The sequence below is a fragment of the Pocillopora verrucosa genome, chromosome 3 (genome assembly GCF_036669915.1).
Source record: "Pocillopora verrucosa isolate sample1 chromosome 3, ASM3666991v2, whole genome shotgun sequence".
NCBI classification, from domain to species: Eukaryota; Metazoa; Cnidaria; class Anthozoa; order Scleractinia; family Pocilloporidae; genus Pocillopora; species Pocillopora verrucosa.
In genome coordinates, this window is record NC_089314.1 from 31,921,199 (window position 1) to 32,063,641 (window position 142,443).

At 37.4% G+C, this 142,443-nt stretch overlaps 11 protein-coding genes and 1 non-coding gene across 17 annotated transcripts; 7 read left to right on the forward strand and 5 right to left on the reverse strand.

The window, feature by feature from the left end:
* Positions 1–3,964: 3,964 nt before the first annotated feature.
* On the forward strand, positions 3,965–12,680 carry LOC131774524 (dnaJ homolog subfamily A member 2). The gene is made up of 12 exons (XM_059090572.2): positions 3,965–4,060; positions 4,158–4,217; positions 4,303–4,405; positions 4,625–4,684; positions 7,338–7,395; positions 7,741–7,821; positions 8,185–8,318; positions 8,755–8,831; positions 9,283–9,348; positions 10,033–10,231; positions 10,447–10,574; positions 11,260–12,680. Exons 1-12 carry the CDS (start codon positions 3,992–3,994, stop codon positions 11,434–11,436), a joined length of 1,212 nt encoding a protein of 403 aa, XP_058946555.1. The 5' UTR covers positions 3,965–3,991; the 3' UTR covers positions 11,437–12,680.
* A 589-nt stretch (positions 12,681–13,269) lies between these two features.
* On the forward strand, positions 13,270–17,240 carry LOC131774517 (peptidase M20 domain-containing protein 2-like). Its single transcript, XM_059090566.2, has 3 exons — positions 13,270–13,607; positions 14,997–15,479; positions 16,245–17,240. Exons 1-3 carry the CDS (start codon positions 13,271–13,273, stop codon positions 16,643–16,645), a joined length of 1,221 nt encoding a protein of 406 aa, XP_058946549.2. The 5' UTR covers position 13,270; the 3' UTR covers positions 16,646–17,240.
* A 1,780-nt stretch (positions 17,241–19,020) lies between these two features.
* Positions 19,021–43,106, forward strand: LOC131774577 (uncharacterized). 2 transcript variants are annotated; one of them, XM_059090626.2, is made up of 32 exons: positions 19,021–19,041; positions 19,339–19,460; positions 21,851–22,952; positions 23,377–23,418; positions 24,020–24,464; positions 24,894–25,207; positions 25,820–25,973; positions 26,525–26,827; positions 27,278–27,491; positions 28,777–28,954; positions 29,125–29,321; positions 29,514–29,699; positions 30,089–30,854; positions 30,955–31,109; positions 31,201–31,514; positions 32,251–33,071; positions 33,436–33,789; positions 34,391–34,530; positions 35,196–35,304; positions 35,644–35,881; positions 35,999–36,207; positions 36,693–36,917; positions 37,130–37,309; positions 37,866–38,054; positions 38,254–38,345; positions 38,473–38,736; positions 39,125–39,481; positions 40,146–40,322; positions 40,793–41,579; positions 41,780–41,818; positions 41,921–41,968; positions 42,140–43,106. In XM_059090626.2, exons 3-32 carry the CDS (start codon positions 21,953–21,955, stop codon positions 42,178–42,180), a joined length of 8,538 nt encoding a protein of 2,845 aa, XP_058946609.2. In that variant the 5' UTR covers positions 19,021–19,041; positions 19,339–19,460; positions 21,851–21,952; the 3' UTR covers positions 42,181–43,106. The 2 variants fall into 2 exon arrangements, with proteins under 2 accessions (XP_058946609.2, XP_058946608.2); XM_059090625.2 differs by lacking the exon at positions 19,021–19,041 and adding an exon at positions 19,100–19,237.
* A 463-nt stretch (positions 43,107–43,569) lies between these two features.
* On the reverse strand, positions 43,570–49,020 carry LOC131774530 (uncharacterized). 2 transcript variants are annotated; one of them, XM_059090581.2, is made up of 6 exons: positions 48,842–49,020; positions 48,540–48,568; positions 46,749–46,908; positions 46,328–46,375; positions 45,172–45,468; positions 43,570–44,846 (listed from the first exon to the last, which is right to left on the reverse strand). In XM_059090581.2, exons 1-6 carry the CDS (start codon positions 48,891–48,893, stop codon positions 44,374–44,376), a joined length of 1,059 nt encoding a protein of 352 aa, XP_058946564.1. In that variant the 5' UTR covers positions 48,894–49,020; the 3' UTR covers positions 43,570–44,373. The 2 variants fall into 2 exon arrangements, with proteins under 2 accessions (XP_058946564.1, XP_058946565.1); XM_059090582.2 differs by having other exon boundaries at positions 43,570–44,831; positions 48,842–49,011.
* Positions 49,021–49,868: 848 nt separating this feature from the next.
* On the reverse strand, positions 49,869–52,176 carry LOC131774553 (adenosine receptor A2b). Its single transcript, XM_059090603.2, is given in 1 exon segment — positions 49,869–52,176. A coding segment is annotated over 1 exon segment (960 nt). The 5' UTR covers positions 51,768–52,176; the 3' UTR covers positions 49,869–50,807.
* Positions 52,177–53,411: 1,235 nt separating this feature from the next.
* Positions 53,412–55,961, reverse strand: LOC131774604 (alpha-1A adrenergic receptor-like). Its single transcript, XM_059090660.2, has one exon. The coding sequence runs from the start codon at positions 55,624–55,626 to the stop codon at positions 54,655–54,657; it is 972 nt and encodes a 323-aa protein (XP_058946643.2). The 5' UTR covers positions 55,627–55,961; the 3' UTR covers positions 53,412–54,654.
* Positions 55,962–59,211: 3,250 nt separating this feature from the next.
* On the forward strand, positions 59,212–80,390 carry LOC131774506 (uncharacterized). 2 transcript variants are annotated; one of them, XM_066163667.1, is made up of 22 exons: positions 59,212–59,285; positions 59,500–59,569; positions 59,725–60,081; positions 60,395–60,451; positions 60,980–61,115; positions 62,156–62,227; positions 64,049–64,120; positions 65,163–65,234; positions 65,896–65,967; positions 66,390–66,461; positions 66,558–66,638; positions 67,799–67,876; positions 68,880–68,951; positions 71,970–72,041; positions 72,683–72,754; positions 73,340–73,411; positions 73,888–73,959; positions 74,618–74,692; positions 75,035–75,210; positions 76,434–76,559; positions 77,871–79,403; positions 79,787–80,390. In XM_066163667.1, the coding sequence occupies exons 2-22, from the start codon at positions 59,521–59,523 to the stop codon at positions 79,981–79,983; spliced, it is 3,585 nt and encodes a 1,194-aa protein (XP_066019764.1). In that variant the 5' UTR covers positions 59,212–59,285; positions 59,500–59,520; the 3' UTR covers positions 79,984–80,390. The 2 variants fall into 2 exon arrangements, with proteins under 2 accessions (XP_066019764.1, XP_066019765.1); XM_066163668.1 differs by having other exon boundaries at positions 59,212–59,280.
* A 125-nt stretch (positions 80,391–80,515) lies between these two features.
* LOC131774505 (T-cell immunomodulatory protein-like) lies at positions 80,516–102,370 on the reverse strand. Of its 2 annotated transcripts, XM_059090551.2 has the most exons (20): positions 102,090–102,370; positions 99,291–99,369; positions 98,528–98,667; positions 94,979–95,027; positions 94,296–94,379; positions 93,396–93,514; positions 92,705–92,754; positions 92,127–92,238; positions 91,752–91,840; positions 91,470–91,572; positions 90,885–90,945; positions 87,110–87,212; positions 86,858–86,914; positions 85,341–85,464; positions 84,703–84,746; positions 82,994–83,072; positions 82,435–82,556; positions 82,055–82,137; positions 81,722–81,839; positions 80,516–81,270 (listed from the first exon to the last, which is right to left on the reverse strand). In XM_059090551.2, exons 1-20 carry the CDS (start codon positions 102,259–102,261, stop codon positions 81,211–81,213), a joined length of 1,848 nt encoding a protein of 615 aa, XP_058946534.1. In that variant the 5' UTR covers positions 102,262–102,370; the 3' UTR covers positions 80,516–81,210. The 2 variants fall into 2 exon arrangements, with proteins under 2 accessions (XP_058946534.1, XP_066019766.1); XM_066163669.1 differs by lacking the exons at positions 98,528–98,667; positions 99,291–99,369.
* Positions 93,649–93,721, forward strand: Trnat-ggu (transfer RNA threonine (anticodon GGU)). Its single transcript has one exon. It is a non-coding gene; the product is annotated as a tRNA-Thr (tRNA).
* A 93-nt stretch (positions 102,371–102,463) lies between the features above and the next one.
* LOC131774557 (suppressor of cytokine signaling 6-like) lies at positions 102,464–106,022 on the forward strand. Its single transcript, XM_059090606.2, has one exon. It carries the CDS (start codon positions 102,744–102,746, stop codon positions 104,085–104,087), a length of 1,344 nt encoding a protein of 447 aa, XP_058946589.1. The 5' UTR covers positions 102,464–102,743; the 3' UTR covers positions 104,088–106,022.
* A 138-nt stretch (positions 106,023–106,160) lies between these two features.
* Positions 106,161–113,424, reverse strand: LOC131774509 (ubiquinone biosynthesis protein COQ9-B, mitochondrial-like). 2 transcript variants are annotated; one of them, XR_010716939.1, is made up of 9 exons: positions 113,285–113,424; positions 112,989–113,061; positions 112,071–112,415; positions 111,321–111,405; positions 110,200–110,304; positions 109,709–109,760; positions 108,985–109,140; positions 107,967–108,689; positions 106,161–106,642 (listed from the first exon to the last, which is right to left on the reverse strand). XR_010716939.1 is itself a non-coding variant. In XM_059090553.2 (9 exons), the coding sequence occupies exons 1-9, from the start codon at positions 113,352–113,354 to the stop codon at positions 106,604–106,606; spliced, it is 927 nt and encodes a 308-aa protein (XP_058946536.1). In that variant the 5' UTR covers positions 113,355–113,424; the 3' UTR covers positions 106,161–106,603. The 2 variants fall into 2 exon arrangements, 1 of the variants encoding a protein (XP_058946536.1); XM_059090553.2 differs by having other exon boundaries at positions 107,967–108,020; positions 109,037–109,140.
* A 200-nt stretch (positions 113,425–113,624) lies between these two features.
* Positions 113,625–119,701, forward strand: LOC131774580 (uncharacterized). The gene is made up of 5 exons (XM_059090630.2): positions 113,625–113,822; positions 115,611–115,798; positions 117,772–117,898; positions 118,129–118,509; positions 118,784–119,701. Exons 1-5 carry the CDS (start codon positions 113,709–113,711, stop codon positions 119,063–119,065), a joined length of 1,092 nt encoding a protein of 363 aa, XP_058946613.1. The 5' UTR covers positions 113,625–113,708; the 3' UTR covers positions 119,066–119,701.
* The last annotated feature ends 22,742 nt before the right edge of the window (positions 119,702–142,443 follow it).

Consider the following 142,443-nt stretch of genomic DNA (forward strand, 5'->3'; position numbering starts at 1 on the left):
AAGTGAAGTTTTTGACTCTTATCGAGAGAAGGAAGCTAGGAAAACCACTTAATCTCATTAAATTCTTTTCTCTAATAGTTTCTTTGTTTGTGGATTGACAACTTTGTATAGCATAAGTGGTTGAGGAGAAAGAACGCACGAAACACGGGAGAACTTTACATCAAACATTTTTTAACGCCAGAGAAGAACATTTTTAGCCTAAGAGCGAAAAGAGAAAGGCGTAAAATGATGTTTGAAATAATATTTGGTATCTCACGGATCACAAGGTTTCAAGTGTGCACTTATATTAAAATTATTATTCATTAATGCCTCGAGAACCTTGCACGAAACCTTGAACTCGTGCTGCAGACACCCGCAAAATCCGCCAGACCCCCCCAAAAAATAGCTCAGTCCATAACGATACAGTAATGTGTTTATACCGATAAGACAGGGTTCCCTTGATTAACAGTAATGTATAGATTTGCAGCTTACCTGGGGCATGGAATTTTTCACAAAATAACTTGGCACTTACTTACTTTGTTGTAAATCTGTTCTCCGAAAACCCAGAAAGCGGAATTCCTGTTTTAACTCATTTATTTTTTCAACGACATGATTGATCACGGAGGATGTCGTCTTTTTTAACTTTCATTACATCTTTCAACAATTGAAAGAAATATGACCCCAGGTGGTAAAATAAAATCACGATTCTTGATTCAAAAATACTACAATTTTTTAAAAATAGAATCAAGCTTCGAATCGGAAACCCTGGCGACGATATATTTGATTCTGCAAAGTCAACAGTCTTCTAGTTTGATTCAGTGTCGACGGAGGTGACAAAAGGGTCTTCTGGTTTACTTTTATTTCTTTTGCTAAACAATATGAACCACTGCCCGGTCTATGCGTCCAAGGATTTCAAGTTCATCAGACTGTATGGAAAATAGCTAACAATGGGTGTGACTTTTGTTTGCTTTGGCCGCTGTTTAACTTAAAAGCGGCAGGGGATTATCAAATAATATTTTAGTAATTCCCTTAATTATTTACCTTAGTGTCCGTGAACCGAGTGGTGCGCCGAAAACTCTGCGTTTCGTAGATAATTGCCGTATTCAGTCGTGTATAAATTGAATTTGAAATTATATACTACATGCAATTTCAATTAATAACCGCGAAATTTTTCCGCTAAATCTGGCGATCTATTAGCAAAGTGTGATATCTTACGTCTTCCGTTCTGTTTTCTTTATTTTCCGGTTGTATCTTGAAACCGAGCAGAGAGCATAAACACTGTCGCTTCAACAACATTAACACTTAAAAAAAAAAACTTAAAATGAGAGATCAGTAATTGATCAAACTAAATCTTGCAACAGAACAAGTACACCTCTGTAGCACAGAGGATGAGGAGCCCAAGAACGAAAAGAAAAAAAAAGCATCGATTTGTTTGAATTAGTAACTTATCCCAGTTTCTTTTTACACATTTAATTTTTTTCTAATTGAATCTAGCAGATTACAGAAAAGTCACAACTATTCTCGTCTATAAAACTACAAAACGGACATTTTCTTCCTGTCGTTCTTTTAAAGTCAGTTAAGCAACTGATGGCCCGGTTTTCCAAGCATTTTAACAGACTTTTTAAGAAAACTAAACCTTCGATCGATATTCACAGAAGATAAACAATCAGCAGTCATATTCACTAGGACGGTTAATTTACTAATGAAACTCAACTAATAATCCAATGAGTGTAAAGTTTTCAGTACCGCACGCACGAGAAGTATCTCTGCATCAGTTTCCTCTCTTTAACTTTTGATATTTACGTTAAAATTTCTTTAACAACAGTACTAAAATCACTAACAGATTTTTCGTGTTAATGTTATTCTGACAGCTTGCTTTGAAAGTAAATAGAAAAAGCAAGTTCTCCGGCCGAGCATAACCCTTACAAAGGTACATCCAGCAATCAATTCTAGAATATGACAACACTCTTCTCTGGTAAAGAAAAGATAATCACTACTGACAAATTTTATCGATATGCATTGAAATTCTCGTAAGCCTCATGAAGGGAGGTATCTTCGAGTTGTTTTATCTCTACGCGCCAAAGACACGCTCATTCTGAAACGACTGAGACCGTTTATTTGCCCCGGGGCGGTGGGGGACTAAAGATTGTTAATTTTATATGCATGTTTTCAAACCAAATGAAAGTTAAGCCGGTGCTAGAATAGGTTAAAACTCTTCCTTCCTACCCCGATTGCCGACGGATTATTTCAGTAAACAGTTAATCGGTGCGATGGTCCCTTGAAAACCCACATGGTTAGAGAATTCTCTTTTATTGTCAACGAAAAGAAAAGGAGGTAGAAACAGTTGCGTTCACCTACCTCGAAATTTTTTAAGGTTTAACAAATAAAGAATGATAAAACTTATCGGAGAATATCATAATGACTACATGTAATCCGACTGAGACTAAAACGTGGGTACGGTCAGCCGCTGAATCTCAAGTATTAAGAAACTATACATGTCATTATTTCTTTCATTTTCATTTTTTACACACGTTCTTTTTATTTCTTTTTTTCAATCCAGAATATAGAGGACACTATGTCAAAACGATGAACTTTTTGTGAATGGATATGTTGCCATATGATCGGTTTTTTTCTTATTTTGATCGCTACAGATATAGCTCTATCCTACAAAATATTTGTACTAACAGCGAGTTTTATCGGCTTGTATACGAAAGTCATTATCCTTTCATTTCAAAATGTTTAGCATCAATCTGCTTTTATCAAGTTTTTCTTTCTAGTTCAGCAGCTCAATATATTCTTTCAATTTCTATGGCGGTAATTTAGGCGCTCTCTGAATTGTCTGTTCAAGTGTCTATTCATTGGGTCGCGGATGTCTATGACAGTCTCCATTTTCTTTTTCAAAGCCATCAACTTGTTGTTAACGAGATCCTACCTTGATAGCTTTAGGGTCCTCAAAAAAACCTTGGGCGATGGGCAGACGCACGTAAGGTACGGAGACTCTGAATAAACATCCAAAAATTTTACCATTCTGTTTTTCGAGTGAAGGTTATGGTAATTTATATATCAAAAACCTTTTCTGAAATTCAGTTAATTAATCCTTGTATCCCAATCTTTATTCTGTTTAAATCAATCATGTGAACAGTTTTTCCAGTGACAACTCTTGCGACGAAGGGCAAATTTCGTGTGTGGGTGAAATGTGATGCTCTCGTTGGTTTATTTTCATATTTCGTTTACAAAAACTGAGCAATGTTTTGAATTGACAACGCATGCATGGGCAAATCTCTTGTAAAAGAGGAAGGAAATAAATCCTGCATTGCGTGCAGATCGACGAGGAACTCCCGATATGGCTGTGAATTATTCACAGCTGTCTTGGGCCACAACGATTAACAGAGAAAAAGGGAACAAAAGCCAGTCATTATTGTTTACTCTGTGCTCCTCAGGTTTTTTCACTTTTCCCTCGCACTTTAAAAAAGCAAACACTTTGATAAATCCACTTCATTTTCGCACGAACTCGTTGCTTTTGCTTGTGTTCCTGGTACAAAAAGTCACGCGTCAAACTGATTAAATAAGAATCCTACAAATAAATATATTTTCGGAGTTTTCGCAGAAAAAAGGATCGTGAGACGCGAACTAGTATTTACTAATGGGATTTCTCCGGCCAAATCGACATTTAGAAAGCATTGAGACTTCGATGATGTATTCAGAATTGTCAACATGGCGCTAAAAGCTATACAAGCAGCACGAAACTAAAAATTAGAGTAAAGACGAGAAAAATCATCAGATCAAACAGTTCAAAGGATAAACGAGATCTTACAGGAAACACCTTTGTGTGTTTTTCAGTGCTTTCGTATATTTCACGTCTCAAAATTTCTTTTCGTGACTTCCTCCCTCATCCATCCTCGACACACACGATATTTACATCGTCTACCGTGCTTACCTGGGTACGAGCACGTGCATTATTACGTCATCACATGGTCGCTAGTCACACAACAGTTGCCTTTTATTGCCCAATATGGCGGACACGCGGCTCTATGAAATTCTCGGTGTTTCGCCGAGTGCGAGCGATGTGGAGATAAAAAAGGTAAACTAGGAAGATTTATGAAATCAAGAATAGTACTTGGGGGCTTCATAAACGATTTATCTGACGTTAACTTTGTCAAAATCGTCTAATTTGTTAGGCTTACAGGAAGCTCGCGAAAGAGTATCACCCCGACAAAAACCCTGACGCAGGCGATAGAGTAAGTTAGTTGTCTTTGAATTTGTTAATGTTTTGAACTCGTTATTTGCCTTCTTGTCCTTCTAACGTCAACTTCTTGTCTCTAGTTTAAGGAAATAAGCTTCGCTCACGAGGTACTTTCGAACCCTGAGAAACGCGAACTTTATGACAAATACGGAGAGAAGGGATTACGCGAAGGCGCTGGTATGGGTAAGTAATTTTGACACCGCTCGGTTCCTTATTTTAGCTGCATTTGGACTGATCTTTTCATGCTCAGAAACTGAAATTGCTCATTATTAAATCTCCACTTGAAACGTGACGTGATGTGTTTTACTTTGGCTGAAACGAACCTTGAATTGTCTCCGATTTGCATCAGCATGCTTCTCTTCTTATAATATCATGAACCTTTTTCCCTTTTCATTTCCTCAGGTGGGGGTATGGACGATCTTTTGTCGCATATTTTCGGCGGTTTTGGCGGTGGAATGTTCGGTAAGTCGATATTTTGATCGTGTTGGCGCCGTAACATTTACTGCTCTAAGCATGTTTAGAATGGACGAAAATGCCAAAAAACCAACTTTACCGGAAGTGGATTAAAGCTAAGAACTGAAGAAACTGACATTTCTTGTGGACATTTCATGACTCTAGTAGGTCGTAAATATAAAATTGGTAACAATTTGGAAACATTTTCCCGTATAAATTCGTGTTTATTGAAAGATGGTTCGGCCATGCCTTGCTAAAGCCACTCAATTGACAGTATGAAGTCGTCTTTTAGAGAGATATTGTTGTCGAGAGTTCGATATCAGCCCAAGTTTTGAAAGTCGGTGATGTATTAAGAACATTCCATCCAAATTTTCGGCTCCTTTGGGTTGCTACGTCATTGAATAATCCTTTTATCTTGTTTAGCTGGGGGAATTTCTGTAATGCTTAGTTATCGCGAAATTTCTACCCTTTAATGGGCTAAAAATCGGTATGATATAAGTATAGATGAGCTCACATTATGGATAGAATTTTGGCTTTAAATGAATTCGTTGTGCAACCACGGTTACTAAAAATAACCTTATTTTATGGAATCGTAATATAGCTGTAAGTGTCATTATTTATAATGTATACATTCAGAAAGTAGACTTTATTGTGTTGTCTATCTGTAGAAAATTGATGACCATGGCCTTTACAAATGTATTTTGTTTCTCTATGCTGAAAAATAACACGCTCTTCTTAATGTAACAAATATGTCTTGTCTCCAAGGTAACTGGTGCTATGAAGGTGTCATGATTTTGAGGTCTCCTAAACAAAGCCTAGTTTACATGATCTCTGTTAAATTTGATTAGATTTAGTCAAATATTAGTTGTAATAACTGTACTTCAGTTATGCTCAGTCATGTTGAGATAACAACACTCCTTTGAACTTTCTCACTGATCATATAGTCTTCCCATTATGTTTTAAGTAGATCTTTGTTGATCAGTTCTTCTGTGAAAGTTTAATCATGTATAGCGTTTCATTATTTTTAGCAACAGTTTTGTTCTAACCCTTTGACACTTTATATTTAATTCTGCAAAATCAGGGATCAAATTAAATTTATGTTGAAGAAGCCCAACTTTTAATCACTAATCTTTAGTTACAAACATTCAAAGCCAAAATGAGTTCTCTTATTCAAATATTGTTCTGCATCAAAAGTGCAATTTTAATGGAACATATTTGTTACACTTGCACATGTACTGTTAACCATGCAGCTGTGCGAGATTTCTAAAAGATTAAGCAATATCATGCCTGTCTGAACATCCAGGGAATTTTTAAATTGGTTTTGCTGGATGAAAGCTGTCTCTGAATTTAATTATTTTTTAATATTTAGCTGTGTCCACCATTTTATCTTCTGAAGAATTTCAGAATTATGTTGTAATTAAACCTTGAGGGGTCTAGATCTTAATACAATTGAGCTATATGAAACTGCCAAATTTGGAAGGCCAGGTTTTTCAAGTCCTCTTTTAATGTACCTGTGTATTTGCAATTTGTAAATGAATTGAGTTAGTGGGAGCTTTTTGATTCCTTTTGGTTTTTAATAGGAATTTGTCATTTGTTGTCATTGTTCACCGGTATTCATTTACACCATGCCATGGCTGTGTAACCGCCCAATTTTTTGTATAGTAGGATTTGCCCATAAGTTATCTTTCCTCAATGGTTACTACTTTAATGAAAACCCTTTCAAATGGTCTATCAACCAATCATAAGGCTGAGAAGAATGTGAACAATATCAAGAAACCATTTTAAATGTATTATTTTACATCAGTTCATTTTAAACTTCTGAAGTATGATTATACAACAAGTATATATTTTCTTACTTATTACTCGTATTAGTGTTGTAAATATCTCTTTGAAGTTCTTTGATTTAACTTAGTATGGTGGGGGTATTGCATTTGATCATATCTAGTCACATTTTTGATCATATCTAGTCATATTTTTGATCATATCTGTCAATATTTTGCATTATGTATTAAGCAGCAGTTATGTGAAAAGCTATGGCAACAGCCCTGAAAGTAATTCTAAACAATGAGTGGCCACTAAGTCACTGATAGATGAATAGTGTAGAAAAGTTCAAGACTTTTGTCTTCAGGAATAAGAACAATCTTGTTCTTACTTTTGGGTTAGATTTTTTACTTTTAAAAACAAGCATTTTATTATACCCTAAACCCTGTAGCATCCTATATTTGATAGCCAGCTCTTTACATTGGCCTCTTTCATCTGTTCCCAAGGTGCATGACTTAAGATTGTGACTGATACTGGAACCATTGCAAATAACATTTCCTTGCTAGCAACTAAAAGTTTTGGTCTGGTCACCACCTTGGCAACTGAATTTTTGTCAGTTTGAAATTAAAAGTTATATAATTTAAGTTCGGAGGAGCCTCGTATTGTTGTTAAGGAAATTTGCTTAAATTCCTACTCCTTTTTCCTCACACTTTTGCACAAGTGATCACTGTTCCTCCTTTTTACATGGGTGCAGAATTTCAAGTAGGTCATAACAGTACAACTTGTATTTTAAATCTGGCCCCTTTGGTTGTTACAAGATGTCTGTCAAAAGAGAACTTTTAAAGTACCATAAATCATAACAGTAGTGAATTACTTTTGTTCAATTTGTTGTATTTTTAAGGTGGTGGAGGACTCAGACAAAGAAGAAGGCGAGGAGAAGATCTCTTCCATCCTCTAAAGTAAAGATAATTCTTTTCTGTTTTTCTCATTGGGTATTACCATATTGTTACTTACTTTTGCTGGACTTAATTATTGTAATTTTTTACAATTGTCAAAAAAATCACAGAATTAAAGACCTGTATAAAGAGCTTTGGCTCTTTATTGAACCCCCTACTTTCCCAGAGAACATGGATGCAAAATTGGATGTACAGTACAATCAGAGAAATTGCCAGCACAAATTGCATGTTTTATGTAGTAATCCCTACAGCACTGTATCTGAGTTATGTTGTGTACTGTATAATTTGAGCAATAATTTTTTAGTATGTGTTTCAATCAAATTTAGCTTTTTGTATTTGATTCTGTAGGGTTACATTAGAAGATCTTTACAATGGAAAGTCAACCAAATTACAACTCAGTAAGAATGTGATCTGTGCAGTATGTAAGGGGTAAGGTTACTCATTGTTTAACTTTGGTCATACACTATCAACAGTTCATCGGTAATTGTCATTTATTTGCAGTAACTGAAATGTTTTTAATTACCATCAACAACTATCAATTTCTGAAGAACAATGAAGTTTTTGACAAGCTTTTGAGATTTTCAGAATGCCACATTATATATCATTCAGCATGTGAAACATATTTAAGCAATGTGTTCATACTTCAAGTTTTTTCTTAATGTGAGATGACTACCCACAGGCTTACTTTTAAAAACACAAATGTCTGTGAGTCAATGGAAATGGCTCGAAACACACATTTTTTTTGATTATTGCCGCAATAATCCAATGTTTACAACCATGCATGTATTGCAGGGTTGGTGGAAAAGCTGGAGCTGTGCGGACATGTCAGGGGTGTAAAGGGAGGGGAATAAAAGTGACTATTCGCCAAATTGGTCCTGGAATGGTTCAGCAGATGCAGTCTACCTGTAATGAATGCAGTGGGGAAGGTAAGGGGAATGGTGAGACTGAGGATATGCCTTAGGTACTTTGATTTGTTGTAAGAATGTGCAAAATGATGAAGAACCATGGGCTAAATTAAAAGTCTGACAGCCTTGTTTGACGAAATTTCCATGCTGCCTTCCTGCTGATTGCACACAGGTCACCCTCAATACCACACAAGACCATGGAAAAATTGGATGGTGGTAATTTATGATGACCTTGAATGAGTAGATGGAATGCTCATTCCCATATGGAGAGCCAGTTAATTGTGAATTGTTTGATCAATTTAAATTCATTCCTTAATCAAATGCACTTTGCTATTCAAGTTGATTGTGTGACTAGGATTTAGTAAGAGAAATGAAATGCATTCATGTAGATGTTATGTGATGTTTTGATTACTTCTGTACAAACTTTGTTCCTGTTGCTCTATTAATAACTTTTCAGGTGAAGTACTCAATCCCAAGGACAGGTGTAAAAAATGCCAGGGGAAAAAAGTTGTTAAAGAAAGCAAGATATTAGAGGTAAATTACTGAGTTATGGTTCACCACTTACTAGAAAAAAATAATTGGATGGGTGAGAGTTGTAAATGGTAAATCGAAAAACTGTGATCATTGGTTGGAGATGCTATTCTAATTACAGAATGAAATGTAAAGGGAATGGTGATATTCATTTGTATGAGCATGGAACAAAGAAAAAACTGACACCCTCCAAAGTATTCAAGAATTACATGTGAGACTCTCTATTTTGCTGCTAGGTGCGCTACCTTTGAGTTTTAGAGAAGTCTTTGGATTGCAAAATTGTATACTTGTTTCATATGTGACATGCTAGTGAAAAATGAATGATATTTTTAATTATCTACAACTGGAGTATACAAAAAAACCTGAAAATTATCATGTTAATTATCTTTGTACTTAGAATGGACCATTGTTAAAGTGAGCCTTGTATCTCAAAAGTTTTCTTGGTTTCTTGCAGGTTCATGTAGACAGGGGTATGAATGACAGTCAAAAAATAACATTTAGAGGAGAGGGAGACCAGGAGGTGAGCGTTAAGGGTATGATGATTGCTGAATTGATGTTTACCAATCAAGCAAATCTAATCCTTTTATCATCTGTTTTTTTTTAATGTACAAAGGTTCAAGAGAATGTTAAAATAAACATGATGGTAGTCTAAACTAACACATATTAGCCGTATTAACACATTATTAGCCGTCCAAATTTAAGCCAGTACTAAGAACTTGGCAGACAAAAAAATGAAGCACTTATCACATAACCTCGAGAGGTGTACTCAAATGGTATCTATTCTGGCTATGCATCAGTGCAAACTGATGTCTCAAATCATGTGTGATAATGTGTTCAATTCAGGAGGGATTTCTTGATGCATCAGAATCAAAAACACTTGATTATACTTTAGTGGTGTGTACTACATTTTCCTTTGTCTGCTCCAGCTGTCGTTTTTGAAGCTTATCAAATTGAATCAAAAGCTGAAGCTAAGAAAAAAGAAGTACATTGTATTTTTACTAAATGTTCCATTTGTGGCAGTCACCAAACAAGTCAGATCTGTACATTTGTTATTTAGATCAGAGCTACTTATTCTTATTATGGCTTTGATATGTCTGTGGTATCTTGCATGCATCATTGAAAGAAAATGTGAATGGGATTTTTTGTCCACCTTTTAGTGTTGGACAGGATTTGTACTTATTTAAAGGTTTTTTCCTTCACACAGCCTGGTGTTGAACCCGGTGATGTTATTCTGGTACTACAACAGAAAGATCATGAATTGTTTACACGTCAGGGTGATGATTTGTTTATGACCAAGAAAATTCATCTGGCAGAAGCTCTGTGTGGCTTCCATATGGTGATCAAACACTTGGATAAAAGAAATTTAGTTGTAAAATACCCTGCTGGACAGGTTATTGAACCAGGTTAGATTTAAAACTGTATGTCTGTCCATTTGTGCTGCTGTCTTTCCATTCATCAACTGTCATTGTTGAGTTTTAATGGTGGCTGTATTGAATACTTTTCCTTTTAGACAAAGAGAATTTATTTACATCAATGTATTTTTCTGTATTGTTGATTCATCATAAAGTATTTTTCAGTAATAAAACAGCTATTTTTGTTGTATTTTTCCATGGCTTAGGTTGCATAAGAGGTGTGGTTGGAGAGGGTATGCCAGCGTACAGAAGACCCTATGACAGGGGAAATCTCTATGTTAAATTTGAAATTGAATTTCCTCCAAACAATTTCATCCCGGGTGACAAAATATCTGTGAGTACCTATTTTTTGTGTGTTCACCAATTTTCTAAGATTTTCCACTATTCAAGATCTTCTCTTATTTGGTATCAGCATCCTTCATGTTGGAAGAGTCATGATGTAGAAATTCTACCATGAGTGGTATTGCAAGGTTTTCAGTAGAATACATTGGCTGTTATCTCATAGAAAAGTCCTCCAACATATTTCCGTTGGCTCCCATTTGTCACTCTAAACTCATATTTATGTTTAGGTTAATATTGCTCTCAAAGAGAAAAAGCAAAAAATTCACCCAAGGAAATGTCTGTACTTGTTATGATGTGATTTTTATCAAACAGCAACGGTTATTTATCATGCAAGAAGCTATTTAAGTTCTTCAGCATTAACAAATTGTTGAAATAATTTGTTTTGAGTTCATACATTCAACTGTTAGGGGCAAGTGATGGTAATAATTTTGAGCGTGTTATTCTTTCTTTTTCCTCTCCCAATATCAATTTCAGATTAACTTTTGAAATCAAAGTCACTTGCCTAGTTACATGTCGTCACCTTTATTCTGGGAGAAATGTTTGTTTTATGCACTTTTTATTTACCTTTCACAAGCAAACAATACAGGAGGATTGCACATAAAACACTTTTCAATTGTATTTTGGTTAATTATGCAGAAAACATCATATTAAGTTATTCTTGCTTTTCCTCATACCAGTTACTAGAATCATTACTTCCTAGTCGGCCTAAACAACCATCACCAGCTGAGGATGCGGAAGAAGTGGACCTCATGGAACTTGATCCAAGATACAGTCAAAAAAGGAGAGAAGCATATGAGGATGGCAGTGATGATGAAGCAGGCCATGGACCTCGTGTGCAGTGTGCACATCAGTAATTAGAACTCTTTAAGGAACCACTTTGCCTGGCAGCATTTTAAGCCTGTTCCTGTGAGCTATTTGGGCATTTTAGAGTTAAAATAATTTCAATTCCTTTTTGACACAAATTTTCTGAAACTTGTCATATTTGACATCATGTTGTGAAGTAGTTCACTTGTTCAACCAAGACCCTGGCTTCTAGTGTAGTTTTGTTTTGTTATGAGCTAAATGTAAAGTAAGTATCCCATCAACTACAGGCCATGTGTTTGATGGAAGCATTTTGTGCTATTTACTACAACAGTGCCTCCAGACATTTTTTTGATCACCAATGATGGTTTAAAATTGTTCATAGCCAGTATTACATTTCAAGAGGTCTTTATGAACCCCAGAACATTTATTAAATTATATACATGTATCATAAGTCATTTTAAGCAGAGGTAACTATAAAGTGTGATTCTTCCTCTGTTTCACACCATTCTTCCTTTTTAACTAACCTATTCTACAACAGTGCATCCAGTGTACATAAAATGATTGTCTATTGCAGCAAATTTATTGTATGAATTTTGAATCGGCAATTACTCACAAACTATTCACATCAGAAAAGGTTTCTAGTATTAGCATCAGAAGGAGGCAGAGGACACAAATCTTTCCTTTGTACTCTTTAGAACTTGTGGTATAATCATAAATATGAATATTTGTGCTGATTACATGCTGATTTGAAATAACCTCAATTCATTAATTGTTGTCAGTTTGCACATAAATTGAAGGGAGAATGGTGTGACAAAAAGGCACCAAACCTCTTTTGTTGTGAATTTTTTATTGGGTATTAAGAGTTTTCTTTTGAGATATTGAATGGTGGCATGTAGAGATGGCTTTATTAATTTTCAATGGCCAAAAAATATAAAGAGCAATAGTGTTCTTTCCGTCTTCAGGCTATCAATCTTGTAATTTCTGTTTACCATATTGATGTGAGTTGTTTTGTCAAACAACAGCTTTGCATGTAATGTAAGGTCTTTGATGTGGTCACTAGTGAGGATTCGGAGAATGCCTCTGTGCCATTGGATGTATTGTGTTGTGTGGAATTTATTTTTGCTTTGTTTCCATTGTGTACACTTTTATTGAATAAGTGTCTCCATAATGTAGCCACAAAAATCAAATGAAGTAGGTTTTAGAATTTGTGTTTCCAAGTTTGTGTAAGATGGAGCTTCAACCCTACAATTATTCTCACTGGATGGTAAATAAAATTTCATGTTTGAGCAAGAGATCCTTTGAATGGAATGTGTCTTGTTGAGTGATACACAGAATTCCTTTGTGCAAAATTATTCAGAGGATCATGAGAGAATTCAAAACGCAGAAATGACATTTATAGTTCTGCTCCTCTTTATAAATTATCGGTTGTTGTCTGATACAGCTGAAATGTCTCTATTGTGGATGCATTTGTAGGTGGGGGACTGGGTTAGGGTCTGTTGGGTTCTCTGACGTAATTAATTGACATACCTTACCCTATATGAGATCAGCATCAAATTTTTCAGGAAAATGGTAACAACAGGTAAGGAAGGAAACTATTTGAAATGATGAAGTCGTTTAAGTTGGATTTTGCTTAAAACAAACATTTCTAAAATACTCTCACTTTAATGCCCTATACTAATTTCTGGAAAACTCTTTTGGGTGTGATGCTGGTTCGTAGATGGCGACTAATAGACTAAAAAGTTTGTTTAGAAGATCTCCTTACCTAAGACTTTTTTGTCATGTGGACTTGGAAAATTTTGACAATCAAAGCCTCTATTTGACCTTCGTTTCCTCTCTCCTCTCCGTCATAAGTGAGTCTTTTGAATCTTGAGAACGAGGTTAAACATGGCGGCGGTGGCGGCTCTTAGGGGTTTAAAAGATGTGGCACTTCGTACTATAGACAACTTGGCGTCTGAACTTTATGAGCTGAACCAGAAGATTTGGAAAAAGCCAGAACTTGGTTACCAAGAAAAGTATGCGCATGAAGTGTTAACTAAATTCTTAAGTGATAAGGGATTCGAGGTAACACCCCATCATACTCTGGATACGGCATTCCGAGCAGCCAGTGGTCGATGTACCAGACGAGTTGTAGGGTTTATTTGTGAGTACGATGCTTTACCTGGTATAGGGCATGCTTGTGGTCATAACCTGATCGCCGAGGTTGGGGTAGGTGCCGCACTGGGTAAGTTAAAACCACCGACCTTACATTATGTAACACAATTGTGGGCTGTGCTTCGGAAATGAAGACTTACCTCGAGCCCTTCGACGTTGTTTTCGAAATTGCTCTGGACCTTAGAGTTGTCATTGTTGTTGTTGTTTTTTTTCAATGGTTCTAGATATATCTTATCCCCTCAATTTGATTTTAAAGCTTTTAGGCTTCACTGTATCCATCTAAACTAGAGTTTGCATAGTTCCTCTTTCCTCACATAATCCATTGCACAACAGTACATATAAGTGAGGGTTATTATATTTATTAATAGTATAGATGAAAATTTAATGCGCGTCTGATTTGTTGAAAGCGAGTACATTTTTTATGTAACACAAATGCAAAGTTATAACAAAATGTAAATTACTACTAGCACATGCGATGCTAAAATTTTGTCCATCTTGACTTTCTATGATGTGCTTTTCATGTAAATTATTAACAAGTAACAGCATGATTTCTTGTACAATTTGGTGTAACTAAGCACTGGTAAATTTTTCAAAGGCTACAAGTTGCACTTGCCCTACAGGCTTGTGCAATTTTGTTGTCCTTGAAAAATTTACTTCTGCTTAATGATAACACCGAATTTCACTTGAAATCATATTGTTACTGAAGAAATGTAAAATGATTTCTGTGTTTACATAGCCTGATGTAAACATGCGGGAGGTTGGGAGAACACAAGATAAGCGTAGGAAACCACGACGTGAAGCGGAGTGGTTTCCAGCTTATCAAGTGTTCTCCCAACCTCCCAAGTGTTTACATCAGGCTATGTAAACACGGAAACCATTTTACATTTCTTTTATAAAATAACTCATGAAAGAGGAACGAAAACCATGTTTACATACGCTCATGTAAAATGGTTTTATGGCCAATCAGAGCACGCGTACTATTTGAATTATTTTATAATTATACTTATAAGGTTTCAGTAAAATATGAGTTCAGTCTTAAATCTTGTTCACAGCACTGTTGTTTTCTTTTCTCAACCCCCCAATTATTTTTATGTGAGCAGAGACAAATATCCTGAAAGAGAAAATGAAATGGACGGTCCAAGTTTTGAAGGTTTTCACACTCAGTTAGATTGTAAGCTTATGTACTAATAAAAATCAAACACAGCTATCTTTTGTGTGGTATATATAGTTTCATGTTCAGAAACAAAACAGAGCAAGACAAGAGTGATGTAAAATATAACCAAACTGGCATACTGTAACTGTTAAAATTCATGCAAATCATGAAGGTGTCAGAGCGACTGCAATCATGCTGAGGTCCACTGCAGCACAAGCAAGGCTTCTCTATTTGTTAATTTTTTTCACTAAGTGTACACACAGTGTATTGCAGCTTGCAAGTAATAACATTTCTGTTCAACTTCAGGTGTGAAGGCAGCACTTGATGCAATTAAGCAAGACCTGGGGAAAGTTGTAGTTCTTGGAACTCCAGCAGAAGAAGGTGGTGGAGGCAAAATTAAAATGATTGAAAATGGTTGCTTTGAGGAAGTAGATTTTTGTTTGATGGCTCATCCTAAATCTTTTAGCTGTATTTATCCAACATGCTTGGCAATGCAAGCTGTTCAGGTCACATATCATGGAGTATCCTCCCATGCAAGCGCTTTCCCTTGGGAGGGTGTTAATGCATTGGATGCTGCTGTCATGGCTTATAATGCTGTCAGTGTTTTGCGGCAGCAGCTCAAACCAACATGGCGTCTACATGGTGTCATCACAGATGGAGGAAATAAGCCAAACATTATTCCTGAAAAGGCTTCATTGGCATATTATGTGAGAACTCCAACTGAGGAAGAATTATTGGTTCTTCGTAGCAAAGCACATAGATGTTTCGAGTCTGCTGCTCAGGCCACTGGTGTGTGAATGATGCATAGTCCTTACTATCTACTATCTCAGATTAGTCCACACAAAGAAAAACTAGTCTCCTTGCCCTAAGCAGTTGTACCAAATGCAGACCAAGCCAGGCAAATCACATATCTATTTTTACAGCAGTAAACTAATTTGATAATGTGGTTTGGTTAATATTTATTTTATTGAAAGGGTTGAATTGTCTTTAAACTTGTCTCAGTTTGTGCAAACATCTGAAATGAAGAACTCAGATACTTGGTTAAAGCAAAGGGTAAATTTAGGCTCAGTGCCCCACAGCCTAGAAGCCTATCCTCTTTTCAATATTAAGGAAGGGGTATTACTATTTGCCATTCCCTCTCTCCCCCATTTGAGTAAATGTATGTGAGTATGTTTGTCCATCAGAGGTTTCTCCCCTTCCCTCTTCCCCCCCCCCCACCCCCACTTAGTTTTTCATCAAGTTTTCTGATAGTATATCAGTACTCATTTTCTTAAACCTGGTTGGAGAGAGGCACCATGCAAGTAAAATATTTAGTGCAAAGTACAATGACCTTACCTGGGCTTTAACTTGGACCTCTTGACCAAGTGTGTCTGCTATTACGCAGTGGTGTCTCTCACTCAGAGATGTAAACAGTAATTAAATTATGTTTAAATGGACATATTTATTTCAGTTACTTAGTCTTAGTGTACTTTTATTGTTTCAATCAAATTTCTAAAAATTTTTGTCCAGAGTTTAATTTTTGCAACACTTTTTGTTATGTTCACATAACTGTAGGTTGCACTGTGGACATTCATTGGGATTCTATGTTCTATTCCAACTTGGCAATCAATAAACAGCTTGCAGAGCTCTATGGAGCAAATGCGCAGGACTTTGGCTTAACATTTCCACCACATGAAGAACAAGTAAAGGCATCATTTGGTTCCACAGACATGGGAAATGTGTCACATGTTAAACCTTCCATTCACCCATACTTTGACATTGAAACATCTGCTGCAAATCACACTCATGAGTTTACTGCAGCATCAGGGAGGACAGAAGCTCATGATAGGGCAGTTATTCAAGCTAAAGTCATGGCCATGACAGCATTAGATGTGCTGTGTGATGATCAGGCCTGGGAAGAAATTGTGGCTGACTTTGAGAAAGTTCATGGAAGGATGAAACCTAGGCTGACATGAGCTGTAATGTCTAAACACACAAGAATCATTAATCTTAAATGTATTAGCTCAGGAAGTGATTGATAGATAAAAACCTCTTCTATCTCAGGTCAGCCCAATTGTAATGCTGCTGTTATGAGGGAGGGAAGAGGTAAAAAAATGAATTTCAATAGGAATTGAGGAAAATGCGTTTAATATGCAAAAAACGATCAAAACTTTATGATATCATGAAATTTGAACAAAATGAAATATATACTGTGGATCTAGGAACAGAATACAGTGCAGGGAAATAGAGATAAATTATTGTGAAAAGGTTGAATCATTACAATCATCATGGGCATTACCAATCTGAGGAATTGCACAACAGCTTTGATAAAGGAAATTGTTAACAATTTTGTCATAAACTTGGCTTACATTTTGCCTTTATGCATCTTTAGGCAAGCGGGAAATGAAGTTTGTTCTGTAGGCCAAGTAGGAAATCTGACAGATTTTTCTGTTATTTATTGTTAGTTTTTTTTAGACCTGACGGTGCACATCGCAGTATTGAAACTATTTAAAACTAATTAACCAATAGAAACTTCCCATGAAATTATTCAGTCACAGCAAGTAATTAAAAGGTCACTTAGGCTAACCCTAAGCAAAAGGTCATCCACCACAAGGGAGCTCCAGAGATGTTTTATGTTTGATTAATGCCCTTTTTCTTTACTAGTCACCTACACTCACTGTGATGACACTAAAGGTGAGACATGCTAGGCAAATATGAATTGGTTAGGAAGCACTAAACATGTATACACTGATGATGCAATGAATAGTTGCACGTTGGTATAAAATACTGCAAAATAAATAACATTGGGCTTTAATGTGGAAAATTTCCTGTGCCAGTTGAACAATGGCCTAAAATGTAAAGTTTTAGTGAAAATAGTGACAAAGTTAGCAATTGAAACGGAAATTCTGTTTCTTTCCCGTCATTATTATTATTATTGTTATTATTATTATTATTATTTATCTATAAATCTAGTTAAATTCTTTGAATTAATGAGAAAATATCAATCATTCTTTTGTAATGTATTTAGTGACAAATTCATATAAAAAATTCATTGTGTAATTTATTGTGTAAATAGGTACTGAAGGGGATCAGTGGAAACATTAAGAGTTATGTTGTGGAATGTATAAACGAACGCCTTGTTCAGCGATAGAAACAAAATAATACTTAGCATTACCTTTTGTAGAGGGAATCTATCAGGGAATCTATCAGGAGGGAGCGAAATTATAGAAAAGAAAAATTATGTAGAATAGAATATTTAACATTACCCGCGGTAGAACATATTTTGACGTGATTTGGATCTTTATTGCTGAGAGGAAGCAACTATTAACCTATACCAGAACCATTAATGAGTTGTAGTTATTGAACAATCACTTTTGTACGCATTTCTGGGTGCACCGAGTCGCAAAGATGTTCCATAGAAGACCAGAAAGATTGCCTTCAATTTTCCACGCGTTTGTAATTACTTTCTTCCGATTTCCGCAAGGAACCTGGCTAATTAGGTTCGGATCAAGCAGTGTTTACGCCTGGAGTGAGCTAAGCAATTCAAATTGTTTTTAATTTTCTAATTTTAAAAGCAGTAAGGGAAGTTAATAAACTTCCCTGCATCCCTCATTGATTCTGATCACGCGCAGTATTAGAAGTCTTGTCAGCAAACATTATGGGACAAAGTCAAGCTGATAATTTCCTTAAGTCTTGTTTTTCTGATATTTTCTATTGAAAGATAAAAAAAGTTTGCAGTTTCTTTTAGTCCTGTTATCATGGGGTTAGGAAAGACATTTTCAAGGAACTTTCTGTTATCATTTGTGTACAGTACCCCCCTCGAAGAAACTTTCCGAATAAAGTTATCAAAGCGACTCTGCATAATAAAGATGTTTTCCATCGCTCTGTATGGTTCATAAGCCTATAAATGTCGTCAGTTACATATAACAATATAGAAAATGATTTTCGTATCTTAGGAAAGATCGTTAAAAGTGGCGATTTTATTGGAAGTTGAATGTGGTTGTTTTACAGGGACGGTAATAATGGTGATTTTTGGAACTATTAAAGTGACACTTCAAGAACGTTAAAAGTGGCAAATTCTCAGGAAGCTTAAAAGGAAACCTTAGGCATAGTGTGTACACATATACTGATGTAGGTAAATAACGGTTCCGATCGAGTTGCAAAGAGCGATTCAAAACGCCTTGATTATGAAGGGTGGTTTTGATAACTTTATGAAGGGGACTTTTTCATGGGTGGCTGTGCCCAGTGACTGGTATTGATCCAGACCAGTTCAAATAAGAAATAATGTTTTGTTTCTTCTTCTAAAGGAAACAATAAGGGTGTTCTGCTTTAAATAGCACGTCATATTACCATCATAAAGGGGCCGGATCAAGTGAGTGGCACATGTGACTTCTACAATTAAAGTTCATTTATTATTAAACGACTGCAAAGGACGAAAGCAGCATATAAATTGTGATTGCAATTTGGTGAAGGCTCAAGTTTATATGTTGACTTTGTAAATCAAGTGGCAGTTTAGTCCAACGAGAAGGCCTGTAGAAGTGAATGAATCAATAACATGCAGCTAAAAGGTGCATTAAAACAGACAAGCAGTCGTGTTTAAAAGACTTGTGCGATATGTGCTTCGGTCGCTTAACTTAGCTAATACTTATGTTTTTTCTTCTTTTTGCAGAGTTCTGGGCTTGCTTTGGATTCGTTCTGTTGTTTTCTGCAGATGTGAACTGTTCTGGCTCCAGAAGCGGTCACAGTGCGAGTAACAGTACGACCAACCCTAACCGCTGTCCTCCTTATCAGGTGTGAAAACTTTAACTTTGTCAAATACGTTTTCGTATGTATATTTACATGCAGGTTATAGCGGAGCCTTGTTCGCAATTATCTGCAAGTCAGTTTTTTTTTGTGGAGGTTTTTGTTCGAGAATCTTTTATCGGTATGCATCTTTCTTTGAAGTTCATTTTTTGTTGTGTAATGAACACAGAACATGTTTTGAATTAACATAACCTTAACATTTTGTCAAGCAGTAATGAAGTAATATTTGCTCCAGTGGAAGATAAAAGACTCTTCATTAAGGTGTAAAGAATTGAAGAAATATTAGTGTTGAAAGCTGCGTGTAAATTCACACTACTCTTAGCAAATCTTCCGGACGTTTTGAACAGGAAATGCTATAAACTATAGTTACTTTTTGCCAGCTAATCATAATAAATATTGAAATTTTTAAAATCGTGATATTACTGATATATCTGTCCGTGAACGTATCATTAGTTTTCCTTTAGAGTCTGACTTTGTATCTTGTTCAAAAATTATTTCAGTGAATTTTTAAAAACACGGAATGAACTTTTTATAAACTTTTCCCGGTTTGTTTGTGGTTTTTTAGTTATTTATCCTAATTTGTGTTTGCGATGATATGCTTATCTATTAAAATGTTGCGTTTTCAAGTCAAATATTTGAGAAAGTTTTAATTTTCCTGCATAGATGTAAGATCTATTGTATAGAAAGAACTTTCATTTTTTTCAGTTTTTCTTCAGCATTGTTCAGATGTCCTTTCAAATCATTTTTCATTTCTAGTTTTAAAACTTATTTCGAAGATTTCGCTTACGGGTAAGGAGTATCGATGTAATAGTTGGTTCATCTCGAAAATCATTTGGTGTGTTTTGCCTCATCACTGTATTTCGACGCCCTTTCGCGTAAACGAGCAACCGCCATCTTTTACCTTTGTCCGTGGCCTCTGTTATCGTTGATCGGTGTGTTGACTCACGTTATGTATTGCTTGATCCCTGACGTGCATGAATTATTGTGCAAACGTTGTGGTATGCCACAAATAAACGATCTTTTAAGATTAATCTTCAAAACTTTAGTGTTTATTTGAATTATTGTACCATATTCCCAAATTATTACGTTGAAGGAGTTTAACTTAACTCTGGGCTTTCACAAGAAAACTGGAAAGAGTTAAGAATTGGTTTTTCTTTCAAACTGACTCTCGTCAGGGTTTTAAGTCTATCAAATCCGGAAATGTCAAACGTTGTTTAATTGTTCCTTGGTTATGCTTCATATTTCACAATTCTCAGCTTAAGCGGATTTGTGTAGCAGGTGTTGATAATAAGTTTATTTTGGTCTTTAGCTGAGGAAAAAATTCAGTGCAGAGGAAACTGTAGAAAATGTTGGCCAACCCTTACAAAATTGTGTGTACAACTCCACACAGATTTACTTCCCTGTCAAATTGTGGAAAAACTACATAGAAATGAAGATTTGAAATTCTTCTCGGAATCGTTTTCGTTGCCTGTCAAAAATTCGTGTTAAGTAACCAAAGTTTCGTCAGGCCTCGCGTAAATGGCGTGTATTTCCCCAAAACGCGATAGAGTAGGTAAGAGACAGTGGCAATAATAATGGAAAAAAAAACTATCTTTCATCGTCGTGCATTAACCTTCACTGTTGACAGATACCTTTATCGTTGTCGGATACATGAATTGCTAACAGATAAATTATTGAGAACTGCCCCAAAAATATTTATTTGTTTCCAAGGTCTGTTTCCCTGCCGGGCCTTTATTGAATAACTGAAAATTATCATTAAGGTAGCAAAGTTGCTAGCAAAGTTGAAACTTTTCAAAACTTGCATGAAATTAAATTTCATAGTTGACTGGCAAACATCCTTTCAGTTCATTTGATTTTGGAGCTTTTACCTTTTTCCAGCGTAAAATTGAATAGCTTTAAGTATCTATTAAGGACAAATTATACATTTCAATATTTGGAGCTCAAATACTGATCTTGTAGAGTGATTTCCGCTTTGTTCGCAAACTTAGAATTTACTCCGTAGTCCCTCAATGTTGTTGATCCTGAAAGAGCTAAGTTTTGTCAACACGAAAGGCAAAATAGCGTTGAAAGGGAAATTGTAGATTTGCATTGAGATTACCAGCTGTTAACGGGTCGTTGAAACAAAACCTCTAAATAAGATTACCGCGAACAGACGATGAATTCCAGCCAAAGATGAAAGAGCTAATCAGAGCTTAGGCCTACAACAGAACTAAAGAGAAAACTGATTACAATTACATTTGTTTCAACTTCTTGGTCAGTTGAAAGGCTCTTGTGCAGTGTGACGCTAATTCACACCTTAACTACATAAACCTTCAACTGAATTGAAAATAGGCTGGCCTAGCACGTGACTCGTCATCAGTGATTTCCTTTTTCTTCAGGTTTTTTGTGAACCTACGGGTCAATGTGTCAATCGCTCGGGGTTCACTTGTGGAAACAATTCGTGCGCGAGGAACGAAAAACTCTGTGGTCCACCCCAGGAAATGAATTGTGAACCTGGAAATCAGCAATGTCCCAAGGATTTCAGAGGACATAATTCCAATCTCAAGCGAAATAACAGCATCCCCTCCAAATTGAATGAAAGTCTCCCCATGAGTAAAATTGATCGTAACGTCTCCCAAGTTAACGTTCAACACCGCCGTCGTTCGCAAGACGATGCAAACCCGTTCTCAGCTGGGAGGGCTCGAGATGGTCAGCATGACTTTCAGCGAAATGAGACAAGTAATATGTTGAATGATACAAGGTTGAGGAGAATTTTGGGTCGGTCTTTCAACCCTTCTATGATTGATGAGATAATTGGGAAAGGGCGTCGTTCTAACGTGACACATGATAAAAAAGATGTCAAGAATCAAGAGGCATGCGACAGACGATATTCCCACTGCATTAGATCCACCTTGGCGAATTTGATGTTGTTCAAAGATCTGGATGGGGAATGCTGCAGGATGACTCAGGAACCTCTTCAGTTCGTCAAAAGTTTACACAATATCAGTCGGAAGTTTATTGATTGTCCTCCTGGAAAGAAGTTTTCTCCTCTGAATTTTGTTTTCAAGGATAATGGTGGATGCATTCCGATGAATCGCTCAGACGACGATGTTCCCGAAGAACACCGGTTGACTTCGTCAAAAAACAGATCTGAAAAAGAACATAGTTTTTGTGAAATCGTCAAGAAAAACGTTAATGACAAAAAACCGCTTTCTTCTCGTCGTCTTGTGCGTTGGTTGGTGGAGAAATACAACGTTTCCCGTTCGGTGAAACACTGTCCAATAGGAAAGACGTTTTGTCCTTCGTCCTTCGACTGTAGAACAAAAGAACGCGGGTGTCACGCTGAGAAGCTGAAAAAGTGGGCGTCAAAGAACCTTTGCAATTCCTCAGAACATCTCTGCCTCGGCTGTGGAGCTGGATGCCGCTTGAAGAAAAACGAATGTCCAAAAGAAGCAAACATGAGCAGAGCATTGAGCCAAGCAGCGCTCTCAATTGAACCAGGTGCGATGAGTTGTGTTGTCAACATTAAAACTTTTGATTAAAAGAAAACTCTACCGATGGATCATGACAAAGAAACCAAAAGCTAAAAGATTCGTACACCGCTTGAATTCCAAGATTAACCCTTATCCCAAACTCCATTTCTTTGATAAAAAATCTGCATTGAGAATCCCATTTAATGAGTGTCGAATCATCTTGGAACAATTGTTGATTTTGTTGATTGTTTTGGACCGCAGCTCTTGGCGAAGAGCTAATCGCGATCAGTCATTTCGATGATTGTCAATAAATTGAATTTTGTTAGAGAGGCTCATATGAGGCTTCCTGCAATTTTCTTGTTTCCTTTAAGCGCACTCAAATATTCTTCCACGACTTGAGCGAAGCTCAGCCTCGAAAATGAAAACAAAATTTTTCTTTCCTTTCTTTTCAGGAAATATTCAAAACAAGACAATGCGTTTACTATCTAAATCAGGTAATGTGTGAGATCCGCTTTTTACCCACTGCCTTTTTTCACGAAGTTAGTTTGTCCTAATGGAACTGAAGTTGTAGGGGAGATTTGGTGACTTATCTAGATCCTAACCTCACTGTGATTCGATTTAATGAGCTTGTCTATGAAACTGGTTATTAGTTTCTCGCTGTCGCGTGAAATTCCAACCGTTTGTTGTTAAATATATGGTGATAAAGACAGCTTTAGCTCTTCACGGAGCCGATCGAGTGATTAAGGATTATTGGTGTGTTTACATAGTGGAAAATGCAGTTATGCCATTGGTAATCATGCCATAAATAAATTGATTAAATGGGGAGCAAGGTGTTAGTTTCAAAGATAAATTTTGGTTTCAAACTTACAATTTCGTTGTTGCCTTGGCGCAGAGAAAGTCCACAGAAAACCATGTTTTTAAGTGAGTCACAAGGAAGGTTAAAATGTCTGGCGGTGGGTTTGGTAGCAGCCTCGTAATTTTTTTCCATCAAAATTCGTTACGGCGGTTTATCAACCTTTTCAATTCATATTTGGTCATCACGATTTAGTTCAGGATAACACGTTAACCTTCTGTTAAAAATTTTATGACTATCAGGATGGGCTTCATTCTGCTTTGTTAGAAAGGCCTTGTTGACTTGCATTTTGGAGCAGCTCAAAGATTGCATGTCACGTGAAGTTCACTGTCGTGAAGCTGGGTACGAATCACACATGAGTTGCCTCTCTGGTAAAACTTTCTGCCAAAAGATCGTTGACGTCGCTTGTCCTTTCTCCGCTGAGAATTGCCATCTGTGCAACCTCCTCAGGAAAAATGCAAGTAGGTTTGCGAGGGTTATTAAGAACCGGTCCACAAAGACCCCGTTTGGAGGCAACTGTTCTGAAGAAGAGGTTTACTGTCCTACTTCGTTGGGCTGCGTACCCAAAGGTAGTTTATCCAACTGCACTGCAAACAGGCAGTTTTTTCAACTGGGAATGGAGAAAGAGCCGTGGGACAAAAACAAAACACGCAGAGACGATGCAGGATTTTGTATGCTGACTATGAGGTATGAAAATTATGTTAAGCTACGCCGAGACTCAGTGGGTAGCTACTAATTTTTACACAGTTTTTGTGACAGCTCATCCATCAAAAGAACATGGGCACAATCAGCGTTTTGAAATTTTAATCCATTATAATAATTCATATGCACGATCCACAATTTGAGGGTATAACAATTAATTTGTCATTGTCTTGTAAAACGGAGAAACTGTTACAAAATTAAAATGGTATAAAAACATTTTGAGGATTTTTGTTTACTAATAAGCTCAGCTTATTAGTAAACAAAAAAATCCAGGGTGGATTGAGCTAAAACATGAGGTTGTTAATTAAAACCAGTTTGAAACCAGTTTTAATGTTATACCTGAATGTGAGAAAAACTGAACAAAAAGATTTCGTTTAATCTTGGATTTCCAATTAATTTCTAAAAATCTTTTAGCCTTGCTAGAAATGGTTCGTGTTCTTTTGGCACATGGCTTCAGTGGCAAACACGAAAAAACAAAAGCTGCTCACCTTTTGGTCCTAAACTTAGATGTTGTCCAAAAGATGAGGTTTTTTCTGTCTCGGCCATGAAATGCGTTGATCCAAATGACAAAGACCAGATGAATGGTCAGCCTGACCAAAAAGCTTCGTGCAAGCCTGATAATCAAGAGTCTTGTCCACGCCAACACGATTGCCTCCCTAAACATTTCAACTGCACCAAGCCGGATAAGTTTGATTACTTCTCTGTCAGTGCGTTTGCTAACAGGAGCGGTAGGTGTACGTTTTCTTATTTACGATATTTCATTGCCCATAATGATAAATATTTTCAATATCAAAATACTTATAGTCGTCTGCATTACAGACAGTACTGACCTCATCACTAACACTCTTATGATTGTACCACCATACAAATTTGACGAAAATTCGAAAACTTGAAAGCAATTCTGTCTTCATTCTGTATGTAAGGGTAGGTACACCTCACTATCAAATTTTTCAGCAGGAATAGGGAACAGTCAGTCGGGCTGACATGGTTAGACGCGATCTAAGGCAAAGACTAGGATTTATCACAAAGATCTCTTTTATCATCGTGTGATGTAAAGCAATTTTGCTGCTGGATCAAAAATCATTTTTCATGCTTTCCACCACTCTGACCTGCGTTGACACGCTAAAGAAAACTCATCTGCTAGAATAAAGATTAGCGCTGGTATGAAAAGGATTTTGAAGGGAATCTTCTTTTGACATTTGATTAACTTTCATTAGCGACCATTGAAGTTTGCGCCGTCGTATATAATAATGTTATAAAAATACCAAACAAAGGGTATTTGTTATTTGTCGGTGGATGTGCAGCTCTGGTAGCTCAGTTTTCTTTCCTTTGCCACACAGGCTGGGCAGCTTTTTGTCAAGTCCTCCGCCCCTTTACGGTAAGACTAGAGTATGGTCTCAAGAAATGCAAACAGTTTCTATCAAAATCAGACGAAACCTGTCGGGCTGACATTAGTTGTACAGACGAACAACAGTTTTGCCGCCGCCTAGGACGGTAAGAGAATCTAGTGTAACAGCTCTTCAGATTTGTTATCTGTCCCACTCTGGTGAAAAATGAATTTAATAATTGTATTGAATTCAAATGGTTGTAGCAGAATTAGGAAAGCATGGATTCCATGTCGGTCAAATTTTATGTCATTGCATTCTCCCAAAGTTTTACCATACTCCTCATCTGTTTCAGTGTAAAGTCAGTAGTTTAATTCCAGAAAATTTACCGTTTCATTTTTGCCATTGGTCTCTCTTTGCCCCTCGCCATTACTAAAGTAGGTGAGAGCTTTATGGGTCCAAAATCGTGCGGAGGAAATTTTTATCTATTGTCCAGTGTCTAGTTACTACTTTACATAGTCCGTTTGAGGACAACAGTCGTGTGTGATGATTCACCCAGCAGAAGAATGACTCGCTTAATGAAACAATCACATCTTTAGTTGTGAGAATAACATCTTAAAGAAAATAGACTGAAAAAATATGCTGACACTTTCTGCATTAACGTTGTAAACAGCGTCAACAATAAATTAATTAATCCCTTCCCTTTTTTCGTTTCATCAGATGTGCTCCCAGAGGAAACTGTAGTGGCATTAGACAGAGACAACCGGAGCACAGGAAACCCACACCCACTCAATATCCTCTCTGTAACTCGTCAGACCCAGAGGCGCGAATGCTGTGGTCCAAAGAACCCCTCAAAAATCTATTTTCGGCCAGCGAAGTTCCAGATCTTATCGGGCTGTTCGCGGTTAGGAATAAATACAGTGCCAGCCTGGAGTTCAAATCAGAAGCTGAAAACGAATGGAGGCCATACAAAGGATGTGCAGATGATCAAATGCTAGTGGTGTCAACTGACAGCGCTTTAAGGTGCATTTTAAGTAACTAGTATTACGCAGGAAAAAATTACGCGCCACTAATTGCCTAAAAACGAGTGCATTTTTCATGCAACACGAGTACAAATTATAAAAAGCGCGCGTGCGATGAAAAAGTTTTGTCTGTCGTTACTTTCTGTAAGTTATTGATGAGTGATAACTTGATTTGTTGTTCAACTTGACGTAAAGAAGCACTTGTAAATTTCTCAAAGACTACAAATTGCACTGGCCCTACGAGCTCGTGCAATTTTGTTTTCTTAGAAAAATTTAAACCCTGGCTTGTTAACACCAAATTATACCCAAAATCATCTTATCACCCATACAAAAAGGAATAGCTGTAACAATTATTATAGCAGTAACAACAAACCTCAGCATCTTTTCACTCATGGATTGTTAATTCTTTGATTTACTAGCTAATCTCATTTTCTTATCTTTTTTATCAAAGGTTTCAACGTTGTGCACATGGCTTCTTGTCCTTTGAAATTGAAATTGGACCGAGGAATTCCGCACATGGGCAATGTGTAGACATTTCGGCATCGGTTCGAAAGAGAGACGTAGTTGTCATGGTTTTGATGCCAAACTGCGCCGCTGGTCTGGACATCAATGTTATTCGTCCAAAAATTATTTTGAGAGAGGATCATTCCTCGCAGAAAGAACAGGTGCCAGTAGTTGATGATATGATTCATGAATGCAGGCTATCAAATAGTAATGACAGGCTCTTTATAGTGTCCGTTAAGAGGAAGGTGTCCATCAGAAACAGATTATAGAAGTTTTTTCAATGATAGAACTAGAGGTTAAAGTTTCGGTTTGGTACAGCGTCAACCATATTCATCCATATTCATAATTGGCTACTTCAGTAAATCAATTTTTTTTTTTTATTTGTACACATTGTATACTATTTGCATATAAAGGGGATTGTTTGAAATGAGAATTTGATTGCAAACGTGGTGGAACTTCTGTAGATGCACTTTGTTTGGTGTGTTGCAAACGCTTAAAGTCGCGGCTTGCGATATCAGGTAGTATGAAAATTAAACATGTTAACAAGACAAGATTTAAAATCTGTTAATTTTTCCCATTATCTAAAAATTTGTCTGAATAGCAGCAGATATGTCACGAATTCAAGAAAATATACGACAATTAAAAAAAAAAAAACATGTTTCGACAGGGTCTTTCACAGGGTCTTTCACACTAAACATGTTACCTATTTCAAAAGATGAAAAAACCAAGTTGATATCTATGTTATTACCATAACGCTTAGCAAAGTGGCGAACCCTCTTTTTTTTTTGTCACGCAAAAAAGGGTTCGCCATCTAGATATTAAGTTGGCTTTTTCATCTTCTAAAAGAGGTATTAGGATTGGTGTGAAAGACCCTATCCCTCATGGGCTCCGTTAATTTAAAACTTTCCTTGTAATTGCATGCATTGTTTTATTTCTATTGTTTGTTTTGTCCAATGAGCGTTCTGTTATTCACTTTAAATTCAACTTTGTACTTCGTATAAATCAGAACTAAAGATGACAGAAGAAATGTCGAAACTTGTTTTTAAAAAATGTCATATATTTTCTTCAAATCTAAAAATTTAATGCAACCACTTGGTTAAATGCAGCTTTTGGCTCCCAATTGGGAGTCAATCTGATGTTAGCAGACGGCTAGTGAGGTGTTCACTGAATACAAGTTTACATCACAAGGACATATGGGACGATAAGCTTGTGACTTTGTTTAGACTCCACTTAACACAGTGTTTTCTAATGATATCGGGTCTGCTGAATATGGGGTCCGTTTGGGCTTTATTGTGAGAAAAGTAAAACCCCCTACCTGTAATTTTCCTACGGATACTTGTCACGCCATGTCCCCATGGAAAGATTTTAAAAACCATCCCAGATTTTGCGTTTCTTTGCAGGTATTATAGGGAGTGTTACTAAACCATGTTAATTTTTATTTCCCAGTTTTCCAAATATGTCAACGTTACAAGTCATCCGAAAAACTGCAGTGAATTAAAACTAAATAAATCGCTGGCCTGTCGGGTTCCCAAAAAGTTTACTTCACTATACAACCAAGCAGTGAAACAGCTTCAACAGAAGATTACCGGGGTGGTCATAACAAAAACGAAGCCCTTAAATAAAGGTAAATAAAAGAAAAAAAATCCATTGAAGACAACAATCATTTATTTTTCTTTATTGCAACACGATAGTGACGCGAGGTGTATTAACGTTTGTTTATTTTGATTCCTTAGAGTTCAGATACTTTTTGATTATCTAGATACGAGCTTCATATCATTTTCATCCTATCTACAGTGCAACTAAGATGCTCCATTAAAAGATCCAGGAAGCTTCTTGAAGTTACTCCGAATGGACCAAGTTCCAAGTCTGTATTTTTCGCGCCGGATTGGACCTGTGTAATGGAGCCGTCTCCAAATATGTTTGGTAATGTTAACCTTACATTAGCTCCTGCCTGCAGAGTACCAGCGCATTCTCCAGTCGACTTAAATGAAGTGAGTTCACCTGGTTTTACAAAGGTCTGCATCAGCTGACTCCTTTTATTTTATGGAAAAATTTGTTTATGGTTAGTGTATGAGGAGAGCGTTCCAACGGGTCCTTTATAAGATTTTCACCCGATTATTTCCACAATGACTAACTCCGAATGTGATAAATGTACATAATGAGTGTGGTTTTGAATATCATAGGAAAAACCCACGTGGCTCAGGGAAATATCCGAGAAAGAATATAGCAGTATCTTGCGTAGGATTGAGAATGGGCGCATTAAGGAAGCCATCGAGAAACTTATAGATCGACTACAGAGAGGAACCAATGTTAACTTGAAGAGAAAGATTGTAAATTTTGTGAGGTCTTTCATTGTGCCGGATGTAAAGGTAATTTGTAGGTCTCTAACGGGCATCATTGGCTTGTGTTATTTCTCATACAGCTTTGGCTTGAGGATGCCTCAATTATAAATGGAAATATCTATATAGAAAACTTAGGAAACCCCAAAAAGGAAAGACAGCGGCCATTGGAGAATAAGATCATAAACAAGAAATAGTGGAATTTAAAAGCTCTTTGCATTTCTTTAAAGCCAAACTTTCACGAGATCATACTTTAATTTGGGTTGCTTTTAGATTTTAATCTAACTGTCAAAATGTAATCAAGTACTTTTCGTACTTTTATAATCACTAACTTATTGTCGACATTTTGATATTCACACAATCCTACATAAAGCATTAAAAGTATTTGTATTTTTAAAGTTATCTCATGTGTATCTTAGGGAAGCTGTGCGGGATCACAAGAGGGCAAATGCCGCATAGGATCAGGAATGGCTCGGCTACAAGTCAGAATATTATCCTTGAACGACCCTCCCAAGTTTCAATTGGAAAATCGTGAGAAATTAATTCCTTTCCCGCCAGTTCGGGAGAACTTTAGTGACGCTGATATCAGATGTTGGCGAGTTGGAAACTTGACGAAGATGAGCTCGGAGTATGTCAGATACGTCTTCGAAAGGAAAGAGGTTCCCAAGGACTTTATAAAAGTGAAGCCGCTTAACCCGAATCGCCGCCCATTCACTGTTGTAGCTGATCCTGATGACTCTGAGATTGGATTGGCTGTATTGCATGCACCACCACAGAAGTATGTCGCTTGGAAATTCATGATCGAAAATGGCCCTCTACAAGAGATAAATTTGACTTCAGGGATGATGCTTCTCTTAGGACCAAATGATTGCATTGCCTTAAAGCCCCGCAGAAACGTATCTTGGACAAAGGATCAATCAAGGAAATCGATATTTTTGATGGTTAAAGCTTACGACAACTCAGATAACAAATCATCAGGATACTACGAAATGAATTCCACCGCCTTAGAGTTGGATACATCTTTATCACGGGAGAGTGTCAAGTTCGTAGCAGCTCAGCTTGGGTGTGATAATGTGGCCTGGTCAAGGAAGAAAAGAGACAAATGTAATCAGTGCCCCAGGAGAGGTGTCAAGGAAAATAGCTGCCTTGGATGCGATAACATACCTTACTCAAATAAGAAAAAAGGTCAGTAATTATCTTTTGATTTAAGTGTTTAAGAAAAAGGGTTAGTGGGGCATGGCCAGGCTACTTAAGGAGACTAAATTATGAATGTTTTGTTTTGAAGATGAGTGTAACAGATGCGACAACAAGACTACTTCATTCTGTTCTGGGAGCTGCTTGATACCATCTTACGTAGATGAATGTAACATTTGCCAGTCCAACGACAATGTCATCAATTTCAAAGACTGCAATGGTGACTGCAACGGTAAAGCAAAATGGGTATGTGAAAACATGTGAGCAAATAATCTATTTTTAATATTGTGAGAACTGTGAGCTTACCATTCAGTTCTCTTCCTATTTTATGTGACAGTCTGATTGCAATACTACTGTTTGTGTTGGCGGGAAAACTATGAAGCCATTGCATTGGGGAAAAGACGAGTGCGGAGTTTGCGGCGGAGATAATTCGACGTGTGTTGACTGTGAAGGAGTACCACATGGAAACAAAACGAAGGATTCATGTGGTAATTGTGCAGATCCTCAAGACACGAAAAACTTTGATAAATGTCCGAAAATCCTTGATTGTGATTCCAGAGCCTTACCTTCAAATCAACAAACATTGATGAGCCTGAGAGTTACTGGGATGGCCAAAAAGATCACCTGCTATCTCTACAAGGACGCTGAAAGGTCTGTATGCGCTCTGCAATTTTTTATCTGATTCCCCTTGGTTCAAAGGATCAAAGTTATCCATTTCCTGTTTACCCGTGTAACTTGACCGTAAAACAACGGTCTGTAAAGGACTTTCCGTGCGGTAATAGAAGGAGAGTTCACGATCAATTTATACGTTAGTTAAAGCAATAGTAGTTCTAATTTTGGGCCACCAGTATTCTCACCCCCTGACATTGACTAGGTTTTAGGTTTTAGATTTTTGGTAACTGTTCAGAACGTTTGTCCATAGATGTGCATATGAAAGGAAGCCGAGAAGATTTTGATATTTGATTGCAATTTCATTGTACACGTTTTGGAATCAATTTTTTTCAATTGAATAAATTTCATTTGACCTACAGATGAAAATCAAGTAAAGCTATGGTCGTCGTAGGTTAGCCGCAATTTTAACAATTCCACAAAAGGAAGCCTGGAGAAAATTCAGGCTTCGAGGGAATTCGAATTCATGCCTCTCAGATACTATTTGGGCGCTACTAAGAACTGAGCTATAAAGCACACTTTGGAAGCAAGGCATTTTCAGAGGATTGGATTGTTAGGATAACTTGGATTCCCATCGAAGATTATAACCATTAATGTCACATTAATATAATAATGTGACTTTATTGGCAAAAATTCGGTGAGAGGCAGTTTTTCAGGATCTTCGATTATTTGAATTAAGAAAAACAGAATAATTCTTGTGCTAATTCGTTGTTTACAGAAAATACGACTTGACGTTTGTGAAGGCTCTTTCAAGGAAGAAAGTTATAGTAAAAACACCAAGTATGAGAACTGGTAACTATTCACTGAACTGTTCTTTTGACGGGAACAAAAACAAACTGGGATTCGACAAGTTTAGGATCCTGGTTTATGGAAAACCTGATATCATCGAGGCCAGCCCGAATGAAACTGAAATCAACACCGAAAGAAATGTAACACTCACAGGTAGAGGATTTTTCAAGACTACCTCTTTAGCATGTGTGATTTCCAAAGAAAAAAACGAGAAAGAGGAGGAGAGCTTACAAAAGATTCCAGCCCTTTACGTCAACCCAACAACAATTGTCTGTATTCTGAAGCGTTTCATTAAGGCGCAGCGCGGAACGATCAGCATTCTCTTTGCCATCGGAGCAGAAAACGAAAAAATATCCAGAGATATTGCAGTTAAGTTTAATTTCTACGATCGCGTACCTAAGCCTTTGGAATGCAAGTTTAGGGCGTCTGCTCGCTTCATATCCATCCGTTTTGATAGACTGGTTGACTGCACCGACAAGTGGGAGAGTGGCGACCGCTTCATAACAGGCAGTGCTCTGGAAAAAATAACTAAAGAGTCAAAGGCTCGCTGTAAAAATAAAAAACTTATCATCAGCCTCCCGCAAAATTCCCGACTTCGCCCCGGAGAGGAAGTGGAACTTGACCTGAAGAGTTTTAAAAGCAAATGGTCAAGTTATACTAAACATTTTCCTTCAGATAAAAAGAATGTCACGTGCAACTTAGAAGATGGTGTGAATCTCTCGGTCGAGATTTCTGGCCCAAAGAAAGTAGGTATGTGCAAAGGGATTTCACCCAAAACGCGATGTGAGATCAAAGTGATATAAACTCGGATGTATTAAAAAACTGATAGTAATTGTAAAGTCGCATAGCAGGACCTGGAGATCCAAACTTTTGATTTGGTGATATAAATGAATGAAACGACAAGAAAGTAACAGCATGTTTAGATTTTGCATGCCACCCCATTTGCAAATGAGGTTGTAGTTTGTTGCAGGTTGTTTAGTTGAGTTGATGAGCCAAGACCTTTTAAAAGCAGAGGGAAGATAATTTGGATGCGAGCTGTGTGTTACATCGGGAAGCGAAGCGTGGAGATTCGTTATCATTTAATGGAATTTAGATGTCTTTTGTTTTTTTGTAGGACGGTGCAATTCATTAGTGATTTCCGCAAAGACAAACATGCCAGCAAATATGAATTGGACAGTGGCTGTAATCGATTCACCGGCAGCATCTAGGCACACCGCTAACGTGCAGGAACTGAACAGCAGATTCAAATACTTGCCATCCAATCAAACTAGAATACGACTTAATGCGAGCAATGTCCTAGAGGGAGCAAAATACAACATAACAGTGTGTGCCCAGGAACGTCTCACAGAAAAAATGGAAATGGCTTGTGATTCCATCATCACTGAGCGAGTTGGTAAAGAAATTCCAAAGATCAAGTTTGCTAAGGCGACAATGGAAATTAGTCCCTCTCGAACACTGAAGCTACGCGGTGAGTTGGACAATTTATTAGCTGTAGGGACCCATGAGTTTAAGACAGAATAGCTTTTTACTTAATTTTTTCCTCGTTGACCCTGCACTCTGAGGATGAAAGAAAGCCAACTTTCTTTCAGGAAGACGCATCGAATAAATTATAGCCTGTTTGTACTCTAAGTTATATTCTAAAATGAATCCTTATTATTAAAGTAGCTTAGTATTAGGACTATATTTAAAAATCATCCTTGGTAATTTCAAGATTATTCATGGCCATATACTAGATATTTATGATGAAACTAGATCTTCATTAAAAATCAATACAATTATACACTGAGGACAATAAAGGCTTGGCAGGATTTCAGAAAAGCAGGTTGTGGAACGATCTCTTCTAAAGTTTGGGAAACATAGACGACGCATCCATTATTTTTTATGTTTGCTCAAATATTTCGGAGAGCAATAATAACTTTCATAAGTATTTATGACATACAGTTTGCTAGCTTCATTTTTGCTTTTTCTTAGTTTGAGTATTATAAGATTGAGCTCAAAGCTGCATGTGCTGGTTGAATCAATATTTATCGATTGCCATCGAACTGCTACTTCTATGTTTTCGCTGGCAGCAAATGTTCGTGCCTCTTCGTGCGCCACATCAGACATGCGTTATTTGTCATTTATATGGTCATGTGACGACCCAAATATGGAGTTTGATGACAGCAGCCCGGTGCTTGAAATAAAAGATGATCAGTGGACTTCTGGGAAAGTGAGTTGTTTGACTTTAAACTTCCAAGTCATCGACTGTCATTAGTATTTTTCCCTTTCAGCTGTTCTATATCACCTTACAGATCGGCTAGGGGGATTTGGTTTTGTATTGTGATAACATCTCCCTCTTTCTAGATATTGCATTAAAATTGCTTGTAGAAAATGCTTACAAATTTTGTGCTGTGAAGAATTTAAATTGTAAGGAAAATAAGAAGTATAATCTTTATGTGAGGTACGTTCAGAGTTGGACGTACATGAGTGAGTATATTTCATGGTGTTGCCGAAGCTGTTGCCGAAAAAGCACGGTGAAGTCATTCAACCTTACTTGCTTTATTTTTGCCACTTTCTTGAGTCTGATCATCATTTGTCCGTGCGTAGAAGCCAGAGGGAAGGGTTCATCTCTAGAGAAGGAGCTGATTATGGAGCCAAAACCAAAACCTAAATTTAAGTGAAACTACCGTCTATTTGATGTAGTTTGGCTTTTTTTCCATGAAAAATATTATGTTTGCTATACTTGGTTCAATGCGTTTCTGGTATTGCTGTTATATTGCTGTGCGTTTTAATGGTAATTTTGCAAACATATCCACGGTCCGCGTTGGGTGGTTGGGAGTGTTTTAAGCGTCTCACTTAAAGCCCAAATATTTTTGCTTTTAATTGATCTTGCAGAAATATGAATTCACTCTGACAGTGTATGTCAAAGGTGATGACAAACTGTTTTCGGATGACAAAGTCACCATTATGACAAAGAGAGTACCTATTGTCGCCAAGATTAAAGGTACGGCAGTACAAGCGGAACTAGCAGCGGAAGGCTGAACATCTATTCAAAAGTTTTTGTTAAGCCCGTGGCTGCAAAGTATAGCAAATGAGCAAACGCTGTTTGGTAACTGTTGTCAAAGTATTGTGGAGGAAAGAGAGTCATTCTGACTTCTAAGCTAACTTAAGTCCAGGTTTTCACTTACTTACTCTTAACTTAAGTGAATAACGTCGGTAAATAAAGTACCACGGTAACTGGAGGATCTGTGACATTAAATAGAGAACGGCTCCTGTTATACACAACAGAGGCCATTGAAATTTTGACAGAACTTCGTTTCACCCGACCATAACCCCTTTACAGGTGGAGAAAAAGTATCTTTAAGTGTCCACCAAGAGGCAGTGTGTGATGGGAGCGACTCCAAAGATCCTAACAACTTACGTGGAAATCCCATTTACGTGTGGATGGCAAACTGCCAAGAAGGGGACAAATGGTATCCAACATTTTACAGAAACAAGACAAGCGAAAAGATTCAACGGCTCATTTTACCACGAACAGCAGTTGTCCGTATTCCACCAGACACATTACCTGCTGATAAAACGTAAGAATAGATTGTTTCTTGTTTCGTTCCTTCCTCATTTTGAAATTCATACGAGATAGGGTTGAAAGATTGAAATATCTTAATATCAAATAGTGGAATTTCTCATTGAACCAACAGTTGTGCTGTGACACTGAATTATTACAAGGACGACATGAACGCCTCTGCATCCGTGTACTATGAACTGAAAGGAAGGGAAATTCCTGAGGTAAAGATGCTTCGAGTCGCTCGAATTCTCACTAGTAACAAGGTGATATTCCGAGTTGTCTTGAAGACCAAGCTACCTGAAGTAACAGTTAAATGGTCGTGTAAAGAGAGAGACGACGAAGGTGAGTTACTTGACTTAGTCACGATTAATGCTTAAGAGCGACACCTGTAAACCGGTCAAACTTAGCAAGGAATGATGAGAAATATATCAGCTAAGGCAAATCAAGCAAAGTTACCCAAATTTGCTTCAAATCGGCCAACTATTAGATATGAACACATGCAATACAGCCAGACTACGAGGAGAAAGAAGGACTTCTCGTAGGCTAACTGCAACTTTGGTTTTACTGCATTATACACAAGGTAAGAAATTTAATTTCTATCAGAAAAGAAATTGTCGATAGAAGTTGATGGAAAAGACGCCTCTTTTGTTGAAGTTCTCGCAGCACTGAGGTATTTTTTCCACCTGTTTGAACTGGTTCGTACAGTAGATTACGTTGAGAGAGAAGGGCCGTTTGTGGTCTAAATGGTTTCTTTCGTGTTTTGCAAATGAATGTAATGTCTATCGGTGAATTAACATAAAGAGACTAAATTATTATATTCTCATTAGGCAAAATGATCGACGTTGATCTCGAAGCTTTTGCTCGCACGCGATCAGTCCTTATCGTCAAGAAGAGACCGAATAGACTCATTATCAAGCAGAAAGTGTCGCTTGTTCTGAAAAACCTGCCAGATGGAATAAAGTTAAGATGCAAATGTCAGGTATTCCACGAGGAACTGGAAGCTTTCGTTGAGGAGGAGCTTGATGTTAATGAGCCACCTTTGGAAGGAACAAGTAAGCAAAATAAATGGTACCTTGGTCAAATATAGTTATGAAGTTATGGTCAAATATAGTTATGAACTCAAATATAGTTATGTACTCCTTTTGAGTACAATGACTTGCTTCGTTTCAAAGATTGGTGTACAAGCTTTAAACGCTTGCAAAAATCCACATTTCAATGAAGTATTGTTCCTTTCATTTCAATCATTTTTTTCTTCCTTTTCTAGGTTTAGTTGAGAAATCAGAGGATGGAAAAATTTCGATAACAGGTCAAGGTTTTGAAGACCCTGAAGGCGAGGAGTTGTCGTATCGTTGCGGATATATCGAGGAAGGCGAGAAAACCAAATACCACGCCATTTCTTCCTGGTCTATGGACAACACTTGTGAAGACGTCCTTTTACCTGAAGGTAGGAACTTTGTCCTAGAGTGGCCTAGGGAAGTGTGGACGTGTCTGGATAGCATATATGAAGGTCTTTTTTAATTGACTTCTTATATCATCCAGCATAGTCTGCGTTTAACCAACACTGAACCGAAATTTGCAAAAATCTTTCCTTTATTAATGTATAGATTTAAGTTATAAGTGGTCTCTTAGTCATTCTAACAGAATGAATGTCGTGCTTTGAAGTTACTTCAGTTGTAAACAGTCTTGCTTGCGGTCAAGCTAGTTGCAATTCCAATTGTGTAGAGAAGGTCATTAGATTGAACGACCTTGACTTACTGGAATATGCAATTTTTTTCTTCCTACCCTTTTTTAAAATCGAATTTCGGCAAGTTTCTGTATCTTACGTTGATAATACTCAAACGGTAATTCATATAAAATATAGAAAAAACCTTTTTCTTGCGAATATATCGAGGAAGGCGAGAAAACAAATCATAACGCTGATCTGATATTTTCAGTGCTAAAGGTACGACGGTAGACAGAATGTTTCATGGTTTCATATAATCCTTTGGGCCCTTTTACAGGTAAAGAGGTCAACAATTACGAAATAAAGTGTTTCGTAGAAGCGAAAGATATGCAGGGAGCTAAAACACTCAGTGAATGTTCAGCAACTGTTACTCCGCGAGAATCGCTTTGCAAAGCGGAGGAAATAACAAGAGAAGTGGACGACCTCAAGGAACGGGTTAGCCTGGGCGAAATACCTGAAGCTACCGGTGAGTACAATATTATTACTTAAATTTTCTCGCAACAAGAAAAAATAAAAACAATCCACGCCCAAAAGAAACTTGCTCAAAGTTCGTTTGGTTCGAATGCGATTGTTTTGACATACTTCTTCCTTCGGAGTTTTAACTTTGTTCATAACTTTTTTAATCATATCATGTCTTTTCACCGATTAAATTGGTCCATTTCCAGCGGAGCTTCAGTTAATAGCACAATGTGCAGACAACAATGACAACGGCAGCTCTGATGCTCTTAAGGAAGGTGTAAAGGAAGCTGCAAATGGGGTAAGGAAATTCAGAATACAGATAAACCTCCGACAATTGAATTTTTGAATTTTAATTTTATTCCTCACTATCTCCGCTATTTCCTTATAACGATAGTAAAAAAACCACGTGTTCCTTTCAATTATAGCTCAATGAACTCATGGTAGAACGGAGAGGGAAAACTCCTGACCCCGATGGCGACGCAGGAATAATGAGAGCAGTGGAGGTCACTGTGGATGCAGCCAAGAAGGGCAATGCAGAGATAAATTTCAAAGAAATATCTGGAAATGTTCGTGAAATGAATTTTCCTCAGCCTGGAGAAAGCGATTTTAATCCTCGTCGAAAACGACGGGCAGCTGATGATGGCAGCAGTGAAGGAGAGGGAGAAGTTATGATGAAGACAGCAGATGAGGTTTGTCATGGTAGTCTGGCGTAATTTAAATTCTCATCGTATGAAAACGTTCGTAAACAAACGATTAGTTTTAAAAGATTGGGATTTGATTTCCCAAGTTCTGAGGTTTTTATATTAAATGCTGGGGAACGATATTGAGTCCATAGGTTGGTCCTCACATTTTAATCAGTGAATTAACTAGAGTTTCATGAGACTTACCGCAGAGGCCTGAGCCTTTAAAATTAAGCCGGACATGCATTTGCGTTAGCACAGCGAAGGTATGCTGGTGTTTCGTTCTATTATTCGCCAAAATTTTACTTTATGTCACCGGAAAATGGTAAATCCAGTTGAAATTTCTCCTTTCCGGGTTAAGCTGTTGTCTAAAATGTGATACTCTCCCCTTCCACAGGTTGAAACCGTTCTGAGTATTTACAATACACTTATCGACCCCAACAACTTTACCGATGCCTCCATGTTAGTGAAAGGGGACCTTGTGTCTCTCGTCGATGAACTCGGGCGTTCCATGTGCCAAGGAATTAGTACTGGAGAGGAAGCTGTCATTGCTGAGTCAAACATCGTTGTTATCAAAAGTGAACAGAACAGTTTTGATGATGTAGATGTTAACTTCACTCACATCGCATGTGAAAATTGTAGCTCTGTTCAAATCAGTGCACAGGTCCTGCTTGGACAAGCTTTGAAGGACCTCTACCAAAGCTGGGACTGTGACCAAGATGGTTGTAATGGCGCGTGTATCGTGTCCGCTCAGGTGGGTTTGTAACACACTTAATTCATAAAGACGGTATATAATAACAAATTGTGTAACATCACGGCTTGAAGATGTACGAAATAGATGTAAAAAAGTTATGATCAGTGACAGATAATTAGTTACATCCAGGGGTAAGCAGGAAAGTTCAGTTTTACATACACAAAGTCGAGTTCATTCCCGAGAGCATACGAATTGAATTGAACTGGCGAGTACAGCACACGTAGTTAAGTGAAATATCGCGAGCCATTACTGCAGCTGAGAAAATTGCTGCTTGATGCGCTTCTTACGAAGGAGTAAACATCTAGTATTCAAATGTTAATGAGCCGTTCCTTTATAATTCTGCCGATACAACTCTCTGTTCTGTCAGACTTAAGTTATACTTCAGTGGAAAAAAAGCAATGTGATTTCATTTTTTCCCGATTCAAAATATGCTGATTTTTAAGATTTTAAAATGATATAATTAGTCACGTAAAATCAAGGGAAACCTCCCAAATAGGTGAAAGTGGTTAAATTCAACTGTGACATGAATTACGAGTGACTGTAATAATCACAGTGGCGATATAAATTTTGACGGGAAGACTGTAATATTACTTACCTTTACGCTTGTTTTAAATAAACTGAGCCTGAAATCTAGATTAATGGACTTGAACATGAATCCTTGCAGTATCCGTACGACCTTCTAGCTACGTTGAACAACAGAAGCTCTATCAGTGACGTTGTTTACGTCAAACTCTTCAACCCAGAGAATGCAGCCAACTTGCCAGTTAGTGATCTTTCTGATGTTGTCAGATTCAGGATTCCACTGCATAGATACAGCAAGTCTGATGACACAGTCCCTGTGGTCAGTTAATTATTTTGTAACAAGACACTAGAATTACATAAGCCTGCGAGCTGTTTCTTTGTAAAGCGTGTCTAATTCCTTACCCTAAGAAACACTTATCTCGACTTTAATACCATTTTTAACTCGTATGAACACTTACCTCGACCCTTAAGACCATTTTTAACTCGTGCGAATATTTCTCTCGACCTTAAAACCACTTTTAATTCATATGTACACTTATCTCGACCTTTAGACCATTTGTAACTCATATGAACACTTATCTCGACCTTAAGACCATTTTTGACTCGTATGAACACTTATCTCGACCTTAAGACCGTTTTTAACTCATATGAACACTTATCTCGACCTTAAGACCGTTTTTAACTCGTATGAACACTTATCTCGACCTTAAGTCCGTTTTCACCTGCATGAACGCTTATGTCGACCTCAAGACAATTTTTAACTTCTATGAACACTTATCTCGACCCTAGTGCCACGTTTGGGACCCCTTAAGTTCGTTGTGGACCACAGAGGACATAATTACTGGCGCAACATCCCAAATTGGAAACGGAGGAGTATCAGTTGAATGTCAATATCAAAAGCTTGGATTCATCACTATTTTTGCTGTCAACTCTTCAATTCAATCAGCGCAGACTTCCACCTCTCAACCTCTCACAGTGTCCTCTCGACATCTCAACACCGAACAACTGGTTTACATACAGTTTAAGTTTGTTGCCAATTTTGAAGAAATCATTCCCAATGAAGAGAAGAAAAAAGAATTTATAATAGATTTTACGCAAAAAATAGCCGATGCTATGTCAATCAACAAATTTAGAATTGCAGATGTCGTTGTTCAGCCAGGAAGCATTCTCGTCTCTTTCACCCTGTTACCGGGAGGTCCTGGGGAGATAAGTGTTTCCATGGCTATGACAGAACTAAAGGATCAGGTAATGGGTGGCACTTTCTCTTTCATTCTGGCTGATGAAAGGAAGCTGGTGGCAGATTCTACGTCTTTCCTGACGTCTTCAACTGGGTGGCCCTCGACAGCATCAACACCTCAATACATCAGACCTACAACAACACGTGATGAACTAATCGAGACTTCAAGGGGTCTCAGCACCAGCACTCTGGTCGGCATCATCGTGGGCTCTGTGGTTGGCGTGGTTTTCGTTATTGTTGGTGTGATTGTGATCAGATTTAGAAATAGCAAAGGCAAAGTTGTGGAAGATATTTCTAATTCTCAGCTAAAATTGACGATCTCGCCTCGAAACTCAGTTGGTAATGAAATTTGTAGTTACTGTTAGTTTTTGATGAGTGCTGAATCCAAGCGTAATACCTAACACTAAGAAAAACATTGTAAAACATTTCTATTTTCGCAAAAAATTTTTGAAAATCATAGCTTCAGACAACTTGAGATCGAAAAAGGTCGGAGTATACCTATATGTGATATTAAGTGATCTTCTTTGTCTCATTCATAGGCCACGATAATAGAGGGATAAAGCAAGAAAATTCACAAGGTAAACTTTTAAATCACGGCACTTTGAAATACTGGAAAGTAAGCCAAAATGTTTAAATTTTCTCAATGTAAAGGCTAAAATTTCATTCCTTCTTTCTGGCAGATTACGAACAGAGTAATCAGTTTCCCATGATGGAATTTACAGAGGAAGGTAAGGAACGTCACTAATTCTCATCTGAAAGGCAATTTTTTTGCGCTTGGTTTGAAGTAAGGGTGTTTTTCTCTTAGATTACTGGAAAAGAAGGAGGAAAAAATTCAACAATGCATATGAAATTTAAAATTAAACTTGTCAAAATTGTATTTGCACGTTCGTCTTTTTCAGTCGATTTGCCAGGGACGCCATATCACCCTGACCATTGCTGAAGACTTGCACTAAAGCCACAGGTGACGTGGATGCCGCAGTGTCCGTGCGCAGCTGTTATCTCAAGCTCTCAATATGAACCTTTTTTTGCACATTAATTATCCAACATAGTTGCATATCTAGTCAACAGTATTATTAATCACCATTCTGGGCTCGTTACCAGATTTTGTGGCTGAACTGCCAGGTTTTTCTCGCACGGCTATGATCAGGAATTTCGTTGTAAATCTGATTTTTTTCAACTAATCTTAGCCCAATATCCAACATGGTTAGTTCGCCAAGTCAGTAGAGGAATCGTAGATACGAACAAGTTAAGATGACGTAAGATGAACTCCGGCCAATATCCCAAATAGGTCGATCCCGTTTGTTACCTGGTCTGATCTGTTTTCGATGTTTTGAAGTCTACAGTAGTATCATGCTATTATGCAAACAGTTGCCCTTTTGTGAATTGAATTCCTTACTTGTGATAACTTTAAAGAGAACATAAGGTAAATCAGAAAAACTGATCAACACAAAACGACGATGACACCAATAGCGTGAAGATCGCACAAGATGAACCATAAGAGTGTTACTCCACTATCATTTATACCACTTTCGTTTGTCGTGGATGTCAAATTTCACTGTATAAAGGTAAAAAGATTATGGGGTAACACTTAATCCATTTATGTCATCATTTTCTCCATGGCCATAAGGTAATTGAATCTGAACTTTTTAGTACATACATGTAGCGTTATTCCTGTAGCCCCCCAGCACTGCATATATTTGTCAGCTTTTGTGGCTCATAACTGAGACACCCTCCTTACGTAAATTTCCTACTGCATTATAGTCAAGCCCAAAGCTTGGAGGTAAGTAACCCCATAACCTCTTAGGCTTCTATGACTATGAACCTTTTTTTGTATTTAACCGAGAATAAAATTGATAAAACTCAAAATGAAGCGAATTTCTTTCTTATTAAATATTGGAGCAAGAAATAAAAGATATTGGTGCTAGAAGTTAGTCAGCCTGACTGCATTTCCCGTTGCAGCTATGTGTGCCCAGTAAAACACTTTTGGAAGCATCTCTGCTATAAAAATGTATAGTCATGTTACACTTTCTCCTTTCAAAGTTTGCATTATCTCTCTTAGCATCAATCGCAACATTTTTTTCACCACACTTTTTCATTACCAGGTTATCGAAATTCAATCAAAAATTACGATTCTCGATCTGTTCAAATCTCGAATAACCCAACGGGGTAAGACTATTGTTTTGGTTGAATCAATGAATACTACCAAACCTTTAACATAACCTTTCTCACGTGAGCTGGAATCTGAAATTACAGATTTGTTTATGCGTGCATTAAATTTCGATGATTTCTTAAATCATGGAGTAACGTGCAAAAATACGACATCGAAACATTTAAACATCAAATCTGGCTTTATTTATGTCTAGTTCCATTTAAATATATCATATATGGCCCTTAAAAAAAGCACTCGTATAAAAACGGTATAATTTACATGTGGTACGACTGTTTAAGTGTTTGGACAACTAAAGTTTGCAGAAAACTTTCTTGAAAATACTTCCTACTTCATCATGAAACCAAAACTAAACTTATTTCGAAACACGCCGTTGATTTCAAGTAGTCTTACCTTATTTTATCTTACTTCTTGTTTTATGTCATTATATTTAATTTGTTGTGAGCAAAATGGAGGAAAGTTTGAAATCTACATAGACATGTAAACAATGTAAATATCAGTGGATCTTGTGGGAATAAAAAGGGGGTTCGACTTAATACAAGTCGTGATCTCTTCAACATTTTAATACATGCATCAACAAAGAAAAAATGAAACAAACGATAATCAGTGGATGATAGGACAAATTGTTTCGTTTACAAAACTTTCGCTTCAATGCGGTAAAATTTTTTTCAGCTTGAAAAAAAATGTAAAATTTTGTATCCATGAGTCTAAAAACTGGAATGAGCATGGAAGTACTTTGGCATACTTTCTATTTAATACTATTTCGAAGAATCGAGCAACGAACTTGCGATGCAAATCTTGAACAAGGAATACTGCTCGAGATAATAACAATACTCATTGTAACCATTTTTATACAAAAATAAGGGCTAGCCTATCCTTATCATTTAAGTCTTACGATCTGTTGTTTCCCTTTGGCTAGTAAGATCTTTTGAGGGAAGCTTTCCTAAAAGTGTTGAAGACCTGTGTTTAAAACCTTCCCATCATCTTAAAATAATCCTGAGAATTAGAATGAGCCTGAGGATTAAACTCCGTCATGTTCCCGTCAGATACAGAGCGTGGAAACTGCTCTTTATTCTCAATGATCTCAGGTTCGACCATGATTGGCTCTTGTGGCTCTATTGTTGTTGGTGCAAACAGAGAGGAAGGGGTAGATACATCACGAGACCCATATTGGTTCTCCCCTTCTGACTCGTACCCTTGGTTGTGGTCACCAAGCGCATGTTGGTCGCCTGCCTCTGTGTCTTCATCATCACAAATAAGTTTTGGAGTAAAATCCGCTGGCCCGACCGGCTCCTGGCTGGGTTCAAGCATTCCAGGTAGGTATGAGGTTCGGGCCCAGTCATAGCTGGCCAAGGCGCGTTCGTTCACTTTGGGGGGCTTTTTGTATCCCATATCAAATTTGGAAAGCTCCTTTGCTTCTGCTTCTGTGGATGAGTGATCTAATTTGAGTTAAGGTTGCAGGTAAACTTGATGAATCTTCCTCATGATATTATCATTTTCAGCTTAGGTTTGGACAAGGAACTCACTGTTTTGAGAAATTCTAAATTTGAAAAAGTCTCGGTGAAACCTTTTATGAGTTAACGGATTCCATGAAATTAAAAATGAACAGGGTTACTTCCTTCAAAAACCTTTGAAGTAGAGTTTGGAGGAGAAGTCTAATTGGATAATGAACAATTTACCCAGTTTCATTTAACAATAGGACCATTTTGGAAAAGGTCAAATAAAACTACTTGTTTAGTCAATACAAGAAGATATTTATGATACCTTTAGCACGCCGTTTCATCTCTCTCTGCTCCTGCTTTCTTTTCTTCCTTTCCAGGTCTTTCATCGGCGTGCTGTTTACCCCGGTGAATTTGTTTCGTTTAAGCCACCAGGAGTGAATGGCACACATGCAGCACACAAAAACAACAAAGCAAGCAAATCCCACTGCTAAGCTAATTATGATTGGCTTGTAGTTAGTTTCCAATGGGTGATAAGTCGTTGGGGCATATGTGGTTGACACGTGACTGATGTCAGGTGCAACACTGGTGCTTGCAACCACTAACAGACTGGCTGTTGATGCTGAAGTGAAAAGCGTACACTACTTAGACTTTCACTTTTGTGATGAAATATATACTTTGCGGCGAATTAAAATAAACTATTCTCGGTGATAATGTTTCCTTTTGCAATATACAACTCTCTTCAGAAATATTTTACATCGTTTCCATAAACACTGATAAAAATTAGATTTCGGCCTGCTTCTAAGAGGCATTGAAAAGCCAGTCCTTAGGCAAATTTTGACGTGGCGTATGCCAAAAACATGTCATAATTGTTACTGCCGCAGTAAAGGGATAATTGTCTCATCCTCTCTTGTCTGAGTATGATTATAATCTCCAACAGTGAAAGCATTAAGTCACTGCCCAGCCCCTTACAAAGCTGGACCGACTTATTCAAATATTTTGTAAGAATAGCTCTTCCCTTATGAAATTATCCCTGTAGTCTCCCTTTCTTAACTTAATTTGCAAAAATGAATTACCCATAATTTCTCTCTCTGGTCATCTAATATCTGGGAAACATTTTTTCTTTGCCGGGTTGCGTAATAAGCCCCTTTTGTACAAATTAAACATCTTTAAAATTAACAAAAAATGATCGTCTAGAAAGGCTTATGCACGTGTTTATGTAGGCTTATGCACGTGTTTATGTAGGCTTATGCACGTGTTTATGTAGAAGTGATGATAAGAAGTAAAAATTGAAGACCTCAAGCAATTCATCTCGAGAATTAAGCCATTATAGAAGTGGCATGCAATTGGATGGAGGAAAGAAAAGTTAATGTTGAATCAAGTAAAGTGATCCCTTATGCTACCATTACTTCATGTCCCTCGATACATCATACCGAGATATATCACCTTATACATCTTAGGATATTTTTATTTTAACTCACCGATAGACACAGTTGCTGAACTGTGTTCTGTGGTCGAAGTTGTATGGGCTGACAAGGTGGAAAAAAAAGCAGTTACATGTAAGTTTTGCTACGTACGCTGAATGCTAAGTCTTTAGCAATAATTCATTCACAGGAACAAATCTAAATTGCCTATAATCAATTCAGCATCAATGGTTAGATTATTTCGCACTGACTTGAATGCAGATATAGATATGGATATACTGACACAAAGGTGATAGGAAACTCCACAGTGACAGTGCTCAGTTTTTCAGCTGATAGAACAATGCGTATAGGACAGTACTTATAGGACGATACTTTGACTGATTTGTTTTCTCTATTCGTTAACCGTTCGAGTGTGGACAAGAGAGCTATTGAGGCCCGTCTGGAAAATTATTCTTTAAGAACTGATGACGAACCTCACCTGGAACACAGCTTATGGTTTTCCAACACAGTGTCTCGTTGTAATGATCTTGAGTGAGACACGTTTTGTTATGCGGGCAATAGGTTTGATTTTGTCCTGTGCAGTTACATTCTGTTAAATTATCGACACATCTCAGCACCTCGGGCAAACTGCAATTAAACTAATTGAAAAAGAGTAATGTTTGGCTAAATTTATTTCTCTAACATTCGGCTCGACATCAGTAAGAAAGTCTTTCTGAAGCTGGTGGGGGGCTGACGGCTGGCGGCTTAAAAACACGGCTCCCGGACTATCGGCTTCAATCATTTATTACATGCTTGACAATTCGACACTCTCACTTGGCGTAAGAGCGAGAGCTGCAGCAATATATCGATTAAAAGGATTACCAAAGCTCCTGTCTACTGTTTGCGGATTTACATCAGTATTTGCTGCTGTTGAAACATTTAATGGAAGAGTTGGAAATGCTTAGCTAATTATTGATTTCTTGACTTAATTAATTGGCGACAGTCGAGATTTTCAATTTTGGATGATTGAAAGTTAACCCCATGGAGACCCAACTACAAAAACATCTTACTTGCCTATCGAGTCACTGCGACGCGAGCAAAGCGCCGAACTTTTAATCCTAGTTTTCCGCTGAGTAACCTATTTTGAAATTGTAAAATCGATTCTAAATCCCGGAAGTGTTCAAAGAAATTGTTAGCTTTGTAAGGAACCAATCTATCATTGAAAAAAAAATTCAATTTCGGTCTGTGTTGTATTCTAGGCCAGTGCTCTCTCGCTGAGGACATGCATATCACGAAACTTAAGGATTAAGTGAGAGAGCAGGAAATGGGAGCAAGATATTAATTTGCGTGTTTGATCGAAGGGCGAATTCGAAGCCTTTGTGGACATTTTGTAAAATGTCTCAAGGAACAGATTTTGTGTCGTTAAACGCACAATATCGATCTTCTGGAATATTTTAGAAATCGCTTCAGGTTTAAATTAGATAATTACATAAACTCATAAGTCTAACCCTATGTCATTCATATAGAGCACACAGACTTTTAAACCAAAATTATTGATTTCAGTGTTTTGTTGTTGAATTTTAAATGACAAGTTGTTGCTTGGATACTACTGTAAACCATTTACGACTTCCGTGAGGTGTCAAAAATATGCTCTTCCTTGGATAAAAATCCCGACAAGGAAATTATTCATCAAAATGTTAGAAACTAAGCCATGTCGTCTTGAAGCGCTCTCTAAATTCATTGCCTAAAAAGGTATAACATTAGTTAACAACATTTTCACGTGAATCAACCAGCTTTCGAAAAATGACAGTTACTTTTCATAAGACTTTTGTACTGCTATTTCGTGGAAAATAGGGAATTCTCTCCCGTTCTTCCTCTGTGAACTGAAAAGCATAATTTAGATTTCAATTTTTAGGAATGCATGATTCTTGTATGATGTCGCAAAAATTCCGGGTTGTATTAATTGTACATAATAAAAACACATCGATAGCGTGCGATTATATTTCAATGATGCTTTTAAAACCAGGAGGCCTACAAACGGAGAAGACCATGAATAACATTTACTTCTCCTGTCAAACCTAAACAACTATTGTGTTCTACCAAGAGAAACTAAAGGCACGTTATTGGTTGTACGGAATGATTCAGCATAATACGACCAAACGCTATTTATATTCCATTTTGTCGCGTTAAAATTTCCGCGCGAGATTCTCTTCAAAAAAACAACATATACAAACTTACTAGCTAGCTCATTTAAAATATGTTTGTATAAATATCTGTGGTGTTGCTTTACCTTTTGGCTGCTAGCGGTGGAAACATCAACTGAGAAAAATAGACAGATATCAGTTTTAAATCATCAGGTGTAGAATTTAGTAAAAATTTAAATTCGCAATCATCAGCATTAATGTAAATGAAACCATCTAAATTTTTCGGGCTCCATTTGGCCAAATGCAAATCTTATCGAGGGAACGAATTGTAAATGTTCTGGGGTACTATTTTCAACTTCACAATAAAGCCGAACTGACCGTGTTAAAGATTCATTATTTTCAGCAGTATTGCAGAGTGACTATAACATTTTTCTTCATAGGAGTTTACCTGATATTATGGCTGCGATTAAGAGCGAACAACCGATCCCCAGAACCAACATTTTGGAGAAGATTTTGATAGTATTTGCCAGTATGGCTTTGAGCTCGAATGATATTTTTCAAGCGAATGCTGTGAGAATTACATGTCATCCTGCTCATTCAATATTAATGATATTTTCTTAATAAAACCAAGTTACCTGAATTACCCCGACACATGCCGTGCTAAAAGCTGTAAACAAGCTCAAACACTAACCCCAATAATAATCTCAAAATGCGAAAATTTTTCATAAGGATTGTCAATGATTAAATTTTTATGGTTGTGGGATCGAGATATGAGAAGGAAGAGATGTTGTTTGCTATGGCTGTTAGAACTTAATGTTCTATGGGCGATATTAAAATAGTGGGCGGCCTCTTTCAATTTAAATACTTGTCGCTCACACCGTTTTATATGGCTCAGTGGATTTTAGGTGAGCATGATTTATATTTTGATCTTTGCACCAGAATGACTCGGACCAGCCTAAATAGCAAAGACAATACAATAATAATGAGCTTCAATTGTCAGCTCGTGTTAACAGAAGATAACTGCATCTTTTCGCTCATTATGGCCTTTATACGTGGATTATGACTTTGTTCATTACAAATGCAAGCTTTTTCTTTCTTGGAAAGGTACTTCGAAAGCAAAGCTTAAAACAAAGACTTCGCCGAGGGAAAAACCCACGGTAATTGCTTGAACACGTTAAAACATCTTGACGTGCTACATAGTTCTTCACATCAATAATTAATTGCACTCGCAATATGCAAAACACACTCAGAAAGTAAGTCATTAATTCTGCGACGATGAAACGTTTAGAAGTTTCCTTTTTGTTTTTATAAAAACAGTTTCAACTTCGTTTTTAGTACATTTCGTGCGTGTTGTAATTTTTCACGCGTTGGATCTCTGCGGCTCGGGCAGTTTTCGTTATTTGTAACAGACGCTCATTTCAACAGAAGCGTCAGCCACACAGCCGCTTGGCATGCGAGCACCACAATTTTTCATTTATTTATTTTTAGAGGGAATCAGCCTCAAAGTATTATTCAGCAATTTTTTGTTGAACTCCTCATCATCAATATTAAATTGTTATTTCTATCATTGCTTTTATTGAAATTGTTATAATTTTCGTTCTTACTAGTCTTATATAAACATTATCTCATGATCATTGTATCTATGCTTGTCTTAAGTATTAAAATTAATATAAATTAATATTCCAGTTGCAAAGGACCAAGGACCGGCTTGACGATCTCTACCGGTTGTGCCTCATACAAAACCAATTTCTGGACTATGGTTGTGGCCTCGTTCTTCCTCGCCATCATTAGTTTAAAAACTATCATCTTTTTTGTTATTATTATCAGTGTTATTAATCATCATTAAGGAAATACTTCTTTTTCTGCTAATGTGTACTTTTCAGCTGGATTTCCTGTTCTACTACCCTGCAATCATACTCCAAGAACCTTTCTGAGGATATTTACCATTTTTTTTATGTTCTAACAATGTCAGGAACCCTACATGACCCCCCCCTCCCCAACAAAAGTGCTTGCCATAACACCAGGCCTGATCACTTTCACACTACATTTACTCCCATACACCATTTTTTACTACATAATGAACACCTCTCCTTATAATAATATTGGTAATGTTCTCTATGTATTATTATTATTTCCTAGATAGTTTTACGGGGGTACTTTTACCTCGTTACAGTTCGATCCTTCTTGAAAGGGGAATAAAACTGGTAACAACTTGCATTTGATCGTATACTCTTATTACTTGTAATAGGAAAAAAACTGGGCTCACAAGCAGCGTATATAAAGACAAGTACGACAGATATTTTAACTTATACGGACGAGAGCCTGGTAAAGCCCAGCGGACAGTAAGAACGAAAAGGACCTTTCTAATGTGAAATGTTCCGTTGTTTTTTTTCTCTCTCCGGTCTAATTTCTCTTCAATCATCTGGTTTGCACTTTAAAAGCCTTTTAAAACTATTTCTAAAGTTTTCGTTTCTCCAGCAGTAGATCATGGGATTCCAACAAGCATTCAAACTGGCCACTAAATACACTGGGTACATGTGTTCCTTTCCAATCGATGTTGAACTCAGGAATTTGAGGCACAAGACAACAACCAGCGGAATGAAACTGACGAGACATGTCCCCACAATAATGGCCACTGTATAAGCACCTTTCATTTCGTGTGATCTTCTGGTCAGCTTTCCATGGATCTCTTCATTGATCTGTCGTCGCTGTTTCCAAGCGATTTTGAATATGTAACTGTATGATGCAATGATAATCATAATGGGCACGAGTAACGTTGATGTCACCAGAAAAAACAGGTACGTCTTAACAGAGTTCTCAATGCGAGAACGAGAGAATTGACGTGAGCACGGTGTCAAGCCAGCGTGGTAACCTCCAAACACTTTATCAGTCGCCTTGAATGCCTCGGGAAAGGCATTTACGGCACAAACTCCCCATAGCCAAGCCACCGTGGAAGCAATCACTGTTCGGCGGTTTGTCACTATTGTGTGATATGTCATAGCGAACTTAACGGCGATGAAACGTTAAACGCTGATTAAAGTCAAGTGTAGAATGACGATGCCGATAAGAGTAAGGTTGATTATCGATGCTGGAGCACACAGTTGGTGAGGAGGTACCTTCTTACCGACCAAAATGGTAGCAATGTGTAATACGAAGGGCACCGACATTGAAATGCCAGCCACTGACAAACTCACCACTATAACATTAGCTGCATTTCGCAAGTTTGAAAATTTATAAAACGCCCTGATTACCATCGTATTGCCAAAGATTGAGACAATTGTGATGGTAACGAAGATTGTAACAACCAAGGCCTTCATCTCAGTCGGCAGACTTTTCTCGTTTTCCGGAGGAGGAGAAGACGAGTGAAATGCCATTTCGCGGAATGAACGTTTGTAGACGAGGGCTGGTAGAAGGTAAAATATCAGTCGTCTGACTCATTGATAACGACCTTTAAGCCGCGAGTTGTAATCGAAACTTCAGAAATAGAGAGAAAATTTCATATTAGATGGGGCTGTGACGTGTAAGCTTAGAGACGTCATTACAGTGTTTATACTTTCAAAACAGGAAATTATGATGATAATTATCAAAGATAATTATCAAAGATAATTATGAAAATAACGCAAGGTACAACCACTTTGAATCGACCTACAGGATTCCTTTTTCTTTCTCTTCTCTTCTTCTAGAAGTAGAGGTAAGAAGAAAGTGTCATCCAGCCTGCTATGTATGTCAGGCCGGCTATGTATGTCAGGGCAGTCAGTTTATTGATCATGCGAAGACTGAATAAAGAAAATTACAAATTCGCGTCATCTGTAACATTTACTTTTCACTTTGTGAAAACTTTCAGTTTTCTGGCTCATGAGGTTCCTAAAATATAATTTTCTTCCGTGATTTTCATAACTTTTATATTTCACAAAATAAAAAATTTTCACGCTCATCGAAGAAGAAACAGCTGCAGCAGCTATGAAGAGCCGGCTGATTAGCAGCCTTTTTAAGGAAAGTATGTAAACTCCATAAACGTTCATCCAGTTTCATAGATAAATTAATACCCTAAAACAAAACAAAATAATTAGTGTTTTTCTTGGCAATGGTGGACCTGTCTACTTGAATTTTAATTTTAGAAACTAAGTTGAAACAGCTGCTCTGCGAATTGTCATGTTGGAAAAGCAATTAATTTTCAGTTTGAAAGATGTTGTTTTTTCTTATTTTGGGAAAATTTTTCAATTGATAGCGAACTAACTTCTCTAAAGTGGCCGTGCATTCATTTTATAAAATTTTTTATCTTCATTCAGTGTTCATATTTATTGGCTACATGTGATGGTCAAACCGTATGCAGGTTATTGAATGCACTGATAGTATGATAGAATACTATCAAAACACATCAAGTTTTTATCAGAAGGTTCCTGACTTTAAAAAAGGAAATGGGAAGCGAAAGTCGGAAACGTGTAAAGAAGGTCTTAATGGGGCTAACAGTTAGCCGCACAACTGCCAAAAAATTTGGCCGTAACAATTGGCAAATTTTAACCGTTAGTTGTAAAAAAAGTTAACAGTAAACAATTTCCTGGTGGCCACAATGCGAAGATATCATCCGTTAGTCGTAAATTAGCCAAAATTCTAACCGTTAGCGGTAAAAGCCATCACCCCATTGAGACCCTCCGCAAAAATTGTCTGGAGTATTGACAATTTATAGATTATTTGAAAATTCACGATTTTTACTCCTTTATTTCGTAGCAGATAGAGGTATACTAAACGCCTACAGCGAATAGGACCCCTTTACGTGAGCAGGTGGTGATCTCAAAAAGAACATAACTCTAAAAGCATGCAAATGAGCTGCCTCTGTTAAAATTGCGTTTGTTAGCTTGTTTAACTTTCTGTTTATTTTGATGGAGGCTTAGATATCGTTTGGGGGAGTTTACAAAGAATTAATAAGACTCGCTCTGAGGGTCCGTCCGTCTAAATAACCGTTGATTTTTGCGAACGTGCTTCAGTAAAAATAAACGATGAGCATGTGTTTATTCGCCTTCATCAATTGAGCACAAATTTTATATGATAATTTAAACTTCACGAAAACATAAAAGAAACAGATATCAGCCATCCGTCCCTTTCGTGTTTGAATCCATGCAACATTTAAAACAACTGTCAGCAGAGACAACCAATATCTTATAATTCTCTATAGCAGTCAACCCTTTTTCATTGATCTTCTTTCTATCGAATTCTGGTTGAAATTGGAAATTGGCAAAGGTTTACTTGTTTGTGGGACGAAAATTTTAATATGTCGTAACTGTACCACCCCATCTCCTTCTCCTTTAAACTCCATAGTAATCAATATACCTCAAATCCTAAAAGATATCAATCTCATTTTGATTTGTTCCCAACATCCTTGGTTGAAAAGTTCAGTGGCAAAAGTAGGTTGCTTACGCCGCAAGTGAACCGTCCGTGAAGTGCAATGACATCCCCAAAGAAGTTGGGTATTAATAATAGCAGGAGGCATGTAGAATTTATTGTTTCATTAGCGACTTCATGGCTTCAGTCAGATATATACTCTGTATCGTTATATCTTCACCAAGAGTGTGGCGAAATAAATTATTAATTTCGGTTTTCCGCTGTTAAGCTAAAAAGTTACCCATGACGCATTCCAATTTAGTAACATGTTAGGCAACGTTTACTTATGGCTCACTATTGCACATTAGGTGAACCTCACACATTTTTAACAGCCTGTGGCTGCAAAACGTGGCAACCAACACACAATCAATGGATGCAATATACTGAGTCGAAGAAAACACGTCTAGAATGTCAGTAGTTCATTTTCTCAATCGATTGTCAATGCAGTTTGCGAAGCATACCTTGCCAATTTCCATCAATTCAGTGTAGAATTCCGTTTTTTCATCCATCATAATTTAACTGGTACGCCAACAGGAACATGATTTATTTAGACGCAAGCGAGTCCTTCAGCGCATACTACTTACTACAAAAACGTGAATTCTACAAGCTAAGCACGAAGACTTCACTGCGCTTTAAACTAAGATTATCAGAACACAATCCAGTTGGTCTTTACAATTTGCTAAATGTAATACATTCAGGCTCTCTCACATCAATAAAGTTCGCACATGCTCTTGTTAATGCGTTGTACAAAGAACATTGGTCAAAAATTAGTCTCTTAAACGTAGCAATAATCCTTGGTCTGAATAAAACCAGGAAATGTCTGTTACAAACGCTTATCCCTGTCTTTGGGCAAAGCACACGGAAAAACGAATCGAACGATTGTTAAGCACATCTCAGGATTGCAAGGAAAGCGCTTCTAAAATTTGAATTTCTCCAGCCGTAAATTATTGGGTTTAGGCAGGCGTTAAACCCGAGTGCGAAGACAAAAACCAGGTGTTTCATAACTCTTCTCCAGTTGGTTTTGTGATAAGACTCGCCACGGAAACGTAAACTGGTTACGACTAACAACGGGACAAAACTGACGAGGCACCCTCCCACCACAATAGCCACAGTGCGAGCGCCTTTCATTTCTTCCTTAGTGGTGGCAGCTCCTTGAATATTTACTTGATCTTTGATTTCCCGCCTGTGTTTACGAGAAATGAGGAAGATGTATCCGTAGGAGCATAGTATGACCAGTATTGGTATCACAAGAACCGACGTCACCCAGAAGATGAGATATCCCATGGCTGTATGAGGCATTGGTTTCCCCTTTTCTCGAGAGCATTCAGAACATGGATGCAGAGCGTGGTAAAGCCCTTTAAAAATATTGCCGTCTTCTGTGCGGAGCGTGTGTGGTAATATAACTGTAACAGCGAGAGCCCACAGCCACACAGCGAAGGAGGCGAGCACTGTGCGGCGGGTTGTTACAATGCTTTGATATCTCAATGCGAACTTCACGGCGATGAAGCGTTCGACGCTGATAAGAGTGAGATGCAGGATAATAACTGATATGAGTAAAATGGTCAAACCTGCACTAACTGTACACACGAGACCATTTGTTTTAAGAGCCAAGAAGGAGATATCCAAGGTAAAAACAACCACTGTTAAACTGTCGGCTGCACTCAAACTCATTAGAATGCTGTTAGACGCAGTTCTGAGGCTTGGAAATTTGTGAAAAGCTTTAAACAGAAGCGAGTTGCCAATGGCGATAGCGATTATAAGGATCACAAGGATAACAGTAACTGTTGTTTTTATGTTATCGTCTGGTGGCTCCTCATCTGGTGTTGTTGGCCCACAACTGGTCCAATTCATCATCACTGCATGTGTTTATTTCTTTTTTCAACTCTGAAGAAGCTCTTCATTTTACGTCAGATTTTTTTTAATGCTGCCTTTTTAAAACCGGACCGAGCGCAAGTGATCCTTGTAAAAGACAATCTACTAATTGACGGCACCGGTAACGTCCGTTCGAGAATAGTCAACTAAAAACAGCTGAATGACCTCGTTCAAATTATTCTTAGAAGGAAATTTGAGTTGACCAATATGTCAACAAATTTATGCAAATTGGAAAAATATTAAATCGAACTAATTTATTCAGTTTAAAACATTTGAAGGAAATCATTTTTTGGGGGTTTTTCTTTAGCTTTCATTTCTCTGTGGGAGAGTACTGTTGCAAGTGATCATTAACATAAAAATTAAAGGAAAATATGATTGCATAACTTCTTGTTCCTCGTTCGCTAACACCGGCGGGCTGGATTATTTTTCTATCGTCGTTTCTATTTACCTTTCTCAGAGATACGAGCGAGCGGGTTTAAAAACAAAGGGACAAAAAGAAATTGATGGATATATGAATGAATCGATAAATTTGTTTTTAAAAAAAGTGCGTATATGTTTCCTCACACCTTAATGAGTGCTCTACTTTGGTGGAGCAATGAAAACTATAGTCGCAAAGGAAATATTTCTTATACAGACTCTATAGATCGGTCTAGAGAGGTTCGATACTTCATTCCGACTTGCAAAAAAAAAAAAACAGCTTAAATAATTATTATAAATGAAGGTATAGTTGATTCTATGATAAGGATTATTCAGAAATGTCATCATGTACAGTTTTGCTCGACCGAACAGTGGCGCTTCACTGAAAATATTGGGTTGAACATAGGTGGACCTGCACGAAACGACAGGAAACGTAAACACTGAAATAAGAATGAAGAATCTGTCCAGTCAGGCTTAATGATAATTTCAAGGTCTACAGTTTACATGTCAAGATTCTTTTCTAGTACCACGGTCCATAAAGACTGCGCTTGGTAAATCTTTTGCTGGGATGATTATCACTGCCAATATCTGCTTTGTGCTAAAGTAGTAGTTAAGAACGAAAAAACTAATCAACAATGGTGAAAAGTTCGGTGCAGAATGAAGAGTAAAGAACAAACAAATTTGTATGATTTGTTTACAATTAACAAGCTCACTCAACCTTAAAGGTTGTTATAGATCATAGATCATAGATCATAGTTATAATAGATCCTCTAAAGGTGACAAGTGGTACGTATACCCTTTTACTTCTTTTGTATCACTGCCACTCTTCTCCTTCAATGTTTGTCTTTAAATATGAAACAAAGGATTCAAATAGTGCAATTTTCCACCTTTAGATTCACTTTTGCCCGACAAGTCAAGATTAGTCGCAATAACACTATTCTAATTAAATTTTCATCTTACTTTCGTCTAATAACTTTCGCTTGCATGTCAGGTGACTGAATTTACATTCTGCAGTTTAAGAAGAACTTAAATATTCTTTTTAAAGCATCTTTGAGTTTAAAGTCGGATCAGTCTTTGTAAAAGTTAATTTAAAATTCGATACGCAAAAAGTCGGGAAGGCAACTGAACCATTTGGTAACTTCATTTTGTTATTTATTTTAGTATAAAGAGGCTAAGCAAACAAAAACTTGTTCCATAACTTTGATTCCACATCATGAAAAGCAATTACTGTTTCAGTTTAGTTGGAACAGAGACAACTGAGCTATCTCCTACTGCAGTTTGCCTTTTCTTTTGCTTTTACGCTCTGAAAAAGGGCTGAGAAGGCATGTGTGTCTCAAATGCATGTTATGATTTCATAAACATCTTAGAGGTTAATTCTAAGTGCTTTAAAAGTGCAGGAACAACAACAAAATCAAACGAAAGCCAACCCTACTTACTTTGGACTGAATCCTATTTTTCCGGATCCATTTACAGCTGTAACTTGTTTTCGCAGACCTGCAAATATCCGTCTTGAAATATCTTCACAAATAGCAATTAGCCAACTTTACAAACTGAAAGGGAAGTGAACGGGGCCAACAATATAAGTATGAAAGTGAACAGAATGTTAAGATTTGTAATTCTATAATGAAGGCAACACGAAGCATATCATTTTTATTTAACTTCCACTGCCACCCACCTATCTTATTTAACTAGAATAAAATCGCACTGAGCGTTTTACGGCAGCTTTTTCCTCTGTTGCTTAATTACAAAGATATCTCTTGGCGCCAAGCATATGTGCTATTACTGTGTCAATTAAAACTATGCGAAATAGGAAAGTCACGTTTTCGGCAGATTATGTTATTTTATCATTCCATTGTCGAGCCGAGCAATTGGAAATTGAACGGAAAATCTCAAGTTTATTTCATTTTAAGCTCTTCTAGGCAGTACTAAAACAGCCGTTCTCGTTTTAGTATTCAACTCGTTTAGCCTCTTTTTGATGAATTTAAGAGTATCACCATTAATACTGGCTACGTTTTAAAGTTACAGAGAAACCGCTTGAATTTGAAATTATGACAACTTCATGTTAAAAAAAGAAAAGGGTTATTACACCTTAATTCGAGTACTCACGAAACACGAGCGACTTTCTCGAAAAGAAATATTTTCCTAAATTGAAAGAAAATTGCAACCCATATCAGTAAGTGCAAGCTTTGGAGTGTTATGGCGAAATGCATGGTGCAAAACTGTGGCAGTGCGGCTGAAAAGGTCTGTAGGGGATTTTGATAGTTCGTGCAAAATATTCCCAGAATTGTTTTGCTTTGTGCTTCCGAGAAATACATGATCAGTAGGAGAATGAAAATAGGGTATCATGTCAAAGAGTATTTCATATTTGTTGAAGATGAGATTTTTAATAATGATTTAGCTGGTGTTATGCATGAAATCAATTATGTCGCGGATTTATTAGTAATAGATACTAGATCTTGACCGATGAAATTTCCAATTTATATTTCTTTTGCTTAGGGTTTGCTAAGGCTGATTTGACGTTAATTACTTGAAGCACTTTGCGAGAAAAAGATTTAAACTTAGACAGTTGCAGCTGCTTACTTTGTTTTTTAACAATTAAGTTATTTGAGCTTCTCATAAATTTAAACAACTCATTAGAAACCAAGCCAAAATAATCTTAGTCCAAGAAGAGCATTTAAAAGAAGAAAAAACTGATAACTGAAGCAAGAGGATTTTCTTCAGCATAAGAGAAGGACACAAACCAACAGGCAAGTTGCGATTTATTGTTGACTGTAACGTCTAATACAATGACAGTAAAAAGATGAAAAACACCTATGTCTTTAATGTAATGTGTAGGGGTTCGTGATGTCTTATGCTTTCCCTGGGCTATTTCCTTTGGTGATTTTCTGTGCTGTGTTGTGCTGACCATCGCTACAATTTGCTGCTGTGTTTAAATGTTTTTTTCTCTCCCCTCCATTCCCTTTTCTCTCTTTCTTCTTGTTTTGGAACGTTGATGTTGCCATTACTACAGTTCTGTGCTTGTGTTGTTGTTAATCATCTGTTGTGCTGTCTGTCATGTGTTGTTCGTCTATATAGACATCACATGAGACCCTTATCGAATTCTACTGGTCTATACCAGCTTTAACCACCGAAAATCTATTTTTATTTTTTAGATGACACAAGGAGAGATTCGTTTATTTACAAGCCGTACAGCTTAAACACATCTTCCAAAAAATATTTGTAAGGTGCTTGCATTTTTCACTCATTACACAAAAAGTTGACAAAATCTGCAGATAACCAAAAAATCAATGGTTGTATCGTAGTCTTTCGCAACATTCAAAACATCTCACAACTAAGGAGAGATCAGAGCAAAAGTTTCCGCAACTATTTCATGATCGAAGCCTTGTTGTTTCGTCCTGTGAGCAAGGGGCATTTGTTTTTGTTCTCAATATTTTCTAGGTTCAACGCAGATGAGTTAGTATGTCATTTTTCTTCATGGTAATACAGGCATTCTCTCAAGTATGTTTCGGTGAGCAACTTTTCACTTATTCAATCCTTACTTTACTATATTCCTAGGTATCGATACTGTTAAAACATCCACAGAAATGTATACCAGCTAATCTAAAACCACAAATAAAAGGTTTTAATCTAAAAAAGTTAATCAGTCTCTTCCCCCTTCAACAGGAATTCTTAATTCAGACTCTCATCAAATTTATGGCGACAATGGAACAATAACAAGCCCAAACTTTCCAAGATTGTATCCGGATAAATTAAGCATTCTTTGGAACATAACAGCAGTAACAGGAAATCAGATAAAACTCCATTTCACCTCATTTCACCTGCAATTCTCTAAAAGTTGTGACACTGACTTTGTTCAGGTCAACGATGGCCCCTTACCATCCAGCGATGCCATCGTGCGCATGTGTGGTAAGAGAAGATCGGAAAAGATTGTATTTTCAACAGGTCCCCATCTACAGATTTATTTTAACACTGGTGGGAGGAACTCATACCCTGGATTCCGAGTTTCCTACGAAGCTGTTGGTGAGTATTTATCACAAAAAATCTCCCGGCACAAAGCTTTTTCAGTTTTTAGATATGGACGGGAGAAGAATCGAAGAGTTGGGAATGGATTTCTGAGTTGAAAGAAGTAGCTGCAGCCTCTTATGAATAATTTTTCGGTGTTTGAAACTGGGTAGAAGAGGCAATCGAATCATGAAATTGGATCAGATAATTCTCTTCATCTTTCGTCAGCTACGTCTTCATGTCTCATTTTATTGAGTTCATATTGTTTGTAATTTGGTATCAACTGTTCAGGAAATGTCTTAAGGTCCTACCTAATTTTTACAATTTCTAGCTCTCAACCGGAGTTTTGTCAAAGGATTAAAAAGGTGGATGTCGCAACCGTGTCCTGGTAAGTTTTGTAAAACGATGACAACGATGTGGCAAAATCGTGATCGCCCTATCAAGTCACAGAGAAATTCTTTTTTGTTTTCAAAGCAGCACTGGTACTTACTACTAAAACACAGCTTCAAGTTTTATGTTAAGGGAGGACACCGAGGGATAAAAGATGCGAGAAACACGAAGAGACAGATCATGTTTAAACGAATAATGTTAATGTAGTTGTTTGCTGTTGCCAAGGCAATGATGCATTATCTAATTCTGATGTAACACCACATTGAAACTGTTGTGAAGTTTTACAGTGACCCGGAAGGCTCAAACTTTGTTTCCTATTTTGATTAATGCCTCGCAAATCCAATCCTGATTTCAAATCTTGTTTTTCAAATACACATTTATCTGAACATACCCTAACCCCTGACCCTTGATGACTGGCATTCATTTGAAGGGATACCCAATCAATCGCACCTTTTGCCATTAATGGGCATTTTTAAGGAGACTAACCCTAAGCAACAACCTAACTATTTTACATTTGGATCCACAGGGCTAAAGAATCACGATAAAAAGTGTAGATGTGTTCGAGTTGAAAGCGCTGAGGAGTTGTATCTAAGGGTGTATTGCATGGATCTGAAGCTGTCTTCTATCTCGGACGTAAATCATTCTAATATCACCAAACTGCTGTACGTTCACGGGGTAGTTTGTTAAAATGTTTACATATTCTGTTTAAATGAACCAGTTTTGATTAGTGCAGCTAAAAAATCGGAAAGCTGGCATTTCGACAAAGTGCAATTTTGATAAGTCAGTATTTTGACTATAGCTTGTGGTGTTTTAGTTCAATTCGAAATATCAAAATTTGTCTTTGTCCTGTTTTCAGCCTTTTGTAAAGGCTGAAAACAGATGATACTTTGGAAAGTATCATCTGTTCATTTACATATTGCTGTGATATCTGTATCGAGGATCCACGGAGATCTGGCATAAAGTAAACACTTAATTTTTCACTCTGTTGCTTGGTCCCTCGTACTCAAACTTTCATTTAAACGTATTGGTCGATGAATGAAGTAAATTGAGCAAAGAAAAATTGTATAAATACCCCATCAATTCAAAAAATGTGTGGTATACTTCTCTCTACAAACAGCTTCCCCAAGAACATTCTAATATTAGTGTAAGATACGTTCCTCTCAGGGCCACATTATCTTCTCTGGAAATAGTTGAAAACATGCTCAGGATGGGTTTGTTGCTGCTTTTTTTATGTTTTGGTTGTTGTTGTTGCTGATGTTGTCGTCGCTGTTCTTGATGTTTTTGTTGATGTTTTTGTTTCTGTTGTTGTTGAGGTTATTGTTACTGTTATTGTTGATGTTTTTGTTGATTTTTTGTTGCTGTTGTTGTTGATTGTTGCTGTTGTTGTTTTAGTTGTTTTCGCTGTTGTTGTTGTTGTTGATGTTGTTGTTGTTGTTGTTGTTGTTGTTGTTGTTGTTGTTGTTGGTGTTGTTGTTGTTGTTGATGATGATGTTGATGATTATGTTGTTGTTGATGATGTTGTTGTTGTTGATGATGATGTTGATGATGTTGTTGTTGTTGATGATGATGTTGATGATGTTGTTGATGATGATGTTAATGATGATGTTGATGTTTGTTGATGTTATAATTGTTCATTCATTATTGGTTCAGCTTGATTAATCGCAAGGTTAAGGGTTGGCTCTGTTTTAAATTTTCTTTGTAGGGACATGAGCTCCAACAAAATAAGAAGGATTGAAAATGCTGATTTTGCTGGTCTCGAAAAACTCGAAATTGTGTAAGAAAAACTATTTTTACAGAATGTGTGACTATTAATCAGCCATCGATATTTGTTGCGGGGCATAATCACCTGTCATCAAAAATAAAGGCTCAGGTATCAAAGAAGTTCATTCGCACTGAAACTTGTATCGATTCAAGCGGCACGAACAAACATGTGAGAGGACAGGATTACTCTTTGAAATACCATTAGTTTTGATGAAGTTTATATGTTGCTTAACACAGAGAACTTTGATATTCTCTTGATAATTGAATGATGTTTATTATATGGCGATCATTGAATTTAGAACAAGTCTCTGTAAGAATCAAACATCTTGGGAAATGAAAATTTTCAAGCCCCCTTCAAATTTTGCATGCAGTTAGGCACTCAGGAGGGATGCACAAAAATGCCCTTTTGAAAGGTCACAGCAAACTTGTTGCCATGGTAACAACGGCTGCTTGTTCGAGGCTTGGGGCCTCATTTTCATACAAAAACGTCGCAAAAAAAGAGTGAAATGTTTATCTCTCAATCTCAAGCTAAATACAACATTACAAATTTGCACTTCTACAACGATTCTGGAACTGAATTACCCACCTAGCTGGTCATAATATTCTAGTTTTTAAATATGTAAAAGTCTCTGCAGGCCTGCCTCTACTTTTTATAGGGGCAGTTCGCGAAAAAAGCTAAAAATCAGACATTGCATAGCTTTGCATAATTTGGCGATGTTTACATCTAATGTTCCCAACAACAAACGTTTCAGACAAATGAAAAGTGCGAGGCTATGACAGAATGTTATCTTATGAGCAATATCCCGAAGAGAAATCTCGCCTCTGGTTGTCATCTTTTAAAAAACAATTGATGAACCTTCATGGAGGACAACTCGACGTAACTACAAACATATACCTCAAATCGTGTGCATATCATCCAGATTCCGAGTGCTGCACCTTCTTTCATGGGAATTTGAGCAATCAGAAATCCTTTGAAGATACACTGTTATACGTGTATGTCATTTGAAACATGTTGAAATCGGCTGATCTGCACGAAACTATCCTCACACAGGTCATTTGGCATAAACATGCGCGTTATGACGATGGCGTGACGCTGTATTTCTCCGTGAAGTTTCCATCGGTCGCCCCAAAAAGACGAGAAATGGATATTTTAATAGATGTCAGCACATTTCCGCTTTCTGAAGCAAGAACAACCAAAAAAAAAAAAAGAGGATAACCAGCTAGGTGGGTAGTTTCAGCTCCAGAATCGGTGTACTTTTGGAGAAATTCATATAAACAGTTTCCCTGTTTTACCCGACAACAAAAATGACCGAAACTGTACCGAGATAAATAATCTATTGGTGTGTTCACATTCACTCCCAGGGAAAATTAAATGCATCAAAATGAAGACGAATGATGTTACTATGTATGATAGAAGTGCCAATTTGTAATGTTGTATTTAGCTTGAGATTGAGAAATAAACATTTCACTCTTTTTTTGCGACGTTTTTGTATGAAAATGAGGCCCCAGGCCTCGAACAAGCAGCCGTTGTTACCACGGCAACAAGAGTGCTGTAACCTTAAAAAAGGGCATTTTTTTTGCATCCCCCTGAGTGCCTAACTGCATGCAAAATTTGAAGGGGGGGTTGAAAATTTTCATTTCCCAAGATGTTTGATTCTTACAGAGACTTGTTCTTAATTCTAATAGGAAAAGTATGAAACATTGCTTTTCGTCAATGAATATTTTATTTGAATAAGCGGTTATTAAAATGTAGGGGTTAATAGGTCAGGATCGAACTCATAGCCGAGTACCTCAAATAATAAGAATCCTTAATTTAGTCTTTTTATTTCTATAGACATCTTGCAAACAACAAGATCGAAAGTATAGCTAACTATACTTTTGAGAATTTGACGTTACTGCAGGAACTGTAAGTTGAATCACGCTTTTGAAAAAGAAAAAAACATGCTAACATTTAACCAATAGTGTAACCTAATCAACAGAAAAATACTATATACAACGATTTCATGGAAACAGCTGGTCTATTTAAGTGAAGTATGTAAGGTAAAAAAGGAAGCAACTCCTGAACAACATATTTACTTAACATGAGTCCACTCTGTACTGACTTTTAAAACTCCAGTCATTACTGATACAAATTGAAAACACTGCTATCTCCAAATATCTCCTGCAACTCTTTACTGTAAGCAAATTTTTACGGTAGACCACCACAGCTGTATAGGGCTACTCCAAAGAGACGGTCTTAACCGACAGCTTAATTAACCCCGCCAGGTAACTGCTTCTTATAAACAATGATCAGGCCTTTTAGAAGGTTCCTAAAGCTTACGAAGTAGCTTTTCTTGTAGCACTACATCATTACTGCATTACCTATCAGAATATTCTAAAAAGTATCCATATATCGTGACTAAACTCTTATAACATTTCCAGGAACCCCTTATTTATATTTTATTTGGTTTGTCCTTGTTAACCGATCTTGGACAGCAATGATGAAAAACTCTGCGTCTCCTTCCGGTAACCGTGCTCAGGTCTTATGAATTCTCTTCGAATTAAATTAATCAGCATCATTACCACTATTATTATGATAATAGATATTATCATTTGGAACCTACATAATGACCAGCTGTCAGTTAGCGTGTTAGCACTGGTATCGCAGAGGTCATGGGTTTAAATCCCGTACAGGCTTGAATTTTTTTCCATGCCTTCTTTTCACTACTGCTCAGGTAGTGTCCCATACTGCGAAGATCACCTTCATATTCACGTCTTTATCCGCAGTTCACACATACGATTTTTATATATTCACAGTCAGGAGCCAGGTATCATCATTACTATAATATCATTGCATTGAAATAAACTGAAGCTAATCAAAAATACCATATAGTGCCAATACCATCGTCGCTATTATTGAATGGTGCGACACAGGAATCAAACGCCATTTTTGTTTTATTATTAATCAGCGATCTGTCCCAGAACTGTGTAACAAACATTTTCTATGAAACATTTGCTGGAACATACTCTCTGCAATACTTGTAAGTTATTAAAGGCTGAATTTACGTATTTGCTATGGTTGTTAATGATTTCGATCAATTCCATATCATTGAATTCAACTGAACTTACATCTCATCGCACCCTAGTTATGCGTGACGTTACGAAGCCCAATGCACCGATGTGATTGATCGCTTTTTTAGCTTTGATCGAAGCAAGTCGATAATGTAATCCCTAAGCCGTTTGTTGTTGTTGCCTCTTTTACTGTGTATAGTTCTTTATAACGTGACTCGTAATCAGCCGACCTTCTCGCTCGAAAAAGACCGGTGGTTTGCATTTGCAACGCATTATTTTGTTCGACATCAGAAGTGACTACATCGTGTGATAACCGCCCTTATTCACGACTTATGAAAGACTACTTGATGAAAGTAGCTCTAGCTTTGAAAACTTTGGTCGAAATGCTTATTTTTTTCCTCAAGTGCAACGTCAAAACCACGTCGCACTTGCTAATACCAAGACATATAAGAAACGTAACTCATGAGTAACAGTTGGGTGATTTGATTGAAACGTTGACACACGACTCGAAAAATCACTCAAAGATTTTAGCGTGGGCCTGAGCTATGGCCCAGTGGTTTTCAAATTTATATATGGGCTAACTATGTCAAAATTCATTGTCACTATCGATGTTCTCTAATCCTGATATAGAGACCTGGCTGAGAATCTCTTAACAAGTCTCGACAAGAACTCTTTTCAGAACCTCATTTCGCTCGTGACATTGTGAGTTAATGTTGAACTATACCTTCAATCATTTACATGTCTTTAATTTTATTTGACATTAAATGATAGGCACAATCCCACAACCTCTCCTTCCCCCGTAGTAAATTTACATCGTCTTCAACTTCGATCGACAGCATGCACGGGTTTCAAAAACCTGAATGAGCTATCTTGTGATTACGCTTTGCTTAAAAAGGAGGAATAGGCAAATATTTATTTCTTGAGATATTTGAAGAGCACAGTTTCATGGCTCAAAGCCCATGTTGGCTAAGCCAATGAGAACTCTTGAATTGCATTATCCAATGATCCGGTTTTTAATAATTTCTGATATCGGTGTTAGATTTGTGTTATAAAGTGATACGATGATTTAAAGTGTCCTCTGTTTAACATGTCAAGCACGTTTACCTTTCTTTACCTCTTTTCAGAAATCTGAGCAAGAACAATATATCAAGTATTGGAGAGGGGATGTTCCTGAACAATTTCATACTTTCTGAGCTGTAAGAGCTACTAAGTTTTGGCAAAATGTATTTCTCCATGACTCATTTTTCGACTTCAATAAACAAGAGAGATTATGTTTTCATTCGCACTCATAGATTCCTCTCTGGAAATGAGTTACAACGCCTTCATCCCGAGACCTTTTTAAACCGTTGGGGTTTAGAATATCTGTTTGTCGTGTGAGTGTTTAATATACACTAATTTTGATGTTTCCATGAAACATGACCGTAGGCAGAAATTATTCGCATCATGGTCCATTGTAGGAAGACTTAGTGAGTGTCATGATACCATCAGATTGTTCAAACTCTGGTCTGTTGACCTAATATAGACAAGCGATGATAAACAAGCGATAATAGACAAGCGATGATAAACAAGTGATGCTAAAACTTCCAAAATTGCAAAATGTTTCCAGAATAAGTACTGAGAGGGTCAATAACTAAAGCTATAAAAACGCATTTCAAAATAATGTACCAAAATTATACAGTGCGTTAGAATATTACATGTAGAACCATGATAGTGATGATTAAAGTAGCTAAGTGGATTATTGAACATAAGTATAATTGCTCAGGTGACTTTAGAGAAACTCGAGCTCTGATTGGTCGAGTATTGCATCATATCCTACTATAATCACCTCGCACAAGATTATAGCGGGGGCGCTAAATTTCAAAATGGTTGCTTCACGTTTTGCCAATATTACGGGGAAATAATGAACGCGATAGAAGGCAAATTACAATTTTGATGAGCTCGAAAGGGGCTACTAAGTTTGGTATAACAGTAATAATTTACAACAGAAGGCGAAATCACCTGAGCAATTATATTACAAGAGTTATTCGTTTCAGGGTCAGTGAATACTTGGAAATAATATTCAACAATTCTTGCTAAGCCTGAGGTGAATAATTGTTTAATAACCCGTACATATTTCACAGAAAATGTGAGACCCGACCCGAGCCACCCTCTGCTGCTGTTATTGCACAGATTACAATCGCGTTCTGTTTTATTAACTAAACGCCTGGAAAAAGTTCATAGCTTTAGTTATGTTTTACTCTCCATTTTAACCTGTAAAGACGACTTAAAGACTTACGAAATATAACACCGAAAGTTACGCAGGTGAGTCCATGCCAACTTGGTAACATCTTACTCGAAGATGGCGTCCTTACGGTCCAGCGACTTCCTTTCCGATTGCATTCAAAATACAAAGTCTTCATTAACGAAATTCTCTTCACCCGATTATTTCCCTTCTATTCTGTAACCTGTGATTGTATTCTAATTGTACACATGTCTTTTTCTAGCGCAGGCTTACCTACTGAAACAAAAACATTCTTCGTTGAATTCATTTTAGGGATTTGTCGAACAATCGTTTGAAGGAATTACCAGTTGAAGCTTTGTCTTTGGCGAAACCCTTTTTCTTCCATTCTTTGTAAGTATTTATTTTAAATAATACAACGAATTCATATTCAGCTAAAAAGTGAAAGCCTGAGCAGCAAGGTTAACCATTAAAAATTACTTTCCCATTCAATTGAGAGACGCCCATGTCTCTTTATGAAATATCTTGACACATTTACCGAAGGCCGGGATAAGTTATCGACGTACCCTTCAAAGGAGGATACTGAGCCTTTCTAAAACCTAACTTACATTTATGTTGTGAACCAATGATCTTGAAAACTTGTATCTAGAAATTGTAGGATGTAGTTTAGTAAAAGGGAATTTTGTTTCTTTATTGCCGTGAAGCAGTTTAAATGAATTGTCGTCTCAGTACTCGCGTGAAATAAAAGAACGAAAAAGAAAGGAGAGAAGGGAAAAAAATTCTGAACGAGCATCTAGAAAAGCAGATAAGACACATTGGCTGAATTATGTTCGCTTCTGCGCTCCCAGCATGATAAATACATTGCTTCTAAGGCTTTGCTTAAAATTTTAAAGAAAAAGGAAAGGAAAGGATTTCGCGATTTCCTACAAGAAACCCCGAAAATCAAATTCATGTCCTTTCACTAAATTTTCACTTAACTTTAGTTTTCATTGAACTGAAATGACCACAATAATTTTCACCTTTCCTCCACGTTTTTTTTACGGTTCAGAGGCTCCTTCAGTCATCACTGCAATTGAGTTGGCTCTGAACTAAAACCGTTCTGAGCCACGGAGGTAAATAGTTTGGCTGCTAAAAATGTATTCGGAATGACGAGTCTTGTAGCCTATAACATATGCACCCAATGCTTAAAAATCAAATTAATTCTTGGTTCTCAGAGATCAGTCGAGACTAATTATCAATTAATGTCAACTCTAGGTCATGAGCTCAGTTTTTATTTTGAGTTTGCGTGTGCACGCTTTCCCAGCTTATGTGAGTTTATAAGCGTAGCAAACCCAAGAAACTAACTATTTTTTAACTTAAAATTTAAAACGTAAATCATATTGTGTTCTACGTCTAGGATATTACGACATAACCATATATCTGAGATACCATCTGAAGCATTTATCAACAGGACTGTCGATGGACTAATGTGCGTATATAAACCATTAATTCAAATTACAATTTACTGGTCATGGACGTGTTTCTTCCGCAGAGGTTAAACAAACAAAAGACAGTTTACATTGGAGAATCGTGAAATTCAAAATTCGGGCTTCTTGTTTCTAATTGACTATGTACTGCAGGGGCTAGGATTTTTCAAAGGGGGAAGGGGGGTCATACTGTGTCAAACAGAGGATACTTACCAGATTGTTATATCGACCTCCACGCCGTGTTTTACTTTACTTAACTTACGGATGAGCAAAAAAGTGGGATCCTCAACAATGACATTTGCGGGTACCCCAGGATCACGGATGTTAGCCGCCCCCTCGTATTGTCTTCAATTCCCTTCCAAACTAAAGTTAATCCCATTGTTTGCATGACTTTCATTTCGACGAATTCTAAAAAAATTGCGCTCATCCACTCATTCTTAAAATGACAACTTATCAAATTGCAATTTGCGCATGGATCAAAGTGTTTCTTGTTTAACAACAACATACCTCTGATGATGAAATTTTCCAAAATTCATATCTCTCTCACGACCAAACCCATAGCCTACATATACCCGCACCCTCCCCCCAAGGTGAAACGGAAGCGAGGGAAGGTCTACGATAACCTGACACTAATCGTGTTCTGTGACGTTACTCTAATTTATGCTAAATTATGTAGCTTGATAATATGTGGCACATGTCAGCGTGATCACTGGCGCTGCTTGATATATTAAAGATTTTCCAGAGCCACTTGGTAACGAAACGGAGAAAGCAGCCACGGAAAAGCTGCAACAACTCAAATGTAGCGGGAACCTACAAGATCAGGCCGAAGCAGAAGCAACCACCCAGAATCTACGGCGTACCAAAAATACACATAACCAACGCACCGCTCAGACCCATAGTGTCCTGTGTCAACACCCTTGCTTACGACCTATCGGGTCACCTAGCTAGAATTTTGTCTCCTCTCACAGGTACATGACAGGACGGATAATGCATGCACTGTAAGTACCTCCCGTTGTTCCATACAAAGCCTTAGAAAAGTTTTCTAAGGCTTTGTATGGGACAACGGGAGGTACTTACAGTCCACGCGTTTTTCCGTCCTGTCATGCTCCAACTACACAGTGAAGAACTCAGGAGAATTTGCGAACATCATCAACAGAGAGACCATCCAAACAGACGAAGTAATGATATCCTTTGACGTCGAGTCGCTATTCACCAACGTCCTTATAGAAGAAACAGTAGAGGCCACATTACACAGACTCAACAACGATCCGAGCCTACAAGACCGCACAGCGCTCACACCTACCCAGATTGCAGACCTTCTAAACCTCGTCCTGAGATTCACATACTTTAAGTACAACGGAGCACTCTACGAGCAACAAGAAGGTGCACCGATGGGCAGCCCGATTTCCGCCTTGATTGCCGATCTATACATGGAAGCCTTCGACGAACAAACCTTAGCTACCGCCCCAGAACCACCGAGAATATGGAAGCGCTATATAGATTACACGTTCACCGTCATGAAACAGCACAACGCGGATAACTTTCTGAGCCACCTCAGCCAACAACACCCGTCCATCTGCTTCACCATGGAAACTGGGAATAACAACAAGATCGCCTTCCTCGACAGCCTCGTAACAAGGGAACCAGACGGTAAACTGCTCACAAGTGTATACAGAAAACGCACACATACCGACCAGTACCTCGCCTATGATTCGCACCACCCACAATCTGTTAAACGTGGTATTGTCAAGTGTCTACATGATCGAGCTAAACGCATCATCACCAAGCCATCTGGAACAGCCCAGGAGAAAAAACATCTATCCGCAGTTCTCGTCGCCAACGGCTACCCTCCGTCCTTCTTACAGAAGGTGACCAAAACCAGGAATCCAACACCCGAGAGGGAAACAGCATAATTCAAGTCTACCACAGTGCTGCCATACATCAAAGGAGTCTCAGAACCCCTCCGCCGCCACCTACAGCAACAAGGAATACGCACCGTCTTTAAATCCGACACCACACTAAGATCCTGGCTGGTCCTACCAAAAGACCCCGCAGACCCAAACAAGCAAGATGGCGTAGTCTACAAGATACCATGCACACGCGGCAAAGTCTACATCGGGGAGACAGGACGACCCATGCAGGAAAGAATGAAAGAGCACGACAGGGATATACGACTCGCACGCACTCAGAATTCCGCGGTTTCAGAACATGCCAACGGAACCGGACACAAGCCGCTATGGAACGAAACCAAATTGCCAATGGTAGACAAGGAAAGTGTAAGAGGTAATTTACATAAGACTCAACCCAAACAACATAAACAGGGACAACGGAACCGAAATACCGGAAGCGAGGATGCCTACAATAAGAAAACATCTAAACCAACAACACACGAAAAACCAGCGAACGCCTGAGGAAACCATGGTACTTGGAAACAATAGCCGGATCGAAATGCACCAATTACAACAGATCACCATGGTACATAATGCCGTGCCACAACCAGTCGACCCCATCGCAAGAAGAAGACTTGCAGGAAGCAGTCGAAACGTTGCGTTCCACATCAAGTGACTTCGTGAGACAACAGAACAAAAACTTATAATATCATCCAATGCTACCGCGATGAACAACAACCTATTTCCTAACAGTAATGTTCTAGTTTACTCGTTTCCATTTTGAGACAGGATAGACTTTTCAACTCTAATTTCTTTGGGAGAAAATCAATCAACCCAGACATCGTCTTTCATAACAGGATCTGAAAGGTGGAGGAACTTCATCCCCAGATTTCTTGTTGGGTGGAACCGTTCCCGTGGGAATAGTAAACTCCACTACTTACAGCGGGTGTAGGAGGGCTCTGGGCCGTGGGGTTGGTCATGGGTCGTTCGGAAGCTGGTCTCAAGGTTGACTGGGAGTGGCAAGCCTGCTTTTAGAAAAACTCTTCAATGAGTTTACATGAATGCCACGTTACCAGTAATCGAAGTCATGTTCATAACATTGAGACTAATTACTTTATTACCGCCTTGCAGAGATCTTTCTAATAACCAGATCGAGACTGTACACCAGGATGCATTCAAAGGTTATGGCAAAGCTAATATTATGTAAGTAACGTGTCAAGCTCGGCCTCAGACAAGCGTCTTAATGCCTTCTATAGAGCTTAGGTTTCGTACGGTAATTAAATCTTGAGTTTATACTTGCAGTCATCTGAAACAATCCTGAACCACAACGAATAGAATTTTTTTTAAAAAAAGACGACCACACTAGACTGAAAAGCTATGAAGTTCTCATCTGTTGTTCCAAATAAATTGCTCCATAGTCATACTTCATACTTGCTACCTATTGAGTAAAGTGTCTTGCCTAAAAACACAACACAATGACCCCGGCCAGGGCTCGAACCCGGACCACCCTATCCGGAGTCGAGCGCACAAATCATGAGGCCATCGCACCTCCACTCCTGTTATTAATAAATTAAGTTATTACTCGAGGAGTGGTGTACAATGAGATTTACGCCTCTTAAGACCTGTCTGCGGTCATTAAAAAAGACGCCCATTCAATGGTTAAATTTTGACTCATCGTAAAATAGTAGTCTTTGCAAAATCACACCTCATTTTGTTATATTAATAATTCCCATAATTGTCTCTTGTAACCCTTACCTTGGCTACTAGCTACTTTTGATTCCCAGTCCGGAATGTTAATCATTATTGACGTTTTTGTTTGTCTCTGATTGTATGTTTGCCCTTAGATTGCTTGGAGGCAACAAGATTTATCTGCTATCAAATGGGACTTTTAGCAACATGAGATATCTATTTTACCTGTGCGTACATTGAATACTTTTTTTCTTCCTGCTAATAAAAAAGTTTAAGCCAGGGACAAAAGAGGAAGACTTTCTATTTGTTGTGTCATTTATGTGATATCCCAGGCAAATCTACGCTTAGCATCGTCGGAAGGGGGATTCCACACTCAATATGCATATGGCCTGAAAATTGGAGTCTTGGTTGCTGAATATTTCAGAGATCAGTAAAACACTTAAAAATCGTTGTAAACATTGACAAATTATTATCCCTCTTTTCCACGAAAATTGTGTCACTTTTCTTATTTGCCTTGAAGTTCGGAAGTCATTTTTCTCTAATTTAGCCGTCATCTCAAATCGACATCTCAGACCCCGGCATTTCGGTTGCTCCATGTCACGACGCCTGGAAATGCTGCCGGCTAGCTTCAAACGCTTCAGAGATTGCTGAAATAGAAGGCTTCATCACAAGGCGCCACTATATGTGCCGAAGAACTGTATGGGTACAACATTAAGAACAAACCGTAGCCTTCGGTAACTCAAAGTCCTTTCTACTTTGTATGTACAGCAACAAAAAATATTTTCATCTGTGGTTCATTAATTTCTTCCCAGTGATCTTTCAAGAAACCGGATCGCAATAATCGAAAGTCATTCCTTCTATAACCTTTCTTCCGTAAAGCTCATGTAAGTAAGAGATAATTTGTTCAAGCTGCATTTTTTCCTGGAGGTTAAGTAAATTGTTATTAACGCATTTTTTGATCAATAAGGATGTAATCGGGTAGTTGACTTTGATTGCTGTTGTGGACACCTGTAATGTACAGTCATAAAAGGCACTATTGTAGCAGTTTGTTGAAAGTACAATTGAATAGATCTCTTTAGCTTGTATGTTTTGGTTACCCATCAGGTCTCAATTATGCAAACATATGCGCGTGAGTAAGAGGGTATTGTAAAGAGAATTATCACATAACCTGATATGGGAGAAAAGGCATACCCTAGAAGTCACATGATTAATAGCGTTGTTCCTGACTTTCTCCATTCGTTCTTCGACCCGCAGCCCATATTTCCTTGCCCGGCCCAGGCAAACTCAGGAAACATGCTGGTATTACGCGAGGATGACTAAGAGTTCTGATCATCTCTGTCTTATTTCTGAATTATTTCAGTAATCTAGCATACAATCCATTACGCCAAATATCAGAAAGAGCTTTTTCAACAACGCCGGATTTACAATATCTGTAAGCTAAGATTAAATATATATCTTTTCCGGCTCATTATTTAAAAATTGGTTCATATGCCAGCGTGCGTTCATCGAGATATGAAGCACGCGGGAAGTTTGGAGAGCACGAAAGATGCGTAAGAGTTGCTCGAGGCGTAGCCGAGAGCAACTCTAGCTTCGTTCTCGATGAACGCACAGCTGACGTATGAACCAATTGTTTTATCACATTTTCAACCCGAAGGAAATGTTTTTTTGAGGGATTTGTTTGCTGACGTCATTAGCGTGCACAATAGGAATATGAAGCACGCTCGCGCAATTGAATTTGATTAGACAAATTTACTAGCTATGTTATAAAAGCAGTTGAGCTAAGGCAGAGTTACTGGGGTGACGAGAAGAAAATCAGAAAGTTGAGGTGCTAAGAAATTGCTGCGTTATCATCGATGACCTTTTACTAACTATTGTTACACAGTTTAGATTCATGATCATGGTGATAGGACCGCGCTTATTTGCGAGAGCCTCGTTATATTGACAAGTTCTTATATCACCCGATTGATTTCTGACACAATTCCGCGAAACGAATATTAAATGACAGTGTGTGGGGCTATTATATCTCCTGGTATCTGGATATACATCTTGACTGGATGAAGAATTCTTTTATCCTTCACTTATCTCTACAGGATCTTGGTTTTCACCCCTATCAATGTACTTTCACCAAACCATCTGTCGGGACCACGTGACCTGGCGATAGACCTGTGAGGAGATCATTGTTTTTGACATAGGATAAATAGCCCGCGTGTTTCATTCGAAGTTTTATTTTCTACTTTTAGCCGGCAAAATTTTTTAAATATATTCTAAGTTAAGCGGAAGTATTTTTAACTTCCTCGCCTTTTATACAGGTAACTCTAACTCAGTGCCCAGGATTTTAGATTTTGTTTGATGCATTGTAAGATGATAATCTGTAATTCATCATGTGCAGGATGGTTTTTTTTAGCATGACATTGATACCCATAACTAAAGCCACGTTCAGAAAATATGAGCTTACCTAATCTGCCAACATTTGGAAAGTATTTGATCGGTTTCATTTTTCACCACAGGACTCCTGCTCAGCAAATAATCATTTACAATGTGACCATACCCTCACTTATTGGGAGCTCTAACTTGGGGTTCGTTTGTAAACTGACTGAGGGAAGTGTCTCTGAGAATTTATGTTATCCTTGTCCTCTTGGAACATATGCAGGGATGCAAGGAACCTGCGCTCCATGTCCTGCAGGTAGTTGATTACATGGCGATTGAAAAACTTTCTCTCTCCCTATTAAGATATTTATACACTCGTTTTCAAAATATGTGTATTTCATATATATTTTCATTGCCGCAACGTTTTTGAAAACGGTGTAGATTTATACATATATATATACATAAGTTAAAGAATTAAAGAGGACGCATCGATTCTCTGTGACTCTGAGTTTCGCAGCCAAGCGCTCGTCAGACAGAGCGTCTGTCTGACGAGCGCTTAGGCGCGAAACTCAGAGTCACAGAGAATCGATGCGTCCTCTTTAATTCTTTAACTTATGTATACTTAGCTCTGCTACCACAGCATTGAGCACTTTATGCCAAGGTAGACTCTACCACCACATTCATTTATATATATATAAATTTATTAATTGAAAGAAAAGGAGAAATTACAACATTGTACTACAAAACTGTTCCCAAATGTAACTGAAATGTGATCATCGCAGTAAATTTTCCAATTTAAGCAATTGGAAAGAAGAAGCCTGAAAAAAAAAATCAGGACTTCAACGGGATTCGAACCCGTGACCTCCGCGATACCGGTGCGATGCTCTACCAACTGAGCTATGAAGCCACACATTGGGAGCGAGGTCAATTTAATCCCGTTGAAGTCCTGATTTTTTTTTTTTTTTTTTTTTTTTTAAGGCTTCTTCTTTCCAATTGCTTAAATTGGAAAATTTACTGCGATGATCACATTTCAGTTTCATCTACAACCGCAGTACAAATATGAATTATTTCATATAAACTTCACATCATTTCACTGCACGGGAAGATATGAACTCAATAAATTGACCTCGCTCCCAATGTGTGGCTTCATAGCTCAGTTGGTAGAGCATCGCACCGGTATCGCGGAGGTCACGGGTTCGAATCCCGTTGAAGTCCTGATTTTTTTTTTTTTTTCAGGCTTCTTCTTTCCAATTGCTTAAATTGGAAAATTTACTGCGATGATCACATTTCAGTTTCATCTACAACCGCAGTACAAATATGAATTATTTCATATAAACTTCACATCTGTTCCCAAATGTCTTGCTAATCCTCTCTCGTCAGGTGCATGGAACACTGAACAATTAAGGTTCCTTTTAGAGGCTGATCGTTCAAGCATCTGTCATCAAGTATTTCCTCGCATGCCGGCACGCACTCGTCAGCTCATTCTTTTTTTCATCCATTTTTGACGATAAACCAATCATTTTCACACTTGTGCTACAGGTGGTTTTTATCAAGATGAACTGGCCTATTCCGGTACTGGATGTAAACATTGCCCGTTAGGTCATTTCGTGACACTGGAATCCAAACCAGGAAAAGCCATAACAGATTGTATTTTGTGCCCTCAAGGTTCGTGAACGACTATAACTTAAAATGATTGTATAAACTGTTTTATGAGCCATCAGCTTAGGGTATGAAATTGTTTAAGGTTAGTAAAAAAAGTTTTTTGGTTAGATGAACAGCAGAATTACTACAATTTAATTTTTCTTTTCCCTGTTCTTGCTTAAAGGTCGAGAAGTTCAAAATAGCAATTAGGAAATTCTTCTCTAGCTTCCACCATCGACTGTCTAAAAGTGTAACGTTAGGGTGCATGCGTCCAAATTTAAAGTACTCGTAATGGTGGCCACTTAAGGTGATCCTCAGGAAAAAAGTTACTGAGTTTTTTTTCAAAATTTCCTAAAATGATCCCAATCAATCCCTGTTTAGAAAAGTGCAAAGAGGAGATAGATCACCGAGCTTGCATAACCCTCTACGCCCTAACATCAGTACGCATATTCTCCATACTGTTCTCTAAACATTTTCCAAGATGCCGACATGGAGAATTAGTCTAACAATCAAGAGCTTCTTTAGTCAGTGATCAGCTCCTTTATTCTCCTGACCTCAATGTTTGATTTAGGGTGATATGGTAAGAAGAAATTAGATGTCAGTCACTCTTGGGGGTTAAAAGATTAAGTGATATGATGGGCCAATCTTACTGCATTGATGCTATTACTGGTACAACAAGAAAATATAAACATCAGTTGATATTTTTTTTCCTGATTTCGTAATTTTTATGCGCCGTACAAGATGTGCATTGTAATACTGAGGAATCACCTTAAAGTGCCTATGACACGAAATTTTTTTTTGCGTTTTTTGGTTGATAACTGCATTCACAATCAGAAATAACTGACTTAAGCGGCTTGCAAGTTCTCCTTGACCATTTTTTTGTGCATTGAAAGTACGATTTTTTACGTCATCACCCGCTGATTCGTTACCAGTTCACGGCACACTTGTAAGACAAAATAAGAGCACTTTAGGGCCAGGAAAATACTTGTTTTAATTTTTCTTCTATCGGAATTGGTTTGTACATATGATAAGCAAAATATTTACGCAAACAAATTTTTCGTGTCACAGGCACTTTAAGTAGGACTGGCGAGTATTTTCAAGATTATTCATATTGAGCGAGCAAAAATATATTTCTCTATTTCTTCGGCCTCTGTGCCTAGACTAGAATTAGTATAAAAGCTCTATTCAGACGGCGACACTATTTGGTTCAACAAGCCTTTATCGTTGATGACTTTCAATTTCATCTTAAATGTTATGCGATGAACAACAAAGCCACGTTTGTGTTTTTTACATTTTACGTTTATTTACGTTTTACGTTTACGTTTTTTGTTTCAGGCACCCAATATACAAAGTTTGCTGGCTTTAAAGGGTGCGAGTGCTTACCGAATTTTTATCGAATGGATCGATTTGGCCAATGCATGCAATGTCTATCACGAGGACTATCATGCCAAAACGAGTCAGTGAGGCTACAGCCAGGATTCTATTGGAAATGGCCATCGAACGACAGTCTCACGAAATACCAAAAATTCTCAACAGATCTTTTAGTCAACAGTGACTCCTACACACTACTCAGATTCCAAGGAACAGTGCCGCCGGTTTACGAATGTCTAGCAAAAGAGGCATGTCTTGGAGGTATGGAGTCGAAGTGTTCCTATGGATACGAGGGTCCATTATGCGCCGTTTGCAGTAAAGGACATTACCAATTGTTCAACCGCTGTCGCAAATGTCCCAAACTACTTTGGTTCATTTTGCAAGTGAGTGGTATCACCATCATATGTACTATTCTCACAGCAAGCGTGATTTTGGGAAGGAAAAAAACTTGTGCATCCGGTAGAAAAGTGACTGACATGATGTTAGCTCGTCTTAAGATCGTCATTGGCTTTTACCAAGTCACATATGGAACCTTAAACACGTTCTCTTACGTTGAATGGCCCAATGCGTTATGGACGCTTGTGCATTATGCAAACATAGTGCAGCTGAACTTACTGGATATTATACCGTTGCAGTGTATCAGCAACGGAATAACAGTAAATGCGTACACCAGATTACTAGTTGTAATTGGGCTACACACGGCACTTCTCATCCTTGCAACTCTAGTCTACCAGCTTAGGAAACTGCTGCTTTTTAAAAAGGGGCTCAATAATTTGGAATTGACTGAATCTCTGTCCGCTGAAAGAACTCAGGTCTATCGGATTGTTTCCCTCTTGGTTTTTGTGACTTTCCCCTGGACTTGTACCACCATCTTAAGCTTTCTGTCCCCAACATGTCAACAGATTTGCTCCAGCACAGACGTGTGTCAGTCTTTCTTGCTCGCCGACTTCACAGTCCAGTGTTTCACCGAGAAGTACAACAGATATACAATAGCTGTTTATTTCTTACTTCTACCTGTTGTAGGTGTACCAGCCGTAGTTCTCTTTTTACTATGGAGGTACTTCCATAGAAAGATCCACGACCAAGAGGAAACCCAACATCGCAAAGGAAGGGAAATGTCTATTGGTCTCAGTTTCCTGTACGAAAATTATGCTCGGCAGTGTTGGTTTTGGGAACTTTTCGAGCTGATCAGAAAAGTAGGGGTGACGTCATTACTCTTGCTTATGGGGGCTAACACACGAAGTTATTTGGGTGCTGCTGCCATAACATCAGGGATCTACACTATTTTAGTGGCTTATTTCAAGCCTATCAGGGACACGTTTGAACATTGGTTGCAGCTTGTGGCACTTATCGCAAACTTTGTCACCTTAAACGTTGGGATGCTATTAAAAATACCAATTGACGAGGTTTCATTGGAAAGCCAGAGAGAAAGAGACAGTAACTTTGTTTCAGTCATATTGGTGGTTGTAAATGTAACCGTTATAGCCGTTGTGGCAGGTAAGAATTTAAGTTCTATGCTAAACGTAGCATGTATAAAAGCTAGTGACATCCCCACAGTACGAGTCAATGAGCTCAATTCCTCTTATGGTCCCCTTTGAAAATAGAGAAATATTTATGTTCCAATGTAGGTGCATAACACAGGTGTAATGTTTTAATCAGTTCAAGCTAAAGAACCATTTATTCCACAACACAACTTGTGCCGAACACTAACAACAGCGTTAGACAGAGACAGCCAACCCATGCAACAGCAAGATAAACTGAACTTTCTTCATTGATTTCGCATTTAACAACTAATACAAAAAGTATCGCTGATGTAGCATTCACCTTAGTCAGATGTTTCTTTCCAAACCAATAGTTGACTTTGTCCTCTTGAATTGCAGTGCAGTACATCTCTAACTTCGTCAATTCCATAAATTATGTGAGAAAAAATCCTCAGTGTGGAGCTAGCTGCTGCGCGACATTCATGATGATTATAGTTGGGGCAGGAGAAGATGCCACGGGGCTGGAAACTAAAGACTCATCTCCGGTCCAGGCAACTCGGTCTCAGACAAGAAACATCACCGAGCTAAGATCTTAAAGTAGACAACAAGACGCTTACAAAACAGAAAATAGAAGTTTTTTTGTCAAGAATTCTTCCTCTGGTTAATGAGAGAATAGTTGTTAACGAATACGGATGATTCTTTTGATTTTGGATTATACTAAGCAATCCCAAACATACTATATCCCCGCATCAGCGTAAAAAAATTATTAAGTAGATTGTAGAGTAGAGTAATATGTATTCTTGTTATGATGCAATTGCAAATTAAGAGCTTATCTCGTTAGATCGTTGTTTATTAGCAGTGACATTCCAACCAACTCGTGTTTGAAACAAAAAGGAATCAAGCTTTCCAAGGGAATCATAGCGCCTAACAAGATTGCAGTTAACAAAATGTAAAGCTTATAGATTACGATCACTTCCAAGTATATCAATCATTGTATAATAAGCTGAATTGTACGTGCAAATTGATTGGTTCTTAGTCAGTTATGGTCCAATGGAGGACAGACGAATAGATGACGTTCACTAACGATACTTTGGTTCCTTTAAGTAAAACAAATAGTCGTTATCACCGTGTCATTCCACGAGTTTTAATGAAAAAGACAGGATACTTACAGTGGTAATAAGACAAATCTGATTTGGTTTAATTCAGTTTGTGTGCCAAGCTGACTCACTTCCACCAAATACTACGTAACTTTCAGTTGGTAAACATTGTGAAATGACAAAACACCGCTATTCTGGTTTTAATTGTTTATCTAGATTATAACTCACAACCCAACCTCTCTCTCTCTCTCTGCTTACAGCTATGGCAATGTACTTATCACTACTCTAGCATGCTATTTTTTGAAACTTAAAAGCCAGGACCACAAGGATGGGGAAAGGATGAAGGGGGGGAAGGTTTTGTTTTAACGAATTATTATATTTATTTGATCAGCCTTTGATCTCAAATGCTGTTGAATGCAGGTAAGACTTTAAATATTTAGTGACAGCAACATACTTAAGTTATTTTTCGGCGTTGATTCAGTTAAATACAAGTACTTGTATCAGCCAGATAATTTAAGAGATTATAATCTCTTGTATCAACCCAGTTAATGGAATTTCACTATACAATTAAAACAGATCCACAAATAAGCAGAAAGGTTCTCAATCGCTGTTTCACTGACATTTGTGCCTTGTACCCTAAAATTCTTCCTAGTCATCATAAAACACACGCATTTCACGACTCAACCTCCACAGCTGGCCTGTGAACTTTAATCAGACACGTGGACATCACATGGCATCAAAATGGAATTTGTGTGCGTCTTGGCGCTTCTCTCTTTGGTCCTCTCTCTGGAAGAGAAAAGAAAACACGCCTTTTTATCACCCGATGCACCTAAAAAATCCAAAATGGTAACCTCCCGCAAAGCCATAATTTCAAGCGAAAAGAAACATGTTCTGTCGTTAGGGAATTCAAAACAGCGGAAAGGCTTTATGGCAAACGTTTGTATTGGAGGGGGAGCAATGGACCATTTGTCAATCCACTCACAGCTATATACGCTTGTCTCGGACCTTTTTCCAGAATATTTGTAATTTCACGTAATATCAAGACACATTTTTCCAGTCAGCTTGATGGCCAATTTCTTTAATTCTCATCGCTTCTCAAAACAAAATTTGATGAGAAACATTGAACACATCTCGCATGAAATTTCGGGTGAAAAATTAAACAATACTTGGTGGATTTCAATCGAGGCGAGAAACAATAATATTAAAGTGTTTGTATAATCGGCTGAAATTCGCTTACCTTCTCCTTCAGATGCAACAACAAGATAACAAGACCAATAAAGACACAGATGCCCAAAAGACTGACACCTGTCAATAACACCAGTTTGCTTGGGGTAACGAACAACTTTGCAGTCCAACTAAAACAAAAATGAAACTTGAAATAAGGAAACGTTTCTTAACTTTTGGAATATCGCTGTTTAGTTGTCTTGAGGAGGCTTTCTTTTCAGCACTTTTTAACAGTATTTTTTTAGTTCACAGGACTCGATCAAACAACCAAGTTGCCTGTCTAATTTAAGATAATCAGCAAGGAAGGTGTTTTATTCATGTGAAGATTTAATAGTCTCTTTGTCACCTTGAGAGGCTGTCGGGCGGGTAAGGAACCACGATGACTTGTGAATTCGGTATAATAGAACTCCATACACGTTTTCTTTCAGACTGCAACAAATAAAAATTACATGTGAGGATGAAGAACAATTTTAAAACGAGATATAAAAAATAGAAAGGAGCCTCAGCAGTATTTTTTTCTCTTCATTTCATTTTATTATCTTTACCCTATGTAGTCACGTGAAGTGTAAGGAAAGCGAGCGCCTGTTCTTGTAAAAATAATACTCCGAGAGGGAAGACTTTCGACCGCGTTAAGAAAAAGCCGTTGAGTGCTACATCTCTTGGCACGGCTTTCATTTATGTGTTCTTAAAAGACTTGGGGCAGAGACAATGATCAGTTAGCCTTACAGAGCCTTTTGATCTTGGAATTCCTACAGCAAGCTCATCAACAAAGTTGGGTGTTCTTCCCAAGCCAAACACAGTGTAAGGACATTGAAGGGCAAAGTAAGCTGACTGAGACAGCTGAGCGGCTGAAAAAATAACAAACAAAGCAATCAACATTCGTAAGTAAAGGGAAAATCCAGCGGGGGGAAAAAATAGGAATGGTCTATTCCAACTAAACACAGGGCAATATAGACTACGTGGAAGCAAAGAAAGAAAGAACGAATCAAGCATTCAGAACAAGTGCCAGTTTTGCGACTCTCAAGTGGGCGGACAAAAGAAAGGAGCAAATAACTCTTTGTCTCGCGCGCGACTCGGGTGTCGCGCACGCCTCGCCTTTGGGTCCACTTTAAGGCCAAAAATAACGCCTACTCTACATGCGAAGGAAGGCATATGAAAGCTGTCAGACGCCTTTGAATTTTACCAGCATACGTCAATTCAACTGCTCACAGTAAAAAAGTTCTCCTGTCATAGTATACACACCAGTGTTTACCTTCTACACAGTCATCAATGCCGTCCAACTTACCATTGCCGTACTTTATTTTCCCGTCTGTACTTGTGGTGGTGTACCTTATGTATGGTCCAGTCAAACTTACACCGTAAGGCTAGGACAATGACGATAAAAATTACGTCTCCTTCAAAATGCCTCTAAATTCATCCCATAAATCATCTCAGTTATACTATATGCAATGTGAAGAATCGGAATCGGTCATCTAGTCGTCCTCCTGTTTTACCGATGTATAAATTCTTGCAACAAGTGTAAGTTATGCAGTAGATGACATTGGCAGAGGTGCACGTGAAGTGATCAGTGATCTTCATGGATTTCTTGGCTCCCGGTATTTTCTCTACGTTATGATCGAAAAGAAAAGTTTTGCATGCGTGCATCGCATTTGAAAGTTCCAAGTTGGTCATTGGTTTGAAATGAACTTCTAACGAAAAAGTTGCCGATATTTTTGTCGCGTTTGAATGAAATTAGAGAAGGTTGCGAAAAGATAGTACCAGTCTCTGAATCGTTTTGAAGTAATTTAACGTTTCTAAGAATGACTAATTTAACTACGCAAATGTGAGGGTGAAATGTGAGAGTGAATGGAATGCGATCGGTATTTTCCTTCTATGCCGTTTGTAGTGCTGACTGTCGATCAATTTGTTGGGCACAGTGGTGGCCCGCCTGGACGACAGAAACTAGCCACGTTTATCGAAAAACTGGCATATTACTTCTGATTTTTTCGGAGAAATCAGAGTCGTCACTACATAAACGAATTAGTCTGAGAAACTGTGAGAAAGGCATGAAATACTTGACGTGTGATGGATGGAAAGATAAATGCAACAAGTAACTATGTGAGTCTGTGGTTTGTAGTTAACACTAGTGCAAAGACCTAAATAGCTGGAAATAAGTTCGGTGGGACAACTGCAAGTAGAGACGATGAGTCGAATTTGGTTGTTAGGTTTGTGGATTTTAGGTAAACAGTAAATAAACGAAGTTCTCGGAGTGGTGGTGGTGAGATTTTTTGCAGTGGCCGACAATTCTTGTTTAGCAATAAGATCATTAATCGTGTTTTTGACAATTTTTTGGTCGATGAATGTAAAATCTTTGTCAACTATTTCGTTTAAAGAGGTGTCAGAAAGTTGCCTTAACGCTTCTTTTTGGTAGAGGTCGGCCCACCAAACAACGACTGCGCCGCCTTTGTCAGCCGCTTGAGAACTATGTCTTTGCGTTTTTTAGACTTTTTAGTGGCGATCACTCTTCCGACGGAAGGTTGGAAAATCTGGTGTTACGATTGAATTTAAGTTTGTTAATATCATGACGACATTTTTAATAAAAAATCTAAAGATACGAACTGGCCCTCTGAGGGACTCCATTAAGACTTTGGAATCTGAAATGTTTCGAAAGTATCTTTGTTCGAGGTGTTAGAATCACCCTCTTCGTCGGAGTTTTTCAACGTCTTGCTAAAAATTAGTCGGGTTTTTTGGAAATAGAACGAAATAGAAGCCCTTATTGAGAACTGATTTTTCTGAATTGGAAAGTGGAAATTTTTCTGTAACGGTAACTCCGGTTTTTGAGCCTTTCACTAGTAGTTTGCCGACCGATAAGTTGGTGGACGTTTTGGGTCTTAATTTGGTGCAAATGGTTAAAAAGGGGAAGTAAATGGTTTGTTAAGTTATACCAAATTTAAAATCAGAAGGGATCAATCCAAGCAAGTCAGTGAAATACAAAAGAGAATCTTGGAAACTTACCAGGTTTTCATTTTCACAAGAAGTTAACGTTCTGCCTCCTACGACTGATTTAAAAACGCTTGGTTAGAAAAGAAGTTCTTTTGTTTACCTCTGCCACTAGAACATTTATCAGTAAATCTGGCGCCACGAAAACTGGACTTTCTTTAACTTCTCTAAGGTATGGTAAAAAAACCCTCCTTGTCGAGAGAAAATAATGTCCCTTGTAATGACATATTCTTCTCTCAAAGGCATTATAGAAGATTCCTTCATCACATATTTAAAACGTGTGACCCCATGAACCGTTTAATTCGTGCTTGTGTTGGAGTCAAGCCTGATACTTTGCCGTGAAAGACTGCGCAACGAACGGAAATGCGCCATCTTTTCGCAAAAAGATATGTGTATTGGTCGTTCCATGGCATGACACGTGACAGACCCAACAGGCCACAAAGGCCATACAGGCCGAAAATGATAAATTTGTATTTGTTTTAAGCTGATTCTTCCGTTTGTATCAACGTTCTTTTTTTCTTTTTCCTTTTTCACTTTTCTGTATTGTCCAGCAGTCACCTATCATCAATATGTTCCCAGAATGTCACAATTGACTGAGGAAATACTGATTTATCAATGCAGCCAGTTTGCACATTTTAATTGTGCGGACTTACCAATAACTTTTAAGAAACAGGCATCACTATAGAGATCATTACGGAGCGCATGGACATGATACTCAACGGATTGTGGGTCGCCATTCTTCAAAGACTCAGTCACACCCATGACTCCAATCTTTCCCTATGAAAATACAAAGATTGATAAAGACAAGAGAGCCCAGAGCATGCTTGAACAGGAGCTACCCCAGATCTCAATTCCTTATCCACACACGTCCCTCAATTAGTTAGATCATCTGATTTTATTTTTAGCTTTTGATGTCTCCAACACTTATAAGAGCGCCAAGGGAACACTTCGCTACATCTTTCTCATTGAAGAAAAAAAAAAGAAAAAAATTGGAAAGAACAATCAGACTAATTCCCGCGTATCTAAAATGGCACTTTCATACAATTTGAAATAAAATGGAAGAAAAATCGAGCCTGCTACACTGCAAAAAAAAAAAAACAACAAAAAAACAAACCAAAAAAAGCCAAACAACCAAAACAACAAAGAAACAAACAAACAAAAAACCATGACACAAATTCAGAAGAAAATTTGCTGTCTTCCCGAAAGTGTATAAAATCTTCCTAACCATTCTGCCACAATAAAACAAGACTGGGTAAACACAAAGGCATCCTGAATAGGATCGTTGTAAATTAAGGTGAAAAGAAAAAGCTTAAACCGTAGGAACCAAGAAAAATGTGTGTAGCAATGGCTGATATACAATAAATGGTTTGACCCCGTGGGTAACACGTAATAGTGTGGTTTGACCGTCCGGTTGACACCTGTTGAGGGGAGTCCACTCCAAGTTAGTAAACCAGCTTTCCAGAATCAGTCGTTGACAGTAGTTGGTGCTGTAGGTTGAGCGTTGCACAGAGTCCCAGTCAACAGTGTGGTTCGTAAGTCGGTGATGTTCAGTACGATTTTCCTCGTCGCTCGTTTGTGTTCAGTCAAACAAAGACAAAGACGAACCGAGGAACAGACAGGAGCAGTTTACAAGATCAATTGCTCCGACTGCCACGCCTCCTACATCGACAAGACTGGCAGAAACCTCACAACTAGTGTCAACCAGTACCGGCACCATACAAACGACTCATTCACGACATGAACATTACAAACGAACCGAACAGAACGACCAAACTTTACTAACGGATCGAGACCGACCAATCACGACCAACCTAAGCCACGTTGATTCTTACAGCCGATAATGTCACGGCAAAACGGACCAATCAGTTTATAAAAACCGAACTAAGAACATTCGAACGACAACTATTCAGTTGACTCTGATGATGACTTCCTCTCAGGTTGTCGAAATGTCAGTCACCACTACCGACAACAGTCCTTCTAAGAACTACGCTCACCCGGACGATTAAGCTACACTATTAAATGGCTGATGTGTACAACACAACGAAAGCATAACGCAACGACCAAAGAACCACAACAACTTAAGTAAACATAAAAAAAATATTAGATCAGAACACCTGCATTTAGCCTCGCTATTATGTTAGTAATTAGAAATAAATGCACATTCTCTTACATTTTCATACAAGTCAAAAAACGTGGCTACAACAGCTCCCTCTAAAGTTGGTAACTCCTGCAACCAAAAATCACAACAAACGTAAACATTATTTGAGAAAATGTACGATTTTGATTAAAGAAGGAAATCATCACCCACACTGTGGCGTCCTGATATCTGTATATGGAAACTACGCGTAAAACGAAAGTTTGATGAAAAGAGAAAACGGAAAGAAAACAAAAAAAAAGGGAAATCAGATAGAAGATAGATTACCTTCCAATGAACGTCAAATGTCCGTTCCCCAAAGCAAGAGGTATGTGTACTTTCACATGGTATATTTTCCAAAAGAGCTGCAATTCTCTTGAATTTGGTTTCCCTAGTAAGTGTTCAGACGGAAACAAGATGACATTAACAAAATGCATCATTACAAAAGAGCACGATAAGAAGATAAGAATGAATATTAATGGCAGGTGGGTGGAGATATTTAAGGTGTAAAGAAAACACGAGCAATCTTCAACAAGTAGAAACACTTCATTGTTACGAAGGGAAGTAATCTAAGGTAAAAGAAATAATATAATTAGAAATAATGTTTCCTCCAATAACCTTAAGCAGATGAATTGTATGTTCAAGGTTATAATGGCCTCAGGTTTCATTAAAGAAACAGTGACAGTGTACAGTGTTGATTTAAACAAATACATCGAAGTAATCATTTCAACTTTGCTTGTTACGTAAATTACGTTTTATAATTACTATTATTATTATTAAAATCACAACCAGCAGCTGGTAGCTGAATTACTTGTGCAATATACATAATTTGCAATAATTTAGTAATTTAATAATTTAGTATATATTACAAAAAATACAAATCGTATAATAATAAATTCCAAATATAAACAATTAAAATATCAATAATAATAATAATCCTACTTAGATTTAGTTTTGCTTTTTTTCTGCATAGTTTATTATGAAGGAATTTTGAAACCTTTTGGTTTTTATACCGGGCATAGCAAACATTCGCTTTTTCCTAAGGTTGTACTGAGAGGCATTATTGCGCGCAGGTAACAGGTCAGCAAGTTTATGCTGGCCATCACTCTCTTTGATCTGATTGAATAGATGCATAATTCTTCTCGCCTATCAAATAGTGTTTTCTGATTTGCATCTTCTAGCGCTTTTCTATATGATGCCTCTAGATAAATGATTCTTAAAACTCGCTTCTGAACCCTCTCGATTTGATTAGAGAAGTAGACTGGTAAGTAAGAATGGAAAGCTTGAAAGGCATATTCTAGGACAGAACGAATACATGCGCAATAAAAGTGAATTAGAGATATGCGGTCAATGCCAGCGCGCTTAAAATGCTCAAGCAAATAGATTCGCTGAGACGCTTTTACTGTAATATTATCTACATAATCATTCCACTTTAGGTCACCCCTTACAGTGACGCCTAGTACTTTTGCTGATTTAATGGTTTCAAAGGAATTTCCACAGGCCTCAATTACAGTGACCTCGTTTGGTTTCCTTCGAAAGTCTATCCGAAGTTCCTTGTATTTAAGCAAGTTCAGCTTGAATTTGTGGTCGTTTGACCACTGAAGGACATGATCCACTGTCTCTTGGATCTTTGTCGCACCGGACTTGGGGAAAAATTGCCGGGACCGTGGTGTCGTCGACGAATTTCCACATACCAGAAACGAGGCTGCACGAGGTAGCGAGGACCAAAGAGAGCCAAGGGCCAATGCGAGCACCATGTGAAATCCCAGCGGGGACTGGGGTAAAGTCCGAGAAACAATCAGAGCTAAGCTTGACAGGCTTGGATCTGCCCCGGAAAAAGTCGATCACCCAGGTGACAACGGTGGGTTTAACTCCTAGATTGTAAAACTTGGGGATTAGCAAGTTGTGATGTACATGATTAAAGGCTTTTTTATGGTCTAGGAGTGCTTCCCTAACGTAGGCGCCGGTCCAATCAGTGGCTTCAAGCTGGTAATACAACATGGAGATGAGTGCGAAAGTAGTGCAGGAATTAGGCATAAAGCCAAATTAAGAAATTGAAGAAATAGGTCTCAAGTCAATAAAAATAAGTTTTTCTTTTGTCTCACGATGTAGTCACGTGTGATGTAGATCGCGACGTTTCGACTGCATACTGCTAGTCGTCTTCCTCGCCTGAAGAAGACTAGCAGTATGAAGTCGAAACGTCGCGATCTACATCATACGTGACTACATCGTGAGACAAACGAAAAACTTAGCTTTTGTTGTTATTCACCATGATGAATAACCACAACCTTTTCTACAAAAGGTCTCAAGTCTTTGTTAAAATCCTCAGTAGACGGTGCTTCAAGAGGTGGAACATTCGCCAGCTTCCATACCCGTGGGTTTGTAGATTCACGGAAAGATTGATTCAACACCTCAGTAATCGCTTGGGCTAGTATATGAGTATTCTTTTAAAACCCAGTTTGGCAGATCGTCAGGCCCCCAGCTTTAGATGCACTGATCGCGCTTAGCCGTTTCGCAACAGAATCAATTTTCACCCAAATTGGCTCATCATCTCCCCATAGGACAAAGGCGTCATCAGACAAAGGAGTGTAGTCTTGCATCACAGTGACAAACGCCTCGTTGATTTTGTCAGCGAGCTCCTGGTCAGTGCAGACCGTACACAAACTTTACGTTCTTTATTTAACATGGATATACACTTAGCTTGAGAGCTAGTTTACAGGTATTCCACCTAATAACTAATTGAAACCTAACAACTAAACAACACTAATATCACGATACATCAGGTAAAATCACGTATTAAATATTGATTAAAACTATTTAAAACTATCATTACAATATTACCGCCGCAGTATGAGTTTTCAAAATGGACCTTATATCCTTCCGTGCATTACTTCTATTGCCACAGATTTGTTTGAATTCTCGCCACCAGTCGCGAGGCCGCGTGTCCTTCAGGTCCCGTACTTCGTTGTTATACCAAATCGCCCGACACCTTTTTCTTTCGCGATTCACTTTGTTCCTAAGCAACTTGAAAAGGAGCGTGACACCGGATGCAAAAGCTTTCTGCCTTTTCTCATATATCGACCAAGACTGGCAACGCGACTTAGCCTTTAATCGCGAGTTTTCATGATCTTGCTCTGGGCTTGGGATTTCTGGCGAACGTTAGGCAGGACCGTGATAGACAGATGGTCAGAGAGACCAAAGGCTGGTCCGTTTGATGATTTTTTGTAATAATCCTTCAAGTTCGTGTGTATGCTAGGTATGAGCGCAACGCTGCTTGGTGGGAGGCATGAGCTATCTCATCAATTTTAGGCGCTAGAGACATAGGATTGCTAAGGAGAAGAGATGGTGCGAAAAACGCTGACGTCTCTCAGGAATCACCGTCTTTGGTAGAGATGAAGCCAGAGGTGCCAGTTTGAATATTTAATAAGTTTCTTGAGTTAATCCTAGTTTTTCCCCCGTTTTTCCGTTCTTGAGAACAGGCCGCAAGTGAGAGTTCTTGATTGAGCTATAGGAATGGTATTGATCTCGTAGTTCTTGCGTCTGCCACGTTTTCCTCTCCTGGGTTTCAATATTCCTGCCAACTTGCAAGCTTGCCATTGTTCTGGCTCTTGCGGTTTCAACTCTTGAGAGTGAAAGCTTCGCCAATTTCTCGATGACATGAGGAAGTTTCGCGAAAATCGAAGCATCATCTAATCCTCCAATAATACTATGGCTCGAGCTCTTAAAACTTCTTGAAATATACGAATACCTACACATAAAAATCAAATTTGGACGGAGCAAAGAAATGGCAGCCGAACGGTGCTCACACGTAATGCTCATTTTCCTTTAGTGTCTCTTCATAATTACTTAAGCGTGCCATGCAGGGATCCAGTATGATGGAAAGTCTGGGCGTTCTCTTTATATTTAAGTAACGAACAGACCCTGCAAACAGGTTTATGAACTATGTAATTCAAACTGTGGATGGCTTAATGAACATACTTAAACAGAGAGGATGGAAACATGGGAAAGGAATGAGGATCAAGTGTGCTTCTAAGTGCATATATGTGTCAGCTTTTTATCTCACCCCGTTTCCTTTACATTCAACACTATCAATGCATCATAAAAACCGTCCATATTATAGTCTCCTGTTTAACAGAAAAATAAATCAACAATTAAACATTATTAACGGCACTAGTTGGTTTACTGGAGACACCCTATCTTCAAACCATATTCTCCTCTCTAAGTGTACATTTAGCTGTGATGAATGGCAGAATATCGTTACATGAACCGTACCTATGTTGGATGAAAAATTCTTGTTTGAAAACAGGTGGAATTGTTTTGCATTAATTTTTTCTCCGCGAAATGTTTTTTAACCAGTAGTAAGTGTTGATCTCTCTGATGATTACTTTCGCCCTGAGTGTTCAAAGGAAAGTCTCTGTCACGTTAACAATCCTTCGATCTAAAACTGCCCCCGCCAAGCCCCCGCCCCACAAAAGAAACCCTTAGATGGGACTACATGATCAATTGCAGCTATTTTCGACACATGAAGTGTAAAGGAAGACGAAAATGTCTTTGCCATAACCACTTCTATTGTACTCTAGATTCTATTCAAGAAGTGCTGGCGACAGTCTCATTTATTTAGGCTTTGCTGTAAAGCAAGATTACAAACCTGTTCGGATGGTCATTAATGGAAATAAAGATGAAGTCTGGTTTGTTGGCGCAATAAACTGCCATGTAACAGGTCTGCCGTCGTTTGATAGCATTGTCTGCCACTAAATAAATTAAATTCACAACTTTTCAACCTCACTGTGATATTATATTTAAAGCTTCATGCTGTTGGTTATGGCTTTTTTACGTGTGTTGCATTTACAGACGAAGTAGCAAATAAAGATATCTTTTACCTTGATCTATCGTGAGTTTGGTGTTAATGAATACCGTTAATTTCACATACCTTGTTACTAGAATACACACAAAGATGACTTTCTTCACAGTAGTCAGTTGTACAAACCGGCAACAACTGGTCAATATTTCCATCTCCATCTCAAAAAAGGAAAATATTACACTTTTAAAACGGGTAGATGTACATACAGATCAGTACCCAACGGAAATCAATGCTTTGCAGACTGGTGGTAAATATAGACCAAATAATTTATGAAGGGTGAATTTATTTTCTACAATCACTGTATAATTTACCATAACCCTAATTTTTAAATCATCATCACTGCCATGTACTTTTGTTTTAAACCAAAATTTAATTCCAAATTTGTTATGATACTACATTTAAAAAGTTTGAATATCTGAATATGAGGTGATTTCTCATACTTACCAATGTCAACAAATGTTGACTGGCCAAACACTTTAATGAGCTTGTCTTTCACCATTTTGGGTAGTTTGATTACTTCTTCTGAGTCATCAGATGGGTGAACAAGGACTCCCTTCTAGGTAATGAAGGTAATGAAATAAAAGAAAGTATAAACCACCAGAAAAGAAACTTGAAATAACTTTGTTTCAAAATGTAACTTGTGATTAGCTTCCTCCAAATAAGAATCATACCATTGTAAGATTTTGTAAAGTTTTGCACCATCTGTTCCAAATCTAAGTGCATTTTTGTAACAGAGTAGTTTTAACCCTTTAACCCCCAAGATCTGATTGCAAATTCTCTCTTCTAGTAGCTAGACATTTACTTGTAAATTGGTTAGGAGAATTTGATGTTAGATCAAGACTACTAACTTCTACCGGATAAGTTTAAGTATTATCATCACCTGTTTGTTGGATAATGCATGGATGTTGTGAGGAGAATTTACATGTTGATCCCTTCTGGGAGTTAAAGGGTTAAAGTCACTTGGGGGGGGGAGACTATTGCAGTATGATATCCACAGGTAGGTACTGAGTGAATTTACTTACTCTATTGATCCAAACTTCACCCTGATTTTGTTCATTGATGACAAACAGGTCTGCAATGAAAAAGTATACACTTCACTTTGTTTGTCAACTACTGATAGAATTAAAACATAAATGAAGCAAGGAAAAATAGCACACAAAACAAAAATACACTTTGGACAAAGGTTACTGAAAGTTATTGTTAAATTTAACTGGCCTCAGATGGAACAGTGAAGGTACAAAGCTCAAAATGAATTTAATGTAAATCCAAGGTAAGTGCTACATAAACCTTTCAACTCCCAGGAGTGAAATCTTACAATGTCTTATCATCCAACTGCACCAAGTAGAGTACAAATATCACACTTTCTTGGAACAGATCTTTATTTTGCTCTAATGAAAACCTGCTCATTCAGATGGCTATGCAGGATATGCTACTCTATCTGCCTCACTTTTCCCACATTATAAGTTGGGTAATAAATAACTTGTTTTGGGTAATAAATAACTTGTTTTGGGTAATAAATAACTTGTTTTGGGTAATAAATAACTTATTTTGGTATGTAGTATCGCTGTTTGCCTTTTGAAGAGCCCTATGGGTTGTCAAAATATGGCACAGCACATAAAAACACTCAGCAAAACTACTCACCAAAATATCAGATAATATATAATTATGTATTTGACAACAAAAGTAAATCATGCATTATTAGTAACATAATACCAGCAGTGAAATCTCCATTGAGATCCAGGAATGCATTGGAGTGTGGTATCCTAACTGGTGTAAGCACACTGGATTTTCTTAAATTGGTCTGCCGTTGCACCTCAAACCTTCTTTTTGACCTAAATTGAATATCACAACTCCATTTTTATCATGAACTTTAAGTAAAAAATATACTTCATATTTCATGCTGAGTTACTGAAATAATATATCTGATTCATCATTTCAGTTCTGTGTTATCACTCACAGTTTTCTAGGCTTGTTAGCTCAGTTGGTAGAGCACTGCACTGGTATTGCAGAGGTCATGGGTTCAAATCCCATACAGGCCTGAATTTTTTCAGGCCCTATTTTCACTACTGCTGAAGTAGTGTTCATTACAGTGAAGATTGCTTTCGTTCATGTCTTTATCCGCAGTTCAAATATATGACTTTCATACATTCACAGTTGTTTACTCAAAGTTTACAACACAAAAACCACCTCCTTTAAATTCAGTCCACATTTTTTACTTTGGAGGTGTCTATTTGCTTTTAGTTTCATTGTTCAATGAAGACATGAAACTTTAGTTTAGCCAGTTCTGACTATCAGCCACATTCATGATTACACAAAATTTCCATCTACATGTAGACTGTTGTTTAAAATATTTTTCACTGTCAATTATCCTACACTTGAATAAAACAATTTTTGTACCTCTCTCACTCATTCAAACTACCGATATAGATAGAGTGGTATAGAAATCTGAAAATAACCTGAATGTGCTTAACTGTAATAATAGTAGTGGGATGGCTTAATCAGCTATGTAGCCAACAACAGGCTGTTTTCAGTCGGCAGTTACTACTACAAAAAGGACTCTTCTGTACAGGTAATAAATAAAACATATTAACCATACTTTGAATGAAATATTACCCTTGAGATATCCAGTATGAACGCAAGGGAGAATTTTTCACAATTTCTGAACCAAAAAGGTCTGGCAAAAGATCACCATTGGCACTGAAAATTAAAGAAAATTAGTTAATATAACACTTGCCTTACCTTGTAGAGCAGTATACACATGCACATGAGTAAGTGAGATTCTGAACATTCCCACCGTTTTGACCTAACCTCAATTTTTCCTATCAGCAATATGAAATCTTGCACCTTTGAGTGATTTAAAGAGTAAAGAGAGTGCAAAAATCTTCCCTCGCAAAACTTGGTCTGGACAATGCAATTAAAATGATATAGTGACCAAAAATTTTCATGTCACCAGTATTGGATTACAATTGCTCTACTTATTTCTTTTCTACTTATTCTAATCTTCTAAAATTACACCTACTGACATCCTAGCATCTTCTCTCAACTTTGGTCTTAGTGAATGAAAAAAAGTGACCAAGCTTTGCACTTTTGCTTCATTTTGAAAAAATTTCACAGCAGAAAACGTATCCATGTGAAAACTTTTTTAATGATTGAGGTAAGGAGACTTGTGAATTTTTTAGGATAGCATTGTGGAATTATAAGGTAATTCACTCCTCCCTCAGAGGTCACAAATTGAAGGTCTATATTTTCTAGTCAGCTCATCAATAATACATTAATCGAATTACTTCCTTACTTACTCCATAACTAGTGGTTGATCTTTCATCACCAATATAAAATCACTGCCATCTGAAACAAAAAAAAATTGTGCCATTTTGAACATTGTTCCAATATCACATACAAGTAACTACTTAAATTGTACCAATCCAGGTGGATATAAATAGTCAATGACATCCAGCAGTGTTCAGATTGATTGGGTCAAAATTGCCAGCATACTATGTAGATTAATTGGGGACAACTGACAACAATTAATCATTTAATAATTAAAGAAAATATGAGATATAGGTACATGTGCAAGTATTGAAAAATATATAAAATAAACGATGAGTCATACATTAAAATAAATTTATAAAAATTAACCATTTCAATGCACTTTTTCAAAGTGTCTAATTATTAAAACAATCAAATACTGTAGATTTGTTGAGTTTGAACCAAATGACAGGGCCTGAATAAGTCAGGCCCTGTTTGCCATATGCAACACAAGGCTGTGCTCTAAGAAAATTTTCAGGGCGCCCTTTGGGCGCCTAACCATGACAAGTAGGTTGCCCAGCCTTCCAGGTTGGTCGCCCAAATTGATTAATTAATAATTAATTGATTGATTAATTAATTAATAATCCATTTTATAGTTGCCAAACAGTTTCATGTTCAATATTCACTTCACGTACTCTATTTTGGCGAACTTGTGATGTCGTGAAATCCTGTTATAAATTAACCACATACATGTTAAAACCGCTAAGAAAATTTCTTTGAAGACCACTAAAATAGGTTTCGAAACAAAAGGGTTCTTATATTAAAGTTTCGTTTTCGTCAAATTTTGATCGAATGATTACAATTGCGAGCAAGTCGCCAAATATGGTCCTGATAAACATCTTGCATGCCACGGACGAAGCTAATTAAATAAACACAAATTTGCATAAAGGACGGTTTCGTTTTATTAATCACGCGCTCCACTATTGAAACTGTTGAAACACAAAAATTAAATATAAGCATCAGCCACTTCAATAGAAAAATTAGATCTTCAACACATGCTTGTGCAAAAATCGAACAGTTTCTCACGGGCAAGGAAAAAGTAATTTTTCGTGCTAAATCATGTGAAACAATATTACATAACACACGTGACAAGTTTGAGCGTGAACAATTCTTGTTGTTGTCCTGCCGAATATTTTTTAGTTCTGCAAATGTCATCAAATTAGCAAGTAAAATTATAAAATGTTAGTTACAATCAGTTGCTCGCTTTATCGCGTCGTTCAATGGACAAGAAACCTGGGCCATGTACTATATTAATAAACCGGAAGAGAAACCACCGAAGCGAAACAAGACCCGTGACCTAACTTAATATTTAACCTAAATGTACAGATCACACAGGCTATTGATTGCACTGTGCTTTCAGCGCTTTTGCTTTTCGGGCTAACGGGAGCCGGGGAGCACGATGGAGTTTCTTTTTGTTTCGTTCCGTTCCGTTTCTATACGTTTGCTGGTTTCGTTTCGGGTTTTCACACAAGCCGAAATCAATGCGCCCGGACGGGCGACCGCTTTTATTTTTCAGTCGCCCGAGACCAAGTGTTAGTCGCCTGAGGCGACCGGGCGCCGCTAGAGCACAGCCTTGTTCAACAGTATGAAATCTGGGTATAGCAAAATCTGAATTTCTTAGATGATACTGAGAACTTGTAATAACAAAAAAGTCTGCAATGCAAGGGGGCACCAATCCATTTTTGACTTTATACATTATGATTGCAATGACTTTCACTTGTCACATAAGTAATGTACTAGGTAGTTTCGCTCTTTGCAAGAGTTCCTCATATGTCAATATATTGTCAGAGTAAACAGTGCGTAGTGCTTGTTGTTGAATTTTTCTAGTTTCTGGCATCAGAAGAACAACAAATATGCCACATAGTCTAACAGTATGTAAGCTGAGATAGTATAGCAAATTTAAGAATGTGTAATTTAGCAGATGATCAAACGAGGTTACGTAATCTCAGAAGAACACCAGTTTGACAGTTGGCTTTTCTACAAACATTGCTTACATGACTCGAAAATGATAGCTGATTGTCGAAGGTAACACCTAAGAGCGTTATCTTTGATTTCTGATCTATTACATTGTTGTTGACAATGATGTGTAGATCCTTATGACAATTCCTCAAGGCCAGACTCATCACCTTATACTTCCTTGTAAAAGATTGTTATTGTACCAATCAGTGATGTTATTTCCTCAGTTAAAATGATTTCTGCCTCACTAGTTTTCTTGGCCAATGCAAGTACTTGGTGGTCATCAGCATACATAAATAGCCTGTTTTCGTCAGGGGAGAAGTGCAGATCATTTTGGAAAACATTCCAAAGAAGATGGAGTTGGTGCACCAGACTCCATCAATGTTCCTGTTATCAACAACCTGTTTCCGTCTTTCTACCAATCCAATAAGGAAGGTTTCACAGCTCTTATCCTTTTGATATACCATTAGGTTGTTGCTTAACACTGGGTCTATAAATTATGTCAGCTATTTACTCAGTAACTGCTCAAAGACCTTCCTTATGACTGTCAAAACTGTAACAGGTCTATAGTTCTTAATGTCCTGTTTATGCATGTCTGACATACAGTTGATAAAAGGCATGAAATTCTCGTAAAGCTTTGAAAGTACAAAAATCTTATTTTGGCATTTAGTGAATGTATTGTTTGTAACAAAATTCAATAGCCCATGAAAATCAAATGGATTGGTTAAAAATTTAGCTAAAAGATACCTAGCAAAAGTTAAATGTGAGAGATTTTTGGCACATGTGATATTTCCTTCACAACAGCCTCCCACCTGACATATTGGAAAAAAATTTAAAAACTGGGATATCTCAAATTTTTCACTTTTCCTTTTGGTTGCCCTGAAAGACTTAAAAAGTATTGCAGGGCAACTAAAAGTAGCAGGGCAAAATGTTCACTGCATTGTGAAGGTTAAGGAGGAAAATTGTTCATCAAGTCAAATTGGGCGCATTAAAGGTTAATTTGCAAAAAAAGAGTTGCATCTCTTTTTAACTTTCTCTTCACAATTTCCGTAAGATTATAAATAACTACAAAATTAAACAAGAAATCAATTTTTATCACAAAGCACATTACAAAACCTTAGCTTTCTTGCATTAAGTACAGCCAGTGCTTATAAATCAATGAATTAGGTAATAATTTATTTTCTTATGATATTAGTGTGTGGGAGTAGCATTTGATTGTGTGATCTGATTGTCCACATGAGAGTAGTTCTGTGAAAGACTGTTCTTCGTTCAACAACTTAACATTTGTCAAAATGTCAGTGAGTGCTACCAACAACCATCTGTTCTAAGACTACTCTCACCTGGAGAATCAGGCAAGACAATCAAACATTTTTTGTTTGAAAAACACCCCTGTTGACAGTAAGTTGACAGTACCCTTTAAGATTCATTGATCATTAAAAATAAACAACCATGCTCCATTAATTAGCACACACTGAGGCAATTAGACAACTACATGTAAACATAATATTTTCTCCAGAGATTACCAACCAAGATGTCTGAATTACATTGTACAGGTACATCAGATGGGGGCAATTTAAGCATACCTAATGTTTGTGAGTTTCCCCAGTACACATAAACAGTAACATTCTTCTCTGTTTTAGAATTGTGTTGAGGTTCAGCAGCAATCAAAACATCAAGGCAGCCATCACCATCAAAGTCTATGGGACTCACATTCACAATTTTGCTACCAGAAAGAATGATTGAAAAGCAAAGGTGAAGAAATAGATATTAGGCAATATGCAATTAATTTAAACAGTCAAAAAGAAGTAGCACATTTTACTCAAAGATGAGCTATCAAGCAAGCTTCTCAATAGCATTTTTGGCAGTCTTTGGAAACACTACAGGTCTTTTACCTCTTCCTGAAGTGCATGCAAAGAACCTCACTGACTGATGTTTGTCTTCTTATAGCTCCCTGAAGGCAACACCTTAAGATAATCCTAAGTATTTGTTTTGGTAAGAACTAAATCAATAAGCTTTGAGGAAGCACTTTAAAAGTCAATAATTAGCCTTTCAAAACTATTCTAATAATTCCAACACAACTTTTTTCATTGTCTTGAACCAATAACTTTAAATTATCTTCTCCTGGAGACAAATTCCAAATTTAAAACTAAAAGCAAAATACAATGTAAACCTCAAAAAAACTAAATAAATATCTCATGAATAATATCATCAAGGAAGTTTGAGCTCAATTTAATAGAAAGTTAGTTTCTTAAGACAAAAAGGAAGGCTGTTTAAATCTGCCATATACATGTATCTTCAACATGTCATATGCCATTACATGTCTCCATATAATGACAAACTCTTTACCTCTGCAGTGAAATTGAAACCCTTCCTTTTCTAAACTTTTGCTCTGATCCACTCCACAAAAATATTTCCAACTTATTCCCTAAAAGACAAATGAATAAAGGGGGTAAGTTTCTAAAGAAACTGTAGTGCTGTATAAGTGGGGGAGTATGATAAAACCATTTTGGTTTTGTATGTATGTAAATTAGCCATTGTGAAGAATTCCTAAGCTGATGTTTGGCAATAACTTTAATTGAAAGCAAAATTTGCAAAGGGCTAATGCTCAAAAGTGGCCAATTACATTATCAACTCAGTGGATTAATAATAATAACAGGACCGAGTGGAGTCCAATTTGATCTGTAATGATACAAAAACAAAATCAGATGGCCTTGAGGCAGGAGTCCAATTTGTTAATCATAAGTATAATTACAGACAGAATTGGACAACACGAAGAACTATTACAAAATTTGAGAAAGAAACTAGAAATCAGTTGTACATTTTCATAAAAAAAATCAATAGTTAACTCAGCAAAATGCAAGACAACAGCACACGCTCATGATGCATTCTGTCCACTTACATAGGCATAACGTGTTCACTGTGTCCCATTAACTGTCCTATTACACTGTCCAATTACAAGCATAATGCAAACACTGTCCTATTAGTGCTCAAATTTGGCTGGTGATGACCAATCATGTTCGAGAATTTTGTTATAGTTTAAATTAAACCAAATTATCTGATTCCCTAAAAGACATCAGTGACAAGGATGAGACCAGGGATGGATAAACATTACTTATTTACTTTGTCTTTACTATAGGTTAAATTTGAACAATTATGTTCTTACAAAATTGAAAGGAAACAATCTTGTAACTACACTTACTCTCATAACAACATTTAAGTGCTGAACTTAATAATGCCAGTAAGTTGACACAAAGATTACAGTAGCTATATAAGGGCTAAATATATTTTAAAATAAACAGTTTAAGACTGCATATGGCTACTGATATAGCACAATTTTTAAAGCATTTAAAAAATAGAGTTTATATAATGATGCTAGAATGTAATGTTGCAGAAGATTAGTCTAATATGCAAAACAGAAAACCTGCTGCATCCCACATATTTATGAGTGCCCTGTTCCACAAAAGAAAGGTGATTCAGAAATATAGTGACTAGTTGACCCACAACCAATAATTAAATGATGAAAAAAAAATTTCTAAAAAAGTAATAATAATAATAATGATAACAATAATTAATAGTAATTATAGTTTATGGGGGCAAGCTCGAGAACCTCACTATTCCATCTATAAGTCTACCCTTTATGTTCAAATATAATGATAAACAAATTTTTCTTTCAATTTAAACTGTTAATTATAAGTTATTTACTTAGTTCATTGTAATTCCAAATTTGTGAGACTTTTGTATCATACATTCCACCATTCTATCATTCTGCTGAATAGGGTCACCCATTTGAACTTTAGGTATCATATTTGGACCTTGCAATGTAATAATTCTAAAATTATCACCATAATTCTAAAATTATCACCACCAATCGGTGTTACCACCAGCACCTTTGTTTGGAGGCTTGGCATATTAACTCTGCCCACGCTCATGATGATGGCAGTTTGCTTCCTGACGCCTAATTACACCTCGTCAGAAAAAAGGCTGCTAATTAGTGATCATATAAAAGGACCTCCTGTTGCAGTGTTTAGATCACCCCTGATGAAGGTACTAGACAGGAGTGTTGCAACATTGGGTCTCTGAATTGTAACTGCTTTGGTTTCATTCATTAAATCTGTAAACCAGAGTAGCATCAAACCATGTCTGATTTCCTTCAAAGTTTTCTATTTAGGCATTTTTGTAAGGAAAACTCTTGTTTTCAATTACATGCCAGAAATTAAAGTACTTGATGTTTATCATCTATTGCAGTATTACAGCAAGAACTGAGAAAATAATATCTTAGGATCTGCTGTGCATAATTCCCTGATTCAAATAGTAAAATGCTCTCTCTTCAAAGAAAATTTTTTATTCTCCAAATGTACATGGTGCGCCAATTACACCTTGTCAGACCTTTCTGCAAGCTAAAGCTTTTTTCTTTTACATGTCCCATCCTGAGATGATTGTGAGATGTTAATAATCTTCTTTAGTAATCCAAAACAACATTAAGTATCACCGATCAACAGAGTAATCACGTGCTAATTCCGAATAACATTCGAAGCAGTTCGAAAAAATTCAACCCGAGTTTTGAACAGGCGGAGATGTTCTGTAACAAACAGAAGCCACGAGTAAGGAATATTAGGTAAAACTCCGAAGAATTCATAGTGGGCTGAGAAGTCGCTTGTATTCTACACTCACTCACTCCACTGGACACCTTTAAGGCTTCACCTCCATAGGAGGCAGTAACCATTAAAAAACGTCTTCTGGTTTAGATCTACCAGTCTCTCGACACATCTAACAGATTTTGCTGTTGCGGCCAAAGGAGAAGACGTGCTCCTACTGCACTAACAGTGTTTGGAAAAATTTCCGCACAGCCCCATACTTAATTATGCATGTACATCTTACTGGTGATACACTGAATAATAAAGCCCCATATATGGATGTATAATGATATATGGGGCTGTGCGGAAATTTTGCCTAGTGTTTTTTTGCATAAAAATTTCATAGAGATAAGAAAAATGTCAGTAGGTTTTTTCATAGGTTTTAAATCACATACAGTGCATGCAATACACGAGTATAATCTGTATGATTAATTAAGTATATTTGATTTTATAACATACTGCCGCCATGCCCTAGATTCCTTATTTTACCCCTGAAGGACAAGATTATTACCTTCACCAGTGACAAGGAACAAGTCGGTCTGTTTATCTCCATTAAAGTCGCCAAACGCTGCCAAATAGCCATTGATTGCTGAAATACCAACTCGCTCAGTTACATCAATAAACGAGGAAGATATCTGCCGCCACAGAAGAACCAATAACCCAAAGGAGAAAGAAATTCTCATTTCATAAAATCATTTCAGGAGTTTTCTTAGAGGAAAATTAAGCATTCATAATCCTTAGAAATAATTTAACGATCGCAAAACTAAGAAAATAACCAAAATGGCAAGTTATGTTTCCACGGTACACTAGTTTTCCAGCGGCTTTTCGGAAACAGCTAAAGGCTATGTGTAACCATCATATAAAGTCTTCCGCATTTACGTCTGCTTGCGAGACAGAGGAAGCGCATCAACATTGTCTTTAGTCTCTAGAAGTCATCCCTTTCACAGATTATTTGAAATTTAATGTTCTGTCAGGAAAGACACCCTCTAGCTGAAACGTAAGCGTTTATAATTTCGAGTAAATTTTGTGTTCTCGACATGGAAACACTCTCAAGTATACCGCGTTAACCCAGGCAACTCGTTCCTAGAGGTGTTCATCCAACATATAATAATTGTAATGTTTAGACGCTTTTTAAATTAGAGAGAGAGAGCTATTGAGGTGGACTATGAACGAGTCGGAAAAAGAAGGAGAAGAGCAAGTTTACGACCTCATCGAAGACACAGATGATAATTCAAACGGGAATGAAGGAGTGGAAAAAACAGCTGCTGTAGGAGAAAGTTTGGTAACAGGAACTGATGAAGTCGATCAAAGTTTGGCTGCCGCGCAAACAGACGACACCTTTGGTGAAACAAAGAACATATTACTCAAACTCAGAGAGAAATTTCGACGTCGTAAATGTTCAGAAGATTCATCAGCAGAACATTTTGATTCTGAAGAAACAAATGAATCTTTGACAGCGTACTCAAGCATCGAAGACAATGAATTACCAAAAACTACAACTAGACTTTCACTAATGCACAAAACGCTTAGTTTTCCTGGCTTCGCTAAAGATCGGTCCTTCAGTCGGTCGGGGGCGAAACGTTCTCGATCAAAGTCATTTTCTATTCGAATGCAATCCAAGGAAATGGAGGCAAAAAGGGAGGAGGACACGTTTGAGTGTAGTAAACAAGCTGGTGACACCTGCAGCACATCCAGCTGGCTGAATTTCGAAACTGCACAGGGAAATCCATTTGTAGAACCAACCAAGAAAAGAGCAGTTCCTCCTCCCCCTCCTCCCATACTTCTGCCATCACACTTTACTAGAAAAAAACAAAGACAGCTTGTAAAATCGTTGACAATATCGCTCGATGAACTAGACCCATGTGATAGAGGATTTAGGCCAGTGCCGACCATTGAAGGTGTCGACAGGCAGTTGAATGCTAAGTGTCCGCAAACAGCTACTGAAATAAGCTGCCAGCAATACTCATTTCCATTAATCAAATCTTTAGAGTCACTTTCACATCACAGTTGGTACTGGGGGCCTATAGACCAGTTTGAAGCTGAGGTTTATTTGCAAGATAAACCTGATGGTTGCTTTTTGGTCCGGGACAGCTCCCATGAATTCCACTTGTACAGTGTAAGTTACAGGTGTAGAGGAAGAACCTGCCATACAAGGATTCGCTATGGAAATGGTATGTTTTACTTTGTTGCTCCTCCAGGTGAAATGGGAACTAAAACAGTGGTAGGACTCATCAAGAAATCCATGAAAATGTCCTTAAAAGGGCCAATGTGTTTTTCAAAGGCATCAACTTTCCTAGGCTTTCCCACTTTTCCCATTCGACTTACAACACCAGTTTCAAGGTTTGGAGAACTTCCCTCTCTCCAACATCTTTGCAGGTTTGTTATTAGACAAAATTCACGCTACGACAAGCTTCATGAATTACCGTTGCCATCCAAGATTATTAACTATCTGAATGTAGATAATCATTTCCTGGAAAATGAAGGGAAAGAAAATTTATCCCTCTCATAGGTCCAAGAACCATTATTTATCAATAAACCAGTGGCCGTACTCTTGTTGTACATGATTTATTTAGTAATGTTTTTGTCATCAGATCAGAAATGTCATTCTCCAAGTGCTTACAGTTGTAATTGATTAGAGACACTGCTACAAAATTCTGGCCACTAAATAGGTAGAAAAAGTTGCTAATTGCACAAACTATGTTGGTGGTTTGACAAGTATCAAGCTCTAACAGATCCTAATTCAAACTGAGTGTCAATTACTTATAAATATTAGCATACAATGTTACTCATCCTTAGTTATCTACATGCAAGTCTCAAGACCATGTGCAAGAGTATGTGGTGCAATATTGCACAGATATAATTTTTTCCTTATTTGGTTCTTCACATTTTATTTGACAAACTTTGAGCTTTGAGCCCTGTTCTGATTTTTTTCCTACTCTCAAATTTCAACTTGATCTAGGAGATTTTCATAATTATCTAATGGTTCAACCAGGTCCAGCATTAATGGAACCTGCCTTAGTATACCAACTTTTAAAAAATATCCAAACTGACAAAACTGCAAGTGAATTACATCCATAGAGGACAGAAATTCTGAGCCTATTTTTGGCAGTGAGAATGTCGCAGAACAAATGGATTCTTAAAATACTATGATTTAGGCAAATTGAAGGTATATGCTGTTATTTGGCATTCAGGCATCAGCTTTTAACTCTGAAAACAAAACAACAGTTGTGCAAGAAGGATCAGATCTTTTCCCTTCACAAGCAGTGACATAAACACTTTCAAAACATTCTTGCTGGCTTCAAAATGTTATCTGTCCATAGACAAAACAGTTTCTGTTAAAATCAGTAATAATATCTTAGGGTTAAGGGGTCAAGGGTTAGGGTTATCCCTAACCCTAAGATTTACAAATTCCCCTCATCAATAACTTGTTTATTGCCTCATTGGGCCAGCTTTAACCAGACATTAATGTAATAGATGACTTTGTTCCAGGAGGAACCTAAAACTGTGGCTGTAAATGCAAAATATTCTTTGTCCATGGTGCTCTGGACAACTCTCAGTCAGCTCTTAATTACAATAGTTGTGCTGTATTTAAGGCAACAATTGCACCATAAAGATGTAAATGTAACTTTAAGAACATGGTGTATAATATTTTGAACAAGTTCTATGTATGATACATGCTTCTAGTTAGTAAATATATTTATTGTCTCAATTAACTGTATAATTTGATGATTTAATTAGGATTAAGTATGTATCCTTACTTGAAAATATTTGGTTTTGTGACAGCATTGCAGTTTAATATAAGATCTCACGGGGGGGGGGGGGAAGGAGTTGTGGAGAGAAACAGCATTGGATATAATTTCTTAATAGTCGATGGGTAGACTTGAATAATTGCAGTAGATAAGAATTTATTACAAGAAAAGTACATAGCCCAAGTTCTTCAGGAAATGTTTTTTTTTTAATTGTTAGTATTCTCCTTTTCGATATAAGAAACTGTTGTAATACCTACTTGCCAAGTGATCCTGTGCACAATTATTGAAAAATAAAATAAAATTGCAATGAAGGACTTTTAAAGTGATGTACAGTATTGTTGAGTATTTCTCCAAATAGAAAGTGGTTAATTGTATCCATCTTGATCCTTATCCTTTACAAACATTTAATATCCTGTACAAACATTTAATATCCTGTACGCAGTCTTTACACTTTTTCTGCATTTATGCATCTTTACGGAGCGCGGAACTTGTCCGTTAAGAAGAGGCTTTATATTTACGTTTCTTTATGCAAGAGTTAAAGATGTGTAGATTTGCAATTTCATGCTGTGCAAGTTATTAAGAACTATGAAGTGTTCACCATTGAGGGTTACAGTTCCAATAGTCCATTCAGGCATAGGATTAGGGTTGGTCATGGGAAATGTATAGGTTTTAAGATTGTTTTAATCTTAGGTTGTGGAAAACAGCAAAAAAGGGTACTGGAGAACAAACCCACAGGCTAAGAAGAGAGTACTTATTATAATTCAAGAAACATCAATCATATTAAAGGAAGTGCTTGACCTTTGTCAGAAGTTCATATATCAATATGACCAACATTGATAACTAAGTTAATATTTAATTCTTTAAGTTACCATTGCACTTTCACAGTATGGATATTCAATAACTTTCCCTAATCAATTGACATTTAAATAAGCATCAAAAAGAATTTATACATGTAGCAAAAACTAGGTCTGTCACCACTTCACAAACAAAATCACATCAGTATAAAACTTGTCACTGCCAGTAGCAGTATAATTCTGTTTCTGAGGTACAGGAGACAGTACAAATAAAGATTTCAGTCATGAACAGTCAACAATGCATTTCTCACTGCAAACAGGTCTGCTTAGAAAAACAAACTTCTGTTAACCATCAGCTTTGTAACTTCTGCATGGTTACAATCACTGCTTTTGCATGATTCACCTTCCACCTTCCAATTTGTTATTTGAGTAGCTGAATCATGGATATTATATGCAAGTACTTCCAGTCATCTCTGTTGACTTCATCTGCTTCGCCTATTAAGGCCACTCATATTACGCACCTGTAAACAAGCGATGAAGTTCAATAGATTCATGCATTAATTAACCAATTAATATATTAAAAGGCTCAAGGCAAGGATGGGTGTAACTTGTATTTGGACATAGTGTTATCAGTATTAGACAGCAGAGACCACTAACATACTGCCATCAAATTTTCAACACATTTCTAGTCAAGTTATGAATAGTTAAATTTCAGTCTTCCCCCATTACCCATTAACAGCTTGTATTATATTAATGTCAGCTGAAAAATCGGCACTATGATGTGCTACTATCACTAAAAGCTAACTTTAATCCCTTCCCTGACTGTTAGTGAATTAGCTGCTACCAACAGGAAAAGAAGTGTGGGACAGGGTGAGAATTAACCAATGAAAAATGATAAACAACACATACACATAAAAATGAGAAGGAAGCCGGCTTAAAAATTTGTAGTAGATATTAATACAGTCGAACCTCAATTATCTGGACCTTGCTTATCCAGATTTCTCAATTATCCAGACTTTTTCTCTGGTTCCAATTTTGTTATGAATTTTTATTAAACATGATCAAGATCTGTAGCCATATTCTTTTTAAAACTACAGCATTGAAAAGTGAACTAAAGGCGAGTTTGTTTTGCTTTCCATAAGCAAAAGCAGTGTAAAGTAGCATTTGCACAAATAAATGAAGAACATTCCAATGAGGTCTAATTGGCTTAAAGTTGCTTTGTTGCTAAGTGAAATTTCACGCTCTATTGGCCCGTTCAGTGTGCTATGCAAGATAAACAAGCTACACAGTGTCACAAATGTTTATTTCCAATCAAGGAAAATATAATGAAATTTGCTGACAACTAGGATACCATTGAAGGACTGAAGCATAATCACCAAAAGTAGCACAAAATGAACAGCTTGATAAAGTGCTGATTAATTTAATTAATTGTTAATACACACATGTAAAAGTATTCGCTATAGACAGTGAAGATGTAGACCATATTTTTTACTAGAGGATATTTAAATGTTTTGTTCCATGACTAAATGCCCTTTTAATTTAATCAGTTTTTGTTCCTCATTAATACTCATATTCTCCATTATTTGTACCCTCAATTATACAGACTATTTTGTCTGGTCCCGATGAGTCTGGATAATCAAGGTTCAACTGTATATATGATGTAGAGCAGACAACACTCTCTAAAATATCAGTACTTTACACCATCTGTAATACATCCTAATGTATTTCAATGGTATGAAAAGCTCATGTTTCTTTCAAGTGATGGTTGGTGTTGCAACAATAGCCCTATTGCTATGATTAGAACCACTTCCAAAGAGGCAGTTTGAATAGGAAAGCAAAACATACTGTTGTAAAGGCAGCAGACAACAACTCAGCAGCATCTGATCCTGCTTTCTCAAGCTATAAAAACATCATTATTATTTTATTAAAGAGTTAATCATTCATGTCATTTAATATTAGTTCAAGTGAGTTCCCAGGTACAAACCCAACACCATAAACTGCTTTGATTGTTTACAATATGATGCGAAAATGAGCCTTGGGAACAGTCAAAGTTCATTGGCTGATTTATTTAATTCAATCAATAATCTTCTCTAAGTAGTGGACACTGTAAATACTTGCAGACAAGATCTTACTAAGTATACTTTTCCAACTTATAAAACTTGTGTAATTCACTGTGGCATAATTAACTTCACTTAGTAGTCTACATGTAAAAACATTTGCAAACATTTCAGCGCCTTCTTTATCATTGGTGTTAGTCATACAAAAACTGATGGTAGCAAAGGTGGTCAATTGATATTGGTGATTAATGACAATTGATGTTCTTCTGATTCATCAATTGTCAGTGATTTGCGATTATCAAATTAATGCAGTTGATCAATCCATAATCACAAAAACAGGCATATGGATTGCCTAAATCAATGGATTAGTTGACATTGATTGCTTGAATGTCATCTGTTTCATCAATTGTTCAGGTTCTGAAACTTACCTCCTTGTGCATTCAACTAAAAAGAGATAGGAAAATCTGCATTATTTATCATGATCAAACAATAATGTATCTAGGAGATGAACCTTAATCGTTCGTCTCATGATGGACTCAGTTTGGATATTGATCCGGATGTTTCAACTGCAATACTGCTAATCTTCATCAGGCGATGAGGTAGACTGTTTATGCGTCTCTATTTGTATGGAAATGCACCAATAGCAGCAAACCAACAAGCTACAAATAATGACACATGAACAATCAACCTTATCACCTGATGAATACTAGCAGTTTTGCAGTCAAAATGTCAGAATCAACATCCAAAGTGACTCCATTGTGAGACAAACAAAGAAAGTTCATCTCCTATTTTACACCATGATGAACAATAACCACATATTGTATTACAATAAATTATTTGTTTCCCTCATTTACTAACAGTTTCCTTGGCACCAATTAGTAAACCAATATCAGACATTCTTCTGTCAAGGAAACTCCAAGTATCTTCAAAATCAGATGACCTATCAGTAACCATGTAAAGTTCTGCAATGAAATAATAAACATACTATCAAGTTTTAGATTCTGTAAGATGAACAATTAAATTACAAGGTTCTGACCAAAATGAAGTATCCTTGTAAGGAAGGGAAGGACTGGAGAACGCCAGGAAAATAATACTCCTTCTCAGAGGAATGACAAGTTGATGTAATTTTCATAAACTATTCTAACAGCAACTCTGTCATTCTTACAGCAAATGACAAGAACCAGTACACATATTAAACTAATTTCTATAATGTCTGCTTACTTTAAACAAAAAAATAGTGTGCAGGAAAAGAAGTATTAACACTCAATGTTCTTCAATCAGCCCAGACATGAAATTCATACTGAGTGAAGCCAATTATATTATCAAAGGTAGTCCAACTGAAATATGACCTCTCTCATTTTCTGATGGACGTCATATGTGACTATGATGCCATAACTGAATTTTAAAACAACATTGCAGCCATTACAAATATTCCTTTAGCTCACAGTGCCTCCCTTCTGGAACATCCTATCAAAATATTGTTTAAATAAATTATTTGTAATTTATCATATCTTCATGGTTTTAACTGACCTGTGGCACCATACAGTCCTGCCAATACTCCTCTCTTTGTATACCAGTTTACCTGTAAGGTGTTACGCATTATTAGTTAATTATTGATTTACTTTATGGCTGTTATGACACAAGACTTTAATACCCATACAGTTACCACAAGTTGTATTTGTGGCAAATTAACTTGCTTGATATCAATTTCATAAACATTGTGGTTATCCACTATAGAGAATACAGAAGCAGTTTTTTCATGATGTAGTCATTTTGAATGTGGTTTTATATATATATTGAAAGTAACCGTCATGAGACAAGGCAGGGGTGGTAATGCCTTCATATTATAATGCAGGGAGAGAAAGTAATTTAATGATTTGAAAATTGTTACTTCAGATCTCTAATTATTGTTATTTCCATGTCTAGTAAAATTGAGTTTGTGTGGGAAATATTTTTGCTGCTGACACATACATCATTTGATATTGAATTTAAAAGCAAGGTATTATGTTTTCACTTCTTACATCTGTTGAGGTGTCACCAGCATGATACCATATCTCATCTACCAAATATGCAACATTCTTCAAGGCATCAGGAGCATTCTGAGGTAATAACATCAAACCCATGGCCTGTGTGCAAAAGGGAACAGAAAATTGGCAATTAACCTTTAAGATGCAACTAACATTCATCATCTATAAAAACACAACTTATTATTATTGTAATATAATAATAATAATATCACAACAAAGCTGGACAAATCCATTAACATTCAGGTTTAAACACATACAGTCCTTGAGAATTTCAGCCTTTATGACTCTTTACTCCTTTAATTTCATGTCCAATACTTTTGTTAATATCCTTTCTGACCCTGGTAAGCATGCCTTCCACATTAATTTCTGGAGTCCAGCTATGTAAGGTACCTCTAGCCTGAACTGCAACACTCTGAGGGTTTCTAAAGGACCAATTGTTAACAAGACAACTAGGACCTTCTTGAAGTTCCAGATGAGCAATCCCAGCTGCAACCATTTTGGTCACCAGGGCGGCTAATAATTTTTTTTTATTTTTTGCTGAATGGTCAATTGTAACATTTTCACAAAATAATAAAAGTTGAGTTTGGGGTGCACATCTCATCTCTTTTATCAAAAAAGTTTGTCAAAGTGTTGTCCTTCAAGGCTCAGCACTCTTCCATAGTAATTAACCCTTGTCCCCTCACTGTTTTACAAAAGTACAAAGTACAATAATTGCTTAGGGTTAGGGCTAAACCCTAAGCAATTATTTCTTTATCTCCAAGAACACCTTAACAATGTACAAAGAAATGACAAGGTGGCATCCAAACCAGTCACTAGATACTTTAATCTCCCTAACCATTCTTAGCAGCTGCAAAACTCTAGAACAAAAATTTATCTTCCAAATCAGCACTCATAATGCACATGGTATCAACAAGTGCTTTTCATTAAAATATTCCTTCTTGTTTTTTCATCACCATATTCCTACCAATAGGGTTGCTCCATTTTCTGCATATAAACACACATACAACCCAAAATTCCCACAATTGCCTTAAAAAAAGGGCTAACACTCAAAACCTCAGCTTTGAAACTCTTTACATTTTCAAGTCAGTTGACATCTAGACAGGCATGTTACTTACCTGAGGCCACTGGTCAATAAATGGAATGAGCATTCTCAGTCGCACTTCCACAGCATCACGGATTATCATCTGAGAACTCTTTCGCCTGAACAAAGTTGAATTAATTCAACTAAGTGAAACTAATTAATGACTTTTACAATTTTCATTTGATAACTAATCTATTTGGTGTAATAAAAAATTTAAAAATGCATTTTCTCTTCTTAATATATTTTCAAAATCTCAAAAGGCAATTTTAACCCCAAGTGCAGTTTATTGGCAATTATGGTGAAAATGGCCTGCATTACTTACAAAGAGCCATGGAGATTACATGATTACAATGAACAAAACTATTATTTGAACACATATAACATGAATAAGATAGACTTATTATCCAACTGCACTAAGTAGAGTACAAATAATGCACAAATTCAATATAAATATCACATGATCGTTATTTTGTCTTGGAAAAAACCTGTTTAACTGATCAGCAGCGCATGCTTCACTTCAGTCTCTATCTGCTTCACTTTTCTTACCTGATAAGAAATGCGCATAAAATAGAGCAGTTGGATAGTAAATAACTAAATAGGCACTTTGGTGTGTAGTATCACTGATTATTTTTAACTCTTTGTCAAATGAAGCACCATTCATAAAAATTCTCAGCCCTACTATAGACCAGAATGTCTAGTAAGATATCTTTACTTGTAAGTAGTATCCTTGGGACATAGAATCAAATTTACTCTAAATTGAAAAAAGCATCTTAACAGCACTAACAATGGGACTCCAGATGTTTCCTCCTTCCCTGCTGATTTAGACAGTGAAACAAGATGATCTGCCAAACGAACATTACAGTCCTCAGTGAAATGAAGGACTAAATCCCCAGCACCTCGAGGGAACATGCCCTCTGCCATTGCAGACAGCCCCACAGCACTTGCTCCAGCTTCTATAGCTTCTGAACTCCAACCTAACTCATGCACATGTTCAAGTGCAGCATTAAGGATATGTTCTCGCACATCTGTTTCTTGATCTTCATCTGCATCAATAAAGGCAGCTCCATCATCATCACCAAAGTATTTCTTGTTTGCACTCTCAGTACTTGCACTGTCAAATGCTTCATTTCTATATTCATCAAAAATCACAAGCAGTAGTAATTTCTTTTCCATTTAGAAAAATATCAGAATTTGGAAATAGTAATAGAGAGGAAAGAAAATAAACGTTCATCAAGAATTTCAACAACCACCTCACTACAATTACAACAGCCACTTTCCATTCCTTTTAGTAGACATGGCAGCCTATTTGTGACAGGAATAATAAATCAACCATAATTCGTTCCCCATACTACTCCTTATAACGTGTTTCAATTCTCAACGGTTCCTCTCTTAACTTAACAATGAGTCACACTACGCGTGACGTTTTGACGTAATCGTTTGCTTTCTCTCGAGACGTGAGCTTGGGCCGCCTGTGATTTTTAAAAGACGGCTATATACAAAATTCCAGTGTAAAATGTGTTCATAATTTATTATTGGCAAGGTTTGTTTTTATTTTGTTTGATTCAAAGCTCAGTAACAGCTATGCATGTAGAGTTTTTTTCCTAAAGAATTTCTACCTAATCAAAAGGGCGCAGTAAACTGATTTGTCTGATAACATCAGTGATAGTCTGATAGTCTCATAACACAATAATCTGCCGCCTACCGACTGTCCGCTGAGTTTTGTTTCTCCTCCGATAAGTTATAGGAGGACTTTTGCAGCCATCTGCTTGGGATACCTGTGCAATAGGACCATGTGATCATAATTTAAATGTAGCAAAAAAGTCAGTGAAAATAACTAAACCGGCTGTTTCTTAACTCGGTTATGCAAGCAGATTTTCAAAAACTGATGCTGCTGCAAGAACCTCGCTTATTTCACACTCTTGCGTAACCTTAATTCAATCCAGCAGCGGAAGCAGTTTCAAGAAAAACTCTTTTTAGGGCGAATGATAAAAAACTCACCAAATAATCCTCGACGTATCAACCCAACCTGGCTTTGCAAGACCATGCGAATCGCAGAGGAAGTCGCCATGTTTGTTTTGTTTCCATACGAAATGCAAACGAGTAAGACTGGACTCTAGGAGATCTTGGAAATGAATGCAATGATCTGATACACTAATTAATGAAGACTTCGAAACGCAAGATAAGGTTCCAGCGAATTACATAAAGAATGTCTTAGCGTATTCTTGTTCGTACCACCCGCAAATGTAGAGTCCTGCTCTTATCCTCCATTGGTTTAAAATCAAATCTACCAGTTAAAACGAACAATTATCCACTAACCACGCAGGATCGACTGAGAAAACAAATTTATTGAGCAGTAACCTTTTTTAGTCACTTTTGAAAGACGCACGAAAGATTTGTATCAACACACAAAGCAGCCGTGATAATGATGTATTTTCCTAAAATATTTCATTTTATCACTTTACATTTGTTGGTGGTTTCTTTGGCTTCTCAGGAAGAGCAACACACCAGAAGATCGTACACAGTCAACCCAGGAAAGGTGAATAGCTATGGTTCTTTTCCTCCGTTTCCATGCTTCTCCGGTATTCGATTAAATTTTCAAATAAGAGTTCTGAACATAAGCAAAACAGGATTGTTCTCTTTTGCTTGTCTTGTGAAATCACTGCTGAAAAAAATATATTATAGTACCATTAGGCTGATTTTCTTGTCTAACAGGTTCAATCCGGTCAACAAATATAAATTAATAGGATATGTAATGTAAATTTAGCGTTATTAGTTTAAGTGCGTACATGTGTTTAAGTAGACTACCTCCTGATTAAGAATTGAGAAAGGTTTTTTTTTTAAATCTGCGTTTTCTTCACGAAAATTCGTGGCTGGATATCAGGAAAGTTGTTATTTGACTGTGAATACTGCCATGTGCTCGTGGACAAATGAAGCCTGGCTCGATATGAAGATCTGTAAATAAGGAGTCGATTGGAAAAATTGCAGTTACTTTGCAACCGACTTTATATACACGAACAAGTAAACAATTCTGTTCATTTCCCCAGACTGCAGCCAGTATGAGCCAAATGAGTAGTTAAAACTGCTAACTTTGAACTATATGAAATCCTTTGTTCATGTAAAGGCTTTTCACATTGTAAGGCTATATAGTCCTTCGTCTTTCATATATAGGAACTCGTGTTCTACATTGTTCTCTTTTGTTTGCTTTTTCTTTTTCTTTTTCTTTTTTTATTCAGTTGCTTACCGAGTGCGACTTCACTGTTTAATCACCGAACGGTATTTACAACAAAAATTACAACGTTGCAGGCTCTAAGATTGAACCCATGACCTTCGCAATACCTGTGAATAGCTAAGCCGTCTGGGGCCAAAAAATCAGTTCGACCAATGCTTGTAACGAAAACGAAGACTCCCGAAAACGAAGATCCTTTATTTTCTTTATTAAGACATGATCTTGTTATGGTTTCTCACCGGAAATATCCATCTCCGGTTTTATTATTTTTAATAGCGGTAAGGCATGCAATAAAACAGCGGTTTTATAAAAAAGACCCCATAAACGAAGACCTGAAAACCAAGACACGAAAACTAAGAGCCCAAAACAGAGACCCGAAAACAAAGCTTGCTCGGAAAAAATTCGTGCTGGTATAATTGTGTTGGAGATTGTTTAAAAATCGGCATCGGATATTTCCAGTGCAGATTTTAAGAAATCAGAACAAGATCATGTTAAATAAAGAAAACAAAGAGGTCTTTGTTTTCGGGTCTTCTTATTTGGGTCTTCCGTGTCGTTTACTGGTCTTCGTTTTCGTGTCTTAGGTCTTAGGTCTTAGCTTTCAGAGGTCTTCGTTTTCGCTACAACCGTTCGACCATGTAGAACTCAAAAAAAAAATTATTATTTATAATATTACGGCGTGTCGCTATTTTGTCGGTTTGTCGAGAATCAGATGAAGAAAACTGAGAAGGCAACGTCATTAAAACTGCTGTAATAATTATTGAACGTTCATACGAGATTGTCATGCGCAGGGCACAGAGAAAAAAAGAAAGCAGAACAATCTAGCAGCATGTTGAAAGCAACCGTATGGAGATTATCCTTATCACTTTTTTTCTCGTTGCAGCTAGGGAGGGTTTATTCTACTTGGAATTGATCGATAAACCTATAACCTGATCTGCCTAGAGGAGTAGTGTGTTGATCGAGTTTTTTTTTTGTGACGAAATAGATCCTGCTGTTTTCTCTAACGGAAAACGATCCTGAGTGACAGACCAAGTCAAATATCAGTTTGTTCTAGAGGCAAAGATCCTGTGAAATATTGAAAATTACGAAATGATATTTCAGATTTTGTTTTGTCCGTCGGCTCGTGCCGGACCACCAGGCCCTCCTGGACCCCCGGGTCTTCCAGGAAGAGACGGGCGAGATGGAAGAGATTGCCCCCCCTGTAACTGTGCGTCAGTGCCGTCCCCTCCAGTGGAAAGTCCTTGCCCGGGATCTCCACCGCCAGTACCTCAAGGCCCACCAGTGGGAGGGTAGGTACATTACTATTTGCTACCAGCGTGTCGAATTCTTTACATCTCTGAATGGGCTAGTTTTTCGTGGTACTCAATAAGCCCAGAAGAGATTTTCAAAGCAAGAAAAAAAATGATAGTCGTTATGTGTGTGTGGGGTAGGATAATTCTAGGGTGTTTATTACTGAGGCAGACAAGGACACAGATGTGGCAAAATTGAATTAAGTGTGTAACTATCAGGGTTCATTTAACATTCACGGCTTATACAGGACGTGGAAAAAAAAAAAAAAAAAAAAAAAAAAGATCGAAGCGTCGGGTAAAAAAGTTCCACTTACATCCTTCCCTGGCCAAACCGGACAAACAGCAAACCTTTGAATCAAAGAAAATTTTTAATTTTATCTCTTAAACTACCGATTGTAGTCCTGATCATAATTGTGCCATTATTGCAGAGAGGTTCCACATGTTCACATTACAGGACAGGCACGCGATCTTGGAGATCAAACAGATCAGAGCGGAAGTGGAGACAGAGAATAAATTATCAAATATTGTAACTTGAGTGATGATTTAGAAACTTGAGTGCGTTACATTATAGCTTATTATAGCTAATGAAATAGTTAATCGTTGTTTGCTGTTTGTCCGGCTTTAGCAATATAGTAGACGAGCACTTGAACACTCATTTCTTAATTCACACATAGGAATACTAAAGCCAAAAGGTAAATGACAAACTTTCTCTAAATAGTTCTGCCAAAATAAATAAAACCTGTCGGGCAAACAACATCAGGCTTTTTGGATTTTTTTCTTTTTTCCAATGTTCTCGTATTAATTTTGTAGGCTCGTAAGACATAAGCGATGGTATTTGTAGATGTTTATTGTCTTTGACTTTCAGTTTGGCTAATTACTTGATTGGTTATTGATTTTTATTCACTGTTACGTACAAAATCATCAGAGATACACGGGTCTCCTTTTCAATAAAGTCGACGCAGTCAAGCAAGTTTTTTTTTTAATATCTAGTGGAAAGTTTTGCTCCAAGTTGTGAGTTATGGTTTGTTCAAAATAACTGAGTACACGGAAATTTGACTCAAGCACTAAGACGCAGGGTACCTCGTTTTATGTTAGATACCATTTAGCGATTTTTCGTAACAGAGAAAAATTGTTTAATACGCTAAATATTTATGTTTGTACCCTTCCGTTTTCTACAAATAGAAACATTTTAAATTTTCTCACTATTAAATGTGTACTTCTACCGAATGAAAAAAATTAATAAAAGCTTTTTGTAAATGTTGTTTGCGTTGGTCAATTAACTGATTGGCAGCTTAATGACCTAATTTATCATAAAGGTTAGTTTCTATCAATGTGATGCTACCACTGCTCCGCAACTTAAATCCGATACACACTGCATGGATAAATCAACAATTATTTTAAATGTGCTCCGTTGTTCTAAAAATAGAAAAATGGGCACTCATGAAATTCAGTCTGTGTGGTATGAGAGTTTATGAAAAGGAAAGAAGAAAATGACAATAACTGTCAGTGAATCAAATTAGCATGGAATAATCATATTAAACTTAAAAGATTCGATGATAACTGGAGCCAAGATTTTTTTGGGTTCGGCGGAAAATCATGGAAGGTAACTGATATTCAAGTAAGATGTGTTTTAAGGGGATTTACGGAGAACTCTGACGAATAGATTTTAAAAGTTTAATCATCTCGAGGCAAAACTTCCCAAGATGGACAAGGCCGGATCGAAAGATACTATTTTAATCGAAGTTTGTAATAAACACAGAGTTTGAACTATTGCATGCCCTTATAATTACCCAAACCAAGGTGACAGTAGTTTGTAATAAATAGTAACCAAAGGGAAGAAATCATTTATCCAAGGGAAATTATTTCCATTTGAGGAAAGTGTGTTATAGCTTAAATGTTCAAAATGTCAGACAAAATCGTCCATGTAGTTTTCAATGTATTTAATGATGAAAATATTTTCCCCTTTAAATCAGCCCTCCTGAAGGACTTGGATCCGCTCACAATCCGGCAAAATCCTGCGATGAAATCTATCATTCAATATCAGCAGGTGTTCAAAGTGGGGTTTACTGGCTCCAGGCTGCTCGCGGCAGCCCATACCAGGTTAGTGTCCTAGCATTCATGATAAAGAGATAAAGTCCCATGACCTTTGTCTTCCTTCTATAATAGTGAACCATAATAGGCAATCTTGTTTTTTTTAATATCACGAACTTTCTCTTAGAATCTTTTTGAAATGTGATTTATTTAGAGAAGTAATTTTTATAATTCTTTTCATTAAATCTTTTGATCACTTGTATAACTAGTAAGGATAATACTCTATATGAAATGCTTAGGCACATTGCGAAATTATCACATCGGCGTGTAAAGACAATGGAGGCTGGACACTAGTTGCACGAGTGGCTGGAATGTCCGGAGATTTCTCACCCACAAGTCCTCTCTGGGCCAATGAGGATGTAGTTAGCCCCTGGGATGCAGCTGACATTACAAAAACAACATCTATGAAAAATCCCGGTTGGTTCTCTGTACCAAATCGAGTTATGCGCATATGCTACAGCGGTCCTCGTAGTGACTGCGCGACATTCACCCACAACAGAGGTCTGACTCTTACCCAGCTCTTCGCAACTCAGTTCGCAGTAGAAGTTCAAGAGGAGTACACTTTTGAAACGTTGATGAAAAAACTTGGCAAACACTTGGACTTGGGGCACCTAAAAACTGTAAGTTAATCGAATCAAAATCATATTCGCTAGACTGGTAAACTATGCTTGTTTTTAAACTATGCAGTGTTAAGCTTTTTGTTTGCCTTAGGGTTATAGGGCATTTTCAAAAGAAAGATTTTATCTTAATTTAGAACTAAAGAAAAAAGAGCATCAACTGTTGTCATAAAGTGAAGAGATTATGAAATGGATTACAAGCAAATAACTCAACAGTATAAAATTGACAGTTCGCAATTTTCCTTACATCCACACTTCCATAATTGTGTCTTGCAAGGAATGGTGCGGCCTCAATTTAGGAAATCTTTGTAACTTGGTAGCGGATCCAAATAAGGAGCCTGGAACTCATGTCTGTCGCATAGGCTGTATTGGTGACACCAGTCTTCCTCGATCACCTAATGGCTGCAACCCTGACGACTATTCACTTGGGATCGGTGTGTCAAGCTGCAACTCTCCACACGGTTGTCACGGTCACGTGTCAACAACAAGTAGCTTGCACTTTAGTATGTATTCAAGATATGGGGATTATCAACAAACGGCATTCATTTATGTAAAATAAATCAAAACTTAGTTTGGCTATCCTTTGATCAAACATACAATATCGCCGTACCAACTCATTTTCAATTAGAACGTCATAAACTTTCTTTATTTACCTCTCTACCATACGAGATATTTACAATTTGAAGGAAAGAATAGAGAAACTAACCAGCTGAAAAAATATCAGGCTGCAAAGATATTTTCCAAAATACATGTCTGCAATACAACAAAAATAAAAATATCAAAGCTTACAACCAGTTTACTGATATAATCAGTCATATGCAGGAGAAAGCTTATTTTTGTTTGTTTTTTAAGTAAAACTGCATTTTGTGCGACTTGTAAGAGTTCGTGTAAAACTAATAATCTATTATATGAAAGATACTTCGATGCTTTTCTAAGGTTTTGTCAATAGCATACAAGGTTTTCATGCATTATCCCTTTATTTTCACTCTTAAGCTAAATCAAGCCAGAGCCTCACCAGTCGTAAATTGATACATGTTACTCTCAATTTTACTACATTTTGTGGGAAATATGAGCTATTCCATACATTGAGACTATCAAGGGAGAGTAAATTCAGCTATTGATTTTGAAAGTAATTTTATATAATGTGGGATTATTCTCTTCTTTGTGAAGTTTTTGTTTAGTTAAGAGTCGCGGTGCCTTGGTGTGAAACTCTGTCTCAAGCATTAAATAAAAATACAAGCGTCTCCGTGTCTTTTCTTTATTGAGAAACAAGTTTTAAATCTTACAAACGCAATTTCAACTACAGGAGCTTTACACTGGCATATTTTCGGAGGCAATTTATTCGTCAAATCCGGGGCATTTGCTCGACTTGTGAACTGGATTGTTTCAATGACTTCCCAACCTGCCAATGAAAAAGCCCTTGAAGCGAAGTTATCCTGGTGTTAACTGGGCGTTCGCCGATTTTCGGAGGGGTTGTTCGTTGTCTTAAATTTAACGGAAGTCATCCACTTTCAAGTGCAAATTGTTCTTGCAGCTTTCAGGTTTGAGATTTCAAAACTTCACTGTGTCCATTTTCGGGGACTCGTCAAGACTTTTCAACATTTTTATTTCGAATTTCGTATATCTGCGGCTCAACATAAGCCCATGTTCAGGTGCTGTACGGCACTGAGATGGTAAGTAAAGAATTATAATAATTTTCTGATATTAATCTGTTTTAAGATCGGTTTGTTTGCTTGATAACTTAACAAGAGTGACCTAATAATTTTAAATAAACAAAATAATTGATCAATAAAAGATGAATTGAAGAAATAAAATATGTTAATTACTAATAACAGTAATTAACTCTTGAAGAAATAACGTCATCGAGCATGTTCTAAGAAAATTTCTTAGCAATAACTTCACCTCCGATTCTTCGCAGAGTGTTGCTCCTGAGGAAAATTGTTTATATTTTATATTACCGTACATCGGTCCTTTTTCCATCACAAAACAACGCAGAATCAAGAAATTAGTCGGCACATTTTCCAACGACCTTGACATTAAGTTGGTGTTCACCCCATTTAAAATTAAGAGTTGGTTTGGAGTCAAGGATCCTATCCCTGCGGGTTTACGATTGCGAGTTATTTATAAGTTTTCATGAGCAGGCTGTGGTGCCTGTTATGTTGGTGAAACCAACAGACACGTCTCTACTCGCATCCGCGAACATCTCTCCTCTGACAAACATTCCCACATCTTTAAGCACTTGAGAGGTTCTGAAATTGTCGCTCCCTTTGTTTAGAAGATTGTTTTAAAATTCTGGACTCTGCTTCCACACGCTTCCAATTGAATATTAAGGAAGCCATGCACATCTTTGGGAGCAGCCGTCTTTAAATTCTCAGGTCAAACATCTTAATTTATCCCTTTCATACTAATTGGTCTTCCTTCTTAGCTTAAATAGTTTCACTTTTGTTGTTTTTGTTTTACCTAATTACTCTTGTTAACAGCTCACATTGTTATACTAATCATTGCGTAATTTCATTTTATTTTTCATTACACAACTAAAGATGGTTGATGTTTAAACATGTTTTGTTTTCATTAAAAAGCATGGTGGGGTTCATCAAAGCGATATCTTACTTCGTGCTGCTACATAGCCTTGAAGAAATAAAGAAATAAAGAATAAATAGGAAGATGAGTAAATATGTAAGTAAATTGGTAAATAAATATAATTTTATCGTATGACTAATATATTCGTGATTTTTTCAGTAGAATATCAAAATGAAATACAACGTTGTCCTTAAAGTTTCCCAGGTATTTTTTCTCACAAGACCTAGTTTTCCCGAGACACCAGCTGACCTCTGGAAAGACACAAGTAACCACAGGGTCGCCAGTGATCCATGGCTGAATTTGTAACAATAGAGCAGGACTGGAATGTTTGATGAAAAGATAATCATAACAACAACCTAAGCTACAGCTACGAGGAGAATCCAAAGCTAGGACATAACCACAGTTACGTTAAATTTCTGAGTAATGGAAATAAATGTCAGTCGAAGTAGATTGACTTCCACTCACAAAAGCCCTCATAAAAGGTTGATATAGAGCATAGCTAGTAAATCTTAAATTGAAAGGAGAACAGGTGTTCTTATCGCTTCCAAATTCGAGAATATGACTTCTTATGAGAGATGTAATGGCGAAATAAGTAAAATTATTGTACATTAATCTAAGCACTATGTAGTGTAGTATGGTATAGTATAGTATAGCATAGTATAGTACAGTATAGTAAAGGAGTTACAGTTGTCTCAAGTTGGCTAGAAAGAATATAAGTAAAAGTGGCCATTTTTTTTTTCAATTCGAGAGCTTGAAACATTTTAAAATTACTGCAGTTTAAGAAAAGCCCATTTTCGGGGGCCGTGCATCACTGAGAAGGTAAGTAAAGAGTTATTATAACGTTGTGATACTAACCTGTGAAAGATGGGTTCGCTCGCTGATAGGAAAGCCCCGATGCGTCGCATCGACCAGTCGAAGAAAAAAAATTGGTATCCATCAACTCTACAGATCATTTGAAGGAGGTAAGGCTGGCATGTCTCGATTGTAACAAGTTTTGTGGCTCACTTCAGATCACATTATAAAGAAGTAAGGCATCGGACGCTTCCGAGGTAACATGTAACCATTTATGAAAATTATTTTTCGTTTTGGACAATCTAAAAGTTTCTGTTTACAGAATCTGTTCGGCGGCTTCCTGACTCATTACTTCATTACACGAGGTGACATGTTTGATATTTCAACACTTTTTTGTATCCTAACAATTAGGGCAATCCAGAGCAGTCCTTCCAAGTTAAGTTCAGTGCCACGCAAAAGTATCCTGTGTGGTCTAGTCCAGTAGACTACATCTACGTGCGATACATTTCGGTGCATATCAGTCCCGTGAAGTGCAGTGAACTGCTGTCCTGTATGGTGCTTTCCATTTAAATCCAGGAAGTGTAGTGTGGTGCAGTTTGGTAAAGTCAAGCTCAGTCTAAAACAGTCCAGTCCAGTGAAGTGCAGTGCCTTCTAGTCCAGTCCACTCAGGTGCTGTCCAGTACTGTCCAGTCAACTGAGGTGTAGTCCAATCCAGTTAAGTCCAGTCCAGTCCATTCAGTTAAGTCTGGACTGTCTAGTACAGGACAGTTCAGTCCTGTCCTCGTCCAATTCCGTTCAGTCCCGTCCAGTCAAGTGCATTTCAATCCGCAACACCCCAGGTCCATAAAAGCAAACTGCAGTCGAGTCTAGACCTGTCAACTTCAGTGCAGCGTAGTGCAATCCATAACACCTCAGTCCAGTCCCGTCCAGTCCAGAACAGCCAACTGCTGTCGAGTCTAGTGCAATGCAGCCCGGCTCAAGTTAGGTACAACCTCTTGCAGTGCGGTCCTGTCTATTCGAGCGAAGTGCTATTCAGAAAAGCCGACATTCAAGTCCAGTTCAGAGAAGTTCCAGTCCAGACCAGTCCAGTCTTCGGTTGTCACACCAACCCGTTGAAGGGCGTCTACATACACTGTCGCAGACAGCTATTTTCAAATGATAGCTTAAAAAGAAAAAACCCAATAACTTGAAATAAACAAAAATAATTGATCAATAAAAGATAAAATGAAGAAATAAAATTTATCTTAATAACTAATAACAGAGACTTTTTTAAATTAAATTCTTAAAGAAATGATGGATAAATAGGAAGATCAATAAATATGTAGATAATCTGATAAATACATGAATTAGTAAATAAACAATATCAAAATGAGACGCAAAGTTGTCTAAAAACTTTTTCTAGGTTTTTTTTCCACAAGACCTAGTTTTCTCGAGATACCAGCTTACCTTTTGAAGGACAGAAGGCAATCACAGGGTCACCAATGGTTCATGGCTGAATTTGTAACACTGGAATAGCAATAGAACAGGCCGGAAGTGTTCAATAAAAAGATTAGCATAACAATAAGCTGAGCTACTGCTGCGAGGAGAACCCACGATACGGCGCGCGGTCCAACCCTCTATGAGAGCTTTATGGAACCGAGATAGATCTCTTAAATTTAATTCCAAGCGATCGTTTAACGAGCGTTTCATATGAACTTTAAGGGGTGGTCGGAGTCCTTACTCACCCATCCATTCCCCTCTTTGGAGTTAAAATTGCACGCGCTTAAAACACCAACGACGGTGATTTAATACAACAGTTGAATTACGGCGAAATAAGTGAAATTAATACACATGCGCCTACTTATTATATAGAATGGGAGTTAAGGTTGTGTTGACTTTGCATGAAAGAATATAAAGGAAAAGCAAGCATTTGTTCGATCTGAGAGCTTGGAACGTTTTGAACTGATACTAACGATAACCTTTACGAAAAGGCTATTAATATAATGCAGAGAGAGTTCTGAATGTTCCTGTACAACTTATCGACTTAAAATTACCGTGGTGACATCATTTTAAAACTCGGTTGAGCACTGTTAAAAAAATACTGGTCTACTGATGTGGGGGTTTTTTGATTTCGTCATTAAAAAAGAAGTAGTTAATTATCGTTTTTAGTGTGTTGTAGTGATGAAGTGACTTCAAATTGAAAGTTCAGTAAATTCTTTGAAGATAAATAGTTTCCGCTTTTAATCAGATATCAAAAAATGCGGCTGTACATTTTATTAGTTGAAAAATGTTTTTTTTATCTGCTCATTTAAAATTCAATAAAAAGAATCGTCAAGAAAAACACGATGAGAGACAACACAAAGTATCAATTTGTACTCAAAAAAATTAATCAATTATCTGCTTCTGTTGTTTTATAGAAAAATCTAATTGATGGAATCATTCAACTTTATTTGAGATTGTCCATTTTCCAATACCTAAAAGCTTTTGCTCCTTTTATCTATGTATTCCAGAGTTTATTTCCAATAAAAGATTTAACATATTTTTTGACTGTTGTACACTTGTTCTTCTCTATTTCCTTTCAGTAATTTCTTGCTTTTTGCCTTAAAAGAGTTAAGTGGTCTCAATCACAAGGAGCTTCCCTATTAGCACTTAAGTGAGCACCTCATCCATCTCAATATACCATTAGCGCTTTAAAAGCTTTCTCCCCTGTGATTCCCCCATTTGGAATCACTCTTGTCTAGTCAACCAAGCTCCCCGCTAATCCCAATGACCCCCCCCCTAATGGTTTGGGTTAGATGACGATCCAATTATGTTAAAAACTTTGTGTCAGTGTCTGTTCTAAACCTTAAAGGTTTTCAATTAAAGAAGAACATACCATCTACAGTGTTCATCGAGGTTGAGTAAGAGTTATTGGAAAAAGAATAACTTATGTTTTAGTGCTCAATAAGTTCTTAAAATGCCACCTCACTCTACAATGCCCTTCACCATCCACCCTTCTTCCGCGGGGGCTTATGGGAATGATAACTTAAAGACCTAAATTCTCACAACGCCTACGAAAGTTAATAGTTAACATATAAAGGAAAATTAGCACTTTCCTTACAATTACTGCATCATTGCTTAACGGGAAATCTTAGTGAAATACGTTCCAAAGTGGGTTATACTATCAAAGTCAATATAACGCCAAGGTAACTGAGTTTATTACATCCTTTCCAGATCCTTTCCGATGGTGTATGTTTGGCGTTGAAATGTTGACTAATCAAAAGAACCAATTTTTCCTTGGACGCCACATCAGCATTCAATCCAATTCCAATTATTTTAGCAAACGATTAGCTAGTATCTTTTGAGAAAATGAAATTGTTTGGATCCAGAATTTCGAAAGTCTCTGACAATTTGTCCTTATTTATCTCTGCTCTGCAAAGATTCTAAGCCAAGGAAAAAACGTATTGCATATAGACCCAAGCTTTTCAGCTTTTTTCGACAGAATTTCGATTCCTTTGTTCGAAACTTTGTCACTGATATGTGAAAGTCTATTGACGTTGAAAAGTCAGATCCTTCTTCATCGTTAAGGAAAAAGGAGGCTTTTTATGCAAATTTTTCATATTGACAGTTTAATCACTGTATGATGTGCAGAATTAGAGACACAGAAAATAGGTAGGAATAATCAAATTATTAAATTTTGTCTCTGGGTGATATATTTTATACATTTGTAAAGTATAAATGGTTTTCGTGATGAGCAAGACCCACTTTCAAATTCTGCTTTTAGCGTAGCATAGCACACAATTGAAGTATTCAGTGTTTTCTCAGGGCAACATATCTTGAAAAGACAGTTTCAAGTCTACTGCCATTGTAAAAGACGACTTCCTTGTTTTTCTATCTGATAGTTTTTAACGTCAAATTATAGTTGTGGCGCCCACGCAATCGCGATCGCACCCCTTTTGTTAATTATTGTTATTTAATCTCCTTTTGAATGTCTCACGATGAGAAATTAACCCCTCAAGTTCCTTAAGCTATGGTGCAAATGCGTTTACAAACAGAGCTGAGATGAAATAAGGTTTGATTGTGAAGTGTGTTCGGCTGTTTTGCGGCCAAGGTGCTGTGAAGTAGTAGTGTTTCACCTTGTTCCTAAACTTGCCGTCTTTTGTTTGTTTCATTACTTTGGCATTGTTTGTAGCGTTAGTGTGTGATGTGCACTCTCTGGAGAGACTGGGTCGGTACAAGTTGCTTGAAAGCTAACTGTTTATTTCCACGCGGTCTTTGTTTTTCTGAAATCAATTGTTTATTTTTGAAGAGCTTTCTCTTTTGAACGATATTTTACACTTATCATCTGTTGTAAGCGGCAAATAAGAGAAGGAAATTATAATTAAACAGTCTACAAAGGAAGAAACAATTGTTCAGGGTTTTTAAGTTATTTCAGTTGCAAAATATTGTGTAAACAAAGCTCTACAAGTGAGAATTAATTATACTGCATCAACTGCAAAGTAGAGACAGACAACATAAGATGACCACTTCGCGTGCTGAAAATTATAACTAAAAAAGAGCGCGAGCTTTTAGCGCAAAAAAAATTGAATTACGAAAAAGAAGCGGGTTTTTTTTAACATTTAACGATAAAAAATTACGAAAAAACATTTCGTAAAGGCATATTAAAATTATGTCGACGACGTTTCGACGTTTGGCTTACGTCATTATCAAGCCAAAAATAAATGATAAAAAATTTCGAAATACCGAAAAAAAAATAGGAAATGGAATGTTCTTTTAAACAAAGAGTCTTGTGCGAATGGAATCAATCTGCGTGTTGTGACAAGAATTGCGCTGCTTGATTAAAAGCATCTCATAGACAAGACAGTCAAATTTTCCTTAGCAGTTTTTTAGAATACGGAATTGGCTTTCTTTGAGGAGGCTTGTTTTCCCATGGGCTGTCGAAAAGTGTTTACCGATCGCAGAGTTTTTATATTCAACAATACGTTGATGGAGGTGTCGAGTTGTAAAGCCGGCATAATCTGAATCACGCAGATCACATGTAAAAGAGTAAACAACGCATTGTTGATTTACGATTGGAGGCTTAATTTCTCTGGGCTTGAGGTCTTGTTCAAATTTTTTGTTGATAAACACGGGTTGTAATGTCGTGCCAATCTTGTGACTGAAATCACGCATTTGCCTTTTAACTGCCCTAGCTGATGTTTGATCTTTGAAGGGCAAACTCACTCGCACAACGCTGCTTTCTTCCTTGTTTTTCTCTCTCGTGCCAAATGAAAAGGTCTGAATGGTTTTGGTAATGGAAGAAATGAATAATTTCCAAGGGATAATCAAGTCGGGTAAAGATGGAACGTAGTCTAGTACATTCTTGATTGAAGGCCGCAGTCGTTGAGGATAGAGCATATGTACGATGGATCATCGTTTTGAGCAAGCAATCCTTATAGCACTTGTCTGTGTGGCTTTTAAAATGCAGCAACAAGCCAGTGTTTGTTGGCTTCTATATACTTGTGTGTAGATCTTTGTTCACACACAAGTATATAGAAAGCCAACAAACAACAAACAACAATGTTTTTTCGCAATTTTTTATCGTTAAACAATTGAATTAGGGTTTAAATTTTATCCTTTCAAAAAACAGCTCAGTTTTAACAGCGTTAGTAGTCCTGTCTTCTTTAAATGAAAGTTCAAAAATTTCTCACACAGATTCCTCTACTGAAGACAAAGTTTTCATTTATTTTAACCTATACTATTATCAATTTAAAGAACATGAATACAAGACTGCTTGATTTACGCGAACTGTTTTCTTCGCTTTAGAGAAGTCTATCCCGTTCTTTTGTCCGTGTCAGACGCTCGTGGTCCTGCTTCTCGATATTAAGAGAGTGGTACATCATATCTGCATTACGTTCTTGTATATAGCGCGCTTGTAAATGGAGCTGTCTCGATTAATGCCTTGAGTATAATTATGTGATTGACTGAGTGAACTTTGCGTGTTTGTGCAGTCTAGTGTGTACTTTGCCTATAACAATTCCTCGATTGGATTGGATTTAAATATAATGTCAAACAAGCGCCCCTCTTAAATAAGCATCCCCTTCTCCCGCACTATCCTAGATGGTCTTAGATGGTAGGGATATAATGAAGACCTGTCTCTTTTGCCTTTTTATCGATAAATTTTTAAGCTTTAACTACTGCGGAATCAGTACTGGGTACTGATAATAAGTGCCCCCTCCCCTCGAGTAAGTTTCCTCCTTCCCATAAGCGGCCCCACTTTTAAACGAAATTTGACATAATCGCCCAGTTCGTTATGATATCAATCTTGGAGAATGTAGACGTTAGCTGCAGGTTCCTCGATAGAATGGTTGTGTTTCCTTAACCTGAAGAGCTGAGATCACGCCTGAGCTCTATGCAAGGTAGTGGTACATGTGACCTCGTACAATAGACAATCTGAGGCACTAAAGGCTAATTTAGAGATAACCTTCAGGGCTAAGAAAATACTCAAAGATGCGAATCTTGCGCTAATAGAAAGACCAAAAGTTTCAGGCAAATAAAGTGCTTAAAATAGTGTGGTTTGTTTTGTAAACACTTCACCTTTAGATAGCGATTAATCCCGTGGATAGCAACACCCAGCCTTCGAACAACTGAGTCCAGGTGGACAGCAGAGGGTTTAAGTTTTCTTACAAGTTTAGTTGACTATTTTCCCATCATTTCTGCCGTGACTAAACAGGAAAAAATGAAAAAATATTTAGAACCCGCGTAAAACAATTATCATGCTCTACTTCACATCATGTTTTACTATTTTGAAAGAAGCATTTGGGAGCATTCTTTTTTTAACGCGAACGACTACGGCAAAATTGAAGTTTTGTTACCGTTCGCTTTCAGTTTCTGCATTTTTTGCAGAACTTTTGCACCTATTGCGAGGCCCTTTTTTATTTTGTCTTGGAAGGAGAATGAGAGAACCCAGATGTTAATTTTCCGTTTGCGTTTACCATAACAAAATGTGCCTCTAATGAATGGTGCTAATTAGAAAAATCGTGCGCGCTAAAAACACGTGCAATGAGACGAGCCATTCAGGGAAGAGCTCAATAACCCACGACGAACGACTACGACAAAAATTGAAGTTTTATTACTTCCTCTTCAGTTCATGTATTTTGTGCAAAACTTTTGTACTCATTGCGAGGCCCTTCTGTGTTTTTTCTTCGAAGAAAAATGAGAGAACCCAGATGTTAGTCTGCCCTTTGCCCTTTTGTCTACCATAACAAAATGTTCCTCTAATGAATGGTGTTAATTAGAAAAATCGTGCGCGCTAAAAATCCGTGCAGTTGGACGAGCCATTCAGGGAAGAGCTCAATAACCCACGTGTACACATAAGTTTTAAACAGCGCACTTTTTGAAATTATCACAAGCTTAAAGAAATTCTACTTCAGAGATCAATTCTTGTCACAGTTTAGCCCTTCCACAGTGTTTCCTCCTTTGGAAGCCCTCTTTCGTTTCTCGTTTTGTCAAACTTAACAACACGTATCATTTCTGGTAACGGACGGAAGCAGGTAAGTGTTTATCGACGCTTGTGTAAACAAGTAAAACTGTGTAAACTAATTCAAAAAGGAAGCTAAGCCATTTACAAACTCAATAGGGGTTTTAGGCCGAAGCTTCGTTTTATGAAATCCTTTAATTCTTTTCAGTCGCTCGTATTTCTGCCCAGAAGTTGTTCATTACTTCGTAGTACAAATTCTATTGTTTTTTTTTTTTGCAAAATCGGCTTCCTTGAAATTCTTCTTTGAAACTGTTGTCGCGCGGAGGACCATTTCTAATCTTTCATCTTCTAAATTCAGCGTTGACAATGTGGCGAAAACGTGATTCGTGCTCTTAAGTTTTAATAAGTTACAAATTTGAAGCGTAACTCGGTATCTTAAGTTACGCATATTAATTTTGGTAATGAGTATATCTAAAGCTTGTTCATAGAGGCATTAGTTTTCCAACATTGTGCGTAATATATAGATGACGAGTAAATTAAGGAAATATTTCAATTGACTTCCTAAGCAGATTCTGAGAATTTCCTTCGTGTCAACCCTTAACTTCCAAGATCAGATCGTCAATTCTCCCCCTTGGCCGCTAAACATTTCCTTCCAATTGGTTACAAGAATTTGATATCAGATCAAGATAACAACTTCTGCGAGTTAAATTTGAATATTCTCATTACTTGTTTGCTGGTTCATGTATAAATAATACAGGGAGAAGTTTCATGTTAATTACTTCTTAGAGTTCAAGAGTTAACCGCTCGTTATGAAGTGTAAAAAATTAGACTCACGCTCATGTTTTTTTTCTTGTCAATCGAAACATCATCTGAATGATAAAAAGTTCAGTACTACGCTTTTTACTCTAAGAAGGTTTGTAAATCCTCTGATATTTTAGGCGCAACACCTTTTTTTAAATCAAGTTTTGCTTTTCGGGCATTAAAGACTAAAAGCCCTTTCCTTATCTCAGTTGTCTTTTATAAATTCAAATCTTGTTTACATGATTGGCTGTTATCTCCACTATTTGCTTAAGATTTAATTTTCCTGTCTGTTTGCTTCTTTTCTGGGCTTGAAATTTAAATTTAATTCTACGTTAACATTCTCCCAATTTCGCAATGAAAAATTAAAGGTACACCACGATGTTTACTCGTCATGACTCCAGAAGATATTTGGCAATTTGAAGGGGGTTTCGCTCTCAGACATAAGTCAGTTTTTGGTAATTTTAAAAACCTAGGAGTTACTGACATTTTATTTCTCGTTAAATTATCACCTCTAATCACAAATTAAGGTCACACACAAGAATAAGGGAAATAATCACCAACAAACGAAGCTCGTGATAGTTAAGCACATTCTCTTAAAGAAATGTATAGAGAACAGTATTAAGAATAAAAACATTAATGTAAAGCTGTGAAGGGTTTAGGAGTGACTCGAACTAAACAGTTTTTTCCAATCTTGTTACTCCCGAGGGTTACTCTGGAAAAATATTTTAAATTAATCGCATGTTGACCGACCAAGTTTTTCAATGTTTCAGTAAAAAGTGTTTAACAGAAAATCCCTGTCCAGTTCTTCGATGGTTGCGAACTCAGAATATAATTATTTTGCAATGTTTTCCCTTCCACTATGGGCCACGATGATTTCACGTATTATTTATTTCATTAAAATATCCACAATATCTTTCTCATTTAGACTTGTAAGACAAGCTTCAGTCCAAACACCGCTCAGTCCATTCCAGTCCAGCTAGTCCAATTCACTTCATTTCAATAGAGTCCACTTCACTGTGCATTTAGTCCAAAACTCAGCGTCCAGTTCCATGCAGTCGAGTAAGGCCCAGTCAAGTCAACGCCATTCCATTCAGTCCATCATCACAAGACAAGTACTGACTCCCGCTACCAGTATAACTCGCATATGGTCGGGAAAGCGTGTTGAAAAAAAGGGCCAACGCTCCATTGGGTTTTTCTTCTCTTCCTCTCTGTTGCATACGTGGAGGCTGGAAACAGATAAGTCAGAAGACTCTGATGTCCGGCCGGTTAGCAAGACTCTTTGTAAGTTGGGACGAAGAGAGGGTTAATAAATAGTGCGCTTGTTAAACCATAAATTCTACTGGAAGTTGTCGTACTTCTGATTCGGCTCAAAGTAGTTAAAGTAAATACTTTACTCAGCTTAGTTAGCGGGCTCCCTTGAGGTTGGGCGAGGTCCTCCCTTCAAATTTTTCTTTCAATCGAATACTGTTCGGCATATTTTCGGTTTGGATCGTTTCTTCTTCGGTTTGTCACAACATCGGCTTTGTTTATACTTCGGCTCTTCATCCACAGGTCTTTCGGTGTTAGTCAGCTGCTCATTGACTTAAGCGCACGTCTTCCCCCCTAGTTACTTCGACTGTGGCCAATTAAATTTTCAGTTTCACTTGACTGAAAGGATCTTAACCACTGTCATCGAGTAAGACTTTTTAACATTAAAAACAAAGTTTGGCTCGAAGGTTCAACCAGATTTCAACGTTATTATAGGAAATCGGATTTAAGCAATGCAGCTATGACAGCAAATTAGAATTGAGAATTAGCCTTTTACAAAAAAGATTACGCATGTATTGATGAAAATTGAGATCGTGTTGCTATAGGGGTTCGGCTTCACATTCGGTTCGAATGTCACTTCAGCTTTTCGTTCGGCCTTTCGGAACTCGTTAGAATTTTCAGTTCGGAATACAAAGGCAATGGAAAGCGACTGAAAGTTATCAGCAAGTTGATATAAAAATGAAAGCACCGTCTGGGACACGGTAGGTGTTCAAATTATCGGGATGTCGACATTACCGACACGGAAAATTCAGAGTTTTGTGGACGCCAAATTTTTCGTCTAGGGTGCGCGTCCCCTCCTGCTCGGTTCAGTAGAGTAATTTCGAAAAATCGAAGTAAATTTATTGATATAATATGGTATTAGAAAATAAAATGCCGAACCCGATTGTGCCTGTGTTGTTTTCTTTATTTTTGGGATACACAAATTTATATGATTTATTTTTCGCGGCACCCTGTGTAAATTTGTCTCAAGAATTGAATTAAAATACGAGCGTCTCCGTGTCTATTCTTTATTGAGAAACTAGTTTTAAATCCTACTAACGCAATTTCAACTGCAGGAGCTTTATACTGACCTATTTTCGGAGGCTTGAATTGCCAATTTCGGGGCATTTGCTCGAATCGTGAACTGGATTGTTACAATGACTTTCCTATTTGCCAATGAAAAAGCCCCAGAAGCAAAGTCATCTTGGTGTTAACTGTGAGTTCGCCCATTTTCGGAGGGTTTGGTTGGTTGTCTTACATTTAGCGATAGTCATCCATGGAGGAGTGCAAAGGATTTCAAAACTTAACTCTGTCCATTTTTGGGGACTCCCCAAAACTTTTCAACATTTTTACTTTGAATTTCCCATACCTGCGCATCAACATAAGCCCGTTTTCAGGGGCTGTACATCACTGAGACGGTAAGAGAAGAATTATTATAATTTTGACATATTGATCTGTCTAAGATGGGTTTCTTCGCTTGATAATGTGACAAGAGTAAACCTAATAATTTGATTACAACAAGTTTTGTTATATTTTTTCTTTTTAGTAGGACCTCGTGGCTCACTTCGGATCACGTCATAAACAAGAAGCACATCGAGCGCTTCATAGGTAATATGTAATCATTTGTAAGAACTATTCTCTCTTCTAGACTATCTGAAATTTTCTGTTTGCAGAACTGTTCAGGTGGCTTCCTGATTAATTAAAGTTTAAGCTAAGATATGAGTAGAGCAGGACTGAGAGTGCTTCGTAATAAGATAGCCATAAAAACAAGCCTACCTACAACAACGAGGGAAATCCAAAGTTAGGACATAACCTCGGGTACGTTAAGTTTCTGAGTAATGGATTAAAGGCTAGTCGAAGTGGGTTCTCTTTCTCTTACAAAACTACTATATAGTAAAGTATAGTATTAACTTTAACGCAGGGATATCAGTAGAGCAGGACTAGAGTGCTTCATGAAAAGATAGCCATAACAACAAGCTGAGCTACAAAAGCTAGGAGAATCCAAGGCTAGGACATAACTAGAGGTATGTTAATTGTCTCAGTAAAGGAAGTATAGTATAGTCTAGCCTAGTCTAGTGTAGGAGTTAAGGTTGTCTCGAGTTTGGCAGCATTAATATAAAAAAATAGGGCGTCTTTTTTTCGATTTAAGAGCTTCAGACACTTTCACTTTCTGCAGCTCAAGATAAGCTCATTTCAGCGGCTTAGCATCACTGAGAAGGTAAGTAAATAATCATAGCAATGTGATACTAACCAGTGCAAGATGAGTTCGTTCACTGATAGGAAAACCCTGATGCGTTGCAGAGAGCAGTTGGAGGAAAAAGTTATGGTCCATCAGCACTACAGGTCATCTGAAAGAGGTAAGGCCGGTATGTTTCGATTAGAACAAGTTTTGTTAGAGTTCTTCTTTTCAGCATGATCTCGTGGCTCAGCTGGGATCAGAGCAGGACTGGAGTGCTTCATAAAAAGATAGCCATAACAACAAGCTGAGCTACAACAGCGAGGAGAATCCAACGCTAGGACATAGCCACAGCCACGTTAAATTTCTGAGTAATAGATTATTGGCTATTCGAAGCGGATTATCTTCCTCTTACAAAAGTACTACATAGTACAGTATAGTATCGTACTGAATTTAAAGCTGGAATATCGATAGAGAAGGACTGGAATGCTTCACGAAAAAAATGGCCGTAACAACAAGCTGAGCTACAATAGCGTGGAGAATCCAAAGCTAGGATATAACCACAGGTATGTAAGATTTCTGAATAATGTAAGTATAGTAAAGTTGAGTCTAGTCTAGTGGAGGAGCTAACGTTGTCTCGAGTTTGCCAGAATTAATATAAAAGAACAGCGGGCCTTTTTTACGATTTAAGGGCTTGAGACATTTTACTTTCTGCAGCTAGAGAAGCCCATTTTTAGCGGCTTTGCATCACTGAGAAGGTAAGTAAATAATTATAACAATGTGATACTAACCTGTGTAAGATGGGTTTGTTGGCTGATAGGGAAACCCTGATCCGTTGCATAGAGCAGTTGGAAGAGAAAGTCGTAGTCGATCAACACTGCAGGTCATCTGAAAGGGGTAAGGCCGGCATGTTTTGATTGTAACAAGTTGTTAGATTTTTCTTTTCAGCATGACCTCGTGGCTCACTTCGGATCACGTCATAAACAAGAAGCACATCGGGCGCTTCATAGGTAATATGTAATCATTTGTAAGAATTATCCTTTTTTCTAGACTAACTGAAATTTTCTGTTTACAGAACTTTTTAGGTGGTTTCCTGACTCATTGGTTTAATGACAACGTTTCACTACTCACAATGTGACGTGTTTAATATTTCAACATCTTTTTTTTTCTTAACAGTTTTCCGTTTTCAGTGCAGAAAAACTAGTGTTTTCAAACAAGGCCCAATCGGCAGCCCATCAGAAAGGTCACAGTTGACGATTAACTGTAAGTATTCAATTACGGGACAAATTAAGGAAAACTAACACGATACCCATTGTTACGTATTTCTTATGCTCAAAACACGAATTGTCTTAAATAATTGAAACTGAAACTAGCTTCATAATATAATTTTAATTGCGTTGATCTTTTCTCAAAACATCAGTATATTATAAGTCTTTATTAGCAGTCTTTTTGCATGTAAGTCAAGTGTAGATTAATGTATTGCCATCTACTCCATTGCAGTTTTAGTGCTGTGCTAAGGTATCCTGTGTGGTCTAGTTCAGTGGAGTACATTCATGCACAGTTCAGTGCAGTCTTTATCAGTTTCATTTCGAAAGTAGAATGCAGTTCGGTGCAGATCAGTGTAGCGAGGTGCAGTGACTGTTTTGTATGGTACGTTCCAGTTCAATCCACGGTAGTGCAGTGTAGTGCAGTCTGGTGAAGTCAAGCTCAGCCTAAGACAGTCCAGTCCAGTGAAGTGCAGTGCCGTCCAGTTCAGTGTTCTGAAGTGCTGTCCGGCTCAGTCCAGTCCAGTCCACTCCACTGACGTGCGGTCCAGTACATTCAGTGGATTCTGCGCCCGTCTAGTCCAATACTGTTCGTTCCCATCCAATTCCATTCACTCCCTTCTAGCTAAGTACATTTCAATCTAGCATAGCCCAGGTCCATATAAGTCAATAGCAGTCAAGTCTAGTCCAGTGAAGTGCAGTGCAGAGCAGTGCAATCCGTAACAGCTCAGCCCAGTCCCATCCAGTCCAGTTTAGAACAACTAATTGCCGCCGAGTCTAGGACAACGCAGTCCTGCTCAGTCAAGCTAGGAACAACCAAGTGTATTGCGGCCCGTCCAGTCAAGTGAACTGCTATTCTGAAAAGCCCACATTTAAGCCCATTTAGGTGTATTTCAGTCCAGTGTTGTCTTCGGTTGTCACACCAACACAAGGAAGAGCGTCTACTTACATTGTCGTAGAAAGGTCTGCTTTAATGATACCTTGGGCCACTTGGGCTTTACTTTTAATAAAAGTGTACCTAATAACTTAAAAAGAAACAAAAAAAAAACTGATAATCAATAAAAAATAAAATAAAGAAATAAATATATCTCAATAACTGATAACATTGATTAATTCTTGAAGAACTAAAGAAATGATAAATTAATAGAGAGATCAATAAATATGTAAATAAATTGATATATAAATAGGTTGAGAAATATTTACGTTGTTAAATAAATAAAATTTTATTGTATGGTCAATGTATTAACAATCGTTTTGCAGAATATTAAAATACAGTACCACGTTATCTTGGAGGTTTGCAAGTATCTTTTCTCACAAGACTAAGTTTTACCAAGACATCAGCTGACCTTTAGAAAGACAAAGGCAATCACAGGGTCGCTAGTGATTCATGGCTGAATTTGCAACACTGGGATATCAGTAGTACAGGACTGGAATGGATAATCATAACAACAAGCTGAGAACCAGCTGCGAGGAGAATCCAAGGCTAGGACATAACCACAGGTACGTTAAATTTCTGAGTAATGGATTAAAGGCTACTCGAAGCGGATTGTCTTCCTCTTACAAAAAGTACCACATATTGTAGTATAGTATTGAGGTTAAAGCACGGATATCAGTAGGGGAGGACTAGATTGCTTCATTAGAAGATAGTCATAACAACAAGCTGAGCTACAACAGCGATGAGAATCCAATGCTAGGACTGACCACAGGTACGTTTAATTTCTGAGTAATAATTTAAAGGCTAGGCGAAGCGGATTGTCTAACTCTTACAAAAGTGCTACATAGTATAGTATAGTGAAATATTGAATTTAAAGCTGGGATGTCAGTAGAACAGGACAGGAGTGCTTCATGAAAAGATAGCCATAACAACAAGCTGAGCTACAACAGAGAGGAGAATCCAAAGCTAGGTCATAACCACAGGTATGTTAAATGTCTCAATAAAGGAAGTATAGTATAGTCTAGTCTAGAGTAAGAGTTAAGGTTGTCTCGAGTTTGCCAGAATTAATATAATAGAGGAGCACGCCTTTTTTTTCCATTTTACAGCTTGAGACATTTTAACTTTCTGCAACTCACGATAAGCTCATTTAAGCGACTTTGCATCAGTGAGAAGATAAGTAATTAATCATAAAAATTTGATACTAACCTGTGTAAGATGGGTTTGTTGGCTGATAGGAAAACCCTGATGCGTTACCTAAATCAGTTGTAAGAAAAAGTTATGGTCGATCAGCACTACAGGTCAATTGAAAGAGGTAGGCCCGCATGTTTTGATTGCAACAGGTTTTGTCAGATTTTCAGCGTGATCTCGTGGCTCAGTTCGGATCAGAGCGGGACTGGAGTGATTCATAAAAAGAGAGCCATAACAACAGGCTGAGCTGCAACAGAGAGGAGAATCCAAAGCTAGGACATAACCACAGGTATGTTAAACGTCTCAGTAAAGGAAGTCCAGTCTAGTTTAGTCTAGTGTAGGAGTTAAGGTTGTCTCGAGTTTGCCAGAATTAATATAAAAAAAGAGCAGGCCTTTTTCAGTTTAAGAGCTTCAGACATTTTAACTTTCTGCAGCTCAAGACAAGCTCATTTTCAGCTGCCTAGCATCACTGAGAAGGTAAGTAAAGAATTATAACAATGTGATACTAACCTTTGTAAGATGGGTTCGTTGGCTGATAGCAAAACCCTGGTGCGTTGCATAAAGTAGTTGTAGGAGAAAGTTATGGCCGTTCAGAACTACAGGTGATCTGAAAGAGGTAAGGCCGCCATATTTTAATTGCAACAAGTTGTTAGATTTTTTCTTTTCAGCACGACCTCGTGGCTCACTTCAAATCACGTCAAAACCAAGTAGCGCATCGAGCACTTCATAGGTAATATGTAATCATTTGTAAGAATTATCCTTTCTTCTAGACTATCTGAAATTTTCTGTCTACAGAACTTTTTAGGTGGTTTCCTGATTAATTGGATTAATGACGTTTCACAATGTGACGTGTTTAATATTTCAACACCTTTTTTTTCTCTTAACAGTTTTCCGTTTTCAGTGCAGAAAAACTAGTGTTTTCAAACAAGGCCCAATCAGCAACCCATCAGAAAGTTCACAGATGACGATTTACTGTAAGTATTCAATTATGGGACAAATTAAGGAAAACTAACACGATACCCATTGTTACATATTTTGTATGCTCAAAGCACGATTAACTTCCAGTGCTGTGCTAAGGTATCCTGTGTGGTCTAGTTCAGTGGAGTACATTCATGTACAGTGCAGTACAGTCTTTATCAGTTTCATTTGGAAGTGTGGAATGCAGTTCGGCGCAGATCAATCTTGCGAGGTGCAGCGACTGTCCTGTATTGTACTTTCCAGTTCAATCCAGGGTAGTGCAGTGTAGTGCAGTCTGGTGAAGTCAAGCTCAGCCTAAGACAGTCCAGTCCAGTGAAGTGCAGTGCCGTCCAGTTCAGTGTTCTACAGTGCAGAGCAGTGTAATCCGTAACAGCTCAGCCCAGTCCCGTCCCATTCAGTCAAGGACAACTAACTGCCGTTGAGTCTAGCACAACGCAGTTCTGCTCAAACAAGTTAGGAACAACCAAGTGCATTGCGGCCCGTCCAGACAAGTGAAGTGCTATTCGGAAAAGTCCACATTGAAGCCCATACAACTGTATTTCAGTCCAGTCCTGTCTTCAGTTGACACATCAACACAATCAAGAGCGTCTACTTACGGCATTGTCGTAGACAGGTCTTTTTTAATGAAACGTATACCTAATAACTGAAAAGTAAACAGGAATAATTGATAATCAATAAAAATAAAATTAAAGAAATAAAATAGATCTCAATCACTGAAACATTGATTAATTCTTGAAGAACTTAAGAAATGATAAATAAATAGGGAGATAAGTTAATATGTAAATAAATTGATATATTAATAAGTTCTGAAATGGTTACGTTGTTAAATAAATACAATTTTATCGTATTGTCAATGTATTAATGTTTTTGCAGAATATTGAAATATAGCACCACGTTTTCTTAAAAGTTTGCAAGTATTTTTTCTCGCAACACTCAGTTTTACCAAGACACCAGTTGACTTTTGGAAAGACACAAGCAATCACATGGTCACTAGTGATTCATGGTTGAATTTGCAACACTGGGATATCAGTAGAGTAGGACTGGAATGGATAATCATAACAACAAGCTGAGCAGCACCTGCTAGGAGAATCCGAAGCTAGGACATAACCACAGGTACGTTAAACGTTTGAGTAATGGATTAAAAGCTGGTCGAAGCGGATTGTCTTCCTCTTACAAAAAGTACTACATAGTATAGTATACTATAGTATTGAAGTTAAAGGACGGATATTAGTAGAGGAGGATTGGAGTGCTTCATGAAAAGATAGCCATAACAACAAGCTGAGCTACAATACCGAGGAGAATCCAAGGCTAGGACATAATCACAGGTATGTTAAATGTCTCAGGAAGTATCGTACAGTCTAGTCTAGTCTAGTGTAATCTAGTGTAATCTAGGAGTTACGGTTGTCCCGAGTTTGCCAGAATTAATAAAAGAGGAGAGGGGTTTTTTTTTTCGATTTAAGAGCTTGAGACATTTTAACTTTCTGCAGCCCAAGACAAGCACATTACGCGGCTTTTCATCACTGAAAAGGTAAGTAAAGAATTATAACAATGTGATACTAACCTGTGTAACATGGGTTTGTTGGCTGATAGGAAAACCCTGATGCGTTACATTAAGCAGTTGTAGGAAAAAGTTGTGGTCGATCAGCACTACAGGTCATCTGAAAGAGGTAAGGCCGGCAGGTTTTGATTGCAACAAGTTTTGTCAGATTTTTTCTTCTAGGCATCACCTCATGGCTCACTTCGGATCGGAGCAGGACTGGCTGATAGGAAAACCCTAATGCGTTGCATAGAGCAGTTGGAGGAAAAAGTTATGGTTGATCAGCACTACAGGTCACCTGAAAGAGGTAAGGCCGGCATGTTTCCAGTGCAACAAGTTTTGTCAGATTTTTCTTTTCAGCATGACCTTGTGACTCAGTTCGGATCAGAGCAGGACTGGAGTGCTTCATAAAAAAAGAGCCATAATAACAAGCTGGGCTACAACGGCGGGGAGAATCCAAAGCTAAGACATAACCACAGGTACGTTAAATTTCTGAGTAATGGATTAAAGGCTAGTCGAAGCGGATTGTCTTCCTCTTAGAAAACTGCTACATAGTACAGTATAGTATAGTATTGAATTTAAATCTGGAATATTGGTAGAGCAGGACTGGACTGCTTCACAAAAAAATGGCCATAACAACAAGCTGAGCTACGACAGCGTGGAAAATCCAAAGCTAGCAAAAAAACTTCAGGTATGGTAGATGTTAGTTTATTCTAGTAGAGAAGGTAACGTCGGTGGGTTTGTTGGCTTATAAGAAAACCCTCATGCGTTGCATAGAGGAGTTGGAGGATAAAGTTATGGTCGATCAGCGCTACAGGTCATCTGAAAGAGGTAAGGCCGGCATGTTTTGATTGAAACAAGTTGTTACATTTTTTTTTTCAGCATGACCTCGTGGCTCCCTTTAGATCACATCATAAACAAGCAAGATATCGAGCGCTTCATAGGTAATATGTAATCATTTGTAAGAACTATTCTTTCTTTTAGACTATCTGAAATTTTCTGTTTACAGAACTTTTTAGGTGGTTTCCTGATTAATTGATTTAATTACAACGTTTCACTACTCACTATGTGACGTGTTTAATATTTCAACACCTTTTTTTTCTTTTAGCAGTTTCCTGTTTCAAGTGGAGAGAAATTAGTGTTTTCAAACAAGACCTAATCAGGAGCCCGTCAGAAAGGTCACAGATGACGATTAACTGTAAGTATTCAATTATGGGACAATTCAGAGACAACTAAAACGATACCCATTGTTACGTGTTTCGTATGCTCAAAAACATGAATTGTCTTGAATAACTGAAACTAAAACTAGCGTGATAATATAATTTTTATTTAGTTGATCTTTTCTCAAAACATCAGTGTATCATCCGTCTTTGTTAGTAGTCTTTTGCATAGAAGTCAAGTGTAGATAAATGTATTGCCATCTACTCCATTGAAGTTTAGGTAACCCAGAACAATCATTTTAACTTACTGCCAGTGCTGTGCTAAGCTATCCTGTGTGGTTCAGTCCAGTGGATTACATTCATATACAGTGCAGTACAGTTTCACTTCGCGTGGAATGCAGTTCGGTGTAGATCAGTGTAGCGAGGTGCAGTGACTGTCCTTTATGGTACTTTCCAGTTCAATGCAGGGTAGTGCAGTGTAGTGCAGTCTGGTGAAGTCAAGCTCAGACTAAGACAGTCCAGTCCAGTAAAGTGCATGCCGTCCAGTTCAGTCTTCTGAAGTGCTGTCCGGCTCAGTCCGGTGCACTCCACTGACGTGCGGTCCAGTCCAATTCCAATTCATTCCCTTCCAGCTAAGTACATTTCAGTCCAGCATAGCCCAGGTCCATATAAGTCAACAACAGTCGAGTCTAGGCCAGTCAAGTACAGTGCAGAGCAGTGCAGAGCAGTGCAATCCGTAGCAGCTCAGTCCAGTCCCGTCCCGTCCACTCCAGAACAACTGCCGTTGAGTCTAGCACAACGCAGACGTACTCAGTCAAGTTAGGAACAACCGAGTGCATTGCGGCCCGTCCAGTCAAGTGAAGTGCTATTCGGAAAAGTCCACATTGAAGCCCATACAAGTGTATTTAAGTCCAGTCTTGTCTTCAGTTGTCACACCAACACAATCAAGAGCGTCTACTTACGGCATTGTCGTAGACAGGTCTTTTGTAATGATACCATAATAAAAGTATACCTTGTAACTGAAAAGTAAACAAGAATAATTAATAATCAATCAAAGATAAAATAAAGAAATAAAATATCGTACACAGGTCTTTTTTAATGATACCTTAATAAAAATATACCTAATAAATGAAAAGTAAACAAGAATAATTGATAATCAATCAAAGATAAAATAAAGAAATAAAATATATATCTCAATCACTGAAAACATTGATTAATTCTTGAAGAACTAAAGAAATGATGAATTAATAGGGAGATAAATAAATATGTAAATAAATTGATATATTAATAAGTAAAGAAATTGTTACGTTGTTAAATAAACGTAACCCTGACCTCGTGGCTTAGTTCGGATCAGAGCAGGACTGGAGTGCTTCATAAAAAGAGAGCCATAACAAAAAGGTGAGCTACAGGTATATTAAATGTCTCAGTAAAGGAAGTATACTATAGTCTATTCTAGTCTAATCTAAGAGTTGAGGTTGTCTCCAAATTGTTAGAATTACTATAAAAGAAGAGCGCGCCTTTTTTCCATTCTAGAGCTTAAGACATTTTAACTTTACTGCAACTCACGATAAGCTCATTTCAGCGACTATGCATCACTGAGAAGGTAAGTAAATAATCATAACAATTTGATACTAACTTGTGTCAGATGGGTTCCTTCACTGATAGGAAAACCCTAATGCGTAGCCTAAAGCAGTTGTAAGAAAAAATTATGATCGATCAGCACTACATGTCATCTGAAAGAGGTAAGGCCGGCATGTTTCCATTGCAACAAGTTTCGTTAGATTTTTTTTTCATCATGATTTCGTGGCTCAATTCCGATCAG

Bases quoted from the DNA above. Each gene is read 5' to 3' on its own strand.
- LOC131774530 (XM_059090581.2), bottom strand. From the start codon at position 48,893: ATGTTGGTTCTGGGGATCGGTTGTTCGCTCTTAATCGCAGCCATAATA. The intron at 45,469-46,327 runs GTGAGTTAAAAT...TTTTCACTTCAG, and splicing joins TTCAGCAACTGTGTCTATCG to CATCAACAGCCAGTCTGTTA. The intron at 44,847-45,171 runs GTATCATAAATA...AACTCAAATTAG, and splicing joins GATGAAACGGCGTGCTAAAG to ATCACTCATCCACAGAAGCA.
- LOC131774505 (XM_059090551.2), bottom strand. From the start codon at position 102,261: ATGAGAATTTCTTTCTCCTTTGGGTTATTGGTTCTTCTGTGGCGGCAG. The intron at 83,073-84,702 runs GTAAGTTTCCAA...TCATTGTCCTAG, and splicing joins CTTGTGAAAATGAAAACCTG to CCTTACGGTGTAAGTTTGAC. The intron at 82,138-82,434 runs GTAAGGCTAACT...TATTTGTTGCAG, and splicing joins TTCCAAGATCAAAAGGCTCT to TCTGAAAGAAAACGTGTATG.
- LOC131774509 (XM_059090553.2), bottom strand. From the start codon at position 113,354: ATGGCGACTTCCTCTGCGATTCGCATGGTCTTGCAAAGCCAGGTTGGG. The intron at 110,305-111,320 runs GTAAGTAACATG...TTTTGCACACAG, and splicing joins TTATTGACCAGTGGCCTCAG to GCCATGGGTTTGATGTTATT. The intron at 109,761-110,199 runs GTAAGAAGTGAA...AACACCTTACAG, and splicing joins CTGGTGACACCTCAACAGAT to GTAAACTGGTATACAAAGAG.
- LOC131774517 (XM_059090566.2), top strand. From the start codon at position 13,271: ATGGCGGCGGTGGCGGCTCTTAGGGGTTTAAAAGATGTGGCACTTCGT. The intron at 13,608-14,996 runs GTAAGTTAAAAC...GTTCAACTTCAG, and splicing joins TGGGGTAGGTGCCGCACTGG to GTGTGAAGGCAGCACTTGAT. The intron at 15,480-16,244 runs GTGTGTGAATGA...ACATAACTGTAG, and splicing joins GTCTGCTGCTCAGGCCACTG to GTTGCACTGTGGACATTCAT.
- LOC131774506 (XM_066163667.1), top strand. From the start codon at position 59,521: ATGTCATTTTTCTTCATGGTAATACAGGCATTCTCTCAAGTATGTTTC. The intron at 60,082-60,394 runs GTGAGTATTTAT...TACAATTTCTAG, and splicing joins AGTTTCCTACGAAGCTGTTG to CTCTCAACCGGAGTTTTGTC. The intron at 72,042-72,682 runs GTAAGTAACGTG...GTTTGCCCTTAG, and splicing joins TATGGCAAAGCTAATATTAT to ATTGCTTGGAGGCAACAAGA.
- LOC131774577 (XM_059090625.2), top strand. The intron at 35,882-35,998 runs GTAAGAATAGAT...TTGAACCAACAG, and splicing joins ACATTACCTGCTGATAAAAC to TTGTGCTGTGACACTGAATT. The intron at 38,055-38,253 runs GTGAGTACAATA...GTCCATTTCCAG, and splicing joins CGAAATACCTGAAGCTACCG to CGGAGCTTCAGTTAATAGCA.
- LOC131774524 (XM_059090572.2), top strand. From the start codon at position 3,992: ATGGCGGACACGCGGCTCTATGAAATTCTCGGTGTTTCGCCGAGTGCG. The intron at 4,685-7,337 runs GTAAGTCGATAT...TGTATTTTTAAG, and splicing joins TTTTGGCGGTGGAATGTTCG to GTGGTGGAGGACTCAGACAA. The intron at 8,832-9,282 runs GTAAATTACTGA...GGTTTCTTGCAG, and splicing joins AAGAAAGCAAGATATTAGAG to GTTCATGTAGACAGGGGTAT.
- LOC131774557 (XM_059090606.2), top strand. From the start codon at position 102,744: ATGAACGAGTCGGAAAAAGAAGGAGAAGAGCAAGTTTACGACCTCATC.
- LOC131774604 (XM_059090660.2), bottom strand. From the start codon at position 55,626: ATGATGAATTGGACCAGTTGTGGGCCAACAACACCAGATGAGGAGCCA.
- LOC131774580 (XM_059090630.2), top strand. From the start codon at position 113,709: ATGATGTATTTTCCTAAAATATTTCATTTTATCACTTTACATTTGTTG. The intron at 115,799-117,771 runs GTAGGTACATTA...CCTTTAAATCAG, and splicing joins CAAGGCCCACCAGTGGGAGG to CCCTCCTGAAGGACTTGGAT. The intron at 117,899-118,128 runs GTTAGTGTCCTA...TGAAATGCTTAG, and splicing joins CTCGCGGCAGCCCATACCAG to GCACATTGCGAAATTATCAC.